Raw genomic sequence first — 129,846 nt, 5'->3', positions numbered from 1 at the left:
AAAATCATTGTCAAATACTTTGTTTATATATTGAATTGATAATATATATTATTAAGTCCGGATCCATTACAAATTAGGATAGGACAAAATAAATTAAAGGCCGAATCTACAGTGGGCCCCGTAAGTCTCCTTTCTAATACGTGGTGAATAAATATGAAAAAAACATAGATGTCTATCTTAATAAATAAATAAATAAATTGTTGTCAAAAAAAATATATTATTGTCCAACAATCAACATTTCCTTTTTTTTTTTTTTTTTTTAACTCAACAATCAACATTTCCATGCATTCTTGATTGAGATTTTTCTGTGACAAAATAATGGATGGACAAGGAATCAAATAAAGAAAAACCCTTAGGCCTGCACTAAACCTTTTTAATTGGTGATCTTAAAGTATGAAATGAGACAGTGGTGGGGGTGTCAGACACCTTGAATCACGTACAGCATTTTCTTGTCAACCCTACCTGTAATGGTGTTTCAGAATTTTGGCTTTCTCTTCTAGTTTCCAATTTAAGAAAGAACTAAGATAAATGTATGTAATATTAAAAAAGTTAGCCATTTGGGTTGATTGATGACTTTGTTGGATTCATAAATAATGAAGATCTCTTTTTTTTTTTTTTTTAATGGTTTCCTCAGTTGTATAGCCATTTGGGTTGATTGGTGACTTTGTTGGATTCATAATTAATGAAGATCTCATTCTTTTATGACTTCCTCAGTACATTCTGAACTGAGAAACTAATAAATGTTCACCAAGAAAAATACTAAATGGGATTCTTTGTCTTTGAGGGTAAAAGATTGTACATTTCTCACATTTTTTATTTTATATTTAGAAAGATGGTTCATTGCTAATCTTCATTATAGTGTTTAGAGGCACCTCCTAAAAAACTCATGTTGAATATTTGACCATGAAGCCTCAAGTTTGCTTGCGAGGACCAGAGAATCACGGTTCATTTTGATAACCTAACGTTCATCTATTACCTATTCGGCCATAGTGTTGATCTATCATTCAATGTGAATCATGGTTTTTTTTTTTTGGGGGTGTTAAAAAATAAAAGAACATCCCCAAAATAGAGACCTTAAAACACTGACACCCCATTTTATGTTTAAAAAGCACAAGGCCCCAAAATTATATTTTCATTGGATATATTTGTCAAATTTATCACTGTTTATTTTAAAAAAATATCCCTATAATGAACAGTGTCTGAAAGGTTTCAATGACAAATTGAACAAATATATCCAATGAAAATCAAATTTTGAGGTCTCTATTTTTTTTTAAACATAAAGTGGTATGTCAGTGCTTTTAGGTCTCTATATTAAGATACAAATGCAATTTGTTCAAAATAAAAACACATAATTACATGGGCCATGTTCCAACAGCCGGGCCCAAAAGGCCTGAAAGGTTCTCTATGGAGTTGGACAGCCCAAGAAGAATCTTTTAGTTCCACTTGCTAAAACCAACCGGTCCCTCAAACACGTCATCAAAAAGGTTTCCCTCAAAAAAGACAAACCACAAAAGCCAAACTCCAAAGAGTAGTAGCTGACCCCACGTGAAAAAGGCATCTTTCTCGTTCAAACTACTTATCAGAAGAAGAGATGTCAATTTTTTATGATAAGCGAGATCAACTTTCAAACAAATTTTTTTTTCAGTTTCAGATCGTACGGTTAACGATTGAGGTACATCCTAAAGTACATCTCTTTCTCCACCTACTAAAATGAACGTTGACACTTGACCGTCCGTACGCATACAATACATAAATCACTTTAATATAATCCTTTTATATTAAGTAAGGTTAAATTATAACTGAACGGACGTATGAATAGGTTAGATGAGTGATTGTAAATATTCACCATCAGATTTGTTAAATTAAATTTAAATCGTATTTTTTCCCATTATTTATGGGTTAGTTAAGTTTAATCTAATATCATGAGTTGTTGATTCTCGGCGATAACATCTCTTTCTCATTCCTCTGTTCCTTTTTTAATATAGTTTTTTTACAGGTTTAACACAACTGGCTTTCTGAAGAAATTTGGAGAAAAAAATGTTGGATTTTGTGGGAGATTCGTTTAACATAAATATGTGGAATATCTTGTTGTATCATTTGAGATTTAATTAAAAACAATAAAAGATTCATGAGATTTCAGGAAAGACAAAAATTTATTTTTCACTTCTTCAAGATGATAGCAAAAGAACTACTGCAATTAAATGGTCCAAACTTGATTAATGCAAATGAAAGAGTTTTCAGTGAAGTCGATGGAGAGATAACAAAGGAAGAAATAGGAAAAAACAGAGGGAGAAGAAAGAAACATTTGACGTTACTCTAACTGCCATTGTTTTCTTCTTTTCTTCTTTAAAATTTAAAATTGGTAATAAAAAGTTATATTAACCAACCCATAAATAATATGAGGAAAAATAAAAATTTTATTGGACAATTCAGATTTAGTCAACTGATCTAACGGTAAAAATTAAGAGCCAGTAACATATTCACACATCCGTACAACTACCGCCTTCCCATTATGTAATTATGTTGTTATATTGTTCTTATTTATTGACATGACATTTTTTAAAGAATACCCAAAATAATCTTGAGAGCTTATTACAGAAGCACGATGGAAAAGACATAGATAAATTTTTCTCTCTCGGAATATCCATGTCTATTCAATTCATTAGATCTTTAAATCATTTAAGAAAGATGTTTAAAAATGCAATTAACATTTATAAAATAAAAATAGTATAATAATTATCATTAATTAGACATAAACTCAAAGGACATTGTTACATTTATCTTTTTCAAAATACCCTTTGCCTATTCAATTCATTATATTTTAAAATTATTTAAGATAAAATTATAATTATAATTCATACATATAATATTAATTAATATAATATTATAAACATTGTCATTAATTGATCTAATAATTAATTTTAAAAAATAAATTATATAAAAATAAAAAATTACATGTGAAAACACATCACACTTGCGTGTGCATGTGCGTCATTACTAATTGTTATAAATTTACATTTTGATAGCCTTCTTGAGTAAGGATAGAATGTCACTTCTCCTTACATATGAGTGATAGAGAAAATTAAGATGAGCAGGAAAATAAAAATGATTATCATTTGACATTTCAAAATGAATTTGAATCTTCTTTTTTTGGATTTGAGGTTCATCCGGGCCAGCTTGCGCACAACTCCATTACATCCTCAGGGGAGTTTTTTTATATTAATGCCGCCGAATGGGTGCGAACCCAAGACATCTCCTAAGGAATTTGAATCTTCTATTGGAGGATTTTTACAATGAGTTATAGGATTTAACCACATGTAATCTTCAAATCCAGAGTTAAGATAAATCCAACGAATAGACCTCTTCACTAAGAAGTGTTGGTTTCACCACTAGAACAGCTCTGCATTGGCTTAATTTTACTTATATTTCTTCTAGATTATTTATTAAAAAATTACACGATAAAACATATAATTAAAAGGAATACATATTTAAAGCTGAATCCTTACAAATAAAATGATAAATATGTTAACAAATAGGCAAAATTTTGTATTCATCCAAATATAATTAAATTAATATAAATATAAATAAAATATTATACAATATGACAAAACATAATAAGATATAGATACCATATTGGCCAAGAAGAATCAAGAAGAATCTAGTCCCACTTACTAAACCAACCGGCCCTCAAAGCACCTCATCAAAATTGTTTTTGTTGGAGGGGAAGAAAAAAACCACAAAAGCCAAAGAGAAGCTGGCGTCTCTATAGTTCCAACCACTTATTAGTGGGGATGTCAGATTTTGATGATAACCAAGATCAACTATTGTTTTCAGCCCTTTTCAACTTATAATGTTTTTGTCTTCTTTGTTCAAGATTTAGATACATCATCAAGTACAAATAGATTCGTACGCTTGCATAAGCTACCATACCATACATAAACAATAAAAATTACTATTCAAACCAGACATTTTGCCTAATTCCACCATTGCTCCAGAATTTTTTGTTTTTTTTATTTTATTTTTTCAGAATTTCCTAAATATTATTGTTTGAAATTTATCCTAAAGTTAAATTATGTCTATCATTAATGACTGAAGACTTGGAAAAATATGATACTTCCTTTTGATGAATCCCTGAACCCTAAAATAGAAATTCTAAATTAATTCTAACTAACACGAATCATCTTCTTCATTTGTCTCGTCGTATATAGGTGAAGCTTCTCTTTCTCACTAGTATGATCCAGCTCTTATTCTTTTGTTTTGTATTAAAATTAATTTAAAAAATACATTATTTTAAATCGATAATTTATGTCAGATACGAATATTTTCATCTTTCTAGAAAACTTGTTGCTAGGATCTTTTGGCTGATATTTGATCTATTTTAGGTAATTTTAATATAGGGTAATAGCTTAGAAGAGTGATATTGATAATTATACTATCATATTACTATTATAAAAGTATGAACTCAAGGGACACGACTACATTTCGTTTTCTTCCAATACCCAACTTTATTCAATCAATTAAACATTTGTATTAGTAATAAATGATGTTTATAATGGTTAATTAAAATTATTGAAATTATTTGAATTAATTAAATTTTCAATTTCTCTATTTCTAATTTTTCAAAAAAACTATTAACAACCAAAGGAATATGAAATTATATTTATGTATATACTTGATAGAAAGTTGATATCAAATTGTGTGGTCCTTGCACTAGTAATTTCCCCCTCCCCCTCCAAGGGCCCCGCCGCGACGCCCGTCCCCCCCGCGCCCGCGCCCCCCCTCACCCGCCCCTGCGCCGCCCTCCCCTCTTCTCCCATTGTTAAGCAATCATAATGACTAGGGGCCCACAGGCCACAGAGAGGTGGAGGGCAGGAAGGCTGACGGAAAAGTTGTGGAGTTACACAATTACACTACTATTGAATGCATCAATAATATTTTGCACCAATATCAAGAAGAATCTACATGTTTTATCAATGATTGTCATGATCATATTAATTTGAATTCATATATATATTTAAAACAACAAAAGAAAAAACAAAGAGCTTTAGCAAGTTAACGAGCAAGGAGTGATGGGAAGATTAGTTGCTGAAATTCGAAGATTATATGCTTCTCGAGACCATGTTAGATTTGGTCATGTGAGACGTCAAAATAACAAGGCTGCTGTTAGTTGTCTAAGAGGCGGCTAATTGGAAGAGATGATCTGGTATTTTTCAATGATCCCCCGAAGGAAATGACAGACATCCTTAGAGAGGATTTTCTCAAGAGTTGTGCTTTAGTTTGATTTGGTTTTGTTTTTTGGGTCTTTGACCCCGTTTTGTAACAAAAAAAAATTGCATTCCATATTTTTTAAAAGTTTTTCACAATAATATAATCTACATAATTATAATGACTAGCTAATGCAGTTGGTGAATTATTGTGTGTTACATGTCATGTACATATTATATAGTAAAACACTACATTAGATGCACGTGAAATTTTGTTGTTTTATTAGATAAATATAGATGAATTTAATAGTAGAAAACATTTTGATTAAAAGTAAAATTCAAGTAACAGAAATAATAATAATAATAATAATAATAATAATAATAATAATAATAATAATAATAATAATAATAATAATAATAATAATAAAAATAATAATAATAATAATAATAATAATAATAATAATAATAATAATAATAATAATAATAATAATAATAATAATAATAATAATAATAATAATAATAATAATAATAATAATAATAATAATAATAATAATAATAATAATAATAATAATAATAATAATAATAATAATAATAATAATAATAATAATAATAATAATAATAATAATAATAATAATAATAATAATAATAATAATAATAATAATAATAATAATAATAATAATAATAATAATAATAATAATAATAATAATAATAATAATAATAATAATAATAATAATAATAATGATAATTTTGTCTGTGAAATTTGGTCAGAATTTCTTGAACATTAATACAACCATTTTACTTTGATTAAAAGCTTTTGGGTTTGTATGTGTTTTGAATTTAACTTATTTGGCCAAAGTTTTGAAGTAAATAAGGGTAATTTTCATCTGGACCCCCGAGGTTTGGTCTATGTCACTTTTAGTCCAAAAAAATCGAAACTTTGCATCTACCTCCCCTGTACTTTAGAAAAAAGTCAATATAATGACAAATTAATACTTTTATGACTAATTTGCCCTTCTTCTTTTTTTAAAGTAGAATTTTAAACAGATGGATGAAGAGATTCTCCTTTCACCCATCTTATTCATTGATTGAATTGAGCAAACCACGTTGTAGACAAATTTTTTTTTTTTTTTTTTTGGTAAAGAGACAGAAATAGTTTGACAAATAACATGTTGGAAAACATACACCCAATAACGCTTGGCCAGGTGGGGTATGATTTTGGATAAGACATTACATTGCGCTGTAGCAAGTTGAATTTGGATTCTCCGTATCTGCGGCACACCGGGGGGTGACTATACAAAGATTAAGACCCAGTGACGGAGTAATCAATAGAAGCGACAATATTGGTACGGGGAAGGAAGGTAGGCGCGTGCTAGTGCTAGAGATCAAGCATCTTTCGATTACTCCGTCACCTGGTGACGCCGGGTCTGATCTCCAAAATCGAAGTTATAGAAGAGAAATGGAGTTTGCCAGTAGTCCCTATAAGGGTTGATTGGCATTGTACAGAGATGATGTTGGGAGAGAGCCGAAGGGGCAGAGTTCGAATTAATTAAATTCGCAGACCCAGACAGCAAATGCCTTGTCATAGAGATTTTTAGGAATGGGTTCAGTAGCCAAGAATCGTTACAAACGGCAGTTTTGCGTGTTTTGTGTTAAAATGGGATTTTTAGCCTCTGCAAATGTTAGGATTCTGCCGCTGCTGCCTCCCCGTGCGGTGTGTTTGATAAAATGGGATTTTCATATGGATCCAAGGGTTGAAGCTCGATCTCCAGCGGACCGCTGCCTTCCACCAAATCCCAAGGAACCGTGGGATATAGAGATCGACTAACTCAACAAACTTGAACATACTTTATCTTCTATTTATTTTCTTCTTTAAGCTTTCAACAAATGATGATTCTCAGTGCTGGTATGTTAGGTGTGAATCCAGGTTTGCAACACATATCCCTCTTATATCATTCACATGAATCCAGGTTTGCAACCGTTTGCTCAATATCAATGAAGAAGATGGGTGAAGGGGAATCTCTTCATCCATCTGGCTAAAATTCTTTAAGAAAATAAATGGGCAAATTAATCATAAAATTATTAATTTGTCGTTATATTGACTTTTTCTATAGTACAGGGGAGGCAGATGCAAAGTTTTGATTTTTTTGGACTAAAAGTGACATAGACCAAACCTCAGAGGGTCCAGATGAAAATTACCCTTAATTTATTATGTCTTCTTAACTCTTGAAGTGATGTATATATTATTTTATCTCGATCAACCTAATATGACTGACCAAGTAAGAAGCGATCTTTTTTTGGCAATATTGAGATAAGTTAAGAATCATCTGTAACAATAAAGAAGAAGAACTAGGGTTGAAATAAAGCCAAGTTGTTTAGGGATTTTTCAAAACAAGCCTAACATTGAGACACTTTAGCCCGCCCTACCCTTAATTTAGGGTTGAAAATTCTCAACAAAGGCCTTGTCTGTAGAATTGGGATCATCTCCCCTCTGTGCTCCCGACCTGACGGCTTCTCAACCATAAAAACAAAAAACTCATATTTTCACCTGTGGGCTCCACTGTTTTTGTGGTTGGGGAGCACTTTGTGCTCCCCCTTAATGGGGAGCTGATCGGGGAGCTGATCCTGACTCTTGTGTGTACAGGTTCAACCCAACCTGGGCCTGCCTTGATTGACAAAGACAATCCTTCTATATGGTTTTATCCACGTTACAACTAGCAGTAAGAAGAAGGGTAAAGATGCGTTTGTTTCTAACCACACCTCCCCACCTGCCCTAATATTATAATTATATTATGGATGTGCTTTTAGCTCACTGGTGGAATCTCTTATGTAAAAATAATAAGACCAAGGAGGTCGTGGATTTAAACTTTCCACGCCTCCAGACTTTCTCTCCTCACTCCCCCCAACACAGACTGAGATTGAATCGCCGATCAAACCCTCGGATGGATCAAATTACCTATACACCCATACTTTCGTTAGTTCTAACCAAATTGGTATTGCATGTTGATACCGAATTTGTCGACTAAACAAATGATCGGTTATTATTATCCTAACAATACTTTAAATTTACTGTAGATGCATTTCAAGTATAATGTTGGCAGCCTCTTATGTAGAGACAATAAGTCTAAGGAGGTCATGGGTTCATACCACCGCTTATCAGTCGCTATGGTTGGTTGACAATGAAAAAAATTTTAAGTTTCGTTTGGTTCTTAATTAATGGGACTTGCATTATGAGTCGGTCTCAATCGGTACAGTATCAACTTTGAATACCAAAAACAAAAAACCGTACGTACCGAGTATTAAATAAAAATAACCTACCGGACATTTAATACAGGGTAGGATACAGTTTTGAAATTTGCAAAAATAGTTTGGTACGGTTTAGATATTAAATCAGTGTGAGAAAACGGTTTTAAACACGATATTTAGAGCGATACAATTTTTTTACGAACAAATCCATGCCATTTTTGTTATTAGTTCATTAATATCGTAATGAACTTGCGATCAAACAATGGATATAATCTGATATTAACAGAGACAAAATAAGTAATTCTACGAAGAGGAGTGAAGGACAAAACGAAAAACTGAAACTAAAAATTAAGGATAGAGTAAATGTAAAAAATTTTAATTGTAAAATTTTATTTATATCCCTCAATTTGGTATGGTACCAATTTAGTATGGTTTCGGTTAATACTACCGGTATGAGTACTTGAAACCGGAACCGTACCGAAAAAATTCGATTTTGATACACTGTGCTGAATTTTAAGCGATTCAATTTTAGACAGCAGAATTTAATACGATTAAACGGTTTTAATACGCGATTGACACACTTATTTATGACTCCTCAATTAAAGTCTGAAGCCAGCCAGTGACTAAGTAAGGAGGTCGTAGCTTTACATTGAAAACGAGTTTGACTCTAAAGTGTCAATGTGTCATTCAAAGCTTTGCATAATTGCCAGAAGAAACACCAGAGTCACCATCACTCAGCAAAGTTAGATTTTCTTGTTACCGAGCCATGAGGAATTTGGGGCTGATCAATTTGTCAATTTTTCTTAGTAATGAGAAGCCGACAAGCGACAACTACAACAATAAAGACAATCTGGTTTAGATTCTCAAACCACTTGCTTCTTAGAAAAGATCAATCTTTTGATTCTGGGCTTTCTTTATGTTTGGCATTTCATCTTCCGATTTGATTGGGGACCCCAAGATTAACAGCCTTCTAGGTTCTTCTGCTGCTTCTTTTTACTGTTTAGAATTATAAAATTACATTTAAAAGGGCCACAATATTTTATGTAAAACTCATGTTTTTCATCTCACCAAAAAAAAATTCATCTAGTTAAAAAAAAATCATGTTTTTCATTAATGACTTGTTTACCTGATTGGGATCTATATATACATATATATCGTATGTTTACTTACCACATTATTGAGATATTTGAGATTTTTTATTAGGGTTATAGGTAAGAGTTCTTGTAATGTTGTTCTTAGTGTTTGGTTATAAGGTTTCTTTTTGTTCTACTTTTACATAGTGAAAAAATTCTTCTTCTTCGTCCGTGGACATAGTATACCACATTGGTGTGTAAACCATGGTTAAATCTTTGTGCATTTTTGTTTTTGTATATTTTTGAATTTGCTATTTCATGGTGTTTGTTCTAACATAATGAAATCTCTTATTTTTTTAGGTGGATGTGAACAATTTTATTGAACTACCGGAAGTTGATAAATATAAGTCTCACTTAAAAAGATTACAGCTTCACCAAAAAAAAGAGAGCAAATTGCATTGACACCCCAAAATGGAGGTGTTAAAGCACTGACACCCCACTTTATGTTTAAAAAACACAAAGACCCCCAAAATTGAATTTTTATTAGATATATTTGTCTAATTTATCATTGAAAACAGTCCAGATACTGTTTATTTTAGGGATATTTTTGAAATTAAAACAAAATAAACACTGATTTAACTGATTTCAATGATAAAATTGGATAAATATATCCAATAAAAATCCAATTTTGGGTCTTTGTGTTTTTTAAACATAAAGTGGGGTGTCAGTGTTTTAAGACTTCCATTTTGGGGTCCGGTGCAATTTGCTCAAAAAAAAAATAATAACACTAATTCAAATGGCTAGAAATCATAGATGGATTTATGTGTAGTGGTTCCTTGATGGATCAAAATGGTGGCTTCCTGATTCATGCATCTGCAACATTGACAGTAAACTAATGCAAATAAATCTACTTGTTCAAATTCAAATCTTATTCAGTTCCTGATGGGTGCATGTCTCTTGGCTGTTCTTGTTTTCCTCTTCACCAAATATCATCTATGTCTGATGTGCAAGGTGGAGCAATCTCAATCTTGGAATGGGTTGGATATCAACTTGATGGGCCAAGTGGAGAGATTGAGTTAGGCCATATTAGTGGGCCGCCCAGCCCATCTATCCAAACTTTAATCCAAGCCCAACTTGAAACTTCAAATCCAGCCCATTTTTGGACTCTAATTGATTTGTGTCACAATAAGGTGTTTGGTGTATATCAGACCCAATGATTCATTCCGGGTCGGTTTGGTTTGGGCCTTTTGTTTCTGATTGAAATCATTTTTAAAATTGCGGTTTTGATTTGGAGCGGTTTGGGTTTGCTTCAGTTTACACTAGGGTTTTAGATTCAAGTTCGATCGATTTTGAGTCCATTACCAACCCACTATCAAACCGTTACAAATCAAATTGAAAATTATACGAAACTTATATCAAGCCTATCGGGCTTAAGGCCCGAACGAACGAACCTCTTTAAATGGTAAATTAAACTTGAAATTATATTAAAAAATAAAAACACATGAGAAATCAATGTAGAAACATAAAAAGCTATCATTTCCTTGGCAAAAAGGAAAAAGCTATCAGTTCAACACAGTTGATAGTTTCATCATATCTACCCTCATTAACATGTTCTAGAATTCCATAAAAATAAGTAACAATAGTTCATTTTCATCAGTAAAAATAAGTTGATAGTGATGTTGACTTCGATAGCTTCTCAAAAATATGATGGGTAAGAACTCAAATCGTAGGTAAATTTTTTGGGTGATAACGGATTGGGTATTCTTAGCTGTTTCAAGCTAAGGAGTTGGATGGAACCAACCCAAAACCGTCTATTTAATGAGTTCGATTTCAATGCCGTCAACAGTTGAAGTCGAGATCTCGACCGTCCGTTTCTCAAAAGTGTGAAAATATAATTTTCACAAATGGATGGTCGAGATCGAAATCACGGTTTGTTGCAGGTGATGTGCATTAATTACGCAGCACCCAAGCAATTTTCTAGTTTAACCTTTTGCTTGTACTGTTTCATTAACCTCGGATTGCTCGTTTTCGAGTGTTAATGGATCAGATCGTTTGTGAGTTCAATGTTAATAATTTGATCATAGGATTGAGACCCCTAGTTTGGGGGTGCCACATCCACTCCCATGTTTCTCATTGGGTACATGAAACCAATAAACTCAATTGATATATATCATACACAGAACTCACACAGTAAGGACATTGAGCATTCACACCCTTTTGTGTGTGTGTGTGTTTTTTCCCTGTTGAGAATGGAGAAAAAATTTTGATGAAGGGAGAAAAAGTGCTCAGGGCCTCTTTGCTATGATTTTTCTCGACTTTTGTGGTTGAGTACTTTTGAAGCCCTTCACGCTATAGTTGACATTGGAAAATGGATGATACTTCTAATAATTTCAAAGTTGTCATCATGATCATGATCAAATGAATGATAGACATGCAAACTAATGGTTTAGTTGAGCATAACATTTCAATCTAATAATTGGCAAAGCCAAATACTAGATCAAGAATTTGAATTTCTTTGGGACAGAAGCAAAGTTCCATCCTATATACATATTTAAATAATTATATAAAAAGACACATCAGCTGTATTAAACAAACTCCAATTCCTCCCCCATTAGAAAAAAAAAAAAAAAAAAAAAAAGACCAACCTTTCACATTTTGGTTGGAGGGTCATTCACCTAACTAGCCTTACATTATCAATTATAAATGTGAACGAGATTTTTAGAGGGATCCCTACATGGTCCAAGAAAAAAAAACCTAATAACTAGGCCATTATACATACATTTTGATGTATATTTAATTAGCCTATCAAAATGGAAAATCTCTATATAAATAAATTATAGAAGGAACTAGGGAATCGAAGGTGTATTTTTTTTCATTTTCTTTTTACTTTCATGCTTGGAGTAGCCTAAAAAGTTTAATTATAGCAGAGCTACCATGGTCGTTTTATTTTGTTTGGTTGCTTTAGATGGGGCTGGATGCTCACAGGTCACAACATAAAAATCACTTTAATTGGACTACATCATTGAGAAAGGTGTGAGGTGTGGGGTTTGGGGAGATAAGGTGGGTGGAAAGGGACCAAGAATACTTTTCACTATCAATAAGAATGGCAAATCCTCACTACCACTCCTTAAAGTTATGAGTTAAGATCTAATACCCTTGAGAGGAGAATGGAGGAACAACTTCACATTATTGGTATGGGGTGGGCCTCAGTGATGTAGGACTCAGGGTTATTTAGGTGAGATTTTCATCGTATCTGTTGATATAGAATCTTGCTTGTCCTTCCCTGTCAAGATCCTGTAAGACACGTGCTCAACCTTGTGTGATCGAGGTATGTCCCCAACGAGCAAGTCAGTACCAATGAGATATGGTCACAACTACTCAATAGAGAATTCAAGTAATTGATCACACAGAATATGCCAACTTATGGTGTTTATATAGTATAAGCTATTAGAGATTGATTTGGAATATAACTCTAAGAAGAGTTGTTTACCTAATCGGGTACTCTTGGGACTGTGGTTGGTCCGCCCATAGAACATATGATTGAACCAATTTCCATATAACAACCGGTCGGACCGTACAAACCTGTAGTAAGCCCAGAATGTATAGAATGACCATTTTAGTCATTATTAATATCAATGGTATAGAGTCATCCGCACTTTCTGTGAGATTACTAGAGTCGAACTACTAAATTACCCATAATACTAATGCCAATCCAAAATAAATCAAAACGTTGGTCAAACCCCTTACTAGGGGTGAGTCTCTTGTTAACTAGTGATGTCAAGATTTATCCTTCAAAAAAAGTAAGACCCCTCATCAAAAGAACACCATTCCTTCTAAACCACATTCAAAGAGGACCTATCGACCAATACTTTCTGATCTCTCTGCTCTTGATCTTTCTCATTTTTTCCTACACCACACTTGCATATAGTCCTTTCATTCGTTTTTATGCAATTTCCTACCTTAGGTACAATGTTGTTTTTGATGTTTATGTTTACAACATTCACACTAAATTATTTGCTTGTGTTATTTTAATCAGAATCAACGTCTTCTCCAATACTTTCCAGTTTGAAGCATTGGAAGACATAAAAGCTATGATTTTGAATTCTTGGCATCAAATTTAAAAATTTGATTTGTACCCCAAAAAAAATAGTACACTACAATGTGTTTCACATTGTTCAATTTTTTTTATTTTTTTATTTTAAGCAGAAGAAGTGTTTTTATACTAACAATGTTTTTCAAGGATTAAGATATTTCTTAAATGGGGAGTTTTACAAAGATACCCAAAAACAGTTTGTGAGAAATAAACGTCGATTTCTTTTTAGGAGAAAAGAGATTTATGGATAATTATTGTTGCCTCTTTGTATTGTAACTTAATTACTACTTGTTAGTGCAACTACAAGAAATGCTATCTTGGCTCTTTGATTCGCTCCAGATTCAGCTCTTGTTCCTGAGGACCAAAGCAATATGAAAGTGGGCCGCCTCTGAGGAAGGGAAGCCACCTCCGACGATCTAGTCAGGCCAGCAAATAAGAGGCTCCATAGAGGAGTGAAGACCCCAAGAGACGATGAAGATCCTCCTCTTGAAGGGTTAGAAAGCTGAAGATAATGAAGGCTGGAGTGTGTAGAGCTTACCCCCTTTCTTCCTCGCGAGGCGAGACTATATCATGGATCCTTACCTTCTCTCTCGCAGTTGAGCGAGACAAGGATTTTGGCGGCCGCCACCGTCCTTCGGTGTGCAGGATCTCGACAGAGATCTTGTCGTTTCTGGGCTCGAGGAGACTTCGAATCATCCTAGCTGCTGAGGTTGCGTGGATATCCGGCTCAAGCACATGGGCCCCTTTCCACGTAGGCCCTTTTTAAGGAATGAGCTGGATGAGCTGGCTTGAGGTGGCTTGAGGCTTCTTTAATTGTCTTGGTCTGGGTGAACTTATCCTTCAGGTTCGGCGATATCCCCAACCACAACACTACTCTACCCATATATTTTTTGAAATTATTAATATAACCTTAGACTTTATCTGTAATTATTGTTACTCGCTATCGTTAAACTCAGTTAGTTAAATGATGACGTGATAACTTTTATTCATTTAAAATTTTCAAAATACCTCTAAGGTTTAATTCTACTTATTTACACTTTATATTAAATTACATTATTATCTTTATGGCTCTTTTTTGTATTAATTATTATTCCCAATTATGAGAATTTTACATTATTTTAAATTGTTTGGCATCTATTATCAGTTTTGTTTTTATTTAAAATAATAGAAAAGCCTCCAAAGTCCATAATAGAATTTTTGTCTATTATGGATTATGGTGAGAATTTCATTTTCTTTATTTAATGCAAAGATTTACTTAAAATATTATACTTAAGATGAGGGTAAAATAGTCAATACACATTATTTTATAAAAAAAACATATATATTTTTTTCTCTTTTCTCACTTGTTCACTATCATTTTCTAACAATTTTTTATCTTGACATACCAAACTTATTTTTCATTCCATAATTTATTTTTGACAAAAATCACCAAACCATTTATCATTATTGACCAATAATAAATTCTTGTACTTATTTCTTTCAAATATGCAGAATAAATAATAAGAATTTGTACCAAAAAGAGCCTAGTAATTAGGAAAAATTAACCCTAATTTGATAGCTCCTTATTTTTTAGATTTTTTGTATTTACTTTTCAATTTAGTGTTATTTTATAGTTTTTTATTATTTAGTTTCCAATTTGAAATTATCATACTTCCATTTAGTTTTTATTTATTTATTATATAATTTGGCATTACCAATTTTAGAAAGTTCTTTTTCTTAGCAGAAAAAAATAATTTATGTAATCTTTTTCTGAAATTCAAAATAATAAAGATACAACTTTAAAATTGATATTTGATATGATTTTATTTTTTATTTTTTTAATGAGGATAGTATTATATTTTGACCTCTTAATTTTAGAATGACAAATTAGAAATTAAACATGCAACTGCAAAGGTCATAAAGAACATGATTCTTTAATAATTAAGCTATAATATAGTAGGCAACAGTAATTATCTATAATATTAATTATAATAAGTGATTTTATACACTAAAATTATAGGGGAAATCTAAAACTAACTAAACCATAGGTGTGGAAGATCTAAAGATTCTAAACTGACAAAATAAACTTTTAGTGTGTGACTTACTTTAAAGGAATAATTCAATAACTTGATAAAAAAGTAAAGTATAAATGCTAAATAGTGGAAACTGGAGGAGTCAAAAAGTTGAAGGATTGTTAGGAAAAGAAGAAATGTAAGAAAGATGTATATGAGAATTGCTAGTTGTTTTTAGAAGATGGAAGATTTAATATGACTCTTGATTTTATTTTTTTGTTAAAAAAAACATCTCTTGAGGTCATGGCAATAGTTTGTTGGAAAAAAAAACCTCTTGAGTTCATCGTGTTACATACTTATAATACACTTTCATTCATTTATAGTTATCAATTGATTTCTTTTTAAAAGCAAAGGTGAAAAATTGATATGAAATGATTTTTTCCCCCAAATCAAAGAGTGATATGATATGATTTGATATTCTACTTCCCTTCTCACTTCTTTTAATGATAAGGTATTTTATTAATATTTTACTTTTCATTCTTCCAAAACAACAGTCACCTTAAATGTTGGGATTTTATTGGTAAGATGACCAAAGGTGGATGGTAGGTGATAGAAAAAAACACATTATTATTAATAAAATGAAGTTTCAACATTGACTTTAATTCTATGAATAGTTTCATTTAGATTTTGAAACTTCTATCTAAATGAGCTTAACTTTGAGGTCTAAACCAGCTTTGTAGTCTTGAGTATAGAGTACTATTTTAACACATCAACGTAAATTTAATGGTTTTGTTGTATCAGTTTTAAGAGATGAACCTGTTAGAATATTAATCAAATATTTCACATAAGATGGATTTTAGTGATTGTGTTACACTTGGATTTGGTTCCTTATTGGTCTGATATGAGTAATATAAAATTACTAAAACTCTTTTATGGACTAGCTAATATGAGTTAGTAGAGATTGTTAGATCTTGATGATTGATCTAATGAGTTTGTCTATATAAAGGATTCAAGGTCCCTTCTTTAAACCCTAATTATCAAGTTATTTTTTGTGTTAGTTCAAAGAGGTTGTTCTATCGAACTAGTGAACAGGGATGAGTCTATAGGAGAAGATTTAACATTAAGTTGATCATAAAATCATGTTCAAATTCGTTATTCATGGGAGATTGAATAAATGCCTGTTTGGTTACTTGAGTCTAGAGATTTAAAAAATGTAGAGATTTCAAATCTATGGAATCATGATTCATAAAATTAATTGTTTGGTACTGTTTAGTTAGCTTGAATCTTTGGAATGAAATCTGTAAATTAATCCCTGAAAAACATTTTATGGAGTCATGGTTTAAATGTTTAACGCTTTTTATGGTAGGGGTGAAATTTCTAGATTTCACCTCATATCCATAATCTACAAATTCAATTTTTTAGTGTAATAAAGTGAATATCTAGATTTCATAAATCATGGAATTCACTCAACCAAACGGTATAAATCTCTTATTTATGAATTTAGAAATTTAAAATTTATGAATTTATGTAACCAAACAGACTTTAAGATATTCCGCTGCGCTTCGTCTCCAAAAAATATGATAGATTTATTTTTAAGGTGTGGATAGATGTCTCAAGCGATGAAATCAATTTCACATCAAAGTATTCTACATTAGAGGGGAATCTTGCCTAGTTGTGCATGTGATGCTTATCGTTGGATCTACTTTATGTAGATTTCATTAAATCTCAACCACTTCAAAACACCATGATTCAACTTAAAGTGGAAAATAAATTATTGATTAAAATACGTTTTGAACCGCTAGAATTTAATAGAATCTCAAGAAGACCATGGGCACTGCCACGTCGGACGAACTGCCAAGCAAAATCTCACCCTTCCACGAGGTTGTTCCAGATGTTGTCCCACCACCAGGCATTAGGCCCCACAATATTGTATGACACTTTCCAAGGACATAGCTTAGATATCCTGTCACAACTTTTTCTTTTGGTGGGGTCATTTGTCATTTTCCTTTTTGGTAATAGGGTCATTGGTCATTTTAATACAACGCTTTCATATAATCATACGTTTCCATTCAAATTCCCAACTCCCTTGCGACCGTCTCCTCTCTGGTCCTCCAATGCCGGAGACTCGAATGGCGTGATTTTGTTTTGGATTCACTCATCTCTGTAACAAACAAGCAATCTCCCACCGAGCAGCGATTTTACTAAAGCACCCCCAGACCCAAACCTGCTAGCTTACTTGCTTGCACGATCTCTAAAAGCAAAAACGGGTTTTTTCTTGCTCGAGGAAAACCTCACATGGTCGACTTGGGTTGCTTTTTCCTTCACTTTTCCTTGAGGAAAGCTGCAGAAAGGTACGATTCTATCAATAATTTTCGATACTTCTGGGTTTAATTTGAACTCCGGTTTTCCCTTGAAAATGGGTTTGCAATGAATCATTTTCTTTTTGTTCTTTTTGTTCTTTTTTTGGGTAAATAATGTATGAATTATGAATGTGGCAACTTGCAGGAAGATAGGATCTTGATCTGATGTCTATTTTGGTGTTTTTGGAATAGGAAATTTGATTCATGGACGTGTTACAACGGGAACGGGCTTTTATGTGATCGTTATGAAGGGAATTTGTTGAAAGAGGTCTGCTTTCCCTCCCCTCTTCTCGTTTTATTTCAATGTGAATCTCATTGAAATAATTCTGATTGCCTACTTCTACCTGCATTTTTTTATTCTGGAAGGAAGAAAGAATTGGTTATGATTATCTAGTTTTTCTGTTCATTAAAAGTGAAATTCTTTGAACTGAACTTTATCAGCTTGTTCTTTTTTATTTTTTTTGTCAATATGATTGCAGAATGAAGGGTCTAGCTTATATGTTTTGTTAATTAAGTTTAACGATCTCTTGGTATTTATGGAATTAGGATAAAGTGGCATCTCTCTTGTTTTTTAATGAGGGTGTTCCAATATAACTATCTGCTCAATTTCTTTTTCTTCTCTCTTACATGACTTTGGTGGGTGTTGTTTTAAGTTGTTCTATTTAATTTACTAAAAGGATGCAGAGGATCGGGGTCCCCAGGGAAGTTATAAGTTCAGTTTGAAGTTAAGTATCATTCACACTGATATTTTGATTGTGCATTTTGGGATAGAAAGTACTGCAGAATATGGATCTTATTCTCAACCCAGTTGTAGCGGCATTAACTAGAAGAAACGGTATGGGTGAGCATTGTTTGATTAATGTTACTTGAGTAGGAAGTAGCTCCTTTTTGTTTTTGAGAAAGGGGTAAAAGGCTTTTGTTGGAAGATCAAATAATGATTTAGAGGAAGTGACTTCAGAATTCAGTATCATAGTTTCAGGAACCCAAATGCACATTATCAGAATATAAGGATGGAAGAATATGTGAGACAACACATGGAAACATGCAAATATTGGGAATCATTACATACATGAGGAACTTCTTATTGCATGGAATGCTCCTTGTTTTCTCATTTGCATTTTGGTGATTAAATTTAATATATTGAGCATTGAGGTCACTTTTCCCTTTTATTACTATTAAGTAATTTTTTAATTTTATGTAACTATGTTAACTCAATCTGTTGAGTTTGTTGCCAGTTCTTCTGGTTTCCTTATCCTGTAATTATGGGGAAGAAGTTTTGCATTTTTATGCCCCCCTCACGGTACATCTTGGAAAAGACAGGAAGATATAGCTAATTAGCAAACAAGTACAGAAGTAACTATACAATGAATGGTCATGCCATGCTCTGTGTGGTCTTCACAGCCTCTGACTGAACAAAACACAGTATTGTTGTTTATTGATTAATTTTTCATAAATGAGTTCTCTCTTCTTCTTCTTTATTTTTATTTTTTTTTGTTTGAAAAAATTTGATATTTGTGGCAATGTCAAGTAAATAATCCTTGGGGATGTTAAAGTATCTAATGGATCTGCTATAACCTCCAGGGGTTACAAGTGCTTTCCATAATTGTTGTTGGAATGTTTTACTTATTTAATCCTTGATTTTTGAAACTAGGGGAGATCTTGAAAAACTTGTTACTTCTTTAACCCGGCCACCACCCCCCCCCTGCGGTTTCCCCCCCCCCCCTTCTGTTTAGTGTTCATTTCTCATATTTCTTCAACTTGATGGTACATGATTGCTTCCTTTGTTATAAAAACAAGTACATGTAAAAGACGTGATTTTCCTTTGTAGATCCCGAGTAATAGATCCCATTTAATTTTTTCCCTTTCCTCAATTTGTTTTCAGGTTGAACCATGTTCTGAAGATTTTAGATCTCAAATAATCTATTTATAAAGTTGGAATAAGTCGTGGTGAGTTTGCTTCTGTTATTCTTTATAATTGGTTTCTGGAAATTAGTCGGTCACTAGTGAAATGATTCTATAAAGAGAGCTAAAGTGGACCAACTTATATCTTGCCTGGTCCTCATTAAGTTATAAGGTCAGAGTTTAGTCCAATGTCCTTCTCACCCTCCCATCCTCTCTCTGACCACATGCTTTTATTGGATAATGCGTTAGGTTGCATGATTCTGATTTCTGGTAGTTTCGTTTACATTGTTTTCTCCTTTTCAGATATATGGCTGAGGGGACGATTGAAATACTGGTGACCCCAGAAAGAACGATGTTAGACGATAATAATATACGGAACTCTACTGGGAAAACCAGTACATCAAGCAGTAGGAAAAAAATTCTTCCTCATTATCTCAGAGCTTCTACTGGTTCTTGCCACGATTTCTGCAAATATGGAAGAAAAGTTGCTTTGGAAGCTGTGGGAAATCGTCATATTCCAAGAAGAATTGCAACCGCCATGGTGAGCGTAGATGAAAAACTAAATGTTGCCATTATATCAGCAATGAAGAAGAAAACTGCCACCAAGCTCAGGCCTTCTCTTGATTCGAAAACCCAGTCACCCAGCAGTTCTGGAACAATCAAGCATGAAGCCTCACCATTTGGCAAGAAAAAGGTGGCCTCTGTAAAACAAATTTTGTCTCCTGCTGAGCAAACAGAGGTTTCGCTCGGTCAACCTTCTTCACCTGCAGAGAAATTTGAGGTCTCTTCGAAGCAAGCTCTGCTACCTGCCAAGAAAGTAGAGGTCTCTCCAGTACTAGCTCCATCACCTGCCAGGAAAATTGAGGTCGCTGGGAAACAAATTCTGTCACCATCCAAGAAAGTAGATGTTTCTCCGAAACATGCTCCGTTACCTGGAAAGAAAATTGAGGTCTCTCGGAAGCAAGTGTCAGCCACTGAAAAGATAGAGGACTCTCCAAAACAAGCTCTCTTACTTGGCAAGAAAGTTGACGCCTCTCGAAAGCAAGTGTCAGCTGCCAAAAAAGTGGAGGTCTCTCCAAAACAAGCTCTTTTACTTGCCAAGAAAATTGAGGTCTCTCGGAAGCAAGTGTCAGCCGCCAAAGACATAGAGGTCTCTCCAAAACAAGCTCTCTTACCTGCCATGAAAATTGAGGTCTCTCGGAAGCAAGTGTCAGCCGCCAAAGACATAGAGGTCTCTCCAAAACAAGTTTCAGCCGCCAAAGACATAGAGGTCTCTCCAAAACAAGCTCTCTTACCTGCCAAGAAAATTGAGGTCTCTCGGAAGCAAGTGTCAGCCGCCAAAGACATAGAGGTCTCTCCAAAACAAGCTCTCTTACCTGCCAAGAAAATTGAGGTCTCTCAAACGCAAGCTCTTTCACCTGCCAAGAAAACAGAGATTTCTCCAAAACAAGCTCTGTTATCCATCAAGAAAACAGAAGTCTCTCAAAAACAAGTTCAGTCACCTGCCAAGAAATTAGAAGCCTCTAGAAAACAAATTGTGTCTTTGCCCAAGAGAAGTAATAATTGTGCAAATCCTGAAGGTTCTTCAGAACCAAAGTTTATAGCAGCAAAGCGATCTCCTCCCTCAAGTCTTTTACGTGGCATTGGAGGTAAAAGAAATGGTGATCGGAAGACAGTTAAAAAAATTGGGACCCCCAGAATGGATGAAAAGAAAATGTTGAGGACCCCAATAGCTTTGGTATCTCCTACATCTTCCATGTTAAGTACTACTGTGTCTAGGAGTGAAGAAGCTGATTCTAGGCCGAAGAGCTGGGATGAGGTTATAGAAGTTGAACCCATGCTTTTTGTCCCAAACACTGAAAATACATTGTGTGTCATTGAACAGCCTGAAAGCAATTGCTTGGTACCGTCCCAGAGTGGAAGTCATACAAATCAATTGTCATCTCCTACATCTTCCATGTTAAGTACTACTGTGTCTAGGAGTGAAGAAGCTGATTCTAGGCCAAAGAGCTGGGATGAGGTTATAGAAGCTGAACCCATGCTTTTTGTCCCAAACACTGAAAATACATTGTGTGTCATTGAACAGCCTGAAAGCAATTGCTTGGTACCGTCCCAGAGTGGAAGTCATACAAATCAATTGTCATCTCCTACATCTTCCATGTTAAGTACTACTGTGTCTAGGAGTGAAGAAGCTGATTCTAGGCCGAAGAGCTGGGATGAGGTTATAGAAGCTGAACCCATGCTTTTTGTCCCAAACACTGAAAATACATTGTGTGTCATTGAACAGCCTGAAAGCAATTGCTTGGTACCGTCCCAGAGTGGAAGTCATACAAATCAATTGTCATCTCCTACATCTTCCATGTTAAGTACTACTGTGTCTAGGAGTGAAGAACCTGATTCTAGTCCGAAGAGCTGGGATGAGGTTATAGAAGCTGAACCCATGCTTTTTGTCCCAGACACTGAAAATACATTGTGTGTCATTGAACAGCCTGAAAGCAATTGCTTGGTACCGTCCCAGAGTGGAAGTCATACAAATCAATTGTCAGCACCTTCATCTTCATCATCATTGTCATCACCAATAAACCCTTTATCCTCTCCGTCCTCTCCATTGCTGTCTGTGCACGGTGAACCATTAAATTCTTTATCCTTTCCATCATCTCCATTGCTGAGTATTCATAGTGAAGAAGAGGATCCTGTTTCTGATTATGATGAAACTGAAAACGAGGAATCAGAGTTCATGCTTGGTGAAGCAGATGACGCCATTTCTGAATATGATGAAACTGAAAATGAGGACCAAGTTGAGGCTTCAACTGTGTTATATAAGAAGCCTGCAAAGGAAGGTGGTCATCCTGATAATACAGATTGTCTGCCGCAAAAGTTAAGTTTCAATAGAGGAAAGGTGGTTAGCCTTCCATCTGAGAATAGTAGTCCCCGGAAACTCAGATTCAGGCGTGGAAGAGTGCTAGGGGAGAACGATGTTAGGGGTGACACTGGAAGGAAAAGCTTCCGGAGGAGAGAAGTTACTCGTGGTAAAAGTAAAACAGATGGTACCGAATCTGATTCTGAAAAGGTAGTTCTCAGACACCAAGATGTGCAGGGCAAAAAAGATGCTCAAGGTTTGTTTAATAATGTTATTGAAGAGACTGCAAGCAAGCTTGTTGAGTCCAGGAAGAGTAAGGTCAAGGCATTGGTGGGTGCATTTGAAACCGTCATTTCCTTGCAAGATTTGAAACCTTCTACTGATTGAGTTCCAGAGCTGTTTCCATCATCAACCATAACTTGATTTTGTAAAGGAAACACTAAAATGGGGGGAAAATGGATAAGTTGACAGTGGCTTGAAGCCTTGAATCTTGCCATGCAGTGTAAACTGTAAGGGTATAGGAAGAGAGCTCAACTCACTTGAGGTGGTTGTTTAAAATTGAAAGGTTTTCTTGTTTGTGTGATGATTTTGACCTGTTAATTATCAATTTTAGCAGAGGCCTTGGTTGTTGTTCAAATGTTTAATGTGTATTGTTGGTACCTGGCTGCAAGTCTAAATCTTATCTTCACTTACTCTGTCTCTGTCTCTCTCTCTCTCTCCTTCCCTTGCTTTTGCGCTTGGGGTTGATTAGGAATTGTCCATCCTCAACACAAAATTGTACAGGCAAGGGCTTCCTGGTAGAATTGGGGGCATTGATGCTCCAAACATGTAGTCGAGACAACACCTTAACGTTAGGAAGTGCATTGTCGGTTTCCTTGGGATTGAAGAGGAGGAAGTATGTCAGAACCTGTGGCCCTTAGAAGCTCCCCTCACCCAAAAATTCTTACTGACTCAATTTTAAAGTATTGTCTCTGCAAATTACAACAACCCATAAACCAGTATCCAGAAATCCTCCTATTGCACATCTGTTGTCTTTGGTTATTCCTTTGTGTTTAGGATGTGTTGTTTATGCCTTGTGTTTTGGCAGGGATTGCTATATTTGTTGGGATGATTCCTCCCCCCTGGACAAACTGTCCCCCCCCCCCCCCTTCATACCCTACTACTCTTTTTTTGATTACCCAAGGCAACAATGCTTGTTTTAGTCTGCTACAGGCTGCGGCTCATTCGCTCAAACCTACTTGAGGGAGAGAAGCTAAGTACCTTGACTTCTTTACTTCGATCCATGCTTGCTGGACCAAACAAATGTGGATATCTCTCCTGCATTGAACCCTCTCAACTCTCGAGATACTGCCTAGATTAGTGATCGCTTCATCTGACCTTCAAATATGCAGTCGTGTGTGATCCCACAACCTATGAAATGCGAATTTATAAGTGTAGTTCTAGCCTAATTTTAAAGGGACCAATGTATCTGGGACTCAATTTCTCCTGTCTTGATCGCAGTATTCTTTTGGTTGGTGATACCTTGAGGTCACCAATGCTGAATTCTTATGTTTTTTACATGCTGGGCTTGTTGATGGAAGGTGATAATAAGTCTATCACGTCCAGGAAGCTTTCAATCATCTTATTATTAAATTTGTCCCCAGAGGCTCTCCTGACACCAGTCACTGGATTTTGTGTGTAGACTTGACTATTACATCTCATAGATCACTTGCATACAAACTTATCATGCTTATAAATAAAAATCCAGTTCGTATTCAATTTTGGCTAAGGTGTTACATGATTATTGTTGCTTCAAGTTTCAGTAGTTATTTACATTTGTACGTATATAGACAACTGAAAATGTACTTATATATATATACACGAAGCCAACATCACATTCTTGGTGCTGGTGTGGCGCGCTCAGCAACATAAACCAGTGGTAGGGACCTTTCCTGTTTCTCTGATTTTTTTTGCCTTCTCTTTTGCTTTAAGCTGTTCATTTCTTCTCTTTTCCTCAACTTTTGCTTTTGCCCCCCTAACAACCTGTTCAATCCTGTTCATATCCACACGGTGCTGTTGCAAGATTATTGCCCTTCTCCGTTCCAATTCTGCCTGTAAATCCTTGAAAATAAGTTATCTGTTTCCATGAACAAAAAATCAGAGTCATCATTAAATCTCAGAGGAAACAAAACTCAACCTCTCGCTTGTCCAGGTGACGCCTAGCTTTCTTCTTCTTCTCCTCCTCCCATGATAGAATTGTGGCTTTCATCTTCTCATACCTACAATTTCTGCTTCTTAGTCACAGGTGAAGATGAAATTCAAGCTAGTTTCATATTTTCAATGTTTGATCAGTATGGTTTTTTAGGTGAAGATCTATGAACAATTTAAATACCGATTTTGTATTTTTGCCATCTCAACTTCCATCCAACTATCTGCTTTGGATTTTGGACCTCCTGCTCTTGTTGGTCTTGTATCCACTTGTTCAGCAAATGTTGGTGTCCTTCTAATTGATGGAACTCTGCTAGGAGCTTTTTCTGGTTTCTGACCCACTCTTTCTGAGTTTTGCACAGCAGCATACTCAGTTACAAAACTGCTAGTTTTATTTTTTAGCATATGAATTGATATAGACTTAATTCCCAGGAAAAATGAATACCTGAAGATTTCTTGTCTTCCTTTGAAGATTCCTTGCTTGTGGATTTTCTGGATATTTTACCAGTTTCCTGCTGCCCAGGCACTTCTTCCTTTTTACTTCTGGTCTTGGTAGGAAATTTTTCCAACCCCTCTCTGATCTTTTTCTCCTCTGCTAGTTTTGCTTCTTCTGAGTTGATGGCAAATGCAGCAGCTGCAACAGCAGTTGCATACTGACCATCATCACTGGAATCATAATCCTTACTCATTTGTCGAGAGAATTGCCTTTGGAACCAATTCTGTTGCTTCTTTCTATCTGTAGAATTTTTTTCTGCATATTATCAGAGAATTTTTATGGCTTTTGTCAAACCAATGGGACCGTGCATGGGCAACCAAAGGGATGTATGAAATGTCATTTCACTGCTTAGTGTGACAGGGCATAAGGGTTGTTACTAGCAGAGCATTCATTCTCAGAATTTGAAAATTTACAAAGAGAAAAGCCTGACTGAGACAAATGACCAACATGAAGGCATAAATCTCATCCCTATTGATGCTTTAATATGTTCCCATTGGTCCCTCACTAATGCAAAAGCAATCCTCTGGACAAATCAAATCCCAGAACAGATAAAACTCATATGAAAAGGAAATAATAAGATTCAGCAAGCTTCCAAGAATGTTGAACATCATCAATACCTCCTTTGAAGGAAGAAATTTTCTGTGGTGGAATTCTTTGTTTATTCATGCTGGAGTCTTGTTGGCCATCCTGTTCAACATCAGAGAATCTCACCCTAATTAAGTGGTTAGTTGCTTCATGTCTCTTAAAAAGAGAATGGTAAGAGGGGAATTCTTATAATGATACTACTGTTGTCATAAGGGTGGGATTCTTTTTTCAAACAACATTAATTTTAGACTAGTCTCAAGGTTATACAGAATTGGTAAAACTAACATGTACAAGGAATGCCTCGGACGCTATCATTGAACTCTATTTGAAGTTTGAGAAATAGAGGAAAGCCATAAGAGGGTTTGAATTATGGAATATTTACCCTCTTTCATTGATTTATTCTTTTCCATCTTAATAGAACAGAATAACAGAAATGAGAATATGCTAGCTCTTCCTCCTTTTATTCTATATGTATAATATAATAAGATGTACCTCATTTGCTTAAGACGGTTGTCCATTTCTAGAGCCTGCCGTGACAACAAATCCTTTTAAGAGTTTCAAATGAGGGAAGAGCTTGTTGAACAGTGAATGGATTATTGATGCATGGTTGGGTACTTATGGACGACCCATAGAAAGGAAGGCTTGCCAAGGTTGTATTGGTCTTACGTACGTAGCCAGTGTATATAGGGTAGGGAAAGGGTGGCAAGCAAAGTTGAGATATGCTTTGCATGGTATTCTCGTTTGGATCTCCAAAGACTATGGAATGAAGGAAAGGATTTTGTATTCTTCATGCCTTGGTTTTGTTCTTATCACGTTTCAACAATCTTTCCACTTATGAAGATAGATATCTTTGGGTTTGGGGGGTCCAAACTCCAAAGGTGCTTTATGGTGCCTTTTCTGTAGTTGATTCATGGTTCTAAATTTCTAATACAAAGTGATCTGAATCTGTATATCTTCGGTTTTATGTGGAAAATCCTCAAGGGGAAGAAATCCCACAACCACCAAACAATCCACTAACTTCAACGAATTGAAGAACCAATTACAAAGGAAGAGAGTTATATATTTATACCAAAAAATCCCTAAATAGAGATATGATCAACACCGTCCATATCTCAGGGTAATCTGGGCTGTCGGATGAACAATTTCCATATCTTTGCAAGCTTTGTTTTCAGCGGGGGCCTGCCACCTCCTGCCACCCCTCGTAGTCACGCAGAATTGAGCCCACATACATAACACATTTTAGCACTTGAATTGCTCAAGCACATCACATTTGCAATAGTTAAAAGTTGTGTTATGAATTAGATCCGGATAAACCAATAGTTAAAGTTGCTTAATCAACTCCATGTAATCGGATTTCACTTGAATATTTTGATCTCACGTCTAGTGCTTAAAGAAGTCTCCATGTTTTGAGATAGTCAATAAAAGAGGCTTCGAACAAAACGGCAAGGTCAAGTAGGTCTCGATAGTAGTAGCTCCTAGTATTGGTAATTAAAAACAACCAACTAGACAATTAGATGAAGTGCTTTAGCTAGCCACAATCCTTGGTAAAGTGCAATAGATAGAACATCAATTTACTAATTGAGATTTCTAATGCCCAGTGGGACATCAACTTACACTTTCTATAAGATAAAAAATTCACAGGCTTGATTTTAATTCTCCAAAGGTGAGACACGTAAATATTGTTCATGTAGTATCAGTAAGCTATCCAATGTATAATCATCAGGGTTGTTTAGTTGGCAATGACTAATTTTTCTTAGCGAAGAGTTCATGTGTTAAAGTCTCCATGAATGTATATGTGATAGTCCCTGCCCTATAATATAAAGCAACTAATTCTGGAAAAAAAAAGTTATTCTGTATATAAACTATCTGGTGGGAATCCATTGATCCAACCGGTCCAGAGTTGGACCGACCAATAATATACACGTTTTAGCAAACCGGTTCCCTATGGCTATTGAGTTCGGTCCAAGTTGTGATTAATTTGGAGGTTTAGGTTTTGATTATGATTTTCGGGTCCAGTCCAAGATTGATACCCTTGGTAATTGGGCCCAACGGATCTAAAATTCTGCGGGTCCAGTCCAACACTGACACCCTTGGTGATTGGGCCCAACGGATCTGAAATTCTGCCCGCCTTGTGCTTGAGCTTGAAAATCACTTCAAACGGTACTCTCCTCTCCCTCTCTCGCATAGGGTTTCCCTACCTGCTTCTTCTCATTAACCATGGAAGCGAAGGACGAAATCACTGACGAGCAGAGAAAAAGAGCTGAAGAAAACCGACTTGCGGCTCTGGCAAAGCGTCGTCAGAGAGAAGCGAACAACAGAGAAGACCCAGACTCGTGGAGGCTCTTCAAATGCCGCAAGATTCTGCCCGAACCTAATCTTCCGCAAAACCCTGTAATTGCGTCTTGCCAAGCTCTGCCCAAGCCCCAATTCTCTTTGCCGTCGAAAAGATTCCGTGTCAGGCTGGAAATTTGTTCTCCAGATTCATTTTCTGCTACTCCAGAACCCTTGCTGGATTCTCCTTACCCTGGAGATGCTGAATGCTTGCAGAGGCTCAATGACTGCCTTTCATTTGTAAGATTTATCTTTTCATCAAACATAGTACCTTATCACGTTATATGAACTGTTGGAACTTGCTAGGCATGCAATGTACTTGCATACGTTGGTTAATAACTGTTTTTTATTTCTTTTCTCTTTCATTTTGTTGACTAGGTTGTGCCATTGCGATACACTCAAAATCAAAGTGGTGGGAATGGTTCTGTTTATAATCTGTCGGACTATGACATGGTTTCTAAGTGTTTAAAGTCTTCGAAAGACATTGAGTGCCAGGAGATTCCTTATCTAACGCTTAGAGCTGTTCAGTCGCTTTCAGGTTCCTTTGTCACTGGGCATTGGACTCCTTGCAGGCCAGAACATTTGCCTGATGATGCCGTTGATGCTTTGATAGGCTCATTGCCTAAAACGTTTTTGGATTCACTTTTGCCATTTCAACTTGATGGTGTGAGGTTTGCCTTGCGTCGAGGTGGACGCTGTCTCATTGCAGATGAGATGGGCCTAGGGAAAACTCTCCAGGTTATGTCTTGATCATTGCAGTTTACGTTGTTGGTTCATAGTTGTGCTGTAACCCAATATTTCTAGGAAGAAGTATGTCGAGTGATGGAATGATTGGTGAAGCCAGTTCTTTTGGCTAAAAAAATTGTAATCTTTTTTGCCAAGAATTAAATTTGAAGGTATAGCATGTCGTTCATTGGATTTAAATTCCATAGGATTGGTTATTCATTTCAATTTCACGTGCAAAGTTATACTTTTTAGGGTATTTATATCTTCTTTTATGAGAAGTAAATATAGACAACCCAAAAGCATTTTGCTGCCCCACAAAGTAATAAAAAAGATGAGGAGGAATATTGACCAAATGGGGTTTCATTAGATTTAAGATAAAACTAGAAGGAGGACTGATGCTGATTGGACACCAATCTAAAGAAAATTAAGGACCATCCTTCTTGCAGTGTTCTAGATTGGTCATCCTTGTCTGGCATTGATCTGGATTGAGTAGACCAGATGATCCAATATTTAGTTCTAGACCTCGTTACCTTAGTGGCCCATTTTGCATGTTTGTAATAATTTAGCTGATATATAGGACTAAACTAGCCAGTGCATTTAGATAGATGATCCTTGAGTTCCACTTATTTTGTGGCCTCATTTCAGATGGCAGTAGCAGCACTTGTTTATTTTAGTCAATGCACAGATGTATTTAATCAAAATACCCCTGATATCCGAAAAATGAGTGAAAAGCGACAAAAACAAGGGGGGGGGGAGGGGAGGCAGAGGTGTGACTTGAGATGCTAGTGGACATGGTAAGGGCTGTGGCAGTGAAACTGGTGGCACAGAATCAAGTGTTAGTTATTCATGATGTCATATAGCTTCTTTTTTTTTTTTTTTGGAAGAAATAATGGCTTCTTTAACCCAGGAATAAGCACTGATGCAACTTGATTGGTTATCTCTTTGTATAACAATGATGTCATATAGCTTCTTTTTTTTTGGAAGAAATAATTGCTTCTTTAACCCAGGAATAAGCACTGATGCAACTTGATTGGTTATCTCTTTGTATTACAATGATGCATGTTGGAATTGTCATAATGAAGTTAGTCTATAATGGCTATATCATAAATAATTCTTCAATATTAACTTTAAATCTATTCGTAAACATTTTGTTATTTATTTGAAAGAAATTTTATTTGGGAGTACATTCACCTTATTAAATGTTATCTTTGATGTTTTCATGTGTTTTCGTCTTCTTGTAGGCAATTGCAATTGCAAGCTGCTTTATCAATGAAGGCCCTATCCTTGTTGTTTGCCCTGCTATTCTGAGATATTCTTGGGCAGAAGAATTAGAGCGTTGGCTTCCTTCTTGTTTACCCACTGATATCCATCTTGGTATTTCTTCAGGATCATTTTTCAGTGCTGTTGAGAATGACACTTGCATAAATACCATGCCTAATTTTTATGATCTGTCTTAGTTGTCTTGTACTTTTGTTTGAGCTACTTTACCAATATTAATATGCCTTTTTGTGCCTTGTGCTCTCTGATAGGACACAATGTTGAGGGTGTAGGGGTGGGTAGTTGTAGGTTATCAAAATTACCTGTGGGAGGCACACATGGGAAGTACTTTTGTTAGGATTTTGTGGGGCTATGTTATGTGGCAGGAGGCAAGGGGAAGGGGGGATGAATTCAGTTTTGTTGAGCAAGGTTACTTGTGGGAAGGGGAAGACCCTTGGGTGGGCATTGTGAAGGGTGAACTCAGATCTGTAATGAAGTTTTGTTAGAGAATTTAGTGCAATTAGCCATTTATATTTCTTTTTCAGATCGGTTTGTACCTTTCAAGTGATCTGTGTGTGAGTGTATTGAGCTAACCAGGGAGTAATTGAGCTGGTTTTGGTGTTCGATCAATTGGTAATTGGTGGTACGATTGAGAGAGAAGAGGTGTTCTTATCACTTTCTTAGAATTCATTATTAATTCATGCTTTTCGATTGAGCTGTCTGAATTGTTTTGAGTCACAAAATTAGTAGCTATAGAATTTTGAATGGTTTTGGCCTAGTAAGAATTGGTAAAGCTCAACTCTTTCTTTGTTGCAAGCCTTGTTCTTGGTTGAAAGTCAACCTAGAAAGGGGGGGGGGTAGTGGTATTGCCTTGTCCTTTGCAATTAGTTAACAATTAAAAATTAAAGCAAATATAGGAAGCAAGAGAGACTAAGACACAATATGTATAGTGGTTCGATTCTAATGAATCTACGTCCACTCCTTCGAAAACTTTCGAAGGATTCCACTAGTTTCTCCTTTTTCAGTATGGTGGGTGGGGACACAACACCTCTTACACTCTCTTGATCAAGGAAAGAGCACTTTCACACAATCTTTGATTCTGGGCAAGAGCACCCAATAGTAAATAAGAATTTAAGCAAAAGTAAACACTTACAAATACCTAAGGGAGTGGCACTGTCCCCTTGTATAGATGAGTGAGTGAATGCAACACTTTTGATTCAAATTTAACTCACAGTCGTTGCTGTCATTTAATGGCAGTAGCTTTGAATGGGAAATAACTTTAAAGACAGGCTGATCCCACAGCCAAAGCAGAAGCTTGGACTTGGACACCCAAGGCTAAGCTTTTTATTGGACTTTAAACACCAAGGTGCAAGGAGCATCTTAGACCTGAAACATCAAGAAGCTAATTCTTGGACTTTAAACACTAAAGAATCAGTACCATAGAATGCAGCCTTGGTAATGGCAGTCCGAGCAAGGCCTACTCTAGGATCCTCTACAATAGAATCAGTTCTGTCCAATTTTGGGTATGGCTATAGGGCTGATTTGGAGGGGTTGGGGTGTGTTTCTGTTTGGTGAGTGACTAGGCCTGATAAATTATATCTGTGGACTGATGTAAATCTGGATAGGTTTGGACAACTCTTAAAATCTAGGAGTTGGCTTAGCTAATTTATTGAACATTGAAGTCAAATGGATAGAGGGAGAGTTGGGAGCTGAAACTAGGATACAGGTGGGGGTCTGTCGGGGGGGAGACGGTTCCGAATTAAAGAGAAGGAATTTTGATGGCTAGACTGTGCATGCCCCTGTTGTCTGTTAAAGCGCATGTATGGAGCCTGGTTTGTGATCAAGGAGAGTTAGGAGCTGAAACTAGGATACAGGTAGGGGTCTGTCAGGGGGGAGACAGTTCCAAATTAAAGAGAAGGAATTCTGATGGCTAGACTGTGCATGCCCCTGTTGTCTGTTAAAGCGCATGTGGAGCCTGGTTTGTGATGTTGCATTGATCTCAACAGAGATGTGAAGAATGATCAATTGGGGCCAGATCACCAGTACTGTACCTGTCCCCAAGCTGATAAGGACGAAATACTATAACTTGAACCACTAGCATGGAATGAGGTGGGAATGAGCCCCCAATTTATTGGGTATAATTTTCCTCTCCTTTGAGGAAGACCTCAGCACAATGGTAAGGTTGCTCCTCAGCACAGGTTCGAGGCAGGAAACAGCCTCTCCGCTAGGCAGGGGTAAGGGTGTTTAAATTACGGCCCTCCCCAGACCCTGGTAGTGGAAGCATTTGGCACTGGCTGTCCTTGACTTTTACCATACTTACTGACATCCTTTATCATCAACGAGCTGCCAATGAAAATTCTGAAACTGTACTGTCTCATATACTCCTTAATATCTTTCTCTCTCTCTCTCTCTCTCTTCTTTTTCTTTTCTTCCTCTTTTTTTTTTTTTTTTTTTTGAATTTTCTCTTGTTCAATATAGTTCAATCTGTAGCACTGTAGCAGTAACACTTAGATATGCGTTTTACATGAATTCTCTCTGTTGTGTCATTATTGGTTAATTTGCTAATATTGTGTTCTAAATTATATGATGGTCACACTTATTAGATATAGAGTTATCTATATTGTTGGTTCTTTAGTGCTGTGGCTTGAATTTGCATGCCGTTGATTATCTCATGTTTGGCACATTGCTTAATAATTTTTTTTGTTTTCCAGTTTTCGGTCACGAAAATAATCCTGCCCGTTTAACGAGATGCCCAAGAGTTGTGGTCACCTCGTACACAATGCTTCACCATCTTCGCAATAGCATGCTAGAGCTTGAGTGGGCAGTTGGGATTTTTGATGAATCTCACCATGTACGGTGTTCAAAAAAGGCTTCAGAACATCCGGAGGTATTGCTTATGCCTGCCATTTGTTAATGAAAAAAACGTGAACCATATTGATGCTTCCTTGGGTAATTTTTGTTGTTTTATATCTAAAAGTTGATTTTGCTATAGTTCTGTTCCACAAAAACTACTTTTTGTAGCTTCAGGATTCCAAAATGAATAATAGCTATTTCAGCTTTTTTAACTAAGAGTCCGCTATGTGGATTGAAATATTCTGGGTTGGTAGTTCGAAATGTATTTAATTACCACTTCTGCACTTCTTGGTTGGCCCAGGTCAGTTGAACAAGTTGATTTCTTGTCCTCCTTTTTATGTCTCTCGCCCTCTTGCATTCTCCTTTCTCCACTTTTTCCCCCTCTATTAATTTCTGTTCATCCCTCTATTTCTCTTTTAATTTATTCTTCAGTTTTTTCCTTCTCACTTTTTCTTGCATGTAACTCTATGCTGCACCCTTTTTCTTTTCTCTTTGTTTTGTTATTTCTCCAATTTATTCTGGATTTGCTCGTAAACAATTCTATTCTGCCTTCCATTTTCTCCTTTTTTATTCTCTCTTCTTTTCCCTTTAATGTCTTTCTCTATTACCCCTTAGCCATTTACTTTCATTCTCTTCATGTTATTTGGCCCTTTGATGCAGAATCATTACCAAGTTGGGCTTCTTCCTTAGGAATAGTCTTGGATTGAATCATATATGTATTTGGTCTTTTGATTCTATGGGTTTACTTTGTAATTGGCCAATTTGATGGGCCTTAGAGGTAGAAAATAACAAAACAAGATTTCTTTCATTGGTTTAGTTAGTCTTCTTTAAATCTATTCTGTTTTTATTTTTTTTATATCATTTGAACTTCTTTCTTTAAATGTATTTTGTTTTTGTTTTTTTTTTTATTTTTATTTTTTATATCATTTTAATTTCCTAGCAATTTACATTCGAGTCAGTTTCTAATTTTGAGTTCAAGTTTGAGTTTGAAACTATGTTAGCCAATGTGGCTATAAATATAGACGTAGTTGCTCAGTTGAGCCATGAATTGATGAATTGAATTTTGAGTTTTGCTCATTGCTGCCAGTGAGGTACAGAGGTAGCATCTACCCCCTCTCTCTTATAAAATTTCTTCCCTTTTTGTTACTTGAATTTCTAACAAGATCAAATCTTCTTATCAGCAAATTAACCTGCTTTTCTCTTCTAAAATTGTAAGTTGAATTATCCCGATCCCCAGTTTTTCTTCTAACCTTTAAAAATATGGAAACCTAATTCCCCGCCCCCCTTTCAAACTTTTACCAATTCTGATTTTAGAAGCATCCCAAATGTTAGAGATCATCCCTATCTATTATTACCTAACTTCTCTCTAAGTCACCTCATTCCAATAACCTTTCATTTCATATTTTAAGGACCTGCCCCATCGTCCACAACAGCCCATCACTTAGAATCTCTTTAAAGCTGTACAATCATCATAGCCTTTGTTCTTATGTATCCCAATCAGCTATCCCAAAATCTTGAAACCCTAAACCCTTACTCTTTGAGTTAAGATTCTGGAAAACTGGCCCTCAGTTGATCCTATTTAATCTAGGGCTCATCATCGTTATGGAAAACACTTTGAACTTGGTGGGTTTTAGCTATCTTTTGGTGCTGAAACTTGCTCTTCAGCCTATTTCAGGTCTTCTAATTTCTAAACACTGGTGGCATCATATTTATGGGGGGGAAAAACTTTTAAATGTGCTTTTTATTCGGGTGCCAAGTTTGAAACCGCTATGCTGAAGATGCACCTTATTTTGTACACTTTGTATACTCGATTACAAATACATTAATAAAACTACAAACAAGTCTGATACATTACACATGTTCATCTTCATAGTTCAAAATGTCAAATTATAAATTTAATATGATCAATAAAAAAAGGCAAAGTAACGAATCTGAGACTCGTTACGGAACATGGTTTAACTTCATCAAGGTTTTGCTTCAAAAATCCTTTTATCCTTGCAATTGATGGAGTAGGAGCATTATCGATCACATGGAGGCTCCGACCAGGATGTTGGCAAAATATGGTCAAGAATAAGAAGATTTGAACTCTCAGTGGCAAAAGCCCTCTCCTTGGTGAGGCCTGTGAGCTCTTGTCGAGATTTCAACTTCATTGAGTTGGGGAGCTTTTAACAATTAGGTGGGGTTAAATTTCCGTTCAACCGAGATCTTGAGTCTACCAATATTTCGGTAATTTTTGTGACTAACTGGACTTGTAGCCCATCTCACCTTGCCATCACAAAAAACGAGATATCTTGCAAAATTTATTAAGTTCTCAAACTATGGGCTTATTCCAATGCGATCAGCTACATGGCTCCTAAAAAGGTAGAAAGTGAAGAGGGATGAAGTCAAATGACACCCAGACATCACACAAATCACTAGGGCACCATTGCTGTAGACTGCTTCAAAAAACTGCCTAACATTTCATTCCAAGTCTCAATTAGGAGTGTAAAAACATAGGGCAGCATTACATCATCAAAGCGCGCATCTGGGGGCATTTGTTTGGCATGACCATCTCAAATGACTCTTCTAAGCTTATCTTGTTTCGGAATGACTGCCAACTTAGTTCTAATAAGATCATTTGTTTGTCTTGTCCACAATTCAGAATTCTAATTAATGGGGGCATTTGTTTGGCATGACCATCTCAAATGACTCTTCCAAGCTTATCGTGTTTCGGAATGACTGCCAACTTAGTTCTAATAAGATCATTTGTTTGTCTTGTCCACAATTCAGAATTCTAATTAATGGTCTAAAACATTCTTTATCTTTTAAATGTCTTTTTTAAAATAGTACCCTCTTGAAGACTATATTCTATGTCTATTGTGATCAAGAAAAGTTCATTATTTATGGATTTACCCCTAGGTTGTAAATATATTACATGGTTTTAAAATTTCTGAGACATTACAATTTGCTTTGAAACTTAGCAGGTTTGGGTCTAAATTTAGTAATCTGTATTTCAAATCTGACTTCTCTATGTTCGATTTATAGGTGATCAACTTCGTTGTTCTTCTATTTTTTTTTTTTTTTTCATCTGTTTGGATTTCCTTCTTCTCGGCCAAGCATTTCCCAACTAAATAGGGTTGGCTACATAAAAACTGCTCTACAACTTGACTCTATTTAAGGTGATAAGGTCATGCCACTTGTCAAGCCTATCTTCACAGACTACTTCTTCATTGGGAAAATTCAGTCTTCCCTACATTCTGCTGCACTCAAAGGTCTCGCTCCAAGTGGTCATGCCAAATTAAACAATGCTCTTTCAATTTTGGCCTTCCCTTTGAGTTTCTTTTACTCTTATTTAAATTTTGTTTCTTTCCTCTCTTACCCTTCCAATATTCTATTATTTTTCCATGATACATTTTGTTTGCTATTGTCTGTAAACATTATATTTTCTAATAACTTTGTCCTCTTTAATAACAGATTCAAGCTGTTCTTGATGTTACAAACTGAGCCCAGTCTTCCTTTTTCTTATAATCACGTTCTATTAATGACAGATTCAAGCTGTACTTGATGTTGCAAAGTTACTCAAACGCATCATCCTGCTTTCTGGAACTCCTTCTTTGTCAAGGTTGTATGCAAATGGACCTCTAGAACTGATAAGTATTGATGTTGTGGTATGGTTTGTTTCTTTAAAAGTGAATATCATCTGGAAGTTGTCCATGGTTGAATTATATTCTTCTTTGTATGGTATTATGTTTTCAGGCTGTTGTGGGATTCTCTTCCCTTAGACATCCCTGTTTTAGTGTTTTTTTTTCCTTTCTGATTGATGACTATGGATTCATCCTAAACGTTACTTGTTTTTTTCCTAGGTGAGCATAGGCCGTTTGACATTTTTCACCAAACAGATATGTTGTGGTAAGTGTTCTTTTCCCATTGATGATCCTTCTGCATTCCAGAAGTGGATAGCAATGTTGTTTTAGTGTTATTTATGGTTCTTGGTGCAAAACTGTGACTTGTCTTAAATTACTCCATGTGCTTGGGGTAAGGCTATTGAGCTGACTTGAGGCTTTATTCTTGCTGATTGATTCCTTATTTCTTTAGGCCTGGTCTTCTCGGGAGAAGCAAGTTTGAATTTGCAAAAAACTACTGTTCAGTAAAATCCTATCTGCCTTCTCAAGCCATGGTGTTCCAGGTATATTTATATACACCTCTATACATTAAGGTAGCCAGTATCTCTGGCCTATGACTTAGATGTTCAGCTTTTTTTTCCTATGCGAACCTGTGTGGGATTCTTTGATTTTCAATGCTTTTGTAGATAGTTTATTAAGTAGATAGTTAAGAGTTCTTTTTAATCTTTACCTTTCCTTGGAGTCTGCGGTTTTGATCTCGAATTTTATTCAACAGTAGTGATTATCTGTTTGCAGAAAATTGAGCCTTTCTCTGACAGAATTTTACTTCTTGTAAATTCTAGAGCACAAAGAAGAGAAGGAAGAAGAAAAATAGAACTGCAGCTCTGGAGTTCAACCATATGGTTAGAACTCCACAACTTATTCTAATATGTAGGCAAATTATAAACAAGGAAACAGATCACCAAAAAATAAAATAGCAAAACCAAAGTACCCTCCCGCCAGGGGACTTGGTAACATTGAGACTCCCTTTGGGATATTTCAGAAATTCCCCCTCATGCTGGAGCATAGATATTTTTCATGCCCAACTTGCTAGAAATTTACTTAGTCCTCCCACTTCCTAATGCCTTGGCTAAAAACATCTGCAAGTTGTTCTCCACTGTGAACATGTTAAGGAAAATGAGTCCTTGTTGCATCCCTCTCATGGAACACAGTTAGAGGCAATGTGGACAGAAGCTAGGTTATCACACTGCAATTGCATTGGAGCAATTCCATCAAATCCAAGCTCGTCAGACCTGCTTCACTCATTAGAGTTCACAAGGTGAACTATCCCTTGGTTACTGAGATTCTGCACTTGATATAGGGACGCCTTCTCCTTCCATCTCTTGCAAGAGACAAGGTTTCCACCAACTGAAGCACAACACCTAGTGGTAGACCTCCTATCAATTGGGGACCCAGCCCAGTCAGCATTAGAAAAAACCTTCAACATGAGGTTTCCACCAACAGAAGCACAACACCTAGTGATAGACCTCCTATCAATTGGGGACCCAGCCCAGTCAGCATTAGAAAAAACCTTCAACACGAGTATGTTCGTGATCAGATACAAGAGACCATGCCCTGGAGCCTTCTTCAAATAGCAAAAATTCTAATAACAGCACTCCAGTGAGATGTCGTATAAGAGAACAAGAATTGACTCACTACACTTGGTCATGTGACTGTTAGATACTTACAGCTTACCCATCAATTGAAAATTCTTCTCAAGATCACTTATAAATCACCATCTTCAGTTACCAACTTCAAGTTTGGATCCACAGGTGTATCCAATGGTTTAGATCCCATTGTTCTTGTTTTTGTAAGCAAATCTAGAACATACTTATGCCAAGAAAGGCAAGTACCTTTGCCTGATTGAGTAGCTTCAATTCCTAATGATATTTCAAATTTCCTAGATTTATGGTTTCAAATTGGTGATGCAAAAATGTCTTCAACTGTCCAATTCATTCAACATCATCACCTATAATAACTCTGTTTTCTACATACTTAACCAGACATATTCTACCCATCTTTGAGAGATGATAGAAGACAAAATGATCATCCCATGGCACAACAACCCATACTTCAGAACAGCACTATTGATACTTCAGAACAGCATTAGTGAGCTTTACAAACCAACACCTGGGAGATTGTTATATGACTACTGTTTCAGCTTGCACAGCAACCCACGTTCCCCTTGAGCAACAAGCCCAGGAAGTTGATCCATATATGCTTCTTGATGCAAATCACCGTGAAGAAAAATGTCCTACATATCCAACTGATAGAGGCCAGTGATGTGAAGCAGCCGATGAAATCAAAATCTGAACAGAAGCAAGTTTGGCAACTGGAGAAAAAGTCAAATGTTTCAGTTGAATACCCTTCCAAGCGAGCTTTCAACCCAGCAAGGGAACCATCAAGGTTCACCTTCACAACAAACACGCAATGGCAACCTACAACCACCGAAAACATTTCAGTCAAAATTCGAAATATCCGCAAAATTTGAAAAAATTTCAATTTTCCTGAAAGTCAAATGTTTCGGCCGAAAAGTACCAAAATTTTGGTTGAAACATACTGAAATTTCCGTACTGATATGTTTCAATGACACATTTGCTGTTTCAAATGAAAACTCAGATTTTTGCCACCTTTTGTAGTTTCACCCCTTTGCATTTCGATGTGTTTTGAATCTTTTTTTGGGTTTTTCTTGCTTTCATCCCTCATTTCACCTGATTTGTGGAACTCCATTTCATTCAAACACTAGATTTGGTCCTCCATTGGTGGATTTAAGAAAATCTTGCAAGGTGGTGAGTAACTAACTTCCCATTTTTTGATTTTTGTTTTGTTTGTGCTTTAAATCTTTTTGGATTGCTTCCAAATTTATGTGTGTTTACTCTAGAGTGTTGATCTATGAATTTGAAGTATCAAAATTAATTTTTGGTTCTTCCTAGTATTTTATTTTTTAATTTTCTGTTATTAAAAATTATTTTGTAAATTATGTATATGTAGATGTATGAGCTTCAAAATAATGTGTGGGAGACCCCATTTTGTTGTGATGGTGTTGAATCAAATCTTTTTTTTTTTTTTTAATTATCTATTTTATTATTTGAAAGTTATTTAAATAATTTTAAAAATATTTAAATATTAGAAAATACTAATTAATTTTGGTTTTAATTAAAAATAGGAGAGTATTAGTGGAAGCATGTATGTAATTTTTGGAGCATGTTGTGGAGCTTTTTAAGATAATTAGTTTGTATTTTTTGTATTGGACACTTTCTTTCAAATATATCAAACATAACTTGGCAACACAAGAGGTCACAAACAGTTGATAGGAAGAAGAGTGAGTGTAATTATTGCCAAGAAACAAATAAGAGGAGGTGGGACCACTAGACTGAAGGTTCATATAGCTGGGAGCCTGGGAAGATAAAAATGTCACAGGTGCCCTCTGAAGAGAAGAAGGCAATGGACTCATACTTGAAGGGGAGGGGGGAAGCAAAAAAGGAAAGAGAAGAGTAGAGGGAGGAGTTCGAGGATGCATGCCTAGATGATCTTCCAAAGCCCGAAGAGTAGGATTTTGATCCAGAGGAGTTTGGAGAGTATGGATGTGACCTTGACCCAAAGTTTGCACAGATGAGGAGGGCGATGATGATGAGTAGGGAGCAGGCAAGGATAGATGACATGAGGAGGCAACAGAGGGCTATGGGTGTTCTAGAGAACCAGCAAGTATGGGAGGCACACGCAACTTCCAAGTCCCTATGAGATTACAGAGGGAGGAGTTGGAGGACGCATACCTAGATGATCTTCCAGAGCCCGAGGAACAAGATTTTGATCCAAAGGAGCTAGGAGAGTATGGATGTGACCTTGACCTAGTTTGCATAGATGAGGAGGGTGGTGATGATGAGTAGGGAGCAGGCAATGATAGATGACATGAGGAGGCAACGGAGGGCTATGGGTTGATCATGTTACTCTCTCTATCCATCCCCTGTCTAATATGATCGTCCCTCAGTCTTATATTATAGTGTTAGTAGACAAGGTCCTCTAGACGCTTCACACCCAATCGGTTGCTCCTTTTTGAGTGGATGAGGTTGAAGGTGCTCCAATTTTGCTCATAACCAGTGGCAGAACATGTTTGGGAAAGCACTTTGCATGCAATCATACTCAGTGGGGTGAGTCACGACTAAGTTGTACTACCATTCAACTACAACAAACATAGACTCCAAGTCATTTCAATACTTAAGTACCTAATTGAAAGATATAATATAAATAATTAAATTTATAATAAATTAACTTACCCCCAATGGTGGATTCCCGTCCCAATATGGCCACGGAACAACCGAAAGTCTGAAACTCCTAGTGACGACATCCTAAATCTCTTCATCTAATATATAAAGTATAAAACTATAAATTGTGAATATTAATTCACAAACTCACCTCCATAAGGACGATTGTTTGTTTAGATGGATCTGGTTCCAACCTGTATACTACAGTATGGATGGCATCTATCAAATCTTGCCTCGTCCCAAGCATGTCTTTGTAATGGTACTTAGGATTTAGATAGTATGATGTGTAAGAAAAAACAAAAATTAGAGAGAATAGTCAATAGTGTGATAATATAATGAAAATTAAATTTATTACTAGACTTAACAACTCACCAGTTTTATGTAGTGGATGTTGCAGCTGCTTCTCCCATCTATGTTGGATGATATCAAGGATTTTCTTGATGCCCTATGAGTAGACTTGAGCAACTTGCTCCTTCATCCATATGTGTGATAAAGTAGGTATTCTTTGCTGAATCTACCATCTTCAACGCATGCACCATAGGCTCAAGCATCTTTATCGCTATCCTCACATTTTTGCTAATGTCTAATCGAGTATGGTCAATTGTGCTCTCCTTTCTCTTACAAATGAAGAACCCTCCTAGTTAAATCACTGGAGGTGAGTCTTATGTAGTGGATGTTGCAGCTGCTTCTCCCATCTATGTTGGATGATATCAAGGATTTTCTTATGCCCTATGAGTAGACCTGAGCAACTTGCTGCTTCATCCATATGTGTGATAAAGTAGGTATTCTCTGCTGAATCTACCATCTTCAATGCATGCACCATAGGCTCAAGCATCTTTATCGCTATCCTCACATTTTTCCTAATGTCTAATCGAGTATGGTCAATTGTGCTCTCCTTTCTCTTACAAATGAAGAACCCTCCTAGTTAAATCACTGCTTTAATTCAAACATGCTCTTAAAGCTTCATATTCTCAAAGCTCTGTAGTGTTATCCAATTCATAGCAAATCTAGTTATGCCTTGCTTCACTAAGTCACCCTGACACCTGTCCCTCATCATCTTTAGTGCATAAGTGTGGTTATAGATGAAGGTACTAACTTGTCGGGCTTGCTCCATGTTCTTCTTCACAATCTTGACACCCATGTCCTTTAGCTTTAGGTCAATATAGTGAGTAGTATATGGAGTCCAAAAGAGCCTATATCTGTCCAGATAAGAATGTCCAAATTAGTAATGATTTACTGAACCAATATAAAGTCATAAAGGGTATATGTAATGTAATATGTATTTGAAAATTATAATTAGTACTAGAAGTAGAAGCATGTTTTGATACCGGAAGTTCTCCATCTTCTTCAACCCAGCTTTATTGTAGTTGGAGTCATTTACAGTCACAATTCGGATGACATTCTTTACTCCAACCTCTTTCACCACTTGCTTCAATAATTTATAGATGCATTTTGCATCATTCTTCTCACTGGATGATGCATCTACAGACTTTAGGAACATTGTCCTTTCATTACAATTCAACATGAAATTGATGATCGTCTAATGGGACCATTCCAACCATTAGCCATCACATCCACTTTGTAATAAGCTCTTTATGCTTGGGCAAATACACATTATATATCTCATGTGGGGTTGGCCCCTATTAACCACTCCCAACCCTGGCTATCTCCTCAACCATATTCCTGTAGTAGGGCCCTTAGGCTGTATATGTTGGAATACCATGTACATAGCCCATTTAGAGAAAGACATCCCACTTTCTCCTTCACGCTTCCCCACAAGTGTTTTAACTTTATTTGCTTTTTCCCTGGCCTCCTAAATATGGCGGGATCATTATGAAGAATCTCAAGATCTGGATCTGTAGCATGTGTTGATGAAGCTTGACCTTATGCTGGGGCCCATGGGATATGAATCTCCTCCCATACCTGCTGGCTCTTTAAAGGACCCACAACCCATAGCCCTCTGTTGCCTCCTCATGTCATCAATCCTCGCCTACACTCTACTCATCATCATCGGGCTCCTTATTTATGTAGAATCTGAGTCAGCCTTACATCCATACTCTACTGGCTCCCTAGATCATAATCCAACTCTCCTTGTTCTAGAAGGTCATCTAGGCATGCATCCTCAAACTCCTCCCTTTGTGCTCTCTTCTCTTTCCGCTTTTGCTTCCCCCTGCCAAGTATGAGGCTATTGCCTCTTGATCTCTGAGGGCACCTTTTCGCATCTTGTTACATACCTACTTCCCCTAGCTAGATGCACCTTCAATCTAGTGGCCCATCTCCTCCTATCTGTTTCTTGCTATATGTGCACTCACTCTTCTTCTTATTGGCTGTTAGTGGCCTCCTGTGATGTTTGACGTCTTTCAAAGAGAGTGACTGATATAAGAAATACACACTAAATGTCTTAAAAAGCATCACCATAAGCTCAACAAATTACATACATGCTATTATAAATAATCTCCTACTTTTAAATATAGAACATAAATTAATTAGTATTTTTCAATATTTAAATAATTTTTAATAATATTTAATATTTTACAAACAATTAAAATTAATAATTAACAACAAAAAATCTGATTCAACACCATCACAGCATTGGTCAAGTGATGGTGTCTCACATTCATCAATTTGAAGCTCATACATGAGTGTATGTGTATATTTCAGAAAATGACTTTTAAATACATAACAAAATAGTACTAATATCCAAAATTTAATTTTAACTCACATGATCATAGATCAACATTCTAGACTAGACATACTTTAATTTGAAAGCAATCTAAGTTGATTTGAAGCATAAACAAAACAAAAATAAAAAATGGAGAACTTTGTCAACTTGCCTTGTTTGATTCTCACAAACCCAACAATGGAGGAGCAAGAGTGGAGTTGGAATGCAAAGGAGTTGTTAAAATGAGGTGAAATGGGGGTAGGTAGAATGCAAAAAAATTAGAATTTTTTTTTTGGTCTAGGGTTGAAATTGGAAGGGGCAGAACCTGTTGAAACTAGCAGAACCTGCAAAATTAAGCAGGCTCCGCTCGGAACAGGTAGTTTTGATATAACCTGAAAAGTAACAGTTCATGTCGGTACGAAATTCCATGTTGTTTCTACCATAATTTCGTACTGTTTCAGTTGAAACAAATGATTCTGACAAAATCTTTTACATTTCGTTTCGTTTTTAAAAAATGTTGTAATTTCGACCATTTCGATCGAAATTTATTCCATGCTTACAACTGTTTTACCTTATGGTAAAGGCACAAGATCCTTAGTGTTAATATTTTCTGAAGCTAATATTTCCTCCATAGTTGTCCTCTATCCAAGATTTAGATAATGCTTCACTAGTTGACTTGGAAACAAGGTGAGGTGCTACAGTGGTAAGACTAAAATGAAAAGAGTTAGGCGGTCCAGAATAAGAAATAAAATTACCAATCGGATGTTCAGTATAAGTATAACCATAGAAGAAAATTCGACCGAAATTGTCGAAATTTCGGTCGAAATGTCTGCATTTTTAAAAAACGAAACGAAATTTCAATTATTTCGGAAAAGTATCAAATTTCGACCGAAATTTCGGAGATTTCGACCATTTCGACCGAAATTTCGACCATTTCACCCTAAATTTCGACATATCAGCATTCCAACTTGTTTTTCCTTAGTTTTTGTTGATTTCTATCCCATTTTCACCTAATTTTCACTACTCCTTCGCCTTCAAACACCACTTTTGCTCATTTTTAGCCTCCAAACACCTCCTAAGCCACAACAGCTACAAAGGAAACTCCAGCAATAATAGAATGTGAAGCATGAGCCACACCCAACAGTTCCAAACTTCCCCTTTTTTTATTTTTGTTTTGTTCATGCCTTAAATGATCTTATATTGCCTTGAAATTAATATATGTTTAGCCTAGGACTATGATCTATAATTGTGTTTTGTTAAACTTATCTTTTTATTATTTGCTACCATTTTTTCATTTTTTTATTATAATAATTATTTTCTAAAATTATGTATTTTTATTTTATGTATATATGTTATATAGGCTTTAGCTTTATATATTTGAGACACCATCACTTGATCGAGCCGGTCATTTTATTTTGTTGACTTGTTGTATATGTAACCATTCTACCAAACAATTCATGTATGTTGTTGATTCTATGCATGTATGCAATACAGTTTGCACTTGTCGGAACCAGTCATTTGTTAGTATACTTGAATGATAAATTTTCAATAGTTTTGTTTTTTACAAAATACTAGTTCCATTGTGTTTATTATGCTTGAAATAAGTAGTATACAAGAATCCAAATCATTTTGAGTCCATATGAGGCCCGAAATTGAAGTTCTAATTTTCAGAAAAAGTATCCAGTTTCGATCGAAATTTCGACCGAAACGTCGAAATTTCGGCCTTTTGCAAGGTCGAAATTCCTGTTTCGGTCGAAATTTCTTCCTTGAGTATAACTATGAACCCTTTTGCGTAAAGCAACTGAAGATCATCATCAGGACGTACTAAATCAGCACTATGTATAGATCAGCAGGATTAGCAGTAGGAGATAGAAGAGAGGTGAAACATCAGAAAGAGTTACATGCAAAATTACTTCAAAATTAGGACTTTTAGCCAAAGTAGATGTGGTAGGAGCTAAAGGAGCTAGAGTGGCAGCATTAATGTGTGGATGATGAACATAGGTAAATTGATGTGGAGGAACCAGAAGTGATGTGGGAGACAGTGGTGCAAATGGTCTTCGAAGTCCTGTACCCAAAGAAGATCGTTGAACAACAGAATTTGGAGACACGAGGAGAGTCAAAAAGAAATATTGATGGTGACACATTTTTTTATTATCTAAAGTGGGACAATAACATGTATAACCTTTTTGAGTGCGGGAATAACCCACAAAAATGCAATTCAAGGATCTAGGAACAAGCTTAGACAAACCAGGATAATGCTCTCGCAGAAAAGAAACACTTTAAAAAAGTATACGGGGAGGCGAAGCAAACAAGGGTGTATAAGAGGAAAGAAGAAAAATATATGTAATCATACCATCATCAGATCAAAAAGCTTGAGGTAGTTTACGCTCAAAAAGTAAAGAGCAGGTCACTTCCATTAAATCTCTAGCAGTTATAAAAACATCAATGTTGTATTTTGCATCCTTCTTCTCACCAAATGTATCTGCTGACTTGAGGAACACCGTCCTCCCATCGCAATTCAACATGAAATTGATGACGGACTGTCTAGTGGGACCAGTCCAACCATCAGCCATCATAGTCACTCCATAGTAAACCCACATGGGCTTTAAGGCTCCATTCACTGTGCTATAGTCTGATGTCTTTTAGTTGCTTTCACCTGTCTTGAAATTTAACATATTGTACTCATGAAGTGGTAGAAACTGATGATATTATTGTTCTTGCAGCGGGATTTTTCAAAGGGCATTCGTTTGGAGGAGTTAAATATTTTACTGAAGCTATCTGTCATGGTTTGTTTTGGTCTTGTTACTGGTTTTGATTTTCCTAGAACCGATTTTCAATCTATAGATTGTCATGGTTAGCTTTTCAATATTCTGGAAGATTATGTTAGTATTTGCCTTTTAATAAGTCTATACTTATGGCTGGTGCTATTTAAACTGTGCTTTTACTACCCTATTACATGATTTCTGATTCTGGTTTATGAGTTCTTAACTTGGCCTTGATAAATTTTCAATTTATCCCCCTTTTTTTTTTCTTCTTCAATATTGCATGCTTGGTAGAAGTATCATATTTAGACTTGTTTTATTTCATGGATAAGCAAAATTATGCTGAAAAGATAGTAATCTACAGGAAAAATTTGTCCCTATTTTCTACTTTAATGTTGCACGCTTGGTAGAAATATCATGTTTAGATTTTTTTGTTTCATAGATAACCAAATTTTATTTAAAAGATGGAGTAGACAACCCCAGAAAGCACACCAAGTGACATGTCCATCGAAGGCCCTAAGAAACAGGTGAATGTCCTGGGCCTATGGGAGGGGAAAGGTACAGGATGGGAAAATGATCGTCCCATATAATATTTTCCTTACCTTACCTAGGAATCTAATAAAACACAAGAGAATAGTGGTCTGATCATAGCCTCCAAGGCAGGTAGAAGTTCCCTTGCAGCAACAAAGATCTAGTTTCGTTTGCCCCTGAAGAAGGTTCTCATTTTGTGACCGAGTTGGATGTATCTCAAAGACATGGTTCAAGAACTCAGTTTTGAAGTCCACTCAGTCTGCCATAAATCTGAGTTCAGCTATGATCTCATTGATTTGGTCACTTTTTATTGTTGAAGCAAAGCCAGGTTTCAGGGTGAAGCATACAATTACAGTGGAATACTAATATCTTATGGAAATATTTGAGATATTAACATGTATTCTGTTTCACCTCGAAGTCCTAAAAAAATTCAATATTACTGAGATCTTTAGCGAGTACATGAACATTGTTCTGATGCAACAACAATAATACCTTACCAATTTTGCGAGGTGATTATCTCAAGCTTCTGGTCGGCTGCTTAAAGCTTACTTCTATGATTATTGAACTTCAACCACTAATAACAAACCTGGGCGGGTTGGTATCTGGTTGAGAACCATGATCAGATAGAACTGGACAGTTGAATGTACAAAATTTGGTGCCTTTAGTAAATGTGGAGAACTTTAGTTGTTATTGAACCTATAGTGGCATCTATTCTTTGTGATGTTATACAGTAAATTTAGATGATTGAAAGACTGATATTTCTTCGAGCCAAGACCTGTACGAGGTCTGCCGGATCTTGGTTGAGTTTTAGTGATTTTTTTGGGTCTGATTTTAAATCTGACATAAACAAATACACACACACACACACAAAAAAATCATTTATAACAGGCTCTTCTTAAGGTATTGTTTTCTTTTCACAATATAAGGAAGATAAAATGCTAAAAGAATTTTTTTTTCAAAGAACAGTGGGGGGACAAAGTAATAATTTTCCGATAACAGTGGGGCTACATCAAGAACAAAGTAATTTTATTTTCAATAGTGTAAGACTAATTGTATGAACAGTGGGGGGACAAAGTAATGATTTCCCAATAACAGTTGGGCTACATCAAGGATCAACGTTAAGCCCATATCTATTTGCACTGGTAATGGATGAGTTAACCAAATACATTCAAGATGAGGTCCCCTAGTGTATGCTTTTTGCTAATGATATTGTGTTGATTGATGAGACCCAAATTAGAGTCATGGAGAGTAGCTTTGGAATCAAAAGGCTTTAAACTAAGTAGATCGAAGACATAATATCTAGTTTGTAACTTTAGTCATGATCGGGCAGACGATAAGGTGGTGATACTTGACGATAAGGAGATTCCTCAGAGTGATTGTTTTAGGTACCTAGGTTCAGCATAAGTAAAAGAGGTGTTTTAGAGGATGAGGTTTCCCAAAGAATTAAAATAGGATTTGGTAATGGATGAATTAACCAAATACATTCAAGATGAGGTCCCTTGGTGTATGCTTTTTGCTAATGATATTGTGTTGATTGATGAGACCCAAATTAGAGTCATGGAGAGTAGCTTTGGAATCAAAAGGCTTTAAACTAAGTAGATCGAAGACAGAATATCTAGTTTGTAACTTTAGTCATGATTGGGCAGACGATAAGGTGGTGATACTTGACGATAAGGAGATTCCTCAGAGTGATTGTTTTAGGTACCTAGGTTCAACATAAGTAAAAGAGGTGTTTTAGAGGATGATGTTTCCCAAAGAATTAAAATAGGGTGGATGAAGTGGAGAGGTGTGTCCTTTTAAGTTCAAAGGAAATTTTATAGGATCGTTGTTCGACCAGCTATGTTGTATGGTGTGGAGTGTTGGGCTGTTAAAAAGAATCATATAGATAAACTCAGTGTAGTAAAAATGAGGATGCTAAGATGGATGAGTGACAAAACTAGGATGGATAAGATAACAAATGATCATATTAGAGTTGGTTTGGGAGTGAAGTGACAAGTTTCGAGAAAGTCGTTTGAGGTGGCAAGGCCACTTTCAACGGAGACCTATAAATGCCCATGTACGGAGGAATGATATAATCCAGATTGAAGGAGCTAGGAGAGCTAGGGGTAGACCTAAGATAACCTTAAGAGAAGTGGTGAGAAATGATATGTTTAGCTTAGGCCTTGTATCTAGCATGGCCTCGAACATAACTGATTGGAAGACAAGAATCCATGTAGCCGACCCCATTTAGTTGGGACAAGGCTTATTGTTGTTGTTGTTTTTGTTGTTGTTGTTCTTGGACAGTCTATTTTGTGGCCTATAAACACATATGATGGTTACTTTGGTTTAGAAACAACCCGCAATGGTCTTTTGGATTCATATTCATGCTTGCCTGCATTCGGTCAAATTTAAATGTATTTTCACACATTTAAGAATTTTTGAAGTTTAAATTTACAGAAATGGCCAAGTAATTTCAATTGACAAATTAAAGTAAACTAAACTTACATTAAAGTATGCATAACACATAGCTACAACATAAGCACATATGTCAAAAGTGCCAAATCTCAAATACAACTGAAGTGCAACTATGCAAGAATTTGAGTCTGTATGATAATTTTGATAGCATCATAGGAAATAGAAGACAAAAAAATAGTTCCTTTAGATTAATAGAAACTGCCATATCAGCTTGGAGCAACCCCACTCTAAGTCCTTCGGAGTCGACTTGCATTACTGCTTTGATGGCGTAATGTATGAACCGCACGTCAGAGATTCCGAGGAGAACCTAATCTAGCACCACTGACTTTTATGTTGCATCGTCAACATACTATGGTAACCTACCCTAGGATGTGGGTTAGCAAATTGTGATGTATTAACACCAATACTCACTGATCCACCATCATACAAATCATATGGTGCTATTAGCAGCATGCTCGGATATGGTGGCTGGTGTGTATGGTATGAGATCATTTCACCGACAAACAGCAGTCCTGTACTGCCATATGCTTGTGATTGTAAGTGGGAGTCACAGTCAATTCGATGGAGTAGGCATATCAGTTGACCATATGGATTAAAATACAATTCAATTTGCTCTATGGGAACCACACTCTGTCCATTATGGTCACCACCACCGTCGCTTCTAGCATGATTTGAGATCTTTGTCTTGACCAAGATCTCCGCCATTAGAAAACCAAGATTTTGTTTGATCTCAGCCGAGATTTGGTGAAGTTTCTTCCTCAACTCGAATGAAATTGAGGGCTCATCTTGGTGGATTTTAGGGCTATTTGGCATTTAGCTTATTTTAGGCCTTGTAAACACAGTGGTGGCCGCGTGCGGTTGCCGACGAGCAAGCTTGTCATGTGCTGCATGTATGCGGGCGCCTCTGCAAACACACACACCTAACGAAATGCAATATTTTCTCTGCTCCCCCACCGGACCCCCCGAAGTTGTGAGGAGAGTGTGTATATATGATTTCCAGCTTGACCTAACTTTGAAACTGAAATGTTGAAGGAATGAACCAACAGACTTATAACACATGAAATACTCAACCTTTAATTGATATAAGTGAAAACATAAAGCTTTAGAGTTATAGCATACATTACAACATCGGTGTGCTTATAAGTTACACCACGAGAGTATGAGCATCATGAGTGATAGAGTGAAGTGAAATCAATGACTAACTGACTATCACTCAACTTGCGCCCAAATCCTATGCTTGAGTCTGAACCAAGAAGGCTTCCTAAGTCAATGAGTTGCTGTATCACCTCTCGTATGCGTCTATATTCATCAAATGTGTCTTATAATTTGCACACTGAAGGTGCAACATCCTAGGGTAACCTCCAACGCTGTGCGGCTGAAAGCCAAAATCCAATGGTTGCTGAATAGGTGGGTATGGGTTTCTAAAGAAGTTAGTTAGTAACCCAACTTCACTCCCTTAACATCCCCCCGGGGGGGGGGGGGGTGTGTCCCCCGCCCCCCCCCCCCCCCCCCCCCCCCCCCCCCCCCCCCCCCCCCCCCCCCCCCCCCCCCCCCCACTCTTTATCACCCCCCCCCCCCCCCACCCAAAATCCCAAGGCCCCGCAAGCCGGGTCTCATTTGTGTCTTTGTTGGACTTCCTTGGCTTCCACTATGCTGCAACACTACCACTTGCACCATCACTACCATGGTGGGAGATCTCACAAGATGTCGCCGAGATCTCACGAGATATCTCGCTAAAACTGCCCAACGATATGAGAGAAGAGGCGAGATGGGAGATCTCGCCATTAGGGGTCCAACCATGTGCTTTAAGGGGTTTTAAAACTCCCTATCACGTGCGAGAGAGGCAGATCTCGCCTCTCTCTCTCTCTCGCTACAACTCTCCAATCTCACCGGAAAATCGATTTTTGGCCGGAAATTTTTGGTGATTTAACTAGATTTCAACTTCAGACATCCTTAACACATCTACAAACATCAGCTTATCATTATTCAAGCCTTATTTCAACTAGATTTTCAACAAAGGTAAGATTTTTCCACAAATTTGAATTTTTTCAAATAGAATGTTCTACAATGGTTGTGTGAATCTAGTATAAATATATGTTGATCTACTAACTTTGATCTAAACTTTCATGGAAACAAATCTAATTTTCTGCTATTAATTTATTTTTTGAATTTTCGTATTTAAAAAATATAATATCTAAAAATTAGAATAAAAAGTATAAAAAAATACTTATGATATGAATGTGATTATCACTTATGTTAAACTACATTGAAAGGGCTACAACCCCATGTAGTCGTATTTTGATCATCATGCTTGTTGTATTTTTTTATTTAAATAATTAAATAAAATAATTATGAAAAACAATATTTTATTTAAAAATTATTATTATTATTATTGTTATTATTATTATTATTTTTAAATTTTTTTTTTAAGATGATGCTCATATTATGTAGTTTATTTAAAAATACAAACATGTATGTTTGAGCATTGTATATATGTTATCTTAGAACAAAGTGTGTGTTTTGTCGTTTTATAAATTATTTTTACATGTTTTTAATTATCTAAAAATTATTCTAATGATTATTTGGGAACATTCATGTATGTATTTGAGTGTCGTAGACTTCTAGCTTAAATGACAACTAGTGGGAGTGTTGGCAGTGGCAATGGGACTCAAGACATTACTTGGCAACATGGGGATCCACTGACTGCTGACAAGAAAGAATCTCGATGCAAGTATTGCCTCAAGACCTGAATTCTGGTGGTTCAACCAGATTAAAGCAACACTTGGTTGGTGGCTACAAAGATGTTGCCAAGTGTTCCAAGGTTCTTATGAAGTACAAAAAGCAATTGTAACAACTTTAAAATGAGGGAGACAAAGAAAGGATGAGATGGGAAAAAAGCAAAGGGAATTTGAGGATACAGTGTTGTGTATACCTTTAGTTGACGTTGATGAGGAGTCAGACGACGATGAGGAGAGGAGGCGTATGGGTATTGAGTCACAAGTCGAGTGGAGACATATAGGGGCTGCAATGGAAGCTAGTAGACAATCCTTACATTTTGAGAATATGGGACAATACGAACAGACAAAAGGAGCAGGTGGGTCGGGGTGAGGGGCATCCATGCCTCCTAGACAGAGTTTTCATGGAAGTGAGAGGACTGAAAGGATTGAAAGGACGAGGAAGACTGCACATTATGATGCCACACTTGACCATGACCCCTTCAGGCATCAAGACACCTATCAAAGAAGCATTCCATATATGTTTGTTGGAGGTAGAGAAGGCAGTAGGGAGGAGGAAGCTAGGCTGGTGATTAGCAAATTTATGCTCTACAACAACAACATTGCAGTCAATGTAGCCAAAACACCATACTATTAGGGGATGATTAATGCAGTTGCTAGGTCAAGTGTAGGGGTTAAAGGCCCAACAGCTTAGGAAGTACTGAATAAATATTTACCAAAAGTGAAGCAGGAGGTGGAGGAATACATTGGTTCATTGAAGGAAATATGGACAACATATGGTGTTACTGCGGTGGCTGATGGATAGATTGGTCCTACTAGACAGTCCATCATTAATTTCATGCTGAGGTGCAATGGGAGACATCCTTCCTCAAGTTAGTGGATGCCTCATATAAAATCAAAGATGCTGACTATCTTCTTGTCAAAGATAGCGGTGCTAATTTCAAAAAAGCTGGTGAAATGTTGATGAAGAAGAAGAGCAGCAGGATCCATGGTGGGAGATCTCATTATTGTGAGATAGCGAGACGAGAGGGTCTGCGAGAGATGAGAGATGGGAGATCTCACTAACGGGAATATTTTGACTGCATTAGGGGCTTTAAAAAGCCCCTGTCTCGCTCGAGCCTCTCTCTCCCTTCTCTCTCTGGAACTTCCATTTTGGCTTGAAAACTCGATTTTTGGCCGGAATTTGTTGGGGATTTAACATAGCAACATCATCAACTCATCTACAACAACAGATTGGAGCATATTTCAAGTGATTCAACCCTATTTCAAGTGATCTTCAAGAAATGTAAGATTTTCCCCCAAATTTGAATTTTTTCAAATAGAAGGTTCTACAATGGGTGTGAGTGTGGTATAAATATATGTTGATGATCAAGCTTTGATCTACTCTTTCATGGAAAAAAAATTAATTTTCTGTTATTATTATTTTTTTGAATTTTTGTATTTAAAAAATATATTATCTAAAAAATTAAAATAAAAAATTATAAATAAATACTTATGATATGAATGTGATTATTACTGATGTTAAACTACATTTAGAGGGCTACAATCTCATGTATTAATATTTTGATTATCATGCTTGCTGTATTTATTTTTATTTTTTATTTAAATAATTAAATAAAAAATTATGAAAAAATAATATTTTATTATTATTTTTTTTAATGATGCTTATATTATGTAGTTTATTTTAAAAATACAAACATGTCTGTTTGAGCATTGTATATATGTTTCCTTAAAACAAAGTGTGTGTTTTGTTGTTTTATAAATTGTTTTTACATAAAATAATTATAAAAAATAATATGTTATTAAAAATTTATCTTTTTTTTTTTTTAAATGATGCTCATATTATGTAGTTTATTTTAAAAATACAAACATGTTTGTTTGAGCATTGTATATATGTTTCCTTAGAACAAAGTGTGTGTTTTGTTGTTTTATAAATTGTTTTTACATGTTTTTATGTATTTAAAAATTATTCTAATGATTATTTGAACATTCATATATGTATTTCAGACTTCCAGTGCTGTACATTTGAATCTTAAATGGCAACAAATGACAACTAGTGGGAGTGGCGGCACTGGTAGTGGTACTTAGGACATTGCTTGGCGGGTATCCCCTGACTGCCGACAAGAAAAAATCCCAATGCAAGTATTGCCTGAAGATTTTGAATTCTGGTGGTTCAACCAGATTAAAGCAACATTTGGCTGGTGGCTACGAAGATGTTTCCAAGTGTCCCAAGGTTCCTTATGAAGTGCAAAAAACAATTGCAGTAACTTTAAAGGGAGGGAAACAAAAAAAGGACGAGATGGTACAAAAGCAAAGGGAATTTGAGGATACAGTGCTATCTAGATCTTTTCTTGATGTTGATGAGGAGTCAAACGACGATGAAGAGAGGAGGGATATGGGTGTTGAGTCACGGGCCGAGTGGAGATAGATGAAGGTTGCAATGGAAGCTAGCAGATAGTCCTTACATGTTGAGAATGTGAGGCAATATGAATAGACAATGGGAGTAGGTGGTTCAGGGTCAGGGGCATCCATGCCACCTAGACATAGTTCTCTGGGAACTAATAGAACCGAAAGGAGGAAGACTAGACATTATGATTCCACATTTGACCAAGACCCTTCCCTCTTCAAGCAACAAGACATTTTTCAGAGAAGCATTCCATATATGGTTGCTGGAGGTAGAGAAGGCAGTAGGGAGCTAGGTTGGCAATCTGCAAATTCATGCTCTACAACAACATTGCAACCAATGTAGCCAAGACACCATATCATTAGGGGATGATCAATGCAGTTGCTTGGGCAGGTGTAGGGGTTAAAGGCCCAACAACTTGGGAAGTAATGAATAAATATTTACCAAAGGTAAAGTAGGAGGTGGATGAATACATTGGTTCATTAAAGGAAAAATGGAGTGCATATGGTGTTACTGTGATGGTTGATGGATGGATTGGTCCTACTAGACAGTCCATCATTAATTTCATGGCGAGCTGCAATGGAAAGACATCATTCCTTAAGGTCAGTGGATTCCTCAGATAAAATCAAAGATGCTGACTATCTTTACAAGCTTCTTAGGGAGGTGATCCTCAAGGTAAGGCCAAAGAATGTTATTTCATGGCGAGCTGCAATGGAAAGACATCATTCCTTAAGGTCAGTGGATTCCTCAGATAAAATCAAAGATGCTGACTATCTTTACAAGCTTCTTAGGGAGGTGGTCCCCAAGGTAAGGCCAAAGAATGTTATCCAAATTGTCATAGATAATGGTGCTAACTTCAAAAAAGCTGGTGAAATGTTGATGAGGAAGAAGAGCAGCAGGATCCACCTCTTTTGGACACCATGTGTAGCACATTTGATTGATTTATGTTGAAGGACTTGGGGAAAAGAAAATCAATCAATTTTGTGGTTGAGAGGGCTAGAAGGGTAAGTAATTTTATTTATAACCATGGTTATGTGCTGAAGATGATGAGGAACCATTGTAAGGGTGATCTAGTCAGACCTGGATTGATTAGATTCGCTACCAACAATGGAGGAGCAAGAGTGGTTCCTCATCAAATACAATAACATTACACATCAAGTATTCAAGTCAACAAGTGATCAAAGTTCAAACTATCAAAGACTCAAAGTAATAAATTGTTCAGAGCTACATAGTTGGTGGCGAATCTAATCAATCAAGGTTTGACTAGATCACCCTTACAATGGTTCCTCATCATCTTTAGCACATAACCATGGTTATAAATCAAATTATTTATCCTTCTAGCCCTTTTAACCACAATATTGATTGTCTTTCTTTTCCCCAAGTCCTTCAACATAAGATGAATCGAATGTGCTGCACATGGTGTCCAAAAGAGGTGGATCCTGCTGCTTTTTTTCCTCGTCAACATTTCACCTGTTTTTTTTTTTAAGTTAGCACCATTATCTGTGACAATTTGGATAACATTCTTTGGCCCTACCTCGAGGACCACCTCTCTAAGAAGCTTGTAAAGGTAGTCAGCATCTTTGATTTTATCTGAGGCATCCACTGACTTAAGGAAGGATGTCTTTCCATTGCAGCTCGCAATGAAATTAATGATGGACTGTCTAGTAGGACCAGTCCATCCATCAGCCATCACAGTAACACCATATGTACTCCATTTGTCCTTTAATGAACCAATGTATTCATCCACCTCCAGCTTTACCTTTGGTAAATATTTATTCATTACTTCCCAAGCTATTGGGCCTTTAACCCCTACACTTGCCTTAGCAACTGCATTGATCATCCCCTGATAGTATGGTGTTTTGGCTACATTGGCTGCAATGAATTTGTTGATTGCCAACCTAGCTTCCTTCTCCCTACTGCCTTCTCTACCTCCAACAAACATATATGGAATGCTTCTTTGATAGATGTCTTGTTGCTTGAAGAGGGAAGGATCTTGGTCAAATGTGGAATCATAATGTCTAGTCTTCCTCCACCTTTCGGTCCTATCAGTTCCCTGAGAACTATGTCTTGGTGGCATCCATGCCCCTGACCCCGAACCACCTGCTCCCCTTGTTTGTTCATATTGCCTCACATTCTCAACATGTAAGGACTATCTGCTAGCTTCCATTGCAGCCTTCATCTGTCTCCACTCGGCCCATGACTCAACACCAAAACCCTCACACCAACCCTCCTCTCTTCATCGTCGCTTGACTCCTTATCAACATCAAGAAAAGGTCTAGATAGCACTGTATCCTCAAATTCCCTTTGCTTTTGTACCATCTCGTCCTTTTTTTGTTTCCCTCCCTTTAAAGTTACTGCAATTGTTTTTTGCACTTCATAAGGAACCTTGGGACACTTGGAAACATCTTTGTAGCCACCAGCCAAATGTTGCTTTAATATCTGGTTGAAACCATAATTCAAAATCTTCAGGCAATACTTGCATCGGGATTTTTTCTTATCGGCAGTCAAGGGATCCCCATGTTACCAAGCAATGTCTTGAGTCCCACTACCAGTGCCGCTACTCCCACTAGTTGCCAAGATTCAAATGTACAACACTGAAAGTCTGAAATACATACATGAATGTTTCCAAATAATCATTAGAATAATTTTTAAATACATAAAAACATGTAAAAACAATTTATAAAACAATAAAACACACACTTTGTTCTAAGATAACATATATACAATGCTCAAACAAACATGTTTGTATTTTTAAAATAAACTACATAATATGAACATCATTTAAAAAAAAAAAAAAAGATAAATTTTTAATAACATATTATTTTTTATAATTATTTTATGTAAAAACAATTTATAAAACAATAAAACACACACTTTTTTTAAGGTAACATATATACAATGTTCAACATACATGTTTGGTATTTTTAAAATAAACTACATAATATAAGCATCATTTAATTTTTTTTATAAAATATTATTTTTCATAAATTTTTTATTTAATTATTTAAATAAAAAATAAAATAAATACAACAATCATGATAATCAAAATATTAATACATGAGATTGTAGCCCTCTAAATGTAGTTTAACATAAGTAATAATCACATTCATATCATAAGTATTTATTTATAATTTATAATTTTAATTTTTTGGATAATTGGATAATATATTTTTTAAATACGAAAATTCAAAAAAAAAAATTAATAACAAAAAATTAAAATTTTTTCCATGAAAGTGTATATCAAAGCTTGTTCATCAACATATATTTATACCACACTCATACACCCATTGTAGAATCTTCTATTTGAAAAAATTCAAATTTGGGGGAAAATCTTACATTTCTTGAAGATCACTTGAAATAGGGTTGAATCACTTGATATATGCTTGAATCTACTGTTGTAGATGAGTTGATGATGTTGCTATGTTGAATCCTCAACAAATTCCGGCCAAAAATTGAGTTTTTTGGCAAAAATGGAAGTTCTAGCGAGAGAGAGGCGAGATATGCCTCTCTCGAGCGAGACAGGGGCTTTTTAAAGCCTCTAAAGCAGTCAAAAATGGACCGTTAGCGAGATCTCGCCGAGATATTGGCGAGATCTCCCATCTCTCGCATACCCTCTTGTCTCGCTATCTCACGATAACGAGATATCTCGCGAGATCTCCCACTATGGTCCTAAGTCCCATTGCCATTGCCAACAGTCCCACTAGTTGCCATTTAAGCTAGAAGTCTACGACACTCAAATACATACATGAATGTTCCCAAATAATCATTAGAATAATTTTTAGATAATTAAAAACATGTAAAAATACTTTTTATAAAACAACAAAACTCACACTTTGTTCTAAGATAACATATATACAATGCTCAAACATATATGTTTGTATTTTTAAATAAACTAAATAATATGAGCATCATCTAAAACAAAAAAGAGAATTTTTTAATAAAATTTTATTTTTTATAATTATTTTATTTAATTATTTAAAAATAAAAATATAGCAAGTGATAATCAAAATATGATACATGGGGTGGTAGCCCTTTCAATGTAGTTTAACATAAGTGATAATCACATTCATATCATAAATATTTTTTATATTTTTTTAATTCTAATTCTTTTCAATATTATATTTTTAAATACGAAAATTAAAAAAATAATTAATTGTAGAAAATTAATTTGTTTCTATGAAAGTGTAGATCGAAGTTAGTAGATCAACATATATTTTTAGTAGACTCACACACCCATTGTAGAACATACTATTTGAAAAAAATTCAAATTTGTGGAAAAATCTTACCTTTGTTGAAGATCTTGTTGAAATAGGTTTGAATAATGATAATGTGATGTTGTAGATGTGTTAAGGATGTTTTGAAGTTGAGACCTAGTTGAATCCCCAAAAAATTCCTGCAAAAAATTGATTTTTCGGTGAAATTGGAGAGTTGCAACTTGAGAGAGGCGAGATCTGCCTCTGCCTCTCTCACGAGATAGGGGTTTTAAAACCTCCTAAAGCATATTGTTGGACCCCTAATGGCGAGATCTCCCATCTTGCCTCTTCTCTCGTTCAGCTGGGTTCATAGAGTTTGTGAGCTACTGTGGTAGAAAGCTTTTCTAGAAGACATCGGAGTTCAAATTCTGTGCCCTATGATGTTGTATTGTGGCAACAAGGCTGCCATTAGAATTGTCAATAATCCTTTGCAACATAATCGAACCATACATATCAAAATTGATAGGTCTTTTGTCAAAGGAAAGCTGGAACTAGGGTTGATTTGTATCCCTTTTTTGAGATCTGGAGACCAAGTGGCTGATATTTTAACTAAGGGTTTGAAGGCAGGAAATTTCCTCCGGATTGTGGGCAAATTAGGCATGACTAACATCTATGCCCCTCAACTTGAGGGGGAGTGTTTGTTGGTTCAGTTCTATTAGTGTTATTGGTTTATTCTTTTAGTTTGTTAATTCTTGTTGCTCAAGTAAAGGTAATTTTGTAATAGTGTAAAAATTCACTTCATTATAAATAAAGGGCTTGGGATCACTTTGACCTAGCAAGTGATTCTACCATAATCGATTGTCTCAACAGTAGCACCTCGTGGTTCTAGCTCTGGAAGGATCTTTGGGTCTCCTGCTTTAGCAGCGATAGGGATTTCTTGTTGGGTGTCTTCAAGCGGAACTTGTAGTGACTATCTAATGCAAAGTTGTTGCCATTGCACTAGGTTGGTGGACAAACTTTTAATTTTACAAGTCAGGCAGTGAGGAGGTTTCAAGTCTAAGTGGACGTGCTGGATGAAGAAGTGCCTTGTTTCATCCATATTGGTGATGAATGAAGGGAGGGTGCCTTGGCAAAGATCTCTACACATATATGCAAGCATAGGTAAGTATGGCCTTGTGCAGGGTTCTAGCATCGGAGAAGAGGGGGTTCCCTAGGGTGATCCCACTATACTCAAGCTTTCAGACAAGCAATAGGGAAGGGGTATCCCAAGGAGTGTGACCCTAAGCTAAGGAGGGGAGAGGAGAGTGGTTTTCCCAGTTGAGTTGAAGCTGCCTATGCCATTGTCTCAAAAAAAACCTGGGTCAAGCAGGAAGAACTCCAAAGATTGCTCCAGCTTCTGTTGTTGTGATAGAGTGGTTTGGACATTGGGAAATGGAGGTTTGGAGCCCAAAAAATGGACCACAAGGCCATAGCCCAAGATTGAGGCTTCATCGTCAAGAGTTTTGGCATGATAGAAAGGAATCTTCTGACCATCTACCATAGGGAGACCAGCCTGGGTAGGTCGATGAGGAAAGGTGAAGGGGAAAGACCAAAGTGTGGGGTTTGAGGGGGATGGTGAAGTTGAGGTTGCTAGAGGTGTTGGGGTGGCGGAGGTATGGAAGGAGCTGGGGGCAGGGCCCAGGGAAGGTCATTTCAGTCTCCTATAGAAGGTCCTCAAAAACATCGATTTGATTACCTGGAAAGCATAGTTGTAAAACCAAAATGCAGTAAGCAAAACGAATTGTGATGAAGCAGTCTGACCATAATTTGTCACCTATGGTTGGTGACACTTGTTTTATTTAGTCATTAGAATGTATGTATTTAGTTTATGCAATTTGTCTCTTGTAAGGTTTCCTTTGAATTAATCTCTGGAGATTCTTTTTAATCCATCTCTTTATAAAAACCGTATCTTTCTGGAGGGTTTTTATTTTTTTATTTTGCATCTACCACATGATTTGTGCGTTGGGGATGTGGGTTTTACAGCAAACTAGATCTCTCTCAATATGGAAAATCTTGCTACACAATGTCTGAACATTTTCATGTCAATCAGTTTGGATCATAAATTGATCGTGAATTTGTGATTGACCAGATCTGCCTCTTCACATCTTTGCCATTTCTGTTGTTCCACAGAGTAGTGTCTCGACTCTCAAGTCCTTGTCCAATGAAATTAATGTTCTTGCTCAAGAATACTTTGACCCATAAGAATTTGTTGAAATATTTAAATCATGCATTACCTACCCTGGTTAACTTTTGGTACTCTCTTTGCCTTTTCCTTTAATTTATTCTGAGAGATAAACTTTGAAGAGTTAAATGAATCTCTCGAGACTTTTAGAACCGTTGAGCTCACCAAGGAGTTATTGGTTCATATTTTGGGTTTTTTTAATTTAGTTATTTATCTTTTACAGATAAGGCGTCTGAAGAAGCAAGTGCTGGTACAATTGCCACCTAAACGTCGGCAAATAATAAGATTAGTGTTGAAAAGGTCTGATGTTATCTCTGCAAAAGCCAGTATTAAGATGCGTTGTACTACTCCTCCAATGGAATCTCAAGAGGAAAGTGAAATTGATATGAATGGTGGGACTCCTGAAAATGACCCTCACATTGACAGTGCTCCAGAAATTGATTCTGAATCAAATGGTAATTCCTGTTTCTCTATAATAACTTATGATCTTCTATACTCATTAAGCATGGCTGTTTGTGATTGTATGTCGGCAATGGGGGAGCCAATTTATGTGATAGGGCAAATGAAAATGCCTATCCGAAAGGTCAGTTCTACCATATACTTGGAGCTGAAAATGAATGGATGGGAGTGATATCAAGGTCATTAATTGAGTTATGGCTGGTGAAGCTTCTTCTAGCAAGAAGATTTGGCTCTTGAGAAAACTAGAATTTAGGTGACCAAAATCATGTTTAGGTATTCATTTGAACTAGCTTTGAAAGAATGGGTCAACCAGTAAAAGAGTAAGGAACTAAAAAGTATTTACCCATACCGCGAATGCATGGACAAACTGTGATAGACATGGAAGGTTGTAGAACATTATAGTGGCATTTTTTTGAGATTAGATCAGAAGAACAATGACTAAACATAAACCAGAAGTTGTGAAGGCACATATTGATGAGGAAGATTTGCTTGGATCACCATGGGTGGACGGATCATTCTTTATCCTTCTGTAATATTTTAATAAATAGTGAATGTGATTATTCTTCTGTCACCCATTGTAGATAATGTTTGCATTGCTAGCTGATGAATGTATGCATATGATAGTATGATTGATGTTGCTAATCTTCTGTATCTAGTTATTTATTTCATTTGTACTATGTGATTGGTTTCTCTGCTCAGATTGCGATGATTGCTATGGAAATTTGGGGAGTCTTTCTCATCAAGAAGTCGGTATTGCAAAGCTTTCTGGGTTTTGCAATTGGTTTTCTATTCATCCGATTGCCACAACTATTGGGGCTGCAAGAAATTCAGACATGGATCATAACTATCACAAAATGATTATATTTGCTCATCACCATGCTGTTCTTGATAGAATTCAGGTAAAAATGCATTTTGGCCTAACATTATACTAGATAGTCAATGTCTCAGTCTTGGGCACAGTTTTGGTAGATACTGTGCAATTTTTCTGCTTTAGATTTTGGAATTTGGTTTGGAGGCCATATGACCCAATTAGCCAATTAGGTAACGAAACTTGCAGACAACCTATTTTAGGCCTTATAAACATAGTGTAACCCTTGAATTTTAAAAAATTACACCCCAAATGCAGTTTGACTTTGGATCATAGGCTAGTAGTGTACACTGTGTAGATATCATTGATATGACTTATAACTTAGAATTTGAACACATGCAATTCAAGTAAAAGAACTTAGATGGTAAATATGACTGAAATTGCATACACTATAAATCATTTTTCTGACATTGTTTATGCAGTCTCTAATGTACATTGGTGTCAACACCCAACAATACAAGCAACAAGTCACTCATATGCTCATCCTGCAGTTCTAAACTCCTGGCATTGGAATGAGTGCCTGACCAGATCAATACCACTAGAATGTTGCTGCTGCCAAATCAAGCTTCCATCTGACTGAATCACAAAAAGCTGGGCATGCCATAGCACTGGACAAGTCTTTTCTCAATAAGTAGAAAAATGGAGAGAAAGGAAAGGAAGAAGAGAACATAAGCAAGAAAACTCACTTAAACCACCTCATTCTTATTTTTAGACTTATTTAAGAGATACTAGAAACAGAACATAACAGAGACCAAGTCCTAACAGGAAACTACATACCCCAAAAAACCAGTCTCAGGGTATCCCTGGAGATCTTTCTATCCCCTCTTTTGCCCTTTGTGAGATACTGCATGGCCCAGCCTAGACCTGCCTTCTACATACATGAGAAAAAGTAGACGGAACTCTCCTAAGTTTAACTTAATTACAAGTACTTTCCTTGCGTGAAATTGAGATATGCTTGCCATAGTTCAAAATTTGACCGGAACTTGTGAAATTTTGGATTTTCAGAAGGTTGAGACAAAACATAACAGATACCAAAATGGAATCACATGTTTCGACCGAAATTTCTGAGATTTTGGTCAAAACAGGTCAAAACCCAGGTTTCAAGGGTCGGAAACTTGGGTCAACTGGTTCACCTAGGTTGTTTGTTTCAGTTAAAATCAGGGGGTTTCGATCGAAACTCAACATTTTGCCGAGTTTCGAATGAAAAATAGATGGAAGTTTATTTTTTCGACCCCGATTTTCCCTTTGATTTTGACCTTTGTGAGCCCACTTCAGGTGATTTTAAGCTATTTCCTTTCCTCCTTTGGTGGCTTCGACAGTTCTTGGTGGCCATTTCAAAATATTTCTTGGTTTTTCACAAGGTAACCAACATTTCCCCAAAATTTTGATTTTTTCTTTGTTCCATCCTCAAATGATGTTGGATTGTTTTGAATATAAAATATGTTGTCTGTAGTAGCTAGACCTACGAATGTATGTTGTTGGATTTAATTTCTTATGTGTGTTAGTATTTTTAAATTTTTTTTCTGATTTTAAATATTACATAGAAAATTATATTTTCTTTTCTTTTAAAAAGTAACCTACATATACATGATGTATTGGCTTCTTCTGATGTATATAAGACACCATCGATCAATTTATGTTCTGATTGTGTCTAAATTAATTTTAGGTTGTCTAATTACGATTTCATGTATTTAATAATTACTAATCATTAATATTTTGATTATAAAAAGTATTTTAATTACCAAAAATGTATCAAGTTTGGGAATTCATCAGGTTATAAGTAATGTGTGTTTTGGCTAAAAATTAGAATACATCGGGTTAACATGTATGCTTTTATCAGGCGCCCACTCTCGACCATCAATTACTATGTCGGACATTGCCAGGTAGCATGGTAGGCCTTTGATGGAGGACATTAAGAGGTCAAAGTGTAACTATTGCAAGAAACATATTGGATTAAGTGAGGCCACTTGATTGAAGTGGCATCTAGTGGGAAGGGACCACAATGTGATTCGATGCCCCAATGTTCTGTTATGAGGTTAAACTTGCGACAACAAAGTATTTAAAAGTAGGGAAAGATAAGAGGGCAGAGAAGAGGGATGAATTCTAGGCTGCATGCTTAGAGGAGCTGGGAGAGCAGGACATGGATCCGAATAAGGCAGACCTCAACGCATTATCCCTAGAGACAAGTATGGAGAGAGCATTAAGGATGAGTAGAGAGTTTCATAGACTCGATTAGATCAGGATACTAGGCCATGGGTGCAAGGTCCTTTAGAGATCCAGATTTTGAGAGGGGAGGGGGAGGCAGTTTCACTATGAGGTGGAGCCATTGTGTCATAGAGTCGGATTCCTTGCCCTGGCCCCCACTGTCTCGAGCTACATCTGGTGCATCCAAACCTATAGATCCGGAATTTGGTTACTATGCAACGATCCCGATTTCTTTAAGAGGGCATAGACGAAACAAAAAAAAAAAAAATAAAAATTTGTAGCTTTTGTGGGTTGATGTGAAGGAGAAGGTGGGGATGGCCTTCTTCAAGTGGGCATTCTATCATAGCATTCCTACAAATGCTGCATAGGGGCCCTACTATAAAGCTATGATGGATGAGATTAGTGGTGCTGGGCAGGGGGTGGTTGGGCTAACCCCACATATAATCTATAATGTCTATCTTCCATAGCATAAGAGACATTTAAAGACCTACATTGATGGTCTTGAGCCAATGTGGAGGCATTATGGGGTGGCAACCATAGTATTACATTTTGGCAAAACTAGATGAAATTTCGCCGTTTTGCTTCTTGGCGAAATGAAAACAAGGTCGAAATCCAAAAGTTTACTCTCCAAAAATTTTGACTTTTGGGCAATATATTGTGAGAAGGTTAAATTTATATCGCCGAGATTTCGGCTCTAAAAGCCAAACCTGAATCGAAGTTTCACCAATTATGGGCGAAATTTTGATTTGGCTTATAGAGCTTCCTCTTAATCCTGCATGATTTTTGCAATTTTTGAGTCGATCGTCAACATCTGGGTATAGTTCTTGCATGATTCTTGCTGACAAAGGTGTGAATCGTGTTGCGAATCTTGTGAGACCGGGTCTCACCGAGTGTGGAGATCTTAAACTTTTTGATTTCAACCGTGTTTTTGGTTTGCCAAGTAAAGAGATGGCGAAATTTTGTCTAGTTTCACCGAAATCTAGTACGATGACTGCCACCCCATAATGCCTCCACATCGGCTTAAGACCATCAATGTAGGTCTTTGACCCAACCACCCCTTGCCTAGCATTGCTAATCTCATCCATCATGGCTATCTAGTAGGCCCCTGTGTAGTGTTTGCAGGAATGCCGTGATAGAATGCCCACTTGGAGATAGCCATCCGCACCTTCTCCTTCACATCACCCCACAAATGCTTCAAATCTTTTCTATTTCATTTGAGGCCTCGTAAATAAATCAGGATTGGAGCGTAGTATTTGGATATCCAGATCTGTGGGAATGGGTCTAGGTGCACCAAATTTAAGTCGGGATCGAGGGGGGGGCCTTGGCACGAGATCTGACTCTTTGACATTATGGAACCTCCTCATAGTGGAGTTGCCTCCCCCTCCTCTCTTAAAATTTAGATCTTTGGAGGACCCTGCACCCATGGCCCTCTATGTACTCTTGATCTGGCTTAGTCTATGAGACTCTCTACTCATCCTCAGTGCTTTCTCCATATCTATCTCTAAGGATGATGCGTTGAGGTCTGGCTGATTTGGATCCATGTTTTGCTCTCCTAGCTCCTCTAAGTATGTTTCTTGGAACTCATCCGTCTTTGCCCTCTTCTCTGTCCTGTTATCTTTTCCTCCTTTTAAATACTTTGCTTTTGCAACTTTAACCTAATAAAAAACATTGGGGCATCCAATAACATTGTGATCCTCTCCTGTTAGATGGCACTTCAATCGAGTGGTGTCACCTAATCAATCTGTTTCTTGCAATAGTTACACTATTTACTTATTGTCCTCTTCCAGAGGCCTACCATGCTATCAACATTAAGCATCGTCAAAACACAAAACCATTACTCTAATTTTTAGCCTAAACAGGCATCACTTATATAACCTAGGGTATTACCAAACTCTAGAAATTCTTTGCTAATTAAAAATATTTGTTTTGATCGAAATATTAATTATTTGTTATTATTGGATATATGAAATCGAAATTAACTTAAAATTAAATTGGGACACCATCACAATGTAGATCGAGTGATGGTGTCTCACATGCATCAAAACAAAGCCAATACATCGTGTATGTAGGGTGTTTTTTAAAAAAAAATATATAACTTTTTAGGTAATTTTTATAATCAGGAAAATAGAAAAATACTAGCACAATTCAAAATTAAATCCAACACATACATTTTTAGATCTGGCTATTATAGACAACATACATTAGATTCAAAAGAATCCAACATCATTTCAGCCATGGAACAAATTTCGGTCGATATGGAAATTTCGAAAAGTTGTCAAAATGTGCCTATTGATATCGCTCGATATGCCTGAAAATGACGGTAAGTCGAAATAATGGTCGAAACAGGACACTCTATACAAGGTTCAACATGTCGGCCCGAATCGCAAAAAGTCGGGAAAGTCGGGCGACTTTTGGTTGGGGTTCGATTTTTCATCGAACCCCTGTTTCAAAGGGTATTTCAGGTCATTTTGACCTGAAATTTGATGTGTAGCCTAATTTGAGGCCAATAAACACATTGGGAGTGTTATTTTGACCTAAAACATCACCTAAACTAATGTTCTTAATCGACCCATGTCCTAATGTACGCGAAAGAAAGCCCCAAAACTAAAAATCTAAAAACTCATAAAAACCAAATCATATTAAGTCTACAATTCATTGTACAAATACATAGAGTCATCCAACCATATAAAATCTGGAACTCTCAGTACCAAGTACTGTGCCTAGGTGGATCGAACTCCTGTGACTCAGACTGTCTCCAGTGATGCCCCCCCAACAAATTCACATACTCATCCAATCTCATACGATATTGAAAGTTGTCTAGATAATCATTAACTGCAGTTCTATAGCGGTCATCTTCCACCGCCGCCATGAGAACTCCAATTTGAGGGAAGTGAGAATAGGGCCAAGGAACGTTCCGCATGCCATCAGATGCTCTTGTTGGTACGAATGACTCTGAATGTGAATGCATGACCTCATTTATAGACAATGGCCTCCTCTCGATACCATAGTCAAAGTAAGTATCCCGACTATTGGCTTGCGAGTGCCCATGATATGAAGAACTAAAGGGGATACTAATTCCCATATCATAATGTCCATGTGAAGGAGGGAGAGGGACACCATAATTACCCATAGGCCAATAACCTGTTGTGGAGCCTACGGACTCATCCAAGCTCATGGACCCCATTGACTCAATCGCCGCATCCCGAGGATTAACATAATCATAAGTTCATAACCACCTCTGTTCTGTTGCTGGCCATCATGGCCAGCCCCCCTCTGATGGTGGCTCGGCCTCGTATCAGGATATTGACGACCATGCTGATAATCACCACCATGATCATAATCCTGGGTGGCATGATCGAAATGACTCTCTCCAGTGTATCTGAGTGGGGGCTGCCGTGTCTCAGGTAGTGGAACTTGTAGATGCTCTCCAATGCCTCCACCACCACTACCACCACCACCACCATCATCATCATCATCTCGACCAGTCTGACTAGGTGGGAGTGTGTCATCTAGATTGTCATCCTGCCGCTCCTCCGTGCCTGGTGCCATGATCCAATCCTCATCAGCGGTGGCAGCTACCTTTGCATGTGCCTGACCCTCTTGAGTGGCCATAAACTCATCCACATTAACCCCTGTAGCTCGAGCTAGGTCTGGGTCAGGCCTCCCTCCAGGTTGGTCCAATATCGGCTCACCCTTGTCCAACATCCACTGAGTGAGGGGATCTTGCTCATCTTCGCCCACATCAAATATATCATCAAGATTGATGTATTGCCTATTATTCTAAGCTTGCTCCCTGACATATTGTAGCTTCAACCTCATATTATAGTGAATAAATACAAGATCATTTAGACGCTGGCTTCCCAACCGGTTCCTCCTCTTGAAGTGGATCATGCTGAATGTACTCCAATTCCTCTCACATCCAGAGGCAGAGCAAGTCTAAGACAAGAACCTAATTGCCAATCTCCGAAGGTTTGATGCACTGTTGCCATAGAGATACCACCATTTAGCTGCATTATCACAAAAACATTAAGTTTAATACTTAACATCAAATTAACTTATCTATAAATAATAATAATAATAATAATGCATTTATGCATCTAAGGATCTAACCATATAAGTATCTAACCTGGATCACTGGTTTCTCTACCCCGTACAGCAACATCTCCACTAAAAGACCCAAATGCATCCTTAAACAACTTGATCTGCAATAATACAATCAATAGTATTGATTGGATAGCTAAATTATTTAAACAATAAATACAACCCACTAATCGTTTGAAATTCCTAATGTCTCACCTCATTGTGGCAAAATGATTGGAGCATCACATCTGGCTCCAACTTCGTTATCACCTGTAACAGGGGATCCAACAGGTTTGTGTCCAACCCTAAATGTTGACTATATTGATATTTAGGGTTTAGAAAATAGGCTGGATAACTAAAAAAGCTTAAAATTAGTACCAACTACCAATACCTACAATGCTACAAGCCCACAAGTCTACAACTACAAGTCAACAACCCAGAATATTTACTTCTGGCTCTATGCAGAGGATGCATCAAATGAGCTATCCATCGTGCATCAACAATATCTAAGAAAGCCCGATGTCCTCTAGGGTTTGCTGCTTTTATAACATCCTTCATATGCTCAAAGGATGCATACAAGTGGGGCATAGTGGGTCCCCTCAAGGAAGAGAGTTCACCATACGCAAGACCTTTACAATTGGATATATGGTCTGCAACACTATAGTAACACATCTCCAGAAATCATCAGATGATATTGTGTACTGTGCCTCGCGCCCGTTGGCCGTGCTGAATTTTGTCACAAACTCATTAAGTCAATAAACAGTAGATATCATACAAGATAATCATAAACTCATAATATAAATATAATAATTTAGTAGATAGTTATCTTACTTGGATCCAACCCAATCAAACCACTCCTGCGATGCAAACATGGATCTGAGGCCCGACTTCTTATCTTGCATGTTGCTCAAGGCGACAAAATTCGTCGCAAATCGTGTCGGACCAGGTTGCACCAACTCACCTCCACATGATCTCCTCATCATTGCCAAAGCAGCAATATGATTGTAGATGAAGTTGGTTACCTGTGTTGCCCTCTTAACAGTGTTGTGGACAATGCTGATTTTTCCAATGTCCTTCAACATTAGGTCAATTGAATGTGCTGCACAAGGCGTCCACAAAAGATAATAATCAAGTGAAGCCATCAATACTTCACCGGCCTTCTTAAAGTTGGAGCCATTGTCGGTGACAATTTGCACCACATTTTTCTTACCAACTCCTCGATCACTTACAGGAGACCCATGATATATCTGTGGTCTTTCATATGACCAGTAGCATCCACTCGATTTCAAGAAGACAGTTCTCCGATCCAAGATATACCATGAAGTTGATGATGGACTTTCTCGTCGGGCAGGTCAATCCATCAGATATGATGGTGCATCCATAAGTATCCCAAAATGGTTTCATACTATCAATATACTCCTGCTGCTTTTGCTTCTCCTCTTGAAGGAGGGAGGAGGGTGGTCATCAACTCTGTAGGGTTGGGACCATCATATCCAGGGCATGCCGCTATAATAGTATCAATCATATTCCTATAGTATGGACCCTGTGATGTGTTTGCTAGGATGTTATTGTAATAAAGCCACTTTGACATTGCTTTTTTTACCTTCTTTGCCATACCTTTCCATGCACCAGATATCTTGGGCTGCTTGGCCCCTTTTCTCTTGAATGTATCAGGATCCTGCTCCATGATCGGGTCTTGACGGCGTGGATAATTAGATGGTTGTCATGGCACTAAACGGTCTGAACTTGATGTATGAGGGGCCCGCTGACTCTGTGATCTACCAAACATGCCAAATACACCACCCCTCCCCCCCGAATTAGAAGGTCTAGCCCCTGCAGACCTAGAGGGACCAACTCCTGTAGCTCTAGCTCTTGCCATATCCTGCACTTGATGGTGGCAATCGTCTGCTCTCTGCCATGGCCCGCCGCATATCCCTCTCCTCCTGATCTCTGTCCACATCAACAGGATCAACATCCCTATCATCATCTGAATCATCCACGTATGATGACGGTCCCCGCACTGCATCATCTAATGCTCTGTTGACTCTCCTCCAATCATCTTTCTTCTTCCCCTTCTGTTTTTGTAAATCCCTGAGTGCCTTGACTACATTTGGATGGGCCTCTGTGCATGTAGTCACATCCTTTGAACTCCCTAGTGATGTGACCTTTGAACCTACTGATTCCACCTGAGTATATTCTTTTGTGACAAAAATTACAGTTTGTTTTATTTTTGTCTCCATCAATAGCCACATAGTATTGCCATGTTGGGTTAGTCCTCCCTCCTGGACAGCCCGAGAGATCTCTCGGAGGGAGGGAGCCCGAGAGATCAGCAGTAGGAGGGAGGACTGACCCAACATGGCAATACTGTGTGGCTATTGATGGAGACAAAAATAAAAAACAATGTAATTTTTGTCACAAAAGAATATACTCAAGTGGCATTAGTAGGTTCAAGGGTCACATCACTGGGAGTTCAAAGGATGTGACTACATGCACAGAGGCCCATCCAGATGTAGTCAAAGCACTCGGGGATTTACAAAAACAGAAGGGGAAGAAGAAAGATGATTGGAGGAGAGTCAACAGAGCACTAGATGATGCAGTGCGGGGACCGTCATCATACGTGGATGATTTAGATGATGATAGGGATGTTGATCCTATTGATGTGGACAGAGATCAGGAGGAGAGGGATATGTGGTGGGCCATGGCAGAGAGCAGACGATTGCCCCATCAAGTGCAGGATATGGTAAGAGCTAGAGCTACAGGAGCTGGTCCCTCTAAGGCTGCAGGGGCTAGACCTTCTGATTTTGGGGAGAGGGATGGTGTATTTGGCATGTTTGGTAGATCACAGAGTCAGCGGGCCCCTCATACATCAAGTTCAGACCGTTTAGTGCCACGACAACCATCTGATTATCCACGCCGTCAAGACCCGATCATGGAGCAAGATCCTGATACATTCAAGAGAAAAGGGTTCCAAGCAGCCCAAAATATCTGGTGCATGGAAAGGTATGGCAAATAAGGTAAAAAAAGCAATGTCAAAGTGGCTTTATTACAATCACATCCCAGCAAACACATCAAAGGGTCCATACTATAGGAATATGATTGATACTATTATAGCGGCACGCCTTGGATAGGATGGTCCCAACCCTACAGAGTTGATGACCACCCTCCTCCCTCCTTCAAGAGGAGAAGCAAAAGCTACAGGAGTATATTGATAGTATGAAACCCTTTTGGGATACTTATGGATGCACCATCATGTCTGATGGATGGACCTGCCCGACGAGAAAGTCCATCATCAACTTCATGGTATACTGTGACTGGAGGACTGTCTTCTTGAAATCAGTGGATGCTATACTGGTCATATGAAAGACCACAGATATATTATAGGTCTCTTGCAGGATGTCTTGCAGGATGTGATCGAGGAGGTTGGTAGGAAAAATGTGGTGTAAAATTGTCACTGACAATGGCTCCAACTTTAAGAAGGCCGGTGAAGTGTTGATGGCTTCACCTGATTATCATATTTTGTGGACGCCTTGTGCAACACATTCAATTGACCTAATGCTGAAGGACATTGGAAAAATCAGCATTGTCCACAACACCGTTGAGAGGGCAAAACAGGTAACCAACTTCATCTACAATCATAACATTGCTTTGGCAATGATGAGGAGATCATGTGGAGGTGAGTTGGTGCGACCTGGTCCGAAACAATTTGCGACAAATTTCGTCGCCTTGAGCAACATGCAAGATAAGAAGTTGGGCATCAGATCCATGTTTGCGTCGCAGGAGTGGTTTGATCGGGCTGGATCCAAGTAAGATAACTATCTACTATTTCATCTTATAAATTTTATATTTATATTATGAGTTTATGATTATCTTGTATGATATCCTACTGTTTATTGACTTAATGAGTTTGTGACAATTCAGCACGGCCAACGGGCGCGAGGCATAGTACACAATATCATTTGATGATTTTTGGAGATGTGTTACTGTGGTGTTGCAGACCATAGATCCTATTGTAAAGGTCTTGCGTATGGTGGACTCTTCCTTGAGGGGACCCACTATGCCCCACTTGTATGCATCCCTTGAGCGTATGAAGGATGTTATAAAGGCAGCAAACCCTAGAGGACATCAAGCTTTCTTAGATACTGTCGATGCACGATGGACAACTCATCTGATGCATCCTCTGCATAGGGCCGGTAAGTAAATATTCTGGGTTGTTGACTTGTAGTTGTGGACTTGTGGGCTTGTAGCATTGTAGGGTATTGGTAGTTGGTACTAATTTTAAGCTTTTTTAATTATGCAGCCTATTTTCTAAACCCTAAATATCAATATAGTCAACATTTAGGGTTGGACACAAACCTGTTGGATGCCTTGTTACAGGCGATAACGAAGTTGGAGCCAGATGTGATGCTCCAATCATTTTGCCACAATGAGGTGAGACATTAGTGGGTTGTATTTATTGTTTAAATAATTTAGCTAACCAATCAATACTAATGATTGTATTATTGCAGATCAAGTTGTTTAGGGATGCATTTGGGTCTTTTAGTGGAGATGCTGCTGTACGACGCAGAGAAACCAGTGATCCAGGTTAGATACTTATATGGTTAGATCCTTTGATGCATAAATGCATTATTATTATTATTATTATAATTTATAGATAAGTTAATTTGATGTTAAGTATTAAAGTTATGAGTTTCTAACTTAATGTTTTTGTGATAATGCAATTGAATGGTGATATCTCTATGGCAACAATGCATCAAACCTTCGAAGATTGGCGATCAGGATCTTGTCTCAGACTTGCTCTGCCTTTGGATGTGAGAGGAATTGGAGTACATTCAGCATGATCCACTCCAAGAGGATGAACCGGTTGGGAAGCCAGCGTCTAAATGATCTTTTATTTATTCACTATAATATGAGGTTGAAGCTGCAATATGTCAGGGAGCAGGCTCAGAATGATATGCAATACATCAATCTTAATGATATATTTGATGTGGGCAAAGATGAGCAAGATCCCCTCACTCAGTGGGTGTTGGCCAGGAGTGAGCTGATATTGGACCAACCTGGAGGGAGGCTTGACCCAGACCTAGCTCGAGCTGCAGGGGTTAATGTGGATGAGTTGATTGCCACTCAAGAGGGTCAGGCACATGCAGAGGCAGCTTGCCACCGCTGATGAGGATTGGATCATGGCACCAGGCACGGAGGAGCGGGACGATCTAGATGACACACTCCCGCCTAGTCAAACTGGTCGAGATAATGATGATGGTGGTGGTGGTGGTGGTGGAGGCGTTGGAGAGCGTCTACATGTTCCACTACCAGAGACACAGCAGCCCCCACTCAGATACACTGGAGAGAGTCATTTTGATCATGCCACCCAGGATTATGATCATGGTGGTGATTATCAGCATGGTCGTCAATATCCTGATACGAGGTCGACCCACCATTAGAGGGGGCTGGCCATGATGGCCAGCACAGAGGTGGTTATGATTATGTTAATCCTTGGGATGCGGCGATTGAGTCAATGGGGTCCATGAGCTTGGATGAGTCCGTAGGCTCCATAGCAGGTTATTGGCCTATGGGTAATTATGTTGTCCCTCCCTCCTTCACATGGACATTATGATATTGGAATTAGTATCCCCTCTAGTTCTTCGTATCATGGGCACTCGCAAGCCAATAGTCGGGATATTTACTTTGACTATGGTATCGAGAGGAGGCCATTGTCTATAAATGAGGTCATGCATTCACATTCGAGTCATTCGTACCAACAAGAGCATCTGATGGCATGCGGAACGTTCCTTGGCCCTATTCTCACTTCCCTCAAATTGGAGTTCTCATGGCGGCGGAAGATGACCGCTATAGAACTGCAGTTAATGATTATCTAGACAACTTTCAATATCGTATGAGATTGGATGAGTTTGTGAATTTGTTGGGGGGGGGGCATCACTGAAGACGGTCTGAGTCACAGGAGTTTGATCCACCTAGGCACAGTTCTTGGTACTGGAGGTTCCAGATTTTATATGGTTGGATGACTCTATGTATTTGTACAATGAATTGTAGACTTTATATGATTTGGTTTCTATGATTTTTTCGAGTTTTAGTTTCGGGGCTCTTTTTGCGTACAGTAGGACATGGGTCGACTAAGAACATTAGTTTAGGTGTTGTTTTAGGTCAAAATAACACTCCCAATGTGTTTATTGGCCTCAAATTAGGCTACACGTCAAATTTCAAGTCAAAATGACCTGAAATACCCTTTGAAACAGGGGTTTGATTTTTAATCGAGCCCCAACCAAAAGTCGCCGAGTCGCCGTGTTTTTAGGGTCCGACACGGCGACACGGGTCGACATGTCGAACCTTGTATAGAGTGTCTTGTTTCGACCATTTTTTCAACTTACCGTCATTTTTAGGCATATCGAGCGGTGTTCGCATTTTTAATCGAGCCCCAACTTCAAAAATTGCTCGACTTCTCTTGCTTCATCCCTCTTGTCGCCGTGTCTTTGGGTCCGACCACGGCTACCATGTGCATCTTGAGAGTGTCTTGTTTCGACCTTTTTGAGCTTGGCACGGGGTTTTGACAACTTCTTGAAATTTTTTTGATTTCTCTTGCTTTCATCCCTCTTTTCACCTAATTTCTACAACTCAATTTCATTCAAACACTAGATTTGCTCTTCCATTTGTGCATTTTCAAAAAGCTTGCAAGGTGAGTAACCAACTTTCTCATTTTTTATTTTTGTTTTGTTTGTGCCTTAAATCATCTTAGATTGCTTCCAAATTTAAGTATGTTTATTTTAGAGTGTTGATCTATGAATTTGTAGTGTCAAAATTAATTTTTTATTCTTCTTACTATTTTTTATTTTTCTGTTATTAAAAATTATTTAGTAAATTATGTATATTGCTAAAAATGTATATGTATAGTAGATGTATGAGCTTCAAATTAATGTATGTGAGAGTTGAGACACCATATTGCTGTGATGTTGTTTAAATTTTTTTTTCTTAATTATGTAATTTAACTGAATTTAATATATATTTAAATTAAAAAAAATATTTAAATTTAAAAATAGGAGAGTAATAGTGGAAGCATGTATGCTTTTATGCAATTTTTGGAGCATGTTGTGGAGAATTTAAGATAGTGTGTATTTTATATATATATATATAAAATGTATTTTATATATATATATTAGAAGCAACTGACCAAACCAAGTGCCATTTTTAAGGAGTATATTGTGGAGCTTCAAAAATGTTCCGCCGCCCCCGCCCGCAAGGGGCCCCCCCCGCGTGGGTTGGATCCAAATCATCATCAACGATGATTCAAAATCATTCAAGATACTTAGTGTGTTTTTCTTGTATCAGACACTCTCTTTCAAATATGTTAGAAATAGCTTGGCAACACGGGAGGCCACTGACAACTGATAGAAGAAAGAGCGAGTGTAATTAAGGCAATAAACAAATAGGAGGAGGTGGGGCCACTAGACTGAAGGTGCATCTAGCTGGTGGAAACATGGATGTAGTAGGGTGCCAAAAGGTGCCTGTAGAGGTCAAGAAGGAAATGGCCTCATATATTAGTGGGGGAAAGCAAAAGAAGAAAGAGAAAATAACACAGAGGGAGGAGTTCGAGGAGGCATGCTTAGATGACCTTCCATATCTCGAGGATTATGGTCTAGATGAGCCAGGAGAGTATGGATGTGACCCTGAGCCTGAGGCCGGACAGATCAGGAGGGCGATGATAATGAGTAAGGAGCAACAGAGGGTTGATGACATGAGGAGGCAACATAGGGGTTTGGGTTGTGGGTCCTCTAAAGAGCCAGTAGGTATGGGAGGCACAGGCAGCTCCCCAAGTCCCTATGAGGAGGAGTCAGAGTGTGAGGCAAGAGGTTCCTATCCTGCGGGCCCCTACAAGGAGTTAAGCTTTGTTAGCACATCCTACAGATCTGGATCTTGAGATTCTTCGCAATGATTCGACCCTATTTGTGAGGTTTGAGCATAAACAAAGAAAGTTGAAGCACTTACGAGGGAGTGTGAAGGAAAAAGTGGGGACGACTTTCTCCAAATGGGTTTATTACCATAGTATTCCAGCACATACAGCCCAGGGGCTACATAATCTTAGGATCCCAGTCCTACTTTTATTGTTTTGTTTTAGTCAATCTATGATTAGTTATAAAGGAGTCCTAGTCCCATTAGGAAAGGTGTAGTTTGAATTCCATCTTAAATTTGTTTTCCTTCATAAGTTAGGAGTCTTAATTTTGCAGTTTTTATTTAATTTGGATTTCCTCAATGATGAATTCCTTATTTGTGTTTTTAGAGTCATGAGTGTAGTAGGAGTCCTAGATAGATAATCCACGTTTGAGTCATAGTAGGAATCCCTTCAATGCAAAGGCTATACATATAGCCCTGCTACTTGTAAGCGAAGCAGTTGATCATTATTGAATAAAGCCGAGAATTGAAGGAGACTATTTGGGGTCATGGGTTATATGGGTTTTTTTCCTAAGGAGGGGAAACTTGCTTGCTGTTTTAGTATTTGAAGTTTCTGCAATTTTTTTAAAGTTCATCCGCTGTATTCTCTTCTACAAGCGAGCACAAGGAAGCATTCAAACCCTGCAGCACCTTTAATCAGTGATCTTTGTAACAATCCTTCAGTCTTATTCAACAGACATCAAGTAATGAATCCCCCATCCCCTCACCGGACTCCTATCCTTTCTCCATCCCTCCCAACCTCCCCTTCCACTTTGCAGTATCACAGAAGCCATCCCCTCTCCCAAAATTCGGCAACTCCCCAATTCCCCCTCCAAATCCTATTCTCTCTTAAATACTACACTACCCCACCCCCAGTGACCTTCGACTCCAACACCAGCCCCTACCCTAACTTTGAAATCCTAGAATCTCGTCCCTTCTAACCTCCATCAAACCCTAAACCCTTGTACTGAAACTGAATTTAAAATAATCAAGCTGTTTCAGTTTTTTGGTCAAGACCAATGCAAAACCTGCTGGCTGAAGCTGTTTGACAACCCTAATAGCAGCCCTAAACCATAGAAGAATCTAATTTCATCTTTTTCTTGCAAACCTTAGAAACCCTAACCTACGTTCATGCATAAATTTCAAACTTCTCAACCAACCATAGTTCCTATTGGGTCACCTTCGTACATTCCTCCTAGACTGTGGATCCTAACCCTAATCTTAGCCACCATTTAGAAACCCTAAAATTGAGAAAACCCTAGTTTATCAAACCCTAAAATCCTGAATTTGAATCTGAATCTGAATTCGGTAACATCAAAATTCAGAGTAAATTCCTAACCCTAACCTTGCTGACTGAACCCTATCCCCGTTCCCGCAGAAATCCTATTACACTAGAAACCCTAATTTCTAATAAACCCTTAATTTCCTAAGCTCTAAATACTAAATCTGAGATTCTGATCTGATTTTCAATTTAAAGCAAGGTTCAGATCTGGAAATTGTCACACCCTAGACCTTGAGCCCTACCCAAACCCTTTAAATCATATTCCCAACCCAACCACCCGCCCCCTACTCGGGCCGTTTCGGGCGCCCTGGCTCCTCGGGCCCCGCCTGCGGGTTCCCTTCTGGGGGGCGTTTGCCCCCGCCCCCGGGGGGGCTTTCTCTGTCTTGGCTTGGCTGGGCCTCTTTCCTTGCCTTGGCCCCCCTGGTTTGGGCCCGTGCCTCCCGGTTGTCCCCTCCTCTGGGGCCCGTTTGGCCTGCACGTGCCTGCCTGTTGGGGCGGTCCTCCTCTGTTGGGGGCTGGTTGTGTTTTTGTTTTTCTTGCAAAAAATGAGGAGAGAAGAGAGAAGTGAGAAGTGAAGAGAAGAGACACAACCCACAGTTTTGGGCAATGAGCAGAACACTGGAATATCCACTGCCCAGAACCAACTTACATGTGCTAGAAATAAATACTTCTTCTATAATAGCCACCATACCACACCTGACACACAAATCCGTGTAGTAGATAATGTATAACTTAGCATGCCCGCACTCTCAATCTGGGCATGGATTTAAATCTGTGCTTAGGTTGGAACACCCTTGTAGAAATACATTTCGAAAAAAGTCCTTGGTGAAGAAGTCTCCAACGTGATTACTAGAGTTACAAATGGAGTGAAAATCAACTTCATTATTGCATTGCAAACAAAATGACAATCCATTCAATATGCTTTGTCATTTCATGAAAAATTGATTGCTAGCAATCAATAGCTGCCTGGTTATCAGTTATCACAGGACATTTCCATATTTTATTTAGCAGTAATATAAAGTATAAACCTTATTTTGCTCAGAGAAGATAATTTTAAGCTCCATTCAGTTTAATAGTTGTAACTTGAATATTGATGCATCTATGGGAAGCTTAGCCATAATAATGCCCCAGATTGCATAATTCTTTCAGAGAATGAAATGGATGCTACCAGTCACCAGAGGCACAACTGGTCAAAACAAGAAGTAGCACGAGCAATACCCAGAGGCATGCTGCTCAAATACAACAGCCATCAGAGAAGGTTGAAACCCTTAAATTGCAAACACAAGTTCTTGAAATCTCAGATGGTTATCAGTGTTTGTTTGAGTCTGAAAATTCTTGCCGGATCACAAAGCAAGCCATGAGACAATTGTCCCGGTTAATCTCCTGAAAAGATGGGGTCTTTGTAAAAATGAGGGAAACCTGATATGCCATATTGTACAGATATGCTAGTGCATAAAAAAGTATGCATTCTGATGCTTGTGACTTACCAGTCCAGAAGAGGGGAATCACCTACATCATCTAACAATACCCCTAATACTCAAACAGCTGTGTGCATGGAGAGAAAACCCTATGTTTGTATAGTTAAAACACTAAAATAGAATGCCCAAGCCAGCCAATGGATGCACCTAAGCATAGTTGTCAAGGGCCACCAGGTACCTAGGTGATCCGAGGCGTTAGAGAGGGTAAAAATCAGGTTGAGACCAACAAGTCGACCAAAATAAACCTACTATATAACCATTACCATAATTTTGGTCTATAATAATGGCCTATTACATTAATATCTGTGGGATCAGAGACCCAACATGTATAGAAACCCAACCCTATACTCATTCTCAGTTAAACAAATCTATTTTGGTGATGATGCATCAGGACACCGGGATGGGCTGTGTTTTCAAAAACCTGGCCCAGATTTTGTCCAGTCGTACCCTCTAATGTACCAATTTTCCCTGTCAGAGAATTTGAAAATGTTGAGATTTAGTGTCTAATAATTTAATAACAAAAAGTACACGGGTTATCTTGGCATAATTTGATTAGTTAATTTTGTTGTCTGTTCCCATTGAGGTGCCTTGTTTGAAGGAGCAATGAAGTTTTTGTTTATTATGAATTCGGGGTTTCTTTTTCTACTGATTTAATATTTTTGCATTGTTTGAGCATTAGGCATTGATGTGTCAGAAGGGAGTCAGTTTTGTTCGTGTTGATGGACTCACAAGTGCTTTGGATAGACAATTGGCCATACAATCTTTCCGTACATCACCAGAGGTTTATTACTATATCACTTTTTCAGTTAGTTTGCTATGAAACTGCCATATGAGATGAGGTTTGGAATTTTAGTCATAAAAGGCAATTTAATTTTGGGTGAATAATGTTCTGTTATGTCATTGTAGACTAGAAGTCAACAATTATGGTTGTTTTCTGCTCTGTCAAGGCATGATCTTACAGTTAAAATCCTCTGTCTGATGAAGATGAACCACATGTAGTTGTTCATATTACAAACACATCAGATTTGTGCTTGATGGTTCTTCTAATATTCTTGAATTTTTTCTATAGATATGAGTTAGGGAGAAAACAAAGGCTTCTTTTGCTATGTTGAAAAAAGTGCTAGGCTGAAACCTGCCAATATGGCAAGGATGACATGGTGAAACACTTCACTGAAAAGGGGCTGCCACCTTGGCTCTTTACATGTCAAATTAAATAGTTAAAAATGAAAGGAGGTTGAGGTTTGTGAGGTGCCCTTTTTCCTTCTGTGTTAATTTTTATTTAGCAATTCATGTTGTTTGGGTGTCCACTTTGTTTCTAAGGGTATTTCTTTATAGTGGGACCTAGGCAACCACTCTTTATGCTGGTCCATCTAGGTTCATGATTTGGTACTGTCCAGATTAAGCAGTTGTCTTGGTGGCGTTGCTTATACTCATCTGTCAGTTGCTTCTTTATTAGTGTGCAAGGTTTTTGGATGGAATTGCGTATTTTGATGCATGAATACTTAACTATTGCACTTCTGTTGAGAGTTATTTCTTTCTTTTAATTATGGTGAGATATTGTGAGAATCCTGACTTATGCCTTGTATGACATAGCAGAGCTTTATTTATAATAATAGTTGTGAATGAGCAAATAGAATGATACCCAATGTGGGACTAAAAAAACACAAACAATAAACACTCTCTAATAAACCAAACTCCCAGGACTCAAACTAAATGACTTACAACACTAAATCTGACACTAAAGACTCTCTAATAAACCAAACTCCCCACCCCCCCTCGGGGGCCGGGCCCAATTGAAACTTGGTACACTCAAAGTCCTCAACTAACTGGAATGTCAAAATTCCATCCATATGAGTATCACCAATCTCAATTTTCAAGAATACAATACTTATACAACCATTAGAAGTTCTATATAAGTCATTAAATCATAAATTCATAAGACAGTAGAGAATGATTGATCTTCCTTGTTGTAGATGTGCTAAGAGCAGTTGCAAGTGAAAATTCATCCGAAATCTAAAAAAAAAGGCAAAAATCAAGAGTCCGCAGATATGGCGAGATATGGCTAGATAGGCGAGATACCACTAAATAACTTGACACTCAAAAACTTTTTGTGGATGCATCAGCATGCTGGTCGTCAGAGGTAACAAAAGAAATCTGAACCAAGTGCAGACTCAACCTTTTCTTTAATAAGATGCCTATCAATTTCCACATATTTGGTCCTATCATGCTGAACTGGATTATGGGCGATGCGGATGGCTGATTTGCTGTCAGAATACAGCCTTATAGGTCCTTCCAGGTCTGCTCCATGTTCTTGAAGAAGATCCTTCTACCATAATACTTCACAAATACCTTGAGCTGAAGCTTGAAACTCTGCTTCAGCACTTAACTGAGCCACTACAGCTTGTTTTTTGCTCCTCTAAGATGCCAAGTTACCCCCCACATAAGCATAATAGCTAGAGGCCTCTTATCATCCGGACATCTAGCCTAATATGCATCTATGTATGCTTCAACTCTAAGATGTTCCTAAGAAGAGATTAAAATACTTTTCCCTAGAGATGGCTTCAAATACCTCAAGATATGGTATATAGCATTAAGATGTGAAGAATAAGGATAAGGCATGTACTGACTAACAAGGCTAACTGCAATGGTGATATCTGGCCTAGTATTGACAAATACATCAACTTCCCAACTAATTTTTGGTAGGTGGTTTTGTCAACTGGTTCTCCTTCCTTAGCTTTCAAGTGTTGATTCCACTCTCTGCAGGTCTACAACCTAACATTCCAATCTCCTCTAATGGATCTAACGTGTACTTTCTCTGAGAAAGTGAGACACCATTAATAGAGTATGCCAACTCTAACCCGAGAAAGTACTCGAGTCTGTTCATATCTTTTATCTCAAACTCTGTTCCCCTGTAATTTCCTCCTCACTACTTCCTGTGATGACAATATCATCCATATATACAAGGATTATTGTAGTATGAGGTCCATCCCGCTTGATAAACAAAGTATGTTCTGCATTACTTTGCCTATAGCTACAGGAGTATCATTGCCCTATGAAATCTTCCAAACCATGCCCTAAGGGACTGCTTTAGACTATATAGAGCCCTTCTTAACCTGCACACCTTGCCATGGGTCTCCGAACTAGAATAACTAGGGGGCACATCCATATATACTTCTTCCTGTAGCTCTCCATTTAGGAAAGCATTCTTCACATCTAATTGTTGAAGGCTCCACCCTTGGTTTAAAGCACATGAGAGAACAATCCGAACAATATTCATCTTAGCAATAGGGGCAAATGTCTTCTAGTAGTCAACACCATAGGTTTGAGTGAAGCCCTTGGCTACCAGTCTTGCTTTATATCTCTTAATGGACCCATCTGGTTTGTGTTTTTTTACAAATACCCATTTGCACCCAATAGTCTTCTTCCCTGCAGGCTAGGATACTAGATCTTATGTCTTATTTTTTCCTAGGGCTTGCATTTTTTTCATCCATAGTTTTCTTCCAGTTTGAGTGAAGCATTACCTCCTGCCATGAGTTAGGGATAGAGGTGGAGGACAAAGAGGAAATAAAGCTTTGAAATGCTGGGGATAGGGAATGATTTGACACATGATTAGATAGAGGGTGTTTGGTGCAAGTACGTGGCTGTTTTCTTAATGCAATTGCAAATCAAAATCAGAGACAGACTCACTAGGAGGAATGATTGTTTTAGGACTAGGATCTGGTGCTTCCAATTGCGGTGGCTCAGAGGGGGCTTCTGCTTCCTTTGGTAGGTCTTCAGAGGAGGTCTAGACTCTCCTTGCACATCATCCACCAGATGTTCTTGTCTAGTCAATCCATCTTCCAATGGGAAGTCCAAAGGAGACTCAATAGTAGGAACCTCAAGAGGAATCTCAAGGTATCGGAGCTTCTTCACTAAGACTCTCCCCCTAAAGAAGAGGAAGAGAAAAAAAGGGAACCTGGTTCTTGAAAAACAACATCCATAGACTCAAAAACCTATGAGAGCCAGGATGGTAACATTTATAACCTATTTGGGTAGGGGGATAGCTTAAGAATATACACCGTAACCCTTTAGGATCAAGCTTACCATGATTATGATGGTTATGAACAAATGCAACACATCCAAAGACCTTAGGGTGTACAGTAAAATTGGCTGAACCTTAAAGAACTTCAAGAGGACTGGTTTAAGACACGTGAATGCATCCTATTAATGAGATAGATGGCGGTTTGAACCGCATCACCCTAGAATCGAGGTGGCACATGCATAGTAAACATAAGGGACTGTGCCACCTCTAAGAGATGTCTATTCTTGCGTTCTGTGATCCCATTTTGAGGAAATGTATCAACACAATTGGTTTAATGGATAATCTCATGGTCAGAATGGTAAGAGGGAAAGCTACCACCCGAATATTCAGTCCCATTATTTGTCCTGAGGATTTTAATTATAACCCCAAATTGGGTCTTAACCATATTGTGGAAATTCTGAAAACAAGAAAGCACATCAATTTTTTTTATGTAAGAGATAAACCTAAATAGTTCGGGTGCAACAATCAATGAATGTAAAAAACAACAATGGCTAGATATAGACACAATCCAAGAAGGACCCCACACATTAAAATGATTAACAGAAAAAGGAACTTTACTTCTATCATCTGAAATGGGATAAATATGTCTTGTTGGTTTGGCCAAAATAGAAGCATCACAATGAAAATCATTAAAGTTACACCTTTTAACTAAATTAGGAAATAGTCTAGACAAAACTGACAAAGAAATGTGGCCAAGAAGATTATGCCATTGAACAAGGACACTAACGCATGAGAGGATGATTTAGAAAATGTAGAAAGAGCAGATGGAGAACCAGAACCATCAAAATAGGTAGAGCCCCTCTTTCTGTTTGTTACTGCCAATCGCACGCCCTGTCTTCAGGTCTTGAAAAGCACAGTGAGATGGAAAGAATGTTATTTTGCAGTTCATATCACGGGTTAGGCTACTAATGGATAATAAATTAGTTGAAAATTTAGGAACATGCAAAACAAAGGAAAGGGTGAGGTTAGGTGAATAGATAATGATGCTCTTTCTAGAAATAGGGGATAGGGATCCATCAGCTATTCTAACATTCTGAGCTAATGGAATAAAGAAGATGAACTTGACATGTGATCGGTTGCCCTAGAGTCAATTATCCAAAAGGGATAAATAGAATTGATACTGTGACAACCGAAAATACCTATAGGAGGCTAGGGAACCAGAGGTAGAGACGGCAAATGCTACACTCGCGCTGGGAGTTGACCTTGAAGAGGATCCATTAAGCCTGGTCATTAGCTAACGAAAGATATTTTGGATCTCATATGAGGAAATAGGTGTTGGAGTACTCTGGATGTCTGGAATAGCCTAATTTGCATGTGCAGGATTGCTGCCCCTACTTCCACTCTTACCTCCTCCACGGAAACTTGTTGGACGTCCATGTAACTTCCAACACTTATCCTTTGTTTGTCATTCCTTCCAACAATATTCACACTTCACAAGAGGCTGAGAATCACTAGAACTATGCTTAGGATTACCAAAACCAGCAGCTAATGCAGACCTATCAAGAGTCTGTGTGTGTACCATAGCTATCTGTTGATTGTCCTCTGTATCAACCATGGCATAGGCTTGCACCAAAGAGGGAAATGGCTCACGACAAAGGATGTGTGCTTGAATCTAACCATACTCTATGTTTAATCTTGCCAAAAAATCATAAACTCGAAGCTTGTCCTCCCACTTCTGATAAGCATTAACATCTTCAGCATTCTTTGGTGTGAATTTTCCATAGAAATCCAAGGCCTGGTAATATCCTCGAAGTGTATTGTAATACTGAGAGAGAGTAAGGTCTTTTTGTTGCAACTAATGAATCTTCCGTCTGATCTCAAAACATTGTGCATTATTACCTACTCTGGAGTATGTATCTTGAGCAACCTTCCAAATAGTAGCAGATCTTGGGAGAAGGAGATAGCTTTTTACTATACGTAATTCAATGGAGTTAAAAAGAAATCCCATGACCAAACATTCATCTGTATACCACTTGGTAAATTGCGGACCAGGAGAAGAAGGCTTCGTAGAGGTTCCATCAAGAGGGCCAATAAGACCACAAGCACCAACTGCAAGAGAAACAGAATGAGACCACCATAGATAATTGGTCCCATTAAGTTTAACAGTAGTTATCTGAAGCGGACAAAACTCGCAATCCCGAGGAATAGATGAATTGGGAAAGTTGTCAGATATACTAGAGGAATTTGGTGATGTTGGGTCAGCCATCGCTGGAACCAAAGAAGGGAAAAATTTTCGTAAGGAGGAAAAAATTAGATCATAGAGAGGCAAGAAAATTTAATGGAACATGAACAACCTTGCATGGCGATTACTTTTTTGTTCCCTTTTTTTCCCCTTGTGCTCAGCGATGGATCAACGTTGGATTAGAGTTGGCTCTGATACCATGTTGAGATCTTGTGAGAATCCTAGCTTATGTCTTTTGTGACATAGCAGGGCTTTATTTATAATAATAGCTGTGAATGAGCAAATACAATGATACCTAGTGTGGGACTAAAAAAGCATAAACAATAAAGACTCTCTAATAGACCAAACTCCCAATTGGACTCAACTTATGACTTACAACAAATTACAACACCCCATTTTTATTGGAGCATGGATTTGCTTCATTTTTTATTTGAGACGTAAAAGGTAGTCAAAAAGATTTTATCAAAAAGGGAATTACTTAGAGGTTTTGTTTCTCCATTGATTTCTGTATGGCACTAAATGTCTATAATTGCCATTGATGTAATATTATCTCTTGTTTCCTCAGGTGAATGTTGCAATAATTGGAATAACTGTTGGGGCTCTTGGACTGGACCTATCAGTAGCTGAAAACGTCGTTTTCTTGGAGCTGCCTAAAACTTCGAATGAATTGGTTCAGGTTTACCATCTGAATTCTGTTTTAGTTTTTTGAACTCAATAAGCCATCACATTAACTTCTGACATCCTTTCTTGCCCTTTTCTTGCTTTTTTTATTATTTTTTTATTATCTCTCTACCCTCTACAATGGTAGAATATGTGGTTCTGATTACCTATACTTTATCTACTTATCTTGACTCTTGAGTACTGGTTGGAATTAGATATGACATCAGTGTTGTTTCCTCCCTTTGAGATAATGATATGTTCTATCAATAGCCAATGCCTTCCTTGGCTACTTCATCTTTCAATCTATTCTAATTTATGCACGCACAAATGTTCCAGGCAGAGGATAGAGCTCATAGGCGAGGGCAGACCAAAGCAGTCAATGTTTACATATTTTGTGCAAAGGTTACCAAATACTACCTTCCTTTAACAGAGGGTTCTGTGAGGTATTTCTACATTCGTTTTGTTGTTCTTAGTAAATCTTTCAATTTCAGGATACCTTGGACGAATCACATTGGCAGAAGCTCAACAGGGAACTTCATTGTGTCTCATCCGTGACAAATGGGAAAAGGGATGCTGAAGAAGAGATAGGGGTAAAGTTATCCTTTATTTTTTCTGTGAATGTGCAACACTGTTATAAAATTGCTAATGGCTTTCTTATTATTTATTTCCCTAAAAAGTGCAAGTCAGTGGGTTTGAGAATTTTATTTTGAAATGAAAAAAATAACTGCCGAAGGCTTCCGCATAAGCAGAGTTCCCCGCTGGGCAGGGGGGAGGCAATTTTTCTGTGCATCCTTTCCCCAGCAGTTTTGCTGAAAGGCTTTTTCAATACCTAGGTGATGTGAACCAAAATTCTCCCCTTGGGCAAAACCCTTAGTTGGGCCCAGAATCCACATATAGTGGGAAGCCTCCCTAGGCTGGCCGAACCATAGGAGGGCAATGTTGTCCCTTAGAATAATTAATCCTCTAATTTCAGCATGTTTAGTTAATTAGTTTTTAATTCCAGCATGTGCGAATTAGAGTCTTTAGTTGAATAGAATTCTGCGTGTGTCAATTAGAATCTTTAGTTAAGTAGAATTCTAGTTTCCATTACATCTTTTATTATTATTTTGGATGGTTGTGATTAAATCTAATGGATTCTAATCTATAAAGGAGTCCCACTTTGGTTTAGAGTCTTTGTAGCCTATAAATAGCCTATTCTTTCTTTGTAAAAGTTAAGTCTGAAGATTTAAGAGTTAAGCCTGATTATTTAAGAGTTATTGAGTTAAGGACCGTGGTTCCTGTTTGAGGGGGCCACAGCGAATTTCCAGCAAGCTTCTTCTTCAAAGATCAGCAATTATCTTCTGTCTAGCACTCTTCTTCCAGTCTCCATCGACATCTTTGAGAAACCACAGCAGCTTGTAAGTGGAGCATACTGATAAGCCCCTAGTATCACGAGTCTACACTCGACAGGGAAAGCAAATCCCTAAATTATAGGGAAGGAAACGATTGGCAGATTTGAAGAGTCCTATTGCACCTTCAGGTTACTTTTTAGGATTAGATTGAAGAGAAAAAAAATCATGATTACGTTAAGGCAGAGTTTAGTGTTTTCAGGGTGGCGGGATCGGGGTTGGGGGGGGGGGGGGGGGCCACCGCGGGGGTCTGAACTTTAACTTAAATAATAAAAAAAGAAAAAGAAAAGAAGAAGGTCTGAAAATTCAGGTTTTGGGGCCTTGGTTGGGTGGGGGGAAGGGCGAGCGTTATATTTTCAGAATGATTCCTAAAGGATTTAGAGTGTGATGAAGGATTAGGTTGAACTAAGGTTTAGGTCTAGAGGTTGAGGACGAATTGCAGAAATTTAGGGAAGAAGATGAAGTGCAGAAATTTGTCAGACCTAGGAAAATAGGGTCTATTTAGGAAAACATCAGTAGGACTGAGGTCTAGGGGTAGGTGCGATCCTAGGGAGAGAAGAAGGTTAAAGGGGCTGGGGATTAGGGAGTTGCAGGGGGTGGGTTTTGGTGTTGCCACAGGGAAGAAAAGGGAGTGGGAGAGTTGTGGGGCTAGCGGAGGGATGTGGGAGGGGTTGGGGTCTGTTGCAGGCAGAAAGGCAGGGGAATTCAGGGGGGGGGGGGGGGGGGGGGGGGGGGGGGGGGGGGGGGGGGGGGGGGGGGGGGGGGGGGTTGGGGGGGGGGGGGGGGGGGGGGGGGGGGGGGGGGGGGGGGGGGGGGGGGGGGGGGGGCGGGAGCTTGAGAATACTTACTTGGAGCTGCTGTGAATAGCTAATGGCTGCTGTTGAAGATCATTAACTGTTGGAAGTACTGATAGATGCTCATCCTTGAATGTTCTTACTCAACCATGGCCCCCTCTACTAGGAAACCCTGATCCTCAACTCAAACAATTTTATTCAATAATCAGACCTAAGATTACAAAGAAACAATAGGCTTATTTATGGCCTACTAAAAGACTCTAATACTAAGTGGGATTCCTTGGCAGACAAGGATCCCAATCCACGATCTGGACTCTTGAATTGGAATCCAAAAAAAGACACATGCTGAAAATAAAACTTTAGGTTATATAAAACTCTAATAAGCACATTACTGAATTCTATTTTAATTAACTCTAATGGCACATGTGCTAACATTTAAGATAACCAAGGACTCAGCAACTAACTAAAAACAAACTCTAATCAAAAGAGAACTCCTTAAAGATAAGAACCCTTGTGGTGCAAGAGTCTTTTCTTATCCACAACTTATCCAACTCAAAATACAACTCAAATTAAGAAGTAAAACCTAAATAGAACTCTAGGAATAATTCTGGAATTAATTCCAACAATAAAGAAGGCTGAAAATGCCCTAAATACCCCTACTAGCGGTTCAGCCAGCTCATGGGGGCTTCTTGGAGCCATCTTGGGGGCCCACCTAGGGTTTCGGCCAGGGGTCAAACTTGTGGTCACATCATGACTTCCCTAACACTCCCACTCCAAGTAAGACTGTTAAGACTCCTCCAACTAAACCTAAGCCCATTAGGATTAAATCTGAAATTACAAAATAACAACAACAGTCCCATTCCTAATCTAATGGAAACCCTAAGACCCTAGTTTCTTTTAAGCCTTTACCCAACCCTTGTGAACCCTAAAACCTACCCAAGCATCCCCTAATATTAGACTTATTTGCTGGAAGATTCTGGGCAGCCTTTAATTATAAGAAAATCATCAAAAAACCCTAACCCTAAAATTAAGTTTCACATCACCTGGCCTCAGGGTAGAATTGTTGTCCACCGAGAATTGCGCCAAGGCCCACCAGTAGAATTTTTCTTTGAAATCTGGCAAGAAAATTAAACTGTCGATACTTTGTAATTTCAGATCTGCATCAAAGCCAACTATGCTATTTTTATTCTATTGCATTTTTAAGAGGGAAGGTGAGAAATTCAGGCTAAAGTTAAGGCTTATGGTTCATAAGGTAGGTTGTGCAGTACTGAGGATGATCTTTAAGGAGAGAAACAAAGAGTCATGATGGAACATCGCAGAGTCTGTTTTTCCACACTAGTTTGTCAATCTAATGGGGCAGAGTGGAAAGGGTAAAAAGGGTGGGAAACTTGGTACTTGTTTCCCACAAAATATCAAGTATGTGATTGATTGTTTAGATGGGTTGAACACGTCAAGCAACTTCATTAAATGTATTTGTTCTTGTGTGGTAAGGTGGCAACACCCTTTTTCTCACCCCATTCACCTTCAAAGTTCCACTAATTCACGCTATTCATGGAAAAGTCACTTTAAGTCTTTCTTTCTCGTCTTGTTTTGTGTCTTTCCACATGATCTCACTGCATCTTCATTTTCCTCTCTCCCACTACAAAGTACAAAATACATTTTCCATATCCTTCCTTCTTAACTCGACCCGCAACATGTGAGACTCACCCTTACAAGTTCTGCGCCCTCTTTTATCTGTCAAACAACACAGCTTTAAAGTTCTTTTGCAGTTTTATAAATGAAAGTACTGGAAATGATGATTGATTGGAGCTCTACTACTTTAGGTTGGATGGCAGGGCTCTGAAAGTTTTAGCCCAAGTTCAAATTTCAATTCTGCAAACATAATGACCTTGACTTACCTAGTGGTCATGTTGAGTTTGAGGTTAGGCTCAGAAGTACGAAATAGGAAAATGATTGGAAACTGTAACCATCTCATTATGAAAGCCACAAACTCAAACTTAGTGGTATGGCCATTGGAGGAAATGAGGTTGTTACCTGAAGTGCTGGCTTTCTTGGAGTTGTAGTCCAGCTATACTTTACATAGGTAAAATAGTTTTGAATATTGAATGTAGCTAAAATTTATTCAACTGTTGGAAATGCCATACTCCTAATGCAGAAGATGACCATTGTGTTTCTAAAATCAAATGAGTGGCAAGGCATGGTGATCTTACTTGGGCGTTTTGTCTTGATAATTTTTCCTTCTGTTTAAACTTTAATTCTGTTCTACTTTTTGTGATTACTGTACTATGAATTTTGTTTTGTGTTGTAAACAACTTAAAGATTGAGAATTGATAGCAAGCAACACAGCAGCACCTTTGCATTTTAGCGAAAAGATAACTTGGATAGAGGTTTAGCATTTATCTTCTCCAAGTAACCATAACTAGGTGACCAATCAGGTAATAATCTTTAGTTGGCTGTGATGATTATGTTTCCCCAGTGAGTTGCTTCCTAGCATATGCTCCATAAGATTGCATGCTCTGGTTGCCTCCATCAGATGATTATGGTGTGTTTCATTCGCAGGTTGAGAAAGTTTCTGATCAATATCAAGGTAGCTTTACTCAATACAGAAGTTCAGACGACAATGAGAATGAAGATTTGAAAGCTGCTAGCTCTTGTTCGAATAATATTAGCAAAACATATATGAATGTTGATAGAAATATGTTCTTGGAGAATGTAGTATCTGGTGAACATCCTCAGATGGCGATGGTGGAGCCCCATAAGACTGAATTAAATCAGGGGCTGCAGGATGTCAAAATGGACAGAAGACAGATGATGGTAAATGATGAATCGCATCAGCAGATAGGTGGTGATGGTCATAGTTCAATGCAAGTGATTAATTTTGAGGTAAGATTTGATCTGAAAAATTGTACTAGGATTCAAGTCTTATGGCACTAATTAAATTTTGTTACTGGTGCATGCCCTGCTTATGATTTTCTTAGATAATTTGACTGTCTTCGTTTGTTATATTGATTGATGAATCTAATTTAACTGGATCAGTAGTCAGGTAGGGGTTCTGATCTTGAGATGGCTGATGATTCCCATCTAAGTGGAAGTCTGGAAGGCGATACTTGCGAAACAGGAGTCCCTCCATGCAACTTGTATGGGAATGAGAATACTGGCAAAAATGAGCCATTGGCTAATACAGAACTTGAAGGGGTTTTGTTTCCCAGTGCAAAGGTACTTAGCGATCAAAAGCACACTGTGAATACAGACAGAGATCATGGTAGTACTATGCTCATTGAGGCTGGTGCAGCTGGTCCCATTCAGTCAGATTGTCTGAGGTTTGAGGTAGAGCCTTCTACACTGAGTTTTGTTTCAGCCATAGGCTTGGTGCCCTCTTCGTCCTAGATATATATATTTGTTGGTACATTTTAAGCTTGCAACAATGTTTCGTGCCCCTACCCCACTTTTGGACTTTGGGAGTTCCAACCTTTGGCCTTTTTCTGCATCAGTGAATGGAACTTCCATTGGCCTTTATCTCAGTGAATTGTGTGAGGATGAGTTCTGATGATTAAAATATGATTTTCCTGTGAACTTATCAGGTTTTCAGTTTTTTTTCAGAGCCTTATTCAATAATGGCTTTCCAACTCTTCTATTAAGTTTGCCTCTGCTTCTGCATAGGAATTTGATTAGATCCAAAGTTCCTTTGTGTCTCAAATATTCCTAGGCATAGTTTTGCCATCTTGGAGATGGTTCATTGCTTCATGCTCAATATTTTCTTCTCAAATGAGCTCTGTCAATTGCTGGAACTCACAGGAAATTGTTAAAAAATTGTTGTTCACATCATAAAAATTAGAAATATCCTTCTCTTTCGGAGAGAATAGAAGTTGATCTTGAAATATTTTGGTGGCAAATCAACCTATGGATCCACTGGGTAACCTTGCCTGTGGTGCTTTGACTCATCATGTATGGTGGAAAAGAAATAAAAGAAGATGGGTCTAGTTTTTTATAGGAAGTTATTTCTTTAATAGGCTTCTCCCTGTATGTTGTGAGTTCTAACACTCCTAGGTATAAGTGTCTTGCCTCTTCCGGAGATCTACACCTCACAAACCCCACACCCCCACCCAAAAAAATAAAAAAACCATCCGCACATATGCAAGCGCAGATGGTTTAGTTGGTCAGGGTTCTCCTATGGTTAACCTTATTGGCTTTTATGATGTATTCTGCTATTTTTCAATACCCCAATTAGGTAGAAAACAGTATGAAGAGTGCGACCACATTATGGCTCATACATTGTGATTTTTCCCCCTTTTTTTCAGGTTAGCCAGTATACTGGAAGGATTCACTTGTACTCCTGCATTTCAGGAAGGGATCCAAGACCAAAACCACTGTTTCAAAATTTTCGGCCTGAGGAACTTGAGTCACTGAATTGTCCAGTTGCTGGTATAAATAAAGGACGAGCTCCCAAATTTTTCCAAGAGAATCCTGTCTATCTTACTATTCTGCTAGCATTTATCGCGGAGTGGAATGGTTTGACACCCTATCAGCAGAAGAAATTACTTGGCAAGCCATTACAACTGCCCCTTAGTCTTGAGCTGTGCTATCTGAAAGAAGGCATTAACCATGGCAGCAGTGTATGTGCATAAGATTTTTGACTAATTTATTCCTCACTCATACAGTTCGGAACATATTTGTTTGCTTCAAGCTTTTATATATTTAAGTGTAATTTTCATTTGGAGCCCTTGAAGTTTGACCCACTTTGCATGTGCCTCCCTTGTGATTAAAAAAAAAAAAAATCAACTAAGGACATGACCAAAAAAATGGTAGCATATTCAGTCAGGAGATTACTCCAATACCAAATTGTTGGTACCTCATGCATCTTTTCAAGATTTGGTAAGTTAAAACTTGAAAGGGCATGACCAAAAAAATGTCGGTGTGTCCTTACTTTGTCTTTTTTGATACCACAGGGGAGAGAAATGCAAAATGACATTTTTTGGAGACCAAAATTGGCCTCAAGTGGTCCAATTGAAAATTGCCCTATATTCAATTTAATGATGATGTTGTGTTTTTAATTCACCTGCTTAGATGTTAGTTTGTTTATTTACTGTAACAGGGACTACTAAAAGGTGGAAGCAACAGACGTGCAACTCCTTTATATGATATAAGCCATCCACTGCCAACTAATGCTGTCTGGAAGATGGTTTCTCTTCGTAGTGGGAATGGGAAGAAGGAAAAGACTTATGGTCAAGGATGGTCAATGACGGATGAACCACTTTGTAAACTCTGTCAAGCACCATGCAGGTATATTTCCTGCAAGCTTTCTTACAAAATTTTCCCTTTAGTTCCTTCATGATTCTAAATTTGAAATACTTGATTTTCAGGGGTAATCTTGCAAGGACTCCTGAATATCTGGAGGACCTGTTCTGTTCTCTGGACTGCTTTGAGGAATATCGTATTAGAACCAGCCAAAGATCACTGCGTGAGGTTAGGGTTTGAATTACTGTATGTTGTTGGCACCATGGCACGTACTTACAGAGCTTGTTTTGTTCTAGGGCACGTTCGTTGCACCTGAAGTGGTTATGTTTTCTCAGAAAATTGAATATTCATGGATGTTGTTGTTAGTGTCTAACTATCTGGACAATTTACAATTCAATAATTTTTGGGTTTCCAGGCTCTTTTCCAAGTTGAGCGTGGCATCTGCAGAATATGCAAACTTGACTGCCATAAACTCATCAAGTGCATAAAACCCTTGTCCATTTCAAAGCGAAAACAGTATATCGAGAAGATGGCTCCAAAAATAGCAAGCCATAAGAACCTGTGAGTTGCTATTGACTTCCTTTTTGTTTCTTTTTTCTGGTTGTGGGGACAGTGTTTTCATTGGTGGCGTGCTTATCACATATGCTTGTTTTTCCCAACTTGCACTACACAAGATTTAGTAATAGACCACAAAATTAGTAAAACAACTCAAATATGTATAGGAATGAATAAAAACCATTTAATAGTGCACTTATGAGTATTTTGATACACATGTCCAACTTTTCTCTGAATCTAAATTAGTACAACTACTGGATAGAGTTCTCAAGAGTCTCAAGTTGCTAGAAAATTGTTATTGTTGATGAAACCGTTCAACCGAATCCATCAGAAAATATGGCCATGTCATGGTATGCCTGAAGAAATCCACGAATTTCAACCAGACAACTTGATGTCTATTATCATCGACATACTCTACATAACCCAGTGTAGTTTATATAGATCATTGAACTGGAAAACAGTGGAAATGTGGATCTGCTGAAGTTGCTTGCTGGACCCACCTCTGGCTGCACCTTCTCTTGGTCTTACTGTGTGACTGACTCAAATTTGTCACCGTTGTCACCAACTTTATTATCTCCACCAGCATATGAGCATAAGATGATTGTAGCAACCAAAATGGGACTAGTTGATGTCTTCGTCATCCTTACCAGATTGGGAATTGAAGGGTTGGGGTTTATGTGAGTCAGTGAGTGAACTTGTACTGTCGAGAATACGTTACCATCTGCACCCATCTAGGTAGTACTCTAGGGGTCTGGCCTACCAATAGACTGATCCAACAAAAGGTCATCTTGATCGTTCTCCCACCTGCACTGGGGTCCTCCTGTAGTTCTTCCTGGAACATGTTGCTAGGATTGGTTGGGTCTTCATCATTCACTATGCCTATGGATAAGTGCTTCATTTTCGGTCTCATTTCGTATTGCACATACGCCAATTGGAGCGAATTGGTTTCGCTTCTTGGAGTGGATGAATGAAAATGTGCTCCAGATGCACTTAGATCTAAATGTAAAATATGTCTAGGAGAGTACTTCAACATTTACTCTACGCATCACCTTAAGCAGCACAGAAGTTTAAGAAGAGAGAGGAGATAAAGTATTGCAAGAATTGTGAAGTATGTATCCTGCAATTAGGCTTGTATGTCCCTAATCGCAGGTCTGTCTTCTATTGACAGTAGAAGGAACACAAACTTACTAAAACTTAACACAAACTACCACTACTGCCTCTGGTATCTTGTGGCAGATTTACTAGAATAAAGGAGTAATTGGAAACTACCTAAACAGAAACATCACCTAATTAATGTGATACTAGGACAAAAGTACCCACTATTTCTTAATATGATTCACGTGCATTAGGTTATTTTTGGTAAGTGGTTGTACTTTATGCATATGAGTCATACTAAAAATGTATGTTAATTGGCTCACCATAAGCAGTACGATTTCCTTTTGGACTTTGCAGCTGCATGGCCCAAAAAACTCATATGAATCTGTTTCAAAGTTCAGTGGATTAGCATCAATAGATTCATTACCAATTCCGATGTAATTACTACCAGTCCCACTTCACCACTGTAATTGAACTGTATAGGTGGATCAGGCTCCAGCTTAGCCACCGCACACACTGATCTATGTGTTCTTGATTCATTCCTAATATGTTCATGTATTGGTACTTGGGATTGAGCTAATAGGCTGGAACTGATATAAACACTTGCCATTGCTTATGAAAATGTTAATAGTAAGTAATGTTACTCATAGATCTAAGCATGGAAGAAAATTCGATCGAAATGGTCGAAATTTCGATCGAAATGCCTGCAAAAATCCAACTCGAAACGAAATTGAGTAGTAGGCACAGAAAGTATCCATTTCGTTTCGTATCGACCGAAATTTCGGTCGATACGAGTCGAAATTTCGACCCGATACCATATCGGGCCGAAACGACACATGCGTAGGTTATAAATTACCCAGTTTCGCCTACCGTGAGTTTCGAGTGTTTCGGCGATTCGCTTGGGTGATTTCACCTAATTTTGCATTTTTTGCTCATTTCACTTGCTTTCATCCCATTCTACACCTAATTTCTAGTATTCCATTTCCTTCAAACTCTTGATTTGCTCCTCCATTTGTGCATTTTCTCAAATCTTGCAAGGTGAGTAACCAACTTCCTCATTTTTTGATTTTTGTTTCATTTGTGCCTTAAATCATGTTAGATTGCTTCCAAATTTATATATGTTTACTTTAGAGTGATAATCTATGAATTTGTAGTGTCAAAATTATTTTTTGATTCTTCCTACTATTTTTTTATTTTTCTGTTATTAAAAATTATTTACTAAATTATGTATATTGTTAAAAATGTTTATGTATAGTACATGTATAAGCTTCAAATGGATGTATGTGAGAGTTGAGACACCATATTGCTGTGATGGTGTTGAATTAATTTTTTTTCTGTTAATTATGTAATTTTACTGTATTTAATATATATTTAAATAATTAAAAAATATATTTAAATATTAAAAAAATAATTAATTTCTGTTTTAAATTTAAAAATAGGAGAGTATTAGTGGAAGCATGTATGCAATTTTTTGAGCATGTTGTGGATATTTTTAAGATAGTTAGTGTGTATTTTATATATTTTAAAATTATTTATATATTAAAAAAATACTTATATAGTTATACATATTTTTTTTTAATATTTAAAAATAGGAGGTTATTATTGAAGCATGTATGTCATTTTTGGAGCATATTGTGGAGCTTTTCAAGATACTTAGTATGTGTTTCTTGTATCGGCACTCTATTTTAAAGATGTCGACATGCTTGGGATCTGGAAGGCCACCGCTGATAAGAGGAAGAGTGAGTGTAATTACTGCAAGAAACAAATAGGAGGAGGTGGGGCCACTAGATTGAAGGTGCATCTAGCTGGTGGCAACAGGATGTAACAGGGGTGCCCAAAGGTGCTCAGAGGTCGAAGGCAATGGCCTCATATATTAGTGGTGGAAAGCAAAAGAGGAAAGAGAAGAGAACACGAGGGATGAGTTCGAGGATGCCTCGTTAGATGACCTTCCGGATCCCGAGGGTTATGGTAGGGATGAGCCAGAGACAAGACCCCGATCCGAGGCCGATCAGCCGAGGAGGGCGATGATGATGAGTAGGGAGCAACAGAGGATTGATGACATCGGAGGCAACGAGGGGTCCGGGTTGTGGGTCCTCTAGAGAGCCGAGGTATGGGAGGTGTAGGTGGCTCCCAAGTCCCTATGAGGAGGTCTCGAGTGTCGGCAGAGGCTCCTATCCCACGGGCCCCTACAGGGGTCGAGCTTCCTCAAGACATCCTGCGATCCGGATCTTGAGATTCTTCGCAATGATCCGGCCCTATTTGCGAGGCCCGAGCATAAACAGAGAAGTTGAACACTTATGGGGAGTGTGAAGGAGAAAGTGGGGATGGCTTTCTCCAAATGGGCGCATTACCATAGTGTTCCAAGACATACAGCTCTCGGGGCCCTACTACGAGATATGATTGAGCGATGCAGGGGGGAGTGGTTCAGGCCCCACTCCATATGAGATATACAATGTGTATTTGCCTAAGCATAAAGAGGACATAAATGAATACATTAAGGGATTAAAGCCCATGTGGAATCATTATGGAGTGACTCGATGGTCGATGGTTGGACTGGTCCCACTGACATCCATCATCAATTTCATGTTGAATTGTGATGGGAGGACAGTGTTCCTCAGTCGAGATGCATCCGGTGAGAAGAAGGATGCAAAATACATTTACAAATTACTCAAGCAAGTGGTGAAGGAGGTTGAGTGGAAAATGTAGTTCAAATTGTGATCGATAATGGCTCCAACTACAAGAAAGTCGGGTTGAAGATGCAAGAGAACTCCAGTATCTAAAGTCTAAACATATAGTATTAATTTTCATTTGTAAATACATATATTTACATTACACATATACATGTACACTTTATAACTTTGTATTGATGGCTTGATGCCTTGATGGATGGACGATATAGGCTCTTTTGGACTCCTTGTGCTGCTCACCGCATTGACTTAATGTTGAAGGAGATTGGAAAGGTCAAGCTTGTGAAGAATACGGTGGACCAAGCTCGACATGTTAGCACCTTCATATATAACCACACCTATGCATTAAGGATGATGAGGGACAAGTGTCGGGTGAGTTAGTGAGGCCGGCATAACCGATTTGCTACTAATTGGATAGCACTGCGAGCTTTGAGAGTAGGAAGACCGGCCTTAGGAGTATGTTTGCATCGAGGAGTGGTTTAACGGGAGGGTTCTTCATCGCTGGGAGGAAGGAGAGCTCTTGACTATCCTGATGAGAGTTTCTGCACAATGTGAGGATAGTAGTGAAGATGCTTGAGCCTCGTGGTGAATGTGTTGAGGATGGTAGATCAGCAAAGAAAACCTACTCTAGCACACATATTTGCTGCAGAGATAGGATGAAGCAGCAAGTTGCTCGTGTCTACCCACGCGGCAACAAGAAAGTCCTTCAAATCATCAACAGAGATGGGAGTCTATGTTCAGCATCCACCGCATAAGGCTGGTGAGTTGTTGTTGTTAAGTACTTAAGTCTAGTATTTAATTTAATTTTCATTATGTTATCACACTATTAAGGCTTAAGCATTAACTATTCCCTTTTATAACATACTTTTTCTTACACAGCATACTATTTAAATCCCAAGTACCATTACAAGGACAATATTGGGATGAGGCAAGATTTGATGGATGCTGTCCAAACTGTAGTGGAGAAGTTCAACCGGATACAGCTAAACAAGCGTCATCCTTATGGAGGTGAGATAGTGATTAGAATCATTTGATATTCACAATTCGTAGTTTTATACTAAGTCATTAACCTAGTAAGTAGTAACTAGTAAGTAGTAACTACTAAGTACTAACTAGTTATTGTTTTTTCTCTTCATATATTAGATAAAGGCTTTTAGGGATGCCACTGGGAGCTTTGGTCGTGTTTGTGCTGTATCGGACGGAAACCGCCTCGCAGCAAGTTCATTCATTTATTTCATTATACATTATACATTTAATTATTATATTCTATGATTCTATCTTTAATTTAGTTATTTAAGTATTAAAATGACTTGGAGTCTATGTTTGTTGCAGCTGAGTGGTGGTTGCAATTTGGACGTGATTCACACAACTTGAGTAGGATTGCAAGCAAAGTGCTCTCCCAAACATGTTCTGCCACTGGTTGTGAGCGAAATTGGAGCACCTTCAGCCTCATTCACTCAAAGAGGCGCAACCGATTGGGTGTGAAGCGTCTAGAGGACCTTGTCTACCTACACTATAATATGAGACTGAGAGAGGATCATATTGACGGGATGGACAGAGAGAGCACCAATATCGAGTTGGCCGACATATTTGAGATGGATGATGATGATAACCCAGGTTGACTGGATCGGGGATAGTGGAGACGGATTCTGGATGAGGATGGAGGTCTTCCCAATAGTCGATTCAAGATGGGCTTTGGACTTCTGCCCGAGGGAGGCCACCACCCGCCCGTCCCTTCGTGCCACACCCTAGTGCATCCACCCAGTGAGGTTTGATTTTCTGTCCGACCCGAGAATGGGTGACTCGCCTCCGCGTGCGATGATGGTGATGATGATGACGGTGATGGTGTTGGGAGGGGGGTGTGGACCTCGTGATCGGTTCCCGATCCTAGGGAGAGCCACCACCACCACCACCGGACGGAGAGTCGGAGACCCACCAGATTCAGAGAGAGTCTTCACCCACCGACACATTCACCATCCAGCCATCTCGAGCAAATGTTTCCTCTACATATTCGAGGAAGGGAACTCTACACAGACACACCATCTGTCCTACCGTCCATCCGTGCCGAGGCTTGGTCTGATCTGAGCTTGATGATCTGAGACTCCTCCACCTCTAGGATCCATCCCCGTCCTCTGTCCGCGTAGTTTTTCCCTCTGGTTTGGTCCTTGGTTATGACCTTGTTCCCTCCCTTCGTTTCCCCCACACGAGCCTTGTTCCCTCTTTGTTCCCTCCCACTATCGATTATCGTCCCACTCCCTTATCTCCTTATCCTTCTCCTATCGGCTGTCTCATTTGTTCTCTTCCACACTATTCCACCCACAGGCCACCACCACCCCTTTGAGATTCACAACTTCCACGTTGATCTGATAGCCCTTCCTTGTCCAACTTTCGTTTTTTCTTTTCCGCCGGCTTTATCTCGTTTAGTTGTAGTTTAACTTGTATAACATCAACTTCTTCTCCGATTCATGTACTATATCTTTATGTTGATGTTACATTTTCTAGTTTTTTAGTAAACTAGTAGTTATTATTTTTATTATGTTTAATACTTACAAATCCAATCATTATCTTCTCTTTTCATCTTCCTTTTCCCTCCTTTCTCTTTCTCTCTTACCTGTAAGGGGCGCGCCCAACAAAAAACCCACTCACACAAACACCCCCCACTTCTACCTTATTTTTTTCCCATTAAAAACCACACAAAAAAAAAAAACCAAAAACCCCAACACCCCACAACAAACAAAAAAAAAACAACAACCCCCTCCCTTCTTTTTTTTATTTTATCCAACCAAACCAAACCAAACAAAAAATAAAAAAATAAAACAACCAACCCCCTCCCCCCCCCCCCCCAACCCCCACCCCCCCTCCCCCCCCACCCCACCCGCCACGGGGCGACGCGGGGGGATGGGGGTTAAGGGGGGTGGGGGCCGGCCGCCCCCCCCCGGCCTCCGGTTGTGGCGTGTGAGGTGTTTTAAATGATTTTTTTTGTGTCCCCCTCTTCCTCCTCTTTTTTTTTTTTTATTTTTTTTTTTTTTTTAAAAAAAAAAAATTGGTTTTTTTTCCCCCCCCCCCGCGGTTTGGTCTATGTCATTTTTAGTCCAAAAAAACTGAAACTTTGCATCTGCCTCCCCTGGAGTATAGAAAAAGTCAATTTAAGGACAAATTATCACTTTTATGACAAATTTGCCCTTTTAAAAAAAAAAAATTTTAAACAAAACATGAAAAAAAAAATTCAAATTCAAATTCAAATCTTTGAACCAGAGAAATGCGATTGTTAGCATTCGAAATCAAAAGAGTTGTTTAAGATCGAAACATCATGCAATTCAAAATCAAAAGAGTTGTTTAAGATCGAAACACATGCCATTCGAAATCAAAAGAATTGTTTAAGATCGAAACATCATGCCCTTGAACCTCGCGTCGAAGCTCTGCCACTTGAAGTTTTCTTAACCCTTCGAGCCATGGAATCACATCTTTCTTATCGCCGGAAGTTTCAGATTTGTCTTCTCCGACACAGTCTTATCTTCAAGCCATGGAATCACATCTTTCTTATCGCCGGAAGTTTCAGATTTGTCTTCTTATCTTCTTTCGCCATAAACAGGTGTTTAAGGTCATGATACTTCTGTTTATAGTTCTGTGGCTTCAGAAGACGAAGAGAAGTGTTTCGGTTTTGTATTTCCATAGTCACAGAGTCCCAGCTATTGGTTCCATGACGGTTAATGGCACATGCCAACAACAACTTCTCCCAAATCCCCAATGATTGCTTCACAACATCTTCGACTTTAGCCATGGTTTCTCATATCTGACGCTCCATCAACCTTTCTGCAATTCGTAGATAATTTTTTTTTTCAAAATTAGGGTTTTTTCCCTTTTTATTTCTCTTCGGATTTCTCGTCACTTAATGAAAATTTACTTTTTTCAAATTCTTGAATCTTGTTTCCACTTACCTGAGTTTTCCAAAGTAGCCCCGTGAAGCAAGAGAGTTTAGGCTAAGGATTCAAAGTTAAATGAGTTGAATGAAGAAACATTCAAGTGTTTGATGTTCTTAGAGCGTTGTGGTGTTTCGCTACAGTTCTGAAGAACGGGATTTTAAGAATCACAAATGAATATTAACTCTTTTTTTGTTTCATTTTTATTTCCTATGTTTTTTGTTTAAATTAAAAAAAAGGGTAAATTTGTCATGAAAGTGATAATTTGTCCTTAAATTGACTTTTCCTATAGTACAGGGGAGGTAGATGCAAAGTTTCAGTTTTTTTGGACTAAAAATGACATTGACCAAACCTCGGGGGTCCAGGATGAAAATTACCCAAAAAACTAATATTAGCCTTACCTCAAGTCATCCAACATACTACAAACCATACATAGTAGGTCCTAAATAAAAAATCGCGGAAGAAAAGAAGAGAGGAAGTCACTTGTCGCTGGCCAATACTTGCCAGAGTGTCGTCGCGGGAATGGAAGAGAGGGAGAGAGAGAGAGAGAGAGAGAGAGAGAGAGAGAGAGAGAGATTAGAGTGAGAGTGTGAGACTCGAGTCAAGAACTTATTCTCTTTCGATTTTGTTTATGCGTTCAAACAATAGATACTTTACAATTGGAATCTAATAAGTAATTCAATATATGCCTTCGATTTGGCATCTTTCATGGGATTTAAAAAAGAAAGAAAAAAAAAAAGAAACGGAACGCCTTAGGGTATAAGGCGTTCGAGATGCTTGAGGTGACGCCTAGGCAATGCCTCATACCCCAAGGCGGTCGCCTTATTGCCTGAAAATAAGGCGACGCCAATTTGAGGCGCTCGAATGCCTAGGCGATGCCTTAACAACTATGTATTCATCCCAAGAAAAAAGAAAGCCATTGGACCAGTTCTTTCTAGGATTGGGCTTCCAAAACCTAGCATGCCACCCCCACCACCAATCAAGTGATATTGCATCTTGGAAGCATAAGTTGCTTCTCCAAGCAATATTGTATAATTTAAAGGCAACTTCTGCCTCCATGTAGTATCGTTGCTCCCCACGTGGTCTATCAACATACTGCAGCATACTAGTGTAGCAAGGGGGGCTTCATAGAGTTGATTGTTCTTAACACCTTTAATGTTGGTTATAGAATTGTCTTTCTTCAGTTCTAAAACTATTCATTGGATATGGTAAACTGTCAGACAAAACCACTCTGTTGAAACATGGGCTTAAGTTCAACCTACTTCATCAAAAAGGCTCAAGGTAATATAGCTGGTGGCAAATTGAGTAGTTTCAGGCCTCACCAAATCCGCACAACAATCATCAATAATTTTTGTGTTGCACACAAGGAACAAATTTCGGTCGAAACTGGACTCAAAATGATTTTTTTCAGACAATTGTAACTTTAATTTCAGGCTTCAAATGGACTCAAAATGGTTTGAATTCTTGTATACTATCTATTTTAAGCATAATAAACACTATAGAACTACTAGTTTACCAAAAAACCATTGAAAATGTAACATCCAAGTATATACTACATATGAGAAGAAGCGAGAATGTTACCAAATACAAGAAAGAGAGTGCTTGATACAAGAAATACACACTAAGTACCTTGAAAAGCCCCACAAGATGCTCAAAAAAATACATACATGCTTCTAATAATAACCTCCTATTTTTAAATATAAAAAATATATATAAGTATTTTTTAATATATAAATAATTTTAAAATATATAAAATACACACTAACTATCTTAAAAGGCTCCACAACATGCTCCAAAAATTGCATACATGCTTCCAATAATAGCCTCCTATTTTTTAAAATTTAAAACAGAAATTAATTAATTAGTTTAATATATATATATTAAATGCAGTAAATTACATAATTAACAGAAAAAATTGATTCAACACCATCACAGCAATATGGTGTCTCAACTCTCACATACATTAATTTGAAGCTCATACATCTACATACATGTACATTTTTAGCAATATACATAATTTACTAAATAATTTTTAATAACAGAAAAATTAAAAAAAAATAGTAGAAAGAATAAAAAATTAATTTTGACACTACAAATTCATAGATCAACACTCTAAAGTAAACATACTTAAATTTGGAAGCAATCCAAGAAGATCTAAGGCACAAACGAAACAAAAATAAAAAAATGAGGAAGTTGGTTGCTCACCTTACAAGATTTGAGAAAATGCACAAATGGAGGAGAAAAACTAGTGTTTGAATGAAATGGAGTAGTAGAAATTAGGTGAAAAGAGGGATGAAATCAAGAGAAATTAAAAAATTTTTTGAAAAGAGGGTCAAAATGTCTGAGGCGATACGGCTTGATAGGCTCGAAATTGACGATAGGTCGAAAAACAGGTCGAAAATGGACACTTTATAGCATACCATTGTGTCATTTCAGCTCGATATCCTTGCATTTCGTTTCGATTTGAAAATATGCAGGCAAATATATGGTTTTCTCAGTTCTTCATCAGTCTCTTCCCAGCTTTTTGAAGTTTTTGCCATTGACTGTTGCAACTTGGACAGCATTCTCTATCTTACCTCCTACTACCTCCTTCAATTAATAGTATATATATACTTGGCATGCTCCCTCTATTGGGTACATCTACTGACTCAAGTAACAGGTTCCTACCATCATAGTATACCATGAAGTTGATAGTGGACCGTCTAGTGGTTCCAGTTCAATCATGATACTACTATTATACTGTAGTATGCCAGTGTTCCCTTAACATTCTCTATATGCTTCTTGAGCATCCATGGGCAATGAGCTTGTATAGTGTCCTACACAGTGGGCCCTTTCACTTCTTCACCAGCCTTCCCTATAGTATCCAGCATATTCTGATCATAAGGTCTTCTATGGGCAAGTCTTAATGATCAAACAACCATCTTTACCTGGCACCGCACCTACTTTCTCTTTCCAGTTGGATCCACAAATGCTTTACGAATCTCTATCTACTGCTGTGAATCCATAAAATTGCACGATCCTACTCAAGGGTATCAATGATCATTCACTGTGTGGTGATCTCTGGTAGGGCAACTGTGTCAGCTCCCATGTTTCCTTCCCATCTATATCACTATATGTAGTGTAGAACTACATCCACTTTTAGTGCAATTGCTCTAAAAGAACTTACTCTTCTCCCGTTGTCTCTTAACCTACCTTTCCCCTGCATATTTGTTGCTTTGCTACCCTAGCAAGCAGTATCTGTATTTCCTCTGATTCTGTCTCATAATCAGCAAGCAGGTAGTCTTCACTACCAGAATCAGTCTCATCCCTGCTGCTGGTTGTCTCTCCAGCACTGCCTCATCAAGCTGTTCACTTGCATCTAATTTTCCAATCTTTTATTTATTCCTTCATTCATTTGGGCACCCACGGCCTTTTGCACCTCACCTCACTAGGGACCCTAAGGTATTTTAGCAATATTCTTGTATCTATGGTGCCAATTTCAGTCTAAACCTAAGTTTAGTCCTAGGCAAAAACCAAAATCTCGACGTTTCGGTCGAAACCTGGTACTTTTTTTGAAATTTCGACGCTATGGTTCAATTTGATTTCTTGCCTTCTACCTATTTAAAGCATAATAAACACAATGAAACTAGTATTTTGCCCAACAAACCACTGAAAATTTATCATTCAAGTATATTAACAAATGACTGGTTTGGACAAGTACAAACTGTATTGCATACATGCATAGAAGTATCAACATACATGAATTGTTTGATAGAATGGTTAAATATACAACAAGTCAACAAAATACAATGACCAACTAGCTCAAGTGATGGTGTCTCACATATATTAAGTTTAAGCCCAGATATCGCATTCATATGTATTTTTTTCAAAAAAAAATAAAAATAGTAGCAATAATAAAAAATAAAAAAAAAAATAAAAAAAAGTTTAACAATGCACAATCATAGATCATAATCCTAGACTAAATATATATTAATTTCAAAACAATACAAGATCATTTAAAGCATGACAAAAAAATGGAAAGTTTGGAACTGTTGGGTATGGCTCATGCTTCATATTCTGTTGCAAATGGAGTTTCCTTTGTAGCTATTGCAACGTAAGAGGTGTTTGAAGGCAAATGAGTTGTGGAAATTAGGTGAAAATGGGATAGAAATCAACAAAAACCAAGGAAATACAAGTTGTAGTGTTGAAACCTGCAAAATTTCGGTCAAAACTTTGTAACGGTATGAATTTTTTTGAATTTCATTCTTTTTCAAATTTGTAGGCATATCACAATGTAATTACTATGGAAGAGGATTATTGGAGGTAAGATCACAAGATTAAAGTGGCATTTGTCTAGTAGATACAAGCATGGAATAAAATTAAAACTAGTGTATTATTTATAATAATAATAATAATAATAAATAAATATAAAAAATAAAAACTTATTGACCAAATTTAAGTATGGGACGTGGTTTGAGATCTCACTATTTTGAGATAGCAAGCCAAGTTCTCATGCGAGATCTCCTTTTGTAGTAAATCTCGACATAAAATGCCATCTCTCGAGACCTATCTCCCTCCCTCTCAAGCCTCCCAACTCGCCGAGACCTCCCAAACCCCCATTTTCCCCTATTTTTTCATCGGATTAATATTGTATCTTGACGCGCAGCAAGGTTTAACACATCTACATCAAGAAAGGAAAATCAAATAAGGTCATTTGAAGAACTTCATCAACCAAGGCCACAACAACCATTCATAGGCCCAAGCCTAAATTGCGAAGGAAATCTAGATAAGCCCTCTATAGGCCCCGGGGCACTGCCCCTTGCAACTCCCATTGGGGCAGCCCCTGGACCCCTATGTGCGTCGGGGAGAAGATCGTTGGCAACATAATGTGAAGCCTGAGCCATACCCAACACTTTTGTTATGAACATATGATTTATATTGAACTTATGATGGTTGTATTATTGTACTCTTGAGGGTCGAGCATGTGACATTGTATCGTACTCATATGAATAGAATTTTGTTGTTATTTAAGATATTTGTTGCATCTTATCACTTGCTTTTCATTTATATGTCCTAATGGTTTTATATTTCATGTTTTATAACATTGCGTGTTCATTCCTTTAATATTTCGGTTTAAAACTTAGGATCGAGTTAAAACTCATACTTAGGGTTGTCGTTTCACAAATCTAAGGCCACCACTATGTTTAGAAGGCCTAAAATAGGCTAATACCAACTTGGAGCCCAATGTGACCCTTAAAACCCCACGAGATGGGCCCTCGAGTTCACTCAACTTGGCCGGCAAAAAATACGAGCTCTCAAGCGAGATCTCTCTTTTTTTAGGAGCCGAGATGGGTGTCAAGAGCGAAATCTTGAACCATGGTATGGGACTGCATATTAATGATCTGTTTTCAAGTCAAAGTTCAGAAACAATACTTTCAGAATTTACTTTTCATGATTTTTCCAAGTCATTTATTGTGCCCTCTATTTTCTGGAATTTTTTTAACCTTTTAGATCTCCTAAATTGAAAAATAGTGGAGATTATCAACCTTTTTATTACATGCAAAAGCTAATGACTTTAGAGTTCAGCTAATTGGAATTTTGAACATTATAATGATGCATTTAATAGTTTAACATTTCATGTATAAGTGAGTTAAGTGAAAGTTTGACTTTGTGAGAACGTAAGAGACCATTGATTTACTGATTAGGTCCTTCTTTTCTTTTTCTTTTTCTTTTTTTTTTATTATTATTTTTTTTATTAAGTCCATATTGAGGTTGATGAATTTTATATTTTTCCATTTCTTATAGTTATTGAATTTTTTTTCATCAAATGTATGATTTGATTGCTTTCTTAATTGTGTACAAAATAATGTATTGTAGACTTTTAGTACGTCACAGTGTGACAATCCATCATCTGAAAAACTCTTAATTGGACTTGAATTTTATAAAATCTTGATGTCGTTGTTCAAAAGGTCCATAGTAGATTGTAAACTAACTTCTAGACCCATGCTAGGTTAGAAACCCATTGAGATGGCCAAATGAGTTCCCAATCGAAAAAGTGCACCAACTTGGTGAGATTTAACTTGCTTTTTTGGACTTTTGAGTTGGCCTCCAAGCTCGAGTTCTCGAACCATGCCTCCTATTTGGTGTTTTATTCAATTATGCCTTATGTGATTTAAAGGTTTGACACATAGGGTTACGAGTTCAACTATACAATCTTATATCTAATTCCTTAGGCTTCAATGTTCGCTTCCTAGTTTGCACTTGATTAAGCTTAACAATTAGTTCCTTTAGCCTCTTATCACCCTGGTCTTCATAAATTATTGGGCTTGTGCTTGGTCCAATTCTTTGGTAGATGGTAGTCCACTTGAATAGTTGAGATTGTATGGATTCTTACATATCCATAATCATGTTATTAATCTCATAGATTATCACCTCAATTTTAGTGTTTCATCACAAGGTTTGAAAAGTTGCCTCATGTCGCCATATCGGTGGCAAGCGACACTACCAACACAATGACATGTCGCGACATTTCAGGCTACTTTTGGAGTGATGTCAATGAAAATCGACTCCCAGTTTCAAGGGGTATTTGGGGTCATTTTGGCCTGAATTTTGTTGTGTAGCCTAATGAGGCCAATAAACACACTAGGAGCGTTATTTTGGCCTAAAACATCACCTAAACTACTGTTCTTGATCAGCACATGCCCAGCTGTATGCGGGCAAAACTGGAAGTCTGGAAAAGTTTCAGATTTGTGTGAAATCCCGCTTGATTGACACAAACAATGTAATAGCCAGCAATAACGAAGCAAGGTGTACTCGTAGACATCAAAGATCGGAGCAAAATAGTGTTAAAATGTAAGAAACAGGAGAGAGAAGCTTTGGAGGAGAGAAAAATGGCAAAAAAAAGTGAAAATTTGCCAAAATAATTGACCCAAATTCAGCTAAATATCGGCAATATTGGCGACATTATCGGCGACTTTTGGAATTTCCCATGTGGCACATGAGTTTCGTGTCGGGTTCAATCGACATGGCAATATATAGCCGACTTTTTGTTCCATGGTTTCATCACCACTTCTCGAGGACACCTTATGTCAACTCTTCCTCTCTATTGCTTCTGAAAAAGTATAGTGTAGGCATCTCAAAGACATAATTAGGAATTCCTTTTCAGACCCCCTTTTTTACTTCTAAAAGGTGAAGTGCAGGCATCTCAAAGCAAAGTGTTGGCTTGTTTGTGTGTGTTATATGAGCATCCGTACAGAGCTGGAGTAACAAGACTTGGAGGGTGGGTCCCATGCAATTTGGCTGCTAACATGAGGAGTGAGGACAATAAAGAAAAAGAAAAAAAAATTATATCTGGTGTTTATTTATAACCTTGCTGTATGAAACTTGTAATCCATTCTCTCTCTCCCTCATTTCAGACAAAAAAATGGGGCTGCGCCCTAGTTGTGCACTCCAATCTGCGAACCCTTGTTGGTTCCATAGTTGTTAAGGCGTCGCCTAGGCGTCCGGGCGCCTTCAGAGCACCTCAAATCGGCGTCACCTTATTTTCAGGCAATAAGGCGTCGCCTTGGGTATGAGGCATCGCCTTGGATGCCTTATACCCCCAAGGCATCTGCTTTTTTTCTTCTTTTTTTAAATCCCTTGAAAGATGCCAAATCGAAGGCATATATTGAATTACTTATTAGATTCCGATTGTAAAGTATCTATTGTTTGAACCTATATGCATATTTATAATGACGCTATATGTGATCAAATTTTAAAATTAAAAAAAAAAAATCTAAAGAGAATAAGTTCTTGACTCAAGTCTCACACTCTCACTCTCACTCTAACCCCTAATCTCTTTCTCTCTTCCTCTCTTCTTCTCTTCCATTCCCGCGATGACACTCCGGCAAGCAGCGGCCAGCGACAGGCAACTCTTCTCTTCCTTTCTTCCCGCATTTTATTTAGGATCTACTATGTGTGGTTTGTATCATGTCAGATGACTTGAGGTAGGCTAATATTAGTTTTTATATTATATAAGATATGATAGATTTATAATGAATTAGAATGAATGAGATGTACACTAAAAATTTCACTTAAAACGCCTCAAAAGCGCCTTGTCGACTCATCGCCTCAACTAGCCTAAACCGCCTCATCGCCGTGACAACTATGGTTGGTTCTGAATTTTGTTTGGAAGAAAATGAGCTTTGCTCCTTTAGGTGCTAGTTGCTATGAACAATTTAAGATTGTACCAACAATACTCCGGCAAGTGTGTTGTTTTCTTGCAGTGGGCCCTATAGTACTGCCATCCGGAATCTGCACATAGACTTCGTGTATGGTCATTTAGATTTGTATACTTTGATAAGACTCACACCCATGTCAGCTTCGTACCCTTGCTTATTAAGATTCATCCTATTGAGTGGCAATCTTTTTTTTTTTTTTTTTTATTTTTTATGTTTGTCTTTCAATAAACCTGTGTAAGAGTTTTCCTTTTGTGAGCCTTGGGAAGGGAGGGTATGCTGGTGATGATGGAATTGTATAGTTGTTCAAAATTGTGATTATTTAATTGTTTGAATGATTGCAGGTTTGAGAAGCTGGTTTATGACTCAACTGGTGGTAATGCATGGCATGCAGACCACATAGTACCTGTCCATCGAGGAGGAGGTGTGACACTTGATTCACTTGAATATAGTTTATTCCATTGCTGAATGCTGGATACTTAAATGGACATTCTGAGTATTGATAGACATTTTTAAGCATGCATTAATATTTGCATCTTTGAAACTCTGTGTGGACCAGCTGTGCCTAGCTGAGACAGGGACTGGTTTCCACGTCCTTGAACTCCCCCTTTTTTTGGTATGTGTGCTCTGCTAGTGGCTGGTGGTTAAGCTGCTTCCCACAGACATGATCTTGTGGTATGAAATTGTTTGAAAGGCTCAAACCCAGCCACTCTGGAGAAAAGAATAACTGAATAAAGTGAAACAGGTTGTGGTGATCTAATCCACCTGTCCCCCCCCCCCCCCCCCAAACCTCTTCTACCCTTTTTTTTCTTTTTCTTTTTTCCACAGGGGAATGCAGACTGGAGAATATGAGAACACTGTGTGTTGCCTGTCATTCTGAGGTTACTACATCTCAACGCATGGAACTACGGTTAGCAAACGCCAAGGCTAAGGAGCAACTCAAAGAAATCATGAAAAATATAAAAGACAGTAGCAATACTGAACAGATAATCTCCAACATAGAGGTATGTGTTGCTGATCTGCCACCCAAGTGTTATGGCTTATTCGACTTTCTTGGTTCCTAGATATTCATTATTGAACTAATTAATATAAGAATAAATTACTCAGACTTCTCCTGACCTTTGTGACAAATAAGCACACCTTTCCTGTGTTTCTGACAATTACAGCCTTATCCCTGATGTAGTCCTAGATTGATATATTTTCAATTAAGAGCCAGTTTTTTTCAAGATCTTGATGAAAACCAACTTACGGGTAAGACAGGTAGTAAAGTAAATCTCAATTAAGGCGTATGGAAGAGTATCTTGAGTTATGGAGTAAATGGGATGTTGGAGATGATCTTAAGTGAAAAGTACCATTAATCTCATTTGGGGTGGTTAGGATGAAAGCAAAGTGGATGACTTCTTGAAAACAGGCAGAAACAAATCTATCTCCAAGTGATGTAGATGGCAGACTTCTAGGGTGTCAGAGTGAGATGAAACTCAGAGAAAATGTAGATAATGATGTAGAGGGATTTTCTGCAGTTTGGTTGTGTTCTGATGGGTAAATTGGGCTAGTTGAAGGTTTTCGTTTTTAGGGTTTTAGGAAGTTTGAAAATTCAAAAATCTTACTGCTTTCTAGGGTTATGGATGAAACTTGGAGAGTATATAGGTACTGATAACAGGATATGATTTTCTAAGTTTGGATGGGTTTGGATGGCTAAATTGGAAGATATAGGGCTTGTTGTTTTAGGGGGGTCTTGGAATAAGAAAATGCAAAAAAAATATATATATATATATATATATGTATGTATCTTGAAATGGCTTTGTCCAAATGGGACCAAATTAGGATTTAAGGCCACTAAGTTGGGAGGACAATGTGCCAGTATGATGTGCCTAAGTGATGTGAATCAGATTCTACGGTTCAGCTTCCCTAGATTTAGGCTCACTCCAGGATCCTCTCTCAGAGAACCAGCAGTCTTCTAGGGCTGTAGAGCTTGTAATTGAAGGATTCATAAGGGAATAAGGGAATAAGAGTTTGCAAATGTTAGATTTAGACCTAGAAGGTTTCAGCCAGGCTTAAGGTTGAAGGAATTTGGGTTTTTAAGTTAAATTCTAAATTCTATGCTGTGACTGTAATTTAGGTCTAAATATATAAATTAGGGTTAGGTCTTTACTGGGTTTAGGGTTGAATGGGAGAATGTAACATTTGGCTGCTGCTGTCTTGTATTTTCAGAACTGAATGTTCAAGCTAGGGTTCTAAAAATATGGTTCTAGTGTTTCGGTTAGGTTGGGGCAGGGACTGTAGTTGGTAAGTTCAAGATATTCCTAGTTGGTTTTGGCTTGGTTTGAAGTATCCTACTTGGGTTAGGACTCTTGCGAAAGTCAACAAGGGTTAGGGAGAGGTAGAATAGGAGTGGGAGATGTTGACCCCAAAAGGGTTTTGTTAAGGCAACCTAGAGGGGGGTGAATAGGTTGCAACTAGTGGATTTGCCTAATTTTTTTGTTTAATTGCAAATACAAGATAAATTGTAAATTTCAATGATATTAAAGTAATGCAATCAATCCACAAGACAAGTATTTTATTGTGGTTCGACTTTGCAAGTCTACGTCCACTCTTCTTTTGGCCTCAAGAGAGTATTTCACTAGTGATTCTCTTTCAATACAATGGGTAGAGATCAAACCCTTTATAATCATCTATGTTCAATAGGGCAAGAGCACCCTTTACAATCTTTGTTCTAAGTAGGGCAAGAGCACCCTTTACAATCTTTGTTCTAAATAGGGTAAGAGCACTCTCTACCGATTCTAATCAACCTAGACTAGAATTGAACAACAATACAATTTGAAGAATTGGAAGATATTACCTAACAAGGGGTGTGACACTTTACTGCTTGTGTGAGTGTGATACAATGACCAATGAATGCTCAATTTAAGAGATGCACCACTAATGAAATGCCAATAACCTTCAATCACTGCAAGCTTTACTCCAATGAGCTTGCTTGACAACTTTGGAATGTCCTTCAAAGTTGAGTAAAGTTGAAAGTCAAGTAATCAATGCTTGTTCACCAATTTGAGAGCTTGAGAGTAGTGAGGTAGTAAATACTCAATAGGCAAGGTGGAGAGTCTCAAATGGGGGTAGTTGGGCTTATAAAAATGGCAATCAATAGCTTGGCCCAACCTCCCAACGAATAGAATTTTTCTCCCAGTTTTCAATCCAGACTAATGTCCGTATGAATTAGTCGGAGATCTGTCTCAAAATTTATCCGTTAAAATTAGCTGGTGGGTTTAAGTTGTACCAAACAAACGTCCGTTTGCAGCATAGAAGCACAATGGGAATTCAGGGACTTAAAGGGGCTTTTAGAGATTTCTATCCAACCCTAAGCCTTATACACCTTCTTAACATGTCCTAGGTCAGTCTAATAACAAGATATGTGTATAATTAAGTACAATTTCATATGAGTGCATGTGGAGGTGTCTTAGATCCTGAATTCTTCTAAGTCTTGAACTTGACTTGATTTTCGCATGTTCTTGTGCTTTGATCTTGATGCTCATCTTGACTTTGGTTCCTTGTCCAAGTTTACTTGATCTTGACTTGGGCTTGAGCATCCAATGAATTTAGTACAATGAGTTGGATTTGGTCCACTTGCTTTCGTAATGAGTTGGATAATCACAACTTAATACAGACATTAGTAATTCATGTTTGTTATCATCAAAACCAATGGAGGCTGATGTGGCAATGTTGACATGGCATTTCCCAACAAGTTTGATGTTCGGTTGAGGTTTAGTGTGTTATGGGCTTTTGTAAAATTAGGATTTGTAGGTTGGACCGCCGACCCCATTTAGTTGGGACAAGGCTTATTGTTGTTGTTGTTGTTGTAGGTTGGACCGTTGGAGAATGAATTGCAGAATTTTCCAACAAAAAACAAGTGCAGAGTTTTCAGATCCTAATGAATGAAGGTCTTTTCATTAAATTGAGGGTAGGGATGGAAAGAGGGGTATTTTGTGATCCAACTAGGAAGGAAAAGGAAGGTAGGGGTTGGGGACTTAATGGAGGATGGGGTTTGCTGCAGTCACAGGGAAGAAGGGGTGGGGAAGCCTGCAGTTGCTAGGGAGAGGGAGAAGGGCTGTAGAGGGGTGGGGGATGTGCTGTACTTGGGGATGGACTAGGACTGCTGTGGCTGGAATGAAGGTGGCTGTACTTGAAGAAGAAAGACTGAACTTTAAGATACTTTCACAAATGAAGCCGCAGCCCTCCCAAGAGGTCCATGACTTAGCTTCTTAGGAATCTTATTAATCAATTTTAACTTGCAACTACAGAGGTTGGAGGCTTTATTTATAGCTTCTAAAAAGAAATCCGAAGAAATCCTAAAAAGACTCAAAGTTGGAAAATGTTGAAAACATCGATTGAGGTTTTCTAATTAGAATAGGATTATGTTTCCTAATAAGTCTAGAGTTTTATTTCTATTTTATATTTCCTTTTCCTACTTAGTATAGGACTTAACTAGGTTGTAACTATAAATGCCCTATTGGGGTCTTGTGAATAATATACTTTGATGAGCAATTCTTCACATTACAACAGAAAACCAATTAGAACTCTAAGTGGCTAACCAATTCAAACTCAAAACTACTAATTGTCTAGGACTTTAACTTGCAGAAGGAACCTTCTTAACTTACTGTAAAGGACTCCAAAAGAATAGATGTTTGTTCCTTGCAAAGATTAGGACAACTCTACTGGACTACTCCTTCACAAATTAGGAATCGAAAAGACGAACAAGGACTCTTCAGTAACTTGCAAATTACCATAATACTCATATAGGATGAATTTACTGGGGTTGTTGGTCGGGCCATAGGGTGCTGGTAAACCCCTTGGGCCCTCATTTGGTGGTCCTAGATTTAATTTACATCACTAACGTTTGGGACAAATTTGATGGTTAGATTAGTGGAGATCTGACCTTAAATTTTGAATGTCTTGGGAAGTTAGTCAAGAAAAAAGAGTGACAGGGGAAGAGGGACAGGGTACTGGCTACCATTACTTGGATTGGGGAGCCTAGTCTAGAACTATAGATGGGTTGGAATGACTTATGTAGGTTGAAATTCACAACTCACAGAGAACCTCTAATGGAATACCTTGGAGGTACCTTACCAAGGGCTGAGACAATAAAAAGCAATTAATTTTGGCCAGCAAAGGTGAGAAGTTTCATATACTAAGCAGTCAGTACTCTATTCTTTCCTTTAGGGGTATAAATAGGGCCAAACAGCCTTACAACTCATGATAAAAATAGGAAAGAAACCCCTCGAAGAATTAAATCTAAAAAACCTGTAAGACCTAGGGCTCCAAATAGACTTATGACTTGGACAGTTTAAATGAAATAAAACATAAGAAAACACTATTTAGACTTTATAACTTAAGTTGGGTGAAATTTACATATAATACCAATTAATTATACTATTTCCGTACTGAAGTTAGGTGCTCCTGTGACAGGCCCATTAAGATGCCCATTTCGCATTAAAACTAAACATACTTGCCAAGGCATCGAAACAGCCTCTCAGACAAAAATTGCTGGGGTAAGACCGTAAGACTGCATATCGCCCCATCCCCGACACTCTACTTGTGTGTAAGTCTTTGGCACTGGATTCGCCCTATAGTTGTCAAAGTGCTAGGTGTTTTAAAGTGTTTGAGTTCTTGCCTTAGTGCTTAATCACTTAAGCATCACCTAAGTGGTGCTGAAGCAGAATAAATTGCGTGCAAATATTTTCTAATATATCAAATATATTTATTAATAATATTCTAATGCATAATAAATTTCAGTATAGTGAAATACAAAACAGATTAATGAATATAAAGAAAGAAATTTCCGTCAACAACTAAAATTGCAGATTTACATTTCAGAACATGAAACAACATATAAGATAGAATTATAAAAATAAAGGGAAATATAGCTGTTAAAGACATAAATCACAAATTTTCAATTTACAACATTATGACATACAAACAAAATTTTAAATTTAAAGGGAAAGAAGGCTGTTAAAGACTTGTATCAAAATCATGTTTGTTTAATTGCTTCAATACATTTGACTCAAATTGACTCAGCTGGGTTTAAGTGTTAAACAAATAGTCATTTCATGTTTCAATGTGTTCAAAGTTCACATTATGTTTACCAAGAAAATTTAGTAAATAGAATACAAAGTAATTAAAGAATATAAATTCAAGATAAAGATAGTACAAATTGAACCCAGTTTCCAGGAAAAAATAAAAAACCTATTGCTTTGGTTTAAGGTGTACCAAGGCATCGCTTGAGACACCAAAGCAACATTTTTTTGTGAGAGCTAAGGCATACAATTGCTTTGCCTCTGAAAGTTCGCTTTGTCGCCTAGTGGAGCCTTGGCAACTTTTAAGCAACTGTGAAACTAAAAAAAATCAAGGATCCATGACTTAGGTAACCCAATCCATTCCAATAAAACATAATTAAAAGACCAAACAACAAATACATTATCCTTTTAGTATTTATTCCACAAAACCCCAGAACCTTTTCTTTTGAAAGTTGTTATGCGAACCCTTTCTATGCTCAAGGACTGCAGGGATGCTAGATTTATGCACTTCTAGACTATGTTGCAGAGAATCCCAGGAACTCAAGTTCGGGAAGGTGATAACAAGATTTTGTATGGGACAATCGCCAACAATCAGGATGTCTTATATGATATTGAATGCTGAAAATCAGAGTTTCTTGCATTAGAAAGCATTAACCACATTTTGCACGCTCTCTGACCCCTACCTTAAATTGTGTCGTGTTGGTTCTTGTTCATTCTTCTCAGTGTGTTTCTAGCTTTCTTGATTTACTCTGATCTACAGGGTCTTGGGCATCTTGATGTGCCGGAGGTTACTGATGAACTGTTTATCAAGGTTCCTGGGAGTGCGTACTCAGGGATTACAGCTCTAGAAAAAGTTTCATCTGAAGCAGAGTAATCCATATTTTATCCCACTACAGATCTGAGTGGTCTTATTAGGGAGGGAATTCTCTGTGGAGCATAGCCCCTACTTGTACTCGGGGATCAAATGGGAGCACATGCAAGCATCATTGGGCAGAATTTTTGCATTTCACAAGGGTGGTGCCCCTCCTCCAAGAATAAAAAGGAAACAGCTCAGCCATACCGCACCATATCCTTACATCTTTCATTCTGGGTGTGGCATCCCAATGTATATTTTGTGTCACGTTTCTAGAATGGTTCAGATAGAAGAACAGGAAACAAAATTGCCATCCATTATGAGTTCTGTAGATAATGTTTTGGAGTTCGTGGGTTCAGCTCTTCCTTACGGCATATGTAATAGTCTCCATCTCCTATATATAAAAAGCTCTTTTGTACCAAAAAACTTCACCTCCAAAATTTTTTCCCCCACCGGCTCCAAATGTAAGTTAAATTTCTATTGATTGTCACCCTCATAGGGAATTTTGCTTTTGAGGCTGAAATGCTCTGTTCAAGTGGCAGTGTAATTGGGTGTTTGTGCCAATTTGGGATGATAATTAAGGGGTGAAGTGTCATCTTAGTTTGAAGACTCCCACCCTCCTTGGGGGTTTACGAAAGCTGGTTTTTCTGTAATTTTGGTTTTTCTGTAATTTTGTTATCTGTAATACAAAGCTTATTTATCCAAAAAAGAAAAATCTGTGACCTTGATCTCAATAATTTACAAGGATGATTAGGGTGAAAGACAGCTGCCTGATCTTGTAGCTGTCACATTAGCATAGATGAGATATTTTAGTGTCAAGTGTTCATGCTTAGAAACAAGTTTTAACTTGGGTGTAAATGAATAATTGAAATCCGCTCTTGAATTCACATTTGCATTCATTTAGGGGTATCAGAATCCCTCCAATTATTCATAGTATGCGGATATGGTATATCTCTTTGTTGCCGATTATTATATGTTCGATAAAATTATCTGATTAACTTACTTATTTAGATTTATTTTATAACTTTTTTAATTGTGATATATGATTATTTTTTAGATTTTCTACTAAAATTGTTACTAAAGTTATTAAATTCTTAAATTTCAAACCTAGCTTCACAAATAAAAGAGTAAAAATGTAAATAGGTAACCAAAAACTTGTGTTCAATCTGTATTAATGCCCATTTAGAAGAATCTACTTAAGAAAATAATTATCTGATTATCATTCAAATCCGATAGAATATAATAAGATTTTGAAATCGATTGAAAATAATAAGATGCAGATACGGTATTACCACTATCCGATCCGTTTACACCCCTAGATAACTTGTCTTGTTCTTTTCATATATTATTGCATGGAAAGACCTTTTTAGCAACTACAAAATGGTTGTGAATGGGATAGTGGGGGCAAGGTATCCCACGATACCATACGATACTAGCCGATACGTATCCATATTTGACCCAACCGATACGATACATCTCGATACTTCTCTTAAAATCACAACCGATACGATACTTTAAACCTTGGAGTGAGGGATCATTTATGGGGGTAGGAGGATGCCTGCATCTATTTTATCCTCGTTTCTTGTAAGTGAATTTAATTTTTAGTCATTATTTTAACTGTAAAAATCTAGAAACATTCCGTCTCTACCTTCCCAACTAGAATAACTCCCCATGTTTGTCTCGCTCATGGAACTAGTTTTTGCCTAAAATCAGTGATTTTCTAGTGTTATTCTGGCAAACTAGCGAAAATTGCCACACATTATCCGAAAATCATTGATTTTCTGTGTAATCTCTCGGGAATTTTGAACCGGATTTGGATCAATTCGCTCAAATACAATGGTAGGGGTGTATTATATTCGGATGGATTCGGATAATATCCTATTGATTTTCGGAAGGATTCAGTCGGATTCGGATGATATTCGGATAGTCATTTTCTTAAGTATATTTTCCAAATGGGCTTATTTTCTTAAGTAGATTTTTCTAAATGGGCATGAATATAGATTGAATACAAGTTTTTTACTACCTCTTTACATCTTTACCATTTTATTGTAAGGACTAGCTTGAATTATAAGAATTTAGCAACTTTTGTAGTTATTTTAGTAGAAAATTTAGAAAAATAGTCACATATCACAAGTAAAAAATTTATAGAAATAAAAAAAATAAATCTAAATAAATAACTTAATTGGATAATTTTATCGGACGGATAATAATCGGTAAGAAAGGGGTATACCATATTTGCATCCTATTAGTAATAAGATGGATTCGAATACCTCTAAACGGATGTAGATGCGAATTCAAAAGCAGATTTTAGTTATCAATTTACACTCCTAATCAATGGTTGAAACTTGAAACCATGGAACAAGGAACTCCAACCGAAGGATGAGGAGTTCAAAAGGGAGAGTGGGAGAAGAGGAGAAAAAAAAAATTGCAGCAGCAACTCACAAGTGGGTCTAGTTTCTGACATTTTTAAATCGAATTTATTTAGCAGGTTTTGCAAATTTTACAACTCTAAACGTTGCTGGAGATGGTGGCCAACGCTTGTAATCACCATATGTGGCAATGGCTTCGACGCAAATCCACAATCGGAAAACACCTTGAGAAAATACCAGCAAATTTTAGACTTCCACTTCTTCCTTTCAATCGAAATACTGACAAAATTTCTACTCTCGCACTCTCGCTCTTCTCACGGAAAACGACAGACTTGTCCTTACATAGGAGAGAGGGTGGAGACATCCTTTTAGGGCCTGCTTGGTTATATGAGATTGATATCAGTTACAACTATAGATTTTATTATGAGTCATGGTTCATTAGCCTATGGAAATCCCTAGATCCATAATGAAAAAACATATATGGAGTCATGGTTCAAATGTTTAACACTTTTATAATTGGAGTGAAATCTCTAAATTTCACCTCGTACCCATTAATCTACAGATTCATGTTTTTAGTGTAAAAAGATAAATCCCTAGATTTCATGAATCTAAGGATTCACACAACCAAACTGATATATATCTCTCATTTATGAATTCAGGGAAATTAAATATCTAGATTTATATAACCAATTAGGCCCTTAAAGATTCCGATTTGCTTCTTAAAGATTTCCGATTTGCTTTTGTTTTATTTGTTGTCTCTTAAGGGGGAGGGAAGGAGGGACGTGATGCATTCAATTTTTCTTAACAAGCATTTGCAGAAAATACGTTGATGAGCATCTATCGCTACTATGTAGCAGTTCTAGCTGAAAATTTGGGAACAAATTACACCACAAGATTATCTGCATGATAGTTTTCAATCCAAAAGGAGTTTTGAGACATGAAAGAGTGAAGCATTCAAAAATTAAGGACCATGACGAAGCTTCTACATAAATGCCTTTCAGGAATTTACATTAGCCTCCTAAATTTACTTTGGAGAACCTAAAAATGCTAGAAATTGTTTATCTTAATCGAACTGAACTGTTTAAACATAAATTAAAACACTGTTCGATTTTGGTTCTAAAAATTGATATTATTTAGTTGGATGGTAAATGGATCCATAAACGCAATTAATAATATGGAACTTAACTACTCCAACCATAACGACGCAAAGAAATATTTTCCATGCAACATCGTTTGTATGTGGAAACCCTAATAGCTCAGGATGAAAAAAAGAAAAAACCAAAATCTTATAGCTCTTGAACTAAAAGAGAACGAGCTGAAAATTAGAGTTTCTCATTCTCTACATTCACTGATTCAAGCTCAATCGTTTGCATGCACAAAGGCTCAAAAAGGGAGGGGGAGTGGGAAGAAGAAACAACCCTAATAGCTCTTGAAGAAAAAGAGATGGAATTGAAATTAGAGTTTCTCATTCTCTACTTTCAAGCTTACTGGTTTCATTCAGAAACGATAATTATGAATTCAATACATCTATCATGCAGTCAGCGGTGCAACAAGATGGACACTGCATAACCACAATTGCTGCAGACCAGCATTTTTTTTCTTTCTTTCACATTCTACTTGATTAATTCACAAAACTGAGCTTTGGAATCTCCAATTTAGAGAAACAGGGATCATATTCCATCAGCTACAAAGAAATTATGGTATAAATATGCGTGTAGAAAAAGAAAGGGTAAAGAGGTACCTTCTTTCGAGTACAGAAAGATCGAGGGGACTAGTTAGTATGAACTGACTGATTACAGACAAAGCTGTAAATGAGATCTGATGTGGGAATGAGAAATAATCAGACAGTCTGGGAGAAGGCTTTCGGATCTTTGGCTGCTGACATGTCTGAATGAGAATCCACTTTCTTGAAGACTAGCTTCTGCTGGGGGAGCTGGCCATTTGAGAAAGCTGTCACCTCTGTGTCTACTAAGATGGTATCTTCTTCTTTGAAGTCTCCCCTCAAGATACCCTTCGCAAGCTCATTTTCTACATTTTGTTGGATCACCCTCTTGACTGGCCTTGCACCATAGTTGGGATCGTATCCAAGACTCCCTAAGAGCTCAACTGCCGCATCTGTTACCCGAATTTTCATCTTCCGGTCACTGATTCTTTTCTGTACACGCTCCAACTGCAAAAGGCAAGCAAGAATGAGGTTACATAATAGCATATACCCATAGAACAGATCCGTGAACTTTTTGAAACCCAGCCTTTCTATGCACATGGAAGCTGCAAGAGGGAAACGCCATACTTCACAAAGATATGAGGAATGATTGGTAATACTATGAGTGTGAAAATGAAGTTTAATGTCAACAGAATAAGTGAACAAAAGAAATACTTAAATTAATCATTTACCCATAACTAACAATGCAAGTGTTGAAGTAAATCTTATGAAAGACTATTTTTAGATGAAAGGGAAAGAAACAAAAGAAAAGGTTGCCTCAATTCTGAAAAAAGTGGTTCATATTAATTATCAATCAACAAATACAGGTCAGAAACCAATCAAGATACTCAATGGTCCAGGAGGGTAAACCAATAATCCCGTCACAGTTAAGACTATCTTCCTAAATTTTCATGACTAAGAAATAAACAAAATTGTATGGCCACAGGACCACAAAATTTTCAAAGGGTGCAACCAATGTTCAATAAAACAATTTCACAGAGTAAACAAGTAAATCGAATGCAGCATTTATCCTAAAAAGGGAAGTACATAGATTGCAGCATTCATCCCAGGGTAAAAAATAGGTACATAAGAGTGCAGCTTACCTGTAGTCTAACGATACTGTTTATCTGCCCACGATCCAGAGGCTGGAAAACAATGTACTCATCAACCCTGTTCATGAATTCAGGACGAAAGATCGTTCTAGCGGCTTCCATAACCCTCTGCTTTATGGTTTCATAATTAGCTTCTCTTGACAATGTCTCATCATCGGTGTTGAGAATGTATTGTGATCCCACATTTGAAGTCATAATTATGACAGAATTTGTGAAATTTACAGTGCGGCCCTGTGAGTCAGTTACTCTCCCATCATCAAGAATCTGAAGGAACACGTTAAACACATCAGAGTGAGCCTTCTCAATTTCATCGAACAAGATAACAGAATATGGCCTCCTACGAACTATCTCTGTAAGCTGTCCACCTTCCTCATAGCCAACATAACCAGGTGGGGCTCCAATTAATCTTGAGACAGCATGCTTTTCCATGTACTCACTCATATCAATCCGAACCAGAGCTTCTTCAGTATTAAACATGTATGAAGCAAGAGCCTTAGCAAGTTCAGTCTTGCCAACTCCAGTGGGGCCCATGAACATGAAACTAGCAATGGGACGGTGAGGATCTGAGAGGCCAGCTCGAGACCGTTGGATAGCTTCTGCTACTGACCTAACAGCTGGGTCTTGACCAACAACACGTTTATGCAGCTCTTCTTCCAAATGCAGAAGCTTTTCTCTCTCAGATTGTTGCAGTTTTGAGACAGGAATACCAGTCCATTTGCTGACTATTTCAGCAATGTCATTCTCTGTTACTTCTTCCCTTAGCATTGACTTCCCTGACCTCATATATTCATCCAACTCTTTTTCAGCATCTCCAAGTTGGCGTTGCAAAGTATTAAGGCTCCCATACTTCAGTTCAGCTGCACGATTAAGATCATACTCCCGCTCTGCCTGCTGAATCTCAAGATTCACCCTGTCAATCTGCATCAAGAGAGGCACCATACAATCGTCAGTTACATCCAAAATGATCAAGTAACACGTCAAATAAATTGTCTCAGAAAGGGTGAAGTATTTTGATGTTGAAACTTGGCAACTGGGCAAAAAGGGTGAAGTATTTTGATGTTGAAACTTGGCAACTGGGAAAATTTCTGCCAGCAAGCACTTGCTAAATTTGGAAGTTTGCATTCACGCTTCTGTGAATCCATAAACTGCCAAGGTAATGGCATGGAGTATGCCACATTTATGTTATAGGAATTAAATGGAGTTTGCACTTGCATGCACACTGGAAATCCAAGCTAAGTCAAGTTAGATTTTCCATGTTCATAGTATTTTTCTAGGTTTTTTATCCGTAAAAAACTGACTCAATCATCCTTGACTTGAAACAGCTGCTATTTGAACCCACTTCCTCACGAGCATAAGACAAATTAGTTCCACATGCATTAGGAAAAGAAGCACTTTAAGTACCTCTTCTTTAATTGACTGAATGCGTGTCATGACTGATTTCTCGTGTTCCCACTGCTCCGTCAGCTGTGATTGCTTTTCCTTTAAGAGAGAGAGTTCTGCTTCAAGGCGACTCAACCGATCCTTTGACGCTTTGTCAGTGTCATTCATGAGGGAAAGTCGCTCCATCTCCAGTTTCAATACAGAACGATTTATCTCATCAAGGGCAGTTGGTTTGGATGTGATTTCCATTTTCAGCTTTGCAGCTGCCTCATCAACTAGGTCAATGGCTGGAAGGGAAAGAGGCATATTACTTGTACTCCACAAGACAAAAATAAAAAAACATGAAAGCTCAAACATGCGAGTTTATAAACAGTCACACAACCTTGAAAGCAATCGAATTTCAAACAAGCAATGGGAAATAAAAAGAAGCCACCACAACCCCAGGGAAAGGGCTTATGATGTTTTATCATCATTCATCAGACCATGGCCCACCCCAAGCCTATTGTTGTTTCGAATTAACTTTTTCTTTTTTAGTTGGTCTTGTCTTGAGAACATTTGCATATGATGGAAATAATCTAACCTTATGATGAGGGTGGAGCCCCACATCTCTGGTTCTAAGAGTACCAATGATTCAAGGTAAGGAGTTAATACTACTTGAGAAAACATCATCCATGTCAAAATTCACTGACTTCTCCAAATTTTAAACAATTTTGTGCTGATTTCAGCAGATCAAATTGTGTTATACACCAGAAAAGAACCATCCAAAGGGATTATGCTACCAATCAAGATTCAAGAAAACAACAAATGCAGTTGACTGATGTTTTACAGAAATCATACTAATTTGGCTTTGCCTTTTCCAGAAACTACATATTTCTTGTGGATTTTACACACTTCACTAGCTTTTCTGTCATAAATGCAATTCTTAGGGTAAACATTTTCAGAAGCTGAAGCAAATCAGAGTATATATCATCCTCCTCATTCTGTTATTCACCCTGATCTTCAGAACCGCATTGAAGGTAGGGATGATCACACCTAGGGACCAAGAATTTGAAATACTCTAACTATAGGTTATAGGAATTATCTGTAGTGATTAAATTTTAGTAGAGATTCAAGTATGAACAATATCAACTGTAAAAGAAATAGTCCTAATAAATGGACGTTAGGAATTGGTAACCCACTTGGAGATATCCCCCAGAAACCTCCTTGAAGATGAGTCCTGACTCCAATACCTGAAATATGTGTGGGGGGGGGGGTGTGGGTGTCTGCTGCCATTTCACTCATGAAGTAGTATGGTGTTGTCCATCTCCAAAGAGACAGTTCTGGAACAGGTATGGAGTAACAGAATTTTCATGGAAGATGATAAAGACTATATAGCCTTGTATATATAAGGTTGATCAACCATCATGATCCATAAGAATAATATTAGAAAGAATGTCAAATGAGTTGTGAATTTATTAATTACCTTTGTCAGGTAAAAAGCGTCCGCTAATGTAACGATCAGAAAGAATTGCAGCCTCAACAAGTGCACTGTCAGAAATTCTTACTCCATGGTGAAGCTCATATCTTTCTCGTAGCCCACGTAGTATAGATATTGTATCTTCCACTGTGGGTTGGTCAACATAAACTTGTTGGAACCGACGCTCCAAGGCTGGATCCTTCTCAATATATTTACGATATTCATCAAGCGTGGTTGCCCCAATACATCGCAATTCTCCACGACCAAGCATAGGCTTTAACAAGTTCCCAGCATCCATGGCACCATTTGTTGCACCTGAAATAGAAGACAAGGACATGTTAATTCCTTCATGATTCTTTGCCATCATACCTCATGTCCAACAACTTGTCTTAAGCTATTTAAGAACCTAATCACAGAATTCAGTGCAATTCAGGTCTAAGCAAGAGAAACGCACAGCTAAGTGATTGCAACTAAAGTTTGAGTTCGTAGATTCCCCCCCCCCCCCTTTTTTCTATGTATACAGCAACCATAATAAACTTCCTTAAAATCTCCATTAATCATCTCAAACTTTTAGGTATACCTGCCCCAACAACTGTGTGGATCTCATCAATGAAAAGGATTGTTTGCCCATCAGATTCAGTCACTTCCTTGAGTACAGCTTTCAGTCTATCCTCAAATTCTCCCCGGAATTTTGCCCCAGCAATGAGCGCACCCATGTCAAGGGAAATCAACTGCAACATAAAAGAACAACTTATTTTGATTCAGCCGAACCCAAAGACAATACAATAACGCAATCACAAGAACAAGATACTCTCTAAACTTAATCATTTGAGAAATACAAACCTTACGATTCATCAAAGCTTGAGGAACATCACCTTGCACTATCCGCTGAGCAAGCCTGGTCAAGAAATTAAAATAAGCAACTTCCTTGAATAAATTTTTCATGAGTACATGAGTAATAAATAAACCTCACACAGAGCTCTCAAGCTTGGGGAAGTGCGAGACTGGACCATTCATTGAATCACCCATGATAAAACAGAGAAACTAAGGAGATGTAAAAACCAGAGTTATTCTGTTTTTGTTTCCAAGGCCAGCAAATCTACTTGGCTTAAGTTCATTTCATCAGAAAGGTTTATTAAGGAGCATAAAATTATGCTGGCCGTCATCCAAGTCAAAACAGAACTCGATAGTATGCAGGAACCTCACACTGCATAAAACAAACAACACTACTCACCCTTCAGAAATTGCAGTTTTCCCAACACCAGGTTCCCCAATTAGTACTGGATTATTCTTTGTTCTCCTTGATAGGATCTGTATGCATCTTCGTATCTCATCATCCCTCCCTATAACTGGATCAAGCTTTCCCGCCTTTGCCATAGCAGTCAAATCTTTTCCATATTTTTCTAATGCTTCATACTTGCCTTCTGGATCTGTCACAATCCCACTCCGTCAGAAGTCTAATCCAACAAATTACAGCTTACATAATACAGAAAAGAAAATTTACCTTAGACAGAAATTAGTAGCAAGACAGAGCAAGTGATATCATATGTCCTAAACAATTACAACCCAAGAGGAAATAAACCACCAAAAAACCTAGCTTTTACACACAACATCCAGAGTAGTATAGCATCACAATCGAAGACCGGAGTTTTTTCTCATGCAGTTATTTGTCCACCATTCTTCTACTTTTGGAATATATGCAGTTTGGTCACATCATTGAGGTCCCAATTGGAAGTTTGACCAACATAAATCCTAGCCACAATTATTATCATGAAAAGAAACCAAGCAAAAGTGAGCATCATGGGAGATGCAGGCAAACAATTTACCACAAAATTCTCATGCAAGTATTCCTCTAACGTGGAAGTAATCTTGTTCAAAGTAAGTTAAAAGACAAGATGCAAAGGGATGAACAACTGCAGTGCGGCAACAACCAAAATTCTCATGCAAGTATTCCTCTAACGTGGAAGTAATCTTGTTCAAAGTAAGTTAAAAGACAAGATGCAAAAGGGATGTAACAACTGTCACCTTGGTCAATTACACTTTGGCGTCCCCTTATGGACTCTATGACAGAGGTTAAGGTCTGCTTGGAAATTTGGAAATCCTTGAATAATTGTTTCCCAAAGCGCTGATCTTGAGTATAAGCAAGTATTAAATGCTCAACTGAAACAAAGGAATCCCCAAACTCTTTCTTTGTGTCCCTGGCTCGCTGAATTAGAGCTTCCAAGTCACGTCCTAACATCGTACCAGATGACTCACCAAGAACCTAGTAATTGATTGGAATTTGTACAAATAAGAACCTTCTCAAAAATTATCCAAATAAGAAAGATCAGGCTAACAATAATCAAAAGATGGGGATTAATTACAATTCAAAAGGAAGGAATGGAAGGGCAGGACTGAGTGGAAAAGGAGGACACCATAACGCCACTTTTCTACTAGATACAATATATGCTGCCAGATCCAGCATGGCATGACAAGATCAGTCATGACTATTTTCAGTTAAATCTACCTTTACAGAAGCATATAGATTACACAAACCCAAAAGGGGGGGGGGTTCTAAACTGATCTCCTACAATCAAGGCAATGGTGAACTGGTTTTAGAAATCAAAATTCCAAAAAGCATCTCACAATCCAAAACCATGGGCCCTCAGATAAATTTAATCAACAGGCATATAGAAAATCCATCTAGTGGAGGGTTGGGAGGATCAATGAATAGTGGATTTTACCTTTGGTTGCCTTTGAATGAACTTGTCAGTAGCTTCTAAAAGGCGGGAATTATCTATTCCTGCCTTCGAGAAAATACGACGTGCAAGTCCATTTTTCTGTTCCAATAGAGCCTTCATCAAATGCTCTGTCTCTACTATCTGATGCTTGTTCTCTTTTGCCACTTCTGGGGAAGCAACAATAGCTTGCCAAGCCATTTCTGTAAAATCTTGCTGAGTTATCTGGCATGATATTTAGAAACATCCATCAGGATGACATGAACCCATCAAATTCATCTTAATCTTGCTTAATAGTTTTTCAATGCTGAAAATAAGAGCAAAACAAAGAGAGAATTTGAACAATAGAAACTCAAAGCTACAATTACCTTATGGAACAAGGGAGCCTATTATGGAAAATGGAGAAGTCGTGAACACTGAATCCAAGTTAGACCAAATATAAACTACTAAGAGAAGCAAGATAAGTAAATACCGGAAAGTCAATCAATTAATTGACGAACTTAATCAAAATTAATGAAAAGAACCAAAGAACTAGGGTGACAACGAACTCTCATCCATGATAACTGGATAAGAAAAACGAATCCGCAGTGAAACTGCCAGATTTGCGATATATCCCACAAGCGAAGCCGAATAAGTTCAGCTGACAAATGACCAGTTTCGTATACGTGATAAAATTATGACCTAAATTAAACCAAATCAAAACCAGAAAAGGATAACGATTCAAATCCAATTTCCATAATTTCTAGAAAAAAACTTCATTTTTTGTAATTACGAAATCAAGTGCAAGCACCAGATACACATTACAATAAACCAACAAGGACGAAAAAAGAGAATCAAACACTCACCCTTCCATCTCTAGAAGCCTCGCATCGAATTCTGAGCAACTGAGGATTCCTCCCCGATGATCTCTCCAATTTTCTCGTGAGAAATGCATCATGTCTCTTGAACAATTTGAGTGGTTTCAAAGTAATTAAAGCTCCAGGATTCACAGTCAAACTCAGAGAGAACTGAGGTTGAGAGAACAAGGAGCTTCGGTTGCAATTCTTCGATGATGGAAGGAGACTAAGACTAACACCAGAGGATGCGGTTGCCATTGCCGAAACTCAATCCAGCGACTGCGAAAATCTTTCAGAAGAGAATGTTAATAATTTCTTTTCCTCTTTCACTTCTCCGAGAATGAGACTTGAAGAACCGATTAACAGTGTTGGTTTATATTAGGTTAAAGGAAGATTTTGAGTGTTCTCGCAGGTTCCTTGCTTCATGAAGACGATGAGAGGAAGCCAAAGGGGATATCGAAGTTGTCTTGTCGAACCTGAACCTGGAAGGTTCAAGAAATTGGCCTCCCAAGATAATTTTAAAATTCCTTTATTTTCTCCTTTATTTTCTCCTTTATTTCGGTTTTCTATGAAAAAATCTTCAACGCCGAATAACCATTTCTGGTAAAGGTGAACAATAAAATTTGTAAATTCTTTTATTTTCAAATTATTTTCAAATTATTTTCAAATTATTTTCAAATACCTTTATTCTCTCGTTTATTTTCGTTTTCTATGAAAAAAAATCTTAAATGCCTATTAATGTGCACAAATTCTTTTATTCTAAGATTTTACAAATCTGATCTTTATTTGTAAATTTATTCTTGTAAAAATCCAACTGTTCTTTTTTTCTTTCAACCTACATCCACGGGAGAGTTTTAAATATTTTTTTACTATATTAAGAGTTTTGTGTATAGCTTCTTTATATAAAAATAAAGTCATTGTCAATGTTCTAAAACTCTTGTAATTGAGATCTTCTAGATTCCCTGAGTTATAGTGTTTGAATTTACATAAAATATTGACTAGGAGTCTAGGATTTTGTAACAATTATAATTTATATCAAACTCTCCTTTGGGTTGTTTAGAGTTTTGTAAGTACCAATTGCAAAAACCTTCTTAAGTGTAATGACAAGTGTTTGATCAGTGGAACTCTAGAAACAATCCTAGCCGCATAAGCTTGAGATGAAGTGGCGGTTAGGATTTTGGTTAAATTTTTTTTTTTTTTTGTACTTGTGCTTTTTTAATACTAAAAA

At 37.6% G+C, this 129,846-nt stretch overlaps 4 protein-coding genes across 12 annotated transcripts; 2 read left to right on the top strand and 2 right to left on the bottom strand.

Annotated features, from left to right (window-relative positions):
- The first annotated feature begins 17,673 nt into the window (after positions 1-17,673).
- Positions 17,674-23,409, top strand: LOC149006591 (uncharacterized). 2 transcript variants are annotated; one of them, XM_089166382.1, is made up of 4 exons: positions 17,674-17,955; positions 18,157-18,232; positions 19,847-19,911; positions 20,170-23,409. In XM_089166382.1, the coding sequence occupies exon 4, from the start codon at positions 20,174-20,176 to the stop codon at positions 23,111-23,113; it is 2,940 nt and encodes a 979-aa protein (XP_089022508.1). In that variant the 5' UTR covers positions 17,674-17,955; positions 18,157-18,232; positions 19,847-19,911; positions 20,170-20,173; the 3' UTR covers positions 23,114-23,409. The 2 variants fall into 2 exon arrangements, with proteins under 2 accessions (XP_089022508.1, XP_089022509.1); XM_089166383.1 differs by lacking the exon at positions 19,847-19,911.
- Positions 23,410-24,386: 977 nt separating this feature from the next.
- Positions 24,387-26,608, bottom strand: LOC149006590 (uncharacterized). Of its 7 annotated transcripts, none has more exons than XM_089166574.1 (6): positions 26,487-26,608; positions 26,027-26,121; positions 25,359-25,547; positions 25,098-25,260; positions 24,903-24,984; positions 24,387-24,817 (listed from the first exon to the last, which is right to left on the bottom strand). In XM_089166574.1, exons 1-6 carry the CDS (start codon positions 26,510-26,512, stop codon positions 24,626-24,628), a joined length of 747 nt encoding a protein of 248 aa, XP_089022700.1. In that variant the 5' UTR covers positions 26,513-26,608; the 3' UTR covers positions 24,387-24,625. The 7 variants fall into 7 exon arrangements, with proteins under 7 accessions (XP_089022700.1, XP_089022696.1, XP_089022697.1 ...); XM_089166570.1 differs by having other exon boundaries at positions 24,388-24,817; positions 25,359-25,664; XM_089166571.1 differs by having other exon boundaries at positions 24,388-24,817; positions 25,359-25,649.
- Positions 26,609-28,151: 1,543 nt separating this feature from the next.
- Positions 28,152-117,416, top strand: LOC149006589 (SNF2 domain-containing protein / helicase domain-containing protein / HNH endonuclease domain-containing protein). 2 transcript variants are annotated; one of them, XM_089165249.1, is made up of 23 exons: positions 28,152-28,565; positions 28,704-29,063; positions 30,293-30,425; positions 33,020-33,195; positions 36,689-36,762; positions 37,014-37,049; positions 37,236-37,326; positions 46,450-46,512; positions 61,250-61,481; positions 62,185-62,384; positions 80,016-80,117; positions 86,165-86,275; positions 86,596-86,661; positions 86,751-86,849; positions 91,001-91,324; positions 91,481-91,768; positions 92,740-93,054; positions 93,534-93,721; positions 93,802-93,904; positions 94,092-94,237; positions 110,473-110,552; positions 110,957-111,132; positions 116,954-117,416. In XM_089165249.1, exons 1-23 carry the CDS (start codon positions 28,212-28,214, stop codon positions 117,065-117,067), a joined length of 3,831 nt encoding a protein of 1,276 aa, XP_089021375.1. In that variant the 5' UTR covers positions 28,152-28,211; the 3' UTR covers positions 117,068-117,416. The 2 variants fall into 2 exon arrangements, with proteins under 2 accessions (XP_089021375.1, XP_089021376.1); XM_089165250.1 differs by lacking the exon at positions 80,016-80,117.
- Positions 117,417-120,883: 3,467 nt separating this feature from the next.
- Positions 120,884-129,137, bottom strand: CLPB3 (casein lytic proteinase B3). Its single transcript, XM_089165484.1, has 10 exons — positions 128,628-129,137; positions 127,789-128,007; positions 127,091-127,328; positions 126,300-126,495; positions 125,909-125,963; positions 125,646-125,796; positions 125,072-125,380; positions 123,631-123,896; positions 122,221-123,147; positions 120,884-121,585 (listed from the first exon to the last, which is right to left on the bottom strand). Exons 1-10 carry the CDS (start codon positions 128,874-128,876, stop codon positions 121,256-121,258), a joined length of 2,940 nt encoding a protein of 979 aa, XP_089021610.1. The 5' UTR covers positions 128,877-129,137; the 3' UTR covers positions 120,884-121,255.
- Positions 129,138-129,846: the final 709 nt, after the last annotated feature.

This window comes from Hakea prostrata, chromosome 8 (assembly GCF_041222555.1).
Source record: "Hakea prostrata isolate BN-2017 chromosome 8, UWA_Hpros_2, whole genome shotgun sequence".
Classification (NCBI taxonomy): Eukaryota; Viridiplantae; Streptophyta; class Magnoliopsida; order Proteales; family Proteaceae; genus Hakea; species Hakea prostrata.
The sequence above is the reverse complement of the archived record's forward strand: the minus strand, read 5'-3'. Positions and strand labels throughout refer to the sequence as shown.

Excerpts from the sequence above, each read along its gene's own strand:
- LOC149006589 (XM_089165249.1), top strand. The coding sequence starts at position 28,212 with ATGGAAGCGAAGGACGAAATCACTGACGAGCAGAGAAAAAGAGCTGAA. Across the intron at positions 86,850-91,000 it reads ATGCTGAAGAAGAGATAGGG|GTTGAGAAAGTTTCTGATCA; the intron begins GTAAAGTTATCC and ends TTTCATTCGCAG. Across the intron at positions 91,325-91,480 it reads TGCAAGTGATTAATTTTGAG|TCAGGTAGGGGTTCTGATCT; the intron begins GTAAGATTTGAT and ends CTGGATCAGTAG.
- LOC149006590 (XM_089166570.1), bottom strand. The coding sequence starts at position 26,512 with ATGGACAACCGTCTTAAGCAAATGAG. Across the intron at positions 24,985-25,097 it reads ATGGCAAAAATACAAAATCG|GTATGAGAAGATGAAAGCCA; the intron begins GTATTTAAATTG and ends CAGAAATTGTAG. Across the intron at positions 24,818-24,902 it reads GTCACCTGGACAAGCGAGAG|GCAGAATTGGAACGGAGAAG; the intron begins GTTGAGTTTTGT and ends AAGGATTTACAG.
- CLPB3 (XM_089165484.1), bottom strand. The coding sequence starts at position 128,876 with ATGGCAACCGCATCCTCTGGTGTTAGTCTTAGTCTCCTTCCATCATCG. Across the intron at positions 128,008-128,627 it reads AGGCTTCTAGAGATGGAAGG|ATAACTCAGCAAGATTTTAC; the intron begins GTGAGTGTTTGA and ends ATATCATGCCAG. Across the intron at positions 121,586-122,220 it reads ACAGTATCGTTAGACTACAG|TTGGAGCGTGTACAGAAAAG; the intron begins GTAAGCTGCACT and ends TGCCTTTTGCAG.
- LOC149006591 (XM_089166383.1), top strand. The coding sequence starts at position 20,174 with ATGGCTGAGGGGACGATTGAAATACTGGTGACCCCAGAAAGAACGATG.